Source organism: Apiospora aurea (assembly GCF_038362705.1).
Source record: "Apiospora aurea strain CBS 24483 chromosome Unknown utg000010l_segment0_segment0, whole genome shotgun sequence".
NCBI classification, from domain to species: Eukaryota; Fungi; Ascomycota; class Sordariomycetes; order Amphisphaeriales; family Apiosporaceae; genus Apiospora; species Apiospora aurea.
This window is the reverse complement of record NW_027117397.1, coordinates 3,215,152-3,352,531: the sequence shown is the minus strand read 5'-3', so window position 1 is coordinate 3,352,531 and position 137,380 is coordinate 3,215,152. Positions and strand designations below refer to the sequence as shown.

General features: G+C 50.1%; 33 protein-coding genes across 33 annotated transcripts in view; 14 read left to right on the top strand and 19 right to left on the bottom strand.

Moving 5' to 3' along the window:
- Positions 1-283, bottom strand: part of PG986_015000 (uncharacterized protein) — a gene marked incomplete at both ends in the record, with an annotated part of 1,543 nt that extends 1,260 nt beyond the window's left edge. Inside the window, 2 exons of the mRNA XM_066851222.1 lie at positions 1-25; positions 85-283. The exon at positions 1-25 is cut by the window's left edge and continues 136 nt beyond it. Of these exons, the coding sequence (XP_066693460.1) occupies positions 1-25; positions 85-283 (224 nt within the window). The remainder of the gene's footprint in view (positions 26-84) is intronic.
- Positions 284-853: 570 nt separating this feature from the next.
- Positions 854-2,095, bottom strand: PG986_014999 (O-methyltransferase; the record flags this gene model as incomplete). Its single annotated transcript, XM_066851221.1, has 6 exons — positions 854-1,016; positions 1,093-1,186; positions 1,277-1,380; positions 1,430-1,737; positions 1,786-1,836; positions 1,898-2,095. The coding sequence occupies 6 exons, from the start codon at positions 2,093-2,095 to the stop codon at positions 854-856; spliced, it is 918 nt and encodes a 305-aa protein (XP_066693459.1).
- Positions 2,096-5,668: 3,573 nt separating this feature from the next.
- Positions 5,669-6,513, top strand: PG986_014998 (uncharacterized protein; the record flags this gene model as incomplete). The annotated part of the gene is made up of 4 exons (XM_066851220.1): positions 5,669-5,753; positions 5,815-5,937; positions 5,990-6,108; positions 6,175-6,513. The coding sequence occupies 4 exons, from the start codon at positions 5,669-5,671 to the stop codon at positions 6,511-6,513; spliced, it is 666 nt and encodes a 221-aa protein (XP_066693458.1).
- Positions 6,514-8,439: 1,926 nt separating this feature from the next.
- PG986_014997 (uncharacterized protein) lies at positions 8,440-9,469 on the top strand (the record flags this gene model as incomplete). Its single annotated transcript, XM_066851219.1, has 4 exons — positions 8,440-8,638; positions 8,676-8,825; positions 8,888-9,151; positions 9,225-9,469. 4 exons carry the CDS (start codon positions 8,440-8,442, stop codon positions 9,467-9,469), a joined length of 858 nt encoding a protein of 285 aa, XP_066693457.1.
- A 975-nt stretch (positions 9,470-10,444) lies between these two features.
- PG986_014996 (uncharacterized protein) lies at positions 10,445-11,514 on the bottom strand (the record flags this gene model as incomplete). The annotated part of the gene is made up of 3 exons (XM_066851218.1): positions 10,445-10,801; positions 10,956-11,127; positions 11,423-11,514. The coding sequence occupies 3 exons, from the start codon at positions 11,512-11,514 to the stop codon at positions 10,445-10,447; spliced, it is 621 nt and encodes a 206-aa protein (XP_066693456.1).
- An 11,923-nt stretch (positions 11,515-23,437) lies between these two features.
- On the bottom strand, positions 23,438-26,475 carry PG986_014995 (carboxylesterase; the record flags this gene model as incomplete). Its single annotated transcript, XM_066851217.1, has 4 exons — positions 23,438-23,635; positions 23,970-24,191; positions 24,416-24,724; positions 25,396-26,475. 4 exons carry the CDS (start codon positions 26,473-26,475, stop codon positions 23,438-23,440), a joined length of 1,809 nt encoding a protein of 602 aa, XP_066693455.1.
- A 678-nt stretch (positions 26,476-27,153) lies between these two features.
- Positions 27,154-28,015, top strand: PG986_014994 (kinetochore sim4 complex subunit FTA2 domain-containing protein; the record flags this gene model as incomplete). The annotated part of the gene is made up of 2 exons (XM_066851216.1): positions 27,154-27,333; positions 27,386-28,015. The coding sequence occupies 2 exons, from the start codon at positions 27,154-27,156 to the stop codon at positions 28,013-28,015; spliced, it is 810 nt and encodes a 269-aa protein (XP_066693454.1).
- Positions 28,016-29,674: 1,659 nt separating this feature from the next.
- PG986_014993 (phenylalanine ammonia-lyase) lies at positions 29,675-31,150 on the top strand (the record flags this gene model as incomplete). Its single annotated transcript, XM_066851215.1, has 3 exons — positions 29,675-30,058; positions 30,474-31,080; positions 31,131-31,150. 3 exons carry the CDS (start codon positions 29,675-29,677, stop codon positions 31,148-31,150), a joined length of 1,011 nt encoding a protein of 336 aa, XP_066693453.1.
- Positions 31,151-32,563: 1,413 nt separating this feature from the next.
- PG986_014992 (uncharacterized protein) lies at positions 32,564-32,974 on the bottom strand (the record flags this gene model as incomplete). The annotated part of the gene is made up of 2 exons (XM_066851214.1): positions 32,564-32,629; positions 32,810-32,974. The coding sequence occupies 2 exons, from the start codon at positions 32,972-32,974 to the stop codon at positions 32,564-32,566; spliced, it is 231 nt and encodes a 76-aa protein (XP_066693452.1).
- A 308-nt stretch (positions 32,975-33,282) lies between these two features.
- Positions 33,283-33,639, top strand: PG986_014991 (uncharacterized protein; the record flags this gene model as incomplete). Its single annotated transcript, XM_066851213.1, has 1 exon — positions 33,283-33,639. One exon carries the CDS (start codon positions 33,283-33,285, stop codon positions 33,637-33,639), a length of 357 nt encoding a protein of 118 aa, XP_066693451.1.
- A 1,246-nt stretch (positions 33,640-34,885) lies between these two features.
- On the bottom strand, positions 34,886-36,030 carry PG986_014990 (uncharacterized protein; the record flags this gene model as incomplete). The annotated part of the gene is made up of 2 exons (XM_066851212.1): positions 34,886-35,308; positions 35,383-36,030. 2 exons carry the CDS (start codon positions 36,028-36,030, stop codon positions 34,886-34,888), a joined length of 1,071 nt encoding a protein of 356 aa, XP_066693450.1.
- A 498-nt stretch (positions 36,031-36,528) lies between these two features.
- On the bottom strand, positions 36,529-38,498 carry PG986_014989 (uncharacterized protein; the record flags this gene model as incomplete). Its single annotated transcript, XM_066851211.1, has 4 exons — positions 36,529-36,885; positions 36,974-37,290; positions 37,359-38,239; positions 38,320-38,498. The coding sequence occupies 4 exons, from the start codon at positions 38,496-38,498 to the stop codon at positions 36,529-36,531; spliced, it is 1,734 nt and encodes a 577-aa protein (XP_066693449.1).
- A 1,281-nt stretch (positions 38,499-39,779) lies between these two features.
- Positions 39,780-40,519, bottom strand: PG986_014988 (Ubiquitin-like protein; the record flags this gene model as incomplete). The annotated part of the gene is made up of 2 exons (XM_066851210.1): positions 39,780-40,203; positions 40,461-40,519. The coding sequence occupies 2 exons, from the start codon at positions 40,517-40,519 to the stop codon at positions 39,780-39,782; spliced, it is 483 nt and encodes a 160-aa protein (XP_066693448.1).
- Positions 40,520-53,603: 13,084 nt separating this feature from the next.
- PG986_014987 (uncharacterized protein) lies at positions 53,604-55,465 on the top strand (the record flags this gene model as incomplete). The annotated part of the gene is made up of 2 exons (XM_066851209.1): positions 53,604-54,348; positions 54,627-55,465. The coding sequence occupies 2 exons, from the start codon at positions 53,604-53,606 to the stop codon at positions 55,463-55,465; spliced, it is 1,584 nt and encodes a 527-aa protein (XP_066693447.1).
- Positions 55,466-56,231: 766 nt separating this feature from the next.
- On the bottom strand, positions 56,232-61,795 carry PG986_014986 (polyketide synthase; the record flags this gene model as incomplete). The annotated part of the gene is made up of 10 exons (XM_066851208.1): positions 56,232-56,978; positions 57,159-57,659; positions 57,722-58,750; positions 58,820-59,625; positions 59,698-59,818; positions 59,894-60,109; positions 60,146-61,036; positions 61,101-61,404; positions 61,477-61,581; positions 61,632-61,795. The coding sequence occupies 10 exons, from the start codon at positions 61,793-61,795 to the stop codon at positions 56,232-56,234; spliced, it is 4,884 nt and encodes a 1,627-aa protein (XP_066693446.1).
- Positions 61,796-63,587: 1,792 nt separating this feature from the next.
- On the bottom strand, positions 63,588-64,628 carry PG986_014985 (uncharacterized protein; the record flags this gene model as incomplete). Its single annotated transcript, XM_066851207.1, has 1 exon — positions 63,588-64,628. One exon carries the CDS (start codon positions 64,626-64,628, stop codon positions 63,588-63,590), a length of 1,041 nt encoding a protein of 346 aa, XP_066693445.1.
- Positions 64,629-67,249: 2,621 nt separating this feature from the next.
- PG986_014984 (uncharacterized protein) lies at positions 67,250-68,803 on the top strand (the record flags this gene model as incomplete). Its single annotated transcript, XM_066851206.1, has 5 exons — positions 67,250-67,265; positions 67,361-67,545; positions 67,628-68,115; positions 68,138-68,280; positions 68,385-68,803. The coding sequence occupies 5 exons, from the start codon at positions 67,250-67,252 to the stop codon at positions 68,801-68,803; spliced, it is 1,251 nt and encodes a 416-aa protein (XP_066693444.1).
- Positions 68,804-70,359: 1,556 nt separating this feature from the next.
- Positions 70,360-73,681, bottom strand: PG986_014983 (uncharacterized protein; the record flags this gene model as incomplete). Its single annotated transcript, XM_066851205.1, has 5 exons — positions 70,360-70,715; positions 70,789-72,515; positions 72,567-72,890; positions 72,961-73,445; positions 73,535-73,681. The coding sequence occupies 5 exons, from the start codon at positions 73,679-73,681 to the stop codon at positions 70,360-70,362; spliced, it is 3,039 nt and encodes a 1,012-aa protein (XP_066693443.1).
- A 2,734-nt stretch (positions 73,682-76,415) lies between these two features.
- Positions 76,416-77,496, bottom strand: PG986_014982 (uncharacterized protein; the record flags this gene model as incomplete). Its single annotated transcript, XM_066851204.1, has 4 exons — positions 76,416-76,945; positions 77,017-77,165; positions 77,252-77,286; positions 77,353-77,496. The coding sequence occupies 4 exons, from the start codon at positions 77,494-77,496 to the stop codon at positions 76,416-76,418; spliced, it is 858 nt and encodes a 285-aa protein (XP_066693442.1).
- Positions 77,497-79,062: 1,566 nt separating this feature from the next.
- Positions 79,063-80,592, bottom strand: PG986_014981 (uncharacterized protein; the record flags this gene model as incomplete). Its single annotated transcript, XM_066851203.1, has 3 exons — positions 79,063-80,142; positions 80,211-80,480; positions 80,536-80,592. 3 exons carry the CDS (start codon positions 80,590-80,592, stop codon positions 79,063-79,065), a joined length of 1,407 nt encoding a protein of 468 aa, XP_066693441.1.
- A 708-nt stretch (positions 80,593-81,300) lies between these two features.
- On the top strand, positions 81,301-82,797 carry PG986_014980 (kinase-like domain-containing protein; the record flags this gene model as incomplete). Its single annotated transcript, XM_066851202.1, has 1 exon — positions 81,301-82,797. The coding sequence occupies one exon, from the start codon at positions 81,301-81,303 to the stop codon at positions 82,795-82,797; it is 1,497 nt and encodes a 498-aa protein (XP_066693440.1).
- A 688-nt stretch (positions 82,798-83,485) lies between these two features.
- Positions 83,486-84,425, bottom strand: PG986_014979 (uncharacterized protein; the record flags this gene model as incomplete). The annotated part of the gene is made up of 2 exons (XM_066851201.1): positions 83,486-84,228; positions 84,296-84,425. The coding sequence occupies 2 exons, from the start codon at positions 84,423-84,425 to the stop codon at positions 83,486-83,488; spliced, it is 873 nt and encodes a 290-aa protein (XP_066693439.1).
- Positions 84,426-89,030: 4,605 nt separating this feature from the next.
- On the top strand, positions 89,031-90,833 carry PG986_014978 (uncharacterized protein; the record flags this gene model as incomplete). Its single annotated transcript, XM_066851200.1, has 6 exons — positions 89,031-89,095; positions 89,255-89,264; positions 89,372-89,536; positions 89,651-90,235; positions 90,288-90,541; positions 90,599-90,833. The coding sequence occupies 6 exons, from the start codon at positions 89,031-89,033 to the stop codon at positions 90,831-90,833; spliced, it is 1,314 nt and encodes a 437-aa protein (XP_066693438.1).
- Positions 90,834-93,186: 2,353 nt separating this feature from the next.
- PG986_014977 (uncharacterized protein) lies at positions 93,187-95,796 on the bottom strand (the record flags this gene model as incomplete). The annotated part of the gene is made up of 1 exon (XM_066851199.1): positions 93,187-95,796. The coding sequence occupies one exon, from the start codon at positions 95,794-95,796 to the stop codon at positions 93,187-93,189; it is 2,610 nt and encodes an 869-aa protein (XP_066693437.1).
- Positions 95,797-101,712: 5,916 nt separating this feature from the next.
- Positions 101,713-103,566, top strand: PG986_014976 (amino acid permease/ SLC12A domain-containing protein; the record flags this gene model as incomplete). Its single annotated transcript, XM_066851198.1, has 4 exons — positions 101,713-102,200; positions 102,267-102,417; positions 102,480-102,890; positions 102,946-103,566. The coding sequence occupies 4 exons, from the start codon at positions 101,713-101,715 to the stop codon at positions 103,564-103,566; spliced, it is 1,671 nt and encodes a 556-aa protein (XP_066693436.1).
- Positions 103,567-105,357: 1,791 nt separating this feature from the next.
- PG986_014975 (enoyl-CoA hydratase PHS1) lies at positions 105,358-106,498 on the top strand (the record flags this gene model as incomplete). The annotated part of the gene is made up of 3 exons (XM_066851197.1): positions 105,358-105,651; positions 105,909-106,233; positions 106,434-106,498. 3 exons carry the CDS (start codon positions 105,358-105,360, stop codon positions 106,496-106,498), a joined length of 684 nt encoding a protein of 227 aa, XP_066693435.1.
- Positions 106,499-108,061: 1,563 nt separating this feature from the next.
- On the bottom strand, positions 108,062-110,059 carry PG986_014974 (uncharacterized protein; the record flags this gene model as incomplete). Its single annotated transcript, XM_066851196.1, has 4 exons — positions 108,062-108,372; positions 108,438-109,057; positions 109,127-109,153; positions 109,224-110,059. The coding sequence occupies 4 exons, from the start codon at positions 110,057-110,059 to the stop codon at positions 108,062-108,064; spliced, it is 1,794 nt and encodes a 597-aa protein (XP_066693434.1).
- Positions 110,060-110,619: 560 nt separating this feature from the next.
- PG986_014973 (anaphase-promoting complex component Cut20/Apc4) lies at positions 110,620-113,327 on the bottom strand (the record flags this gene model as incomplete). The annotated part of the gene is made up of 8 exons (XM_066851195.1): positions 110,620-110,897; positions 110,951-111,100; positions 111,158-111,215; positions 111,284-111,991; positions 112,047-112,179; positions 112,383-112,637; positions 112,694-113,018; positions 113,111-113,327. The coding sequence occupies 8 exons, from the start codon at positions 113,325-113,327 to the stop codon at positions 110,620-110,622; spliced, it is 2,124 nt and encodes a 707-aa protein (XP_066693433.1).
- A 581-nt stretch (positions 113,328-113,908) lies between these two features.
- On the bottom strand, positions 113,909-115,625 carry PG986_014972 (adaptor complexes medium subunit family protein; the record flags this gene model as incomplete). The annotated part of the gene is made up of 4 exons (XM_066851194.1): positions 113,909-113,998; positions 114,061-115,065; positions 115,118-115,561; positions 115,623-115,625. The coding sequence occupies 4 exons, from the start codon at positions 115,623-115,625 to the stop codon at positions 113,909-113,911; spliced, it is 1,542 nt and encodes a 513-aa protein (XP_066693432.1).
- Positions 115,626-117,115: 1,490 nt separating this feature from the next.
- On the top strand, positions 117,116-119,988 carry PG986_014971 (uncharacterized protein; the record flags this gene model as incomplete). Its single annotated transcript, XM_066851193.1, has 3 exons — positions 117,116-118,594; positions 118,645-119,908; positions 119,966-119,988. 3 exons carry the CDS (start codon positions 117,116-117,118, stop codon positions 119,986-119,988), a joined length of 2,766 nt encoding a protein of 921 aa, XP_066693431.1.
- Positions 119,989-125,062: 5,074 nt separating this feature from the next.
- Positions 125,063-127,008, top strand: PG986_014970 (H+/oligopeptide symporter; the record flags this gene model as incomplete). Its single annotated transcript, XM_066851192.1, has 2 exons — positions 125,063-125,066; positions 125,156-127,008. The coding sequence occupies 2 exons, from the start codon at positions 125,063-125,065 to the stop codon at positions 127,006-127,008; spliced, it is 1,857 nt and encodes a 618-aa protein (XP_066693430.1).
- Positions 127,009-131,851: 4,843 nt separating this feature from the next.
- PG986_014969 (uncharacterized protein) lies at positions 131,852-132,425 on the bottom strand (the record flags this gene model as incomplete). Its single annotated transcript, XM_066851191.1, has 3 exons — positions 131,852-131,896; positions 132,031-132,239; positions 132,317-132,425. 3 exons carry the CDS (start codon positions 132,423-132,425, stop codon positions 131,852-131,854), a joined length of 363 nt encoding a protein of 120 aa, XP_066693429.1.
- Positions 132,426-135,487: 3,062 nt separating this feature from the next.
- PG986_014968 (uncharacterized protein) lies at positions 135,488-137,129 on the top strand (the record flags this gene model as incomplete). Its single annotated transcript, XM_066851190.1, has 7 exons — positions 135,488-135,504; positions 135,596-135,651; positions 135,726-135,751; positions 135,840-135,930; positions 135,996-136,247; positions 136,302-136,593; positions 136,652-137,129. The coding sequence occupies 7 exons, from the start codon at positions 135,488-135,490 to the stop codon at positions 137,127-137,129; spliced, it is 1,212 nt and encodes a 403-aa protein (XP_066693428.1).
- Between the last annotated feature and the right edge of the window lie 251 nt (positions 137,130-137,380).

Genomic DNA, 137,380 nt, shown 5'->3' with positions numbered 1-137,380 from the left:
AGTGCTGGAGGCTCGAGACCAATGGCTTTAGAGATTGTATTTGTGATTTGACTGCTAGCTCCAATAACTACAGATCCCGCACACCAGCCACGGCGATATCGCGTAGTGAGAAGAGGGCATCAGAATCCACTGCGCGGAGCTCTACAGGCGTTCTTTCCGTAAGCCGAGCTGCTTCTAGAATCAGCTGCAAGGGGATCTGTTGGTTATCGAGATAAGCAAGAACGTGCAAAATATCGTACGCCATCTTGTTCTCCCCCGAAGATCCTCGACCGAGATATCCCATGTTTCGGGAACACTGTTTGACACTTCTAACCGTCGGTACCGATAGTGTGGTAGATCGATGTCGACAGGGCCTTGCAAGCAAGTTGCTCACTTACATGCAAGATTATGGCAGAAGTAACGGGCGGCCGTTGTGGGTAGAGGCTACAACCGTGGAGACTCGAGATATCTATTTAAGCATGGGTTTGAAGTGGTAGAAGTGTTCAACTTTGGAAAAGGCGAGATAGACGCAGAAGGTTTGCCACAGGAGAGTGGCCCAGGGGTCACTGTGTGGCCGTTGGTTTGGCGGCCTTAGCTGGTTTCACATCCCAATATGGCATGGAATCAAAAGTAGATGGTTATAACAAAGACATGCGTAGAGGCGAGATGTCGTAGTTGGGCACCCGGAAGTGATGCAAAAGAATTGCTTGTCCCCTTTTCCCCCGTTTCACATCATCCATCGACCCCCCACCTCACCTCAGGTACCTATGCATGTTGTAACATCACAGTCTGTCTTGATTTAAGATCCCACATTGCATCTGTATCTCTTCACCTACAGACATAGCAGGTGATGACAAACATGTAAAGTAGGTACCTAACCTTGCCACTCGGCTTCGATGATCCAACGGCTGGCACCAGAGGGTTGGCGCGCCCCCAAGTAGCGAAACCCGGGATGAGCGCGATGGAATAACCCGGGCCATTCATGCATTTCCCGCTGCTGCGAGTTCAAGAGCGTCAACATCCCGACGTCAAGGTTGCTGTGGGTTAAATTAGCCTACTAGTAGCTTTCGATTCGACAGATCCTCCCCAGATCTTACTTCAGGGAGTCCTCACATTGCTCGCCAGGCTTCTGCCGTGGTCAGGCTTTCCAGGCCTGGCACCATACGCTCATGGATTATGACCCTTGCCCCCTTTTTCAGAGCGGGCACTATAACGTCCGGAGTTTAGGAAGCTTCTGGCCAAGGGTAATAATAGTGTAGGAAGAGATGGAGGCCTCTGGATCTGGAGGTTGACATACCAAGTTTTTGAAGGATCTTGATGCAGTACTTGTCCGCCCAATTATGGAAAATGGACTTGAAGTAGTATACATCCGCAGTAACCGGTTGGTCCGTGAAAAAGTCACTACGACATGGTTAGCTCACTGCCAGCCCAGTTCGGACAAGCGACTGACTGTTCCATAAAGGTTACTCTGTCTTGAAGGTTGGCGGACAGCTTCGAAGCTCCTTCGGCGGCTGTGTCACGGAGGTCCTGTACGTAACATTTTATACCTGGATGTCGCTCAGCAATGCTGATGGCGACGCTGCCATGGGACCCTCCAACATCGACCATGGTAGCCTTTTCGTCCCAGGGATAATTGTCAAGGATCCCATCAGTGGACTTATCTCGAGAGAAGAAGCACCCGAACCTCTCTCCGCGGGCAGGCTCTTCAGCAAAGATGTCGAACATGCTTTTACTACTGTTATTGGCGAGAGAGAATCCCTAATATACCAGTTGGCGTCCGTAGTAAAGCACGAGGGTTCAACGTACTGTTTCATTGTTTTCTTCGGAGTTTGGCCACTTGTCCATGGCGTCAGCGACCTGTTCGCCCGATCAGCACTGCAAGCTCGTATTCGAAGCGTTCTCGGGAAATGTATGTTACCCTAACTGCTGCGGGCCAGAATTCGTCAAGCTCGACGATGAGAGAGTTGCGCATCATCTCGTCACCAGCCAGACTGGCCGTCAGTGCGGAGTGTGTGATGACACCCGGTGTATCTTCCTTGAAGAAGCGATGGTTGATGACGGCGTGCCTCACTATACGTCGAACGTTCATGACGCTGAGGCCCGAGAACTCGGACATGGCCTCGAACGAAGTAGACTATCCTACAGGGAAGGACTTGTCCAACCTGAAGCGAAGAATCACCTTTACGCTGACATAATCTGTCCACTAATTAAACACGTCCAAATTAGCGGTTGAACATTATGAGTTCAGGTATATAGATACTGGGATATGCGACCTTAAACCTCAGTAGTTCTTTCGGGCCAGTCATGAGGTCTTTCAACTCTGAACAGGCCTCAATCACTGCAAGTCTCGCAGCCTTGATATCAGCGAATTCATCAGGTATAGGTATGGGCTGAAGGGCGTCTTCATCCAGGGATGGGGTTGGCAAGTTCTTGCTGACGAGGATATCATCGACTTTGGCCGTCTCCCTAGCAATGAGCAACGAGAGCTCGACAATTCTCGTCGTAGAAGCCATGAAAGGGTCTGGGGATTGATCGATCAGTGCAGGATTGCTTGCGCTGGAAACTTATAGAAGATCTTCGAGGTTGAAAATGAAAACAAAACGAAGAGATGCAAGACGTTAAGGACCGGCTTGACGATAAACAAAAAGAAGTTAAGTACCTGGTGCGACTCAACCGGTCAAATCGGAGAAAGCTTACGTGGTGCATAGGGGTGTCACCTCCCGAGGGGGCGGATTAGTTTGTCCATGGTATTACGTACATCAAAGCGTGGGGGCGGGGAGCGAGGGTGTGTGTGTATGGATGCAGTGGATGTCGAACCTACCTAGCGAATCAATTCAGCCAGGCTTTTTTGTACCACTATTCCAACGTAGCAATTCAACCAGTCTTACCCGTGTAGTCCGCCCCAAAGATGATGGAAACCTTGAAATTTCTTTCGCAGTATGAGTGACTCCTTTTCTAGCACAGGTTTTGATGATAGAAATGCATAGTAGATGGGGCATCCAGTAATCAAAGGGGTTCGGATAGTATGGACGTAATCCTCTACTATAAAAGATATGTACGCTTAGTCTATGTAAAAGAAGAACAAGAATTAAATATCCGTTTAAACCCAAGTAGCTTCTGGGATATCTGATCTAAAGGTATTTCTGGTTGAAATGCCACTCCAACCCTGAATGGTTACGAGAGCCATTTCATACACGGCTCCTATTTAACTTCTACCGCCAGAACAGAAGGACCGAACTTGTTGCTAGCGAAACGCACTACGAATAAGGAATTGATTATTGTGCCAAGCATCCCACACATCCTTTTCCTGCCTTTTCGCTGCATAAGAATCAATGTGTAACTTGGAATGATTTCTTATACCCAATACCCTCGGTAGGAGGAGTAGCGACTGGGTTGGAGTCAACCCCAGTCTCAGAGTTGATAGTGGTGCTCATAGTGGTGCGAAGTATCCTAACCCTCATCAGTACGCAAATGGTGGGATATAGACGCAAAGATACACATACGATAGCTCGTATGGCCTCAGCCACCTATCGTTGTGCGCAGGGTCTTGATTTCTGATGCGGAAATCGCTCTCTGATGAGTCGCGGCCGTTTGCATTCTCTTTGGCCGACTGCCGGCTGCTGCGAATGGACATCCCGATAGCAGAAAAAAGCGCTCTGGTTGAACAGAGCAAGGCCAGATTTTTCACATTGTATATTTGGCCAATTTGGCGAAGCAGGGGCAGACATGCTCCAACAATGCCCAGTGCCGCTTCGATTAAAGGCCAATATTGAATGGGGGAGAGATAATCTTGGTCATTATTAACTTGGTCTCCTCTGAGATGCTCCTGGCATGTACTTACATGTTTTGTCCACGTTCTTTGAATCGGCTATTGTAAATAAATCAGAAACGCTGCAAGCCGGATATGGAATGACACTTTACCTTTTCTAGCAACACCATATTGAACAACGGTTCTGGCTACACTCGCACCGGTCGTCCTAGACATGAGTCAGCCACGTCGCTATAGACCGGTTCGTGAAGTCATAAACTCACATCGCTCCCATGAGAAACACGGCACCAACTTGCAGTTTTCTTCGTGTATTCATGTGGAGTTTATAAACTGTGTAACACATATCAGCTTTGTAAAGCTAGTATGTATGGCGGTGGAACATACCAAGTGGAATGGGCAGTGATATAATGATAGCGTCCAGAGCCGCATCAGCATAAGACTGAGCTAGAAACATTGAGGTGCTGGATGAGAATGTTGGATGTGCCTGCGTAGTCACCCGTCCCCACATTGAATGGAAAGGTGTGTATTGAAAGGCATTCGTAAAGAAGAACACCACCATCCACACGGCGACCGTAACAATGAGGGCCATGGATATAATATTGAAACGGCGGCCATCAACACCAAAGATGCGACGGTAGAGTAGAATCACCGAGATCTTTGTAAGTCCGAGTGTGAAGAGTTGGCAGAGACATATTCCATACTGCGTCTGCATTTTGCGAGTACTTGTGAGAAGAAAGGCAAGGAGGTGGCTTGTAGACAAGTTACCTTTTGAAATATGTCATATTTCTGGTCATAGATGGGCTTTCCGGCAGCATCGAGCGGCGTATGTTGACCCATAACACCAGCTGTAACACCTAATTATAAAGATGTCATCAGTCTTTATGGTGATGAGGGAGGTTGATGTCATCTCCCGCACCTATAATGATCAATACAGCCGTCGTGATGCATGCTACCTAAAGCCTGCGTTAGAGACATGAATACATCGCGGAATGTAGATGCACGTACCAAGGAGATAAGGATGGTCCAGTCATCCCAATATAGTTGACTTTGGTTCAGATGTCTTGATTGGAAGCGTAATGCCACGGCAACCGAGGGAACGATGATGAATACAACGCTGAAGACATAGAGAAGAATGGTGTTGTCAGTGGAAGTCGAAGTCATTCTATCGAATTAGTCCACAGAGTTAATGTTGCACGATTGACCACCATATCAGACGAAAGTAAACGTAGCGAACAGTAGCCAAAAGAAAGGTGAGATAACCGTTGGTCCATCAATTTGGCCATCCCCCGTTCAAAGACCAAAGGACTGACTGTAATCAGGGTTGGTTACTATACTTAGAACTGCATCTCGGGCCAACCAACCTGGTCATCTATGATCATTGGGCTCAAGGCAGCAGTGTGGCACGTTAGGGTAGTAGTGCATATGCGGTTGGTTGGTAGGACCGCACTCAGCATTCTAGGAAGGGAAGACCGTGCAGACCAAGGCTATCGAATCACCTTGCATACTGCATAGGTATGTTGGTGGAACTGGGTCGTATTATAGCTCGATGCAAAATTCAGAATGGGGGGAGGGGTGGAGGCAGAGATATCACAATGTACCATTCGCTAACTGCTAAAACTCGTAATGCAATTTCCAACCCGTTGGGCCCCGTTTTGGCATAGGAAAACATATCAGGACAATCGCCTTATTAGTCTCGCAGCGAATGTAGACCTAAATCTTTAACTCTTGTCTCAGTTCACCTAAAACAACACTCGGTTTCGTATAAAATTTGTTCAGACCTCACTAGGTTATACGATCATGACTTTGGATACCTACGAAGGTGCTTCGTTTCTCAGAAACGACCGAAGATCACTTAGACTTGTCTGGAAAGACGCGTCATCAAGATCATCCTCTTGTGGGCTCCCCTTTCTGCTTGGCCTCATGCTCATACTATCCAACGGGATTTGGTTGATACACCATCAATCTCAGCGAGCGGATCTATGCATTCGGCCAAAGCTTATATACTGTAAGTTCCGCTACAGAAATGTTAGGCAGGGCCTAGGACAGAGAAGCTGAACATGTAGCAGCACCCGCAACTTCGTCTATCTCCTATGAGAAAACCACGCTCTGGAGATCCATCGAACAGGATAACGTTTATACAGGAGAACCAAGAGATGAGCTGGATGAGGCTTGGAGAAATCTTGTGAAACGTGAGTTTACCCTGGAAGTGATTGTTGAGCTTGTATTTACTTCTAATTCAAGCAATGACGATTAAGATCACCGCCCAGGAACTTGAAAATCTTGGAGAGTCATCCATAGCGATGAAAGATGGATCGGGATACATCGCAGAATTAGCTGTGTTCCATGAGCTTCACTGCATTGTACGCAGATTCACTCCACACCCTAATTCGACGATTCACCATGCACGTTTCTAACAAGAAAGATAGAAGCGTATTCGCCGTCATCTCGGACTGCATTACTATTACGGCAATATGACGCAGGATGAGGAAATCCGTGAGAGCCAGCATATTGGTAGGTACTATTACTATAACCTAGAGGCGCCATGCAATGCTGACCTGTCTTCTTACAAAGATCATTGTCTAGAATACTGGCGCGAGGCCGCAATGTGCCGAGGTGATCCAACGTTGGCGACTTTTGTTTGGCACGAGGGTAAACCATTCTCCAAGGTACACAGCGTTCATGAGTGCGTGAAATGGGACCGCTTACGCGGTTGGGCAGAATCGCGAATGGTTAATACATCTGACCTCAGCATATTTTCGCATTAGCTAGGTAAAATGCCTGGCTTTCCGCCCTGTTGCAGGAGAGCATTCTTGCCAACTTTATTGTATGTAATGCTATGCTTACACCTGTAATCACATGTAATTAGGTGGTTAGTGGAATTTTGTTTCCTCGTCAAGCCGGATTCAATACTTGTAGTGCAATAACTGCTTTAATTGAATTATGATTATACTTCCTAAAAGCATACACATGCAAAAGGTTTCTACGTCATCGTCCATATGAGCCCATACGAGTATGTCACATCTTTCCCTATCTAAGCGCCGCGCATATTACGTACAATGAAGATCCTCCGCTCGGTAAAATATCTACAACGTTGTACATATATGCGTTGTGGGCTGATCTTCTCATTATCACTTCGTGCAATTGGTTAGCGTTCAACTACCCATGAATTAAACAAATTAATTTAGCCTTACCCAATAACTTGTAAGCGCCTTTATAACAATCTTTAAGGCTAAGAAAGCCGATGAACCCTGCAGATTGCTACCCTAGTCAATAATACAGCGGGAGGGATAAGGACACCCAAAAGATTATACTACCCCGACGGTTATAATTTCCGGCACACTGTATGTAATCCGGGACATCCATTTCACAAAGGCATATAAATATAAACCAATCAGCTTTACTGGTTGGTGTTTCTTCTGTGGCACCGTAGATGTCGTAGGAAAATCGTAAGTTAGGCTGTAAACAGTAAACCTCAAGTAGGCTATATATCGAATGTGTTGAAGGGCCTTAGGGTTACCGTCGATGTATTCTATACTCCGTACAGGTACTTCGAATAACCTGGATATCCCTCCCCGTGTCTCAGGCGACGTTTAACTGCGAAGCACCCGCTCCGGCGCTGCAAACATACGACAACGACAAACACGGGCCAAGTGAAGCTGATCATCAGGTGCCTACTTAAAAGATAAAAGGTCTAAGATTGGCCTCCTTCGTGGGACTAATATCAAGGAACCTCAGAATCATCCTCATCAGATCCGCTTCTTCCTAGTTATAATTAGTACAATTCTACAACTTGATAATTACCATTTGCCTCATCATAAAGACCACATGCTGGTTAATTACTTTAGCTATCACGGGCTATGCACTTGCCTCAACAGCCCAACCTACAGGATACCAGGAGCTTAGCTCGAAGAGTAAGTTATCATTATCACCGTTAACGGTCTAACCAAAATACTAAGATTTAATACCAGGAGCAACCGCTGATGCAGATAAGGCGGTTGGGAACCTTTGGAATTTAGATAAAGTTGAGACTCATGTTGAAAAGCGTAAGAACACAAGCCCATCCAAATAATACACTAAACAATTGTGCTAATAAAATGTACTAGGAGCTGCGGCTGATGCAGATGAGGCAGTTGGCAACCTTTGGAAAAGTGAGGGTCGTAACTAGTTCGGCCTAGTGAAAGGAGTCTGGGGATTCTACATACATAGCTCCTTTGGTCTCCTTTGTGTAAAGTGCAGTCTTGAGCACTAGTTGATTTTTCAACAAGGTTAACTATGTCGACAAGAAGGGGGGTTGGTTTCCCACATACTAGACACTTCAATTGACAGGTAATCACTTTAGAGATCGGTACTGTATTTGTGTTTTCTCATCAGCCGGTGTTAATACTAGAATAATCTATTAGAAACGGAACACTGTATGAAAGGTGTAGTCTGTGAAAGGATTAGTAGCTGCTCATATCCTCCGCTGGGTATCTAAAGTATGATTCTCCTGGAATGTCGATGCCGACACAAATCTGCTGCTTTGCGTAATAACTTATGTTACATAAGCGCATAAGGTATAACTACTTACTCGGTAGCACTTAGGTAGGCACTGCCCCTTTCACAGCTTCCCCCAAACCTGTCTACTTTATCTTACTTTCAACTCTCAATAACCATCTTGAAGATCGATAGCTTCGACGTATACTCTGACGACAATGGCTTCAGACGAATTCTCCGAGCCTTTGGTTATGATAGACAGCTCCGACGACCTCCAAGAGACACCGAAACGTGTTTCCAGGGGGTGGAACTTCTATGCCTTGAATATTGGGCTCCTTTTCTTCAATATATGTCTATTTATCTATGTTGTGCATCTATTTGGGGCACATCAACATCAGCGCGCAACTCCACTGCCCTGTATGCTGGCCTGACGCCCACTCCTTTTGCTGACCAGTTATACTGAAGAATTTGTATCTATCAGCGCCAGCAGATATCGCTGTCAAGTACGAAACCACCTACTTTGATAAGAACGGACATCGGAGTAGTCCTTTCTCTAAGAAACCTGGCCCGGAGCTTGACGAAGCCTGGCATAGAGCATTGTCTGGTTAGTGATCGTTCCTCTTCTCTGATTATGAAAACAGGACACTACTTTGAAACTTCATCAAGGAATGAACATACGGGTTTCTGAGGACTGGCTAGATCATTCAGGGGCCGAGTCTATTCACTTAGCCGACGGCTCTGGAGTTCTGGTACAGCTGGGCCTGTATCATGAACTACATTGTCTGGTGAGGAGAACCTGTACTGCAGTATATAGTTCAGGACTGACATATTTCACCGTGACACAGAAGAAACTAAAGCATTGGATCTATCGTTCTTACTACACAGGAAACGGGTCGACCATTGATCAGGAAGAGGAGGAGGCCCACGTCGGTAAGCACCAGTCACTTCCAGGGTCCTACAAGCTGTTCTGGCAATTACTGAAATAACTTGTTGGCAAACTTAGAGCATTGTCTCGAATGGTTACGAGTCGTAGCCTTATGCCGAGGAGATACTACCTTGACTACCTTCCAATGGGGAGGCAAGAGAGGGGTTTCCCTAGAGACAGAGTACCCGATTCCGCGCCAGTGTGTAAACCATGCAACTTTGATGGAATGGGCCGAGGAGCAGGCCGTGGATATCACTCAGGAGGGTGTTTTAGAAGGGCCACATGCAAATAATCCAATGTTGGTCCCTGTGGAACTGAGCTGATGGAGTTACATACATACCAATATTGTTTGAACAGTCCTGGTATTTCAATCCCTCCTTTGGTTGACCGGTGTGATTTGTTGGCCGAATCACAGTGGTGCCTAGTACAAGAGGGTTGGTGTAATTAACATGGGGGCTGAGAATGTAACCAACTGAAGAGAAGTCGGCCAATAAGGCGGAGTAACCATTCGATGCCTCGATTTATTCTTGGTTGCAGTGCATGTCGTATCGTACTATACAGTTCCAATACATGTTTGTGATAACTGTAACTCTACTCATGTTCCTCTGCCGCCTGCGGACAGCCTGCTGCGCCTTGGCTTTTGGGGTCTGTATGCAGCCTGATGTCAAGACCGCGAAAGCAAAGCGTGGCAACCCTCCCACTTGCTGCATCATCAATATATTGCATTATCTAACAAGGCAATTTACAACGACGATCCTTAATAAAGCGCAGAAGCCGTGTTCTTCTCTAGCTAGGAAGTAGTTGATCACGGCAATTTTCTACTTAACTTTGTTATATACCTCGAGTTATATAGCTGCCGCCTAGAATATCAATCTTACCACGGTTGAGTACAGTGATGATACAGGGGAATCAAAGTAAGCCGGGAGGGCATATTCCGCCTCCCCCTTCATTTTGGCTTGGTGTCCCACTGTCATATTGCGTAGATGTAGCTGTTTGCAAGGAACCCGCCACATGCGAACTGAACTGCCCAAGGTAGCTGGTGCCAATTACTAAAATCGACGTGCTATCCGAGCATTGGATAAGTAATTACCTACTGAAGTCGAACGGATTCACGGGCTGCCCTTATTTGAAACCCCCGTCACTGTCGTCATCGGATGTTTGAGTGTTTGACTAATAAGGCTGCTGTTGGATATCTGATGCGAGGGATGAGGTCGAGCAGGACGGTAAGGGTAGCTCCGCCCAAAATTACATTTTCCAACATCCAATATATCATCTACAAGAATGTCTACATTCTCCGGCTATGGCGCGGGTAAACATAAAGTATTCTCACCAGCGTTCATCAATGCGAAGGATGTCGACCCCTGAAGCGCATGTGCGTCTGGCGCACCGGCCTTGTTTTTTGCATCCTGGCCTGCGCGCTGGTCTTCGCCCTTAATGTCGCCGCCACGGTGCTCTCCGTGCTTCCGATAGCCCAGGGTGGTGGCGGCGACAGTAACAGTGACGAGCAGCCGCCGGCGCCGGCGCCTGCTGACATCAACAACCAAGTCGTCACCTTTTACCAATGCGGCTGCGCCTCCACCCACACCTTGGCCGTGGTCCTGCACCTCGCTAGCAACCTCTTCGCGACGACTCTGCCGGGCTGCTCCAATTTCTGCCTGCAGACCCTCGTTTTACCTAAGGAAGGCGTATGAATGCGTTGTGTTCCCCCTCGCCATAGAGGAGCGGGATATAGACGTCGAAGATCCTGATTAAGGAATAGGCCCGGTCCTCTTTGCGTTTCGTCTTAAGCCAGGACATCCGCTCGTTCACCGTGAAGTTGGACAGGGGCGTTCGTTGTAGGGCGCCCGTCGAGATTCCCGTGATTTTATGCAGTAGCGTTTCCAGTGAGGCCGAGTCGCCGAGTCGCTGGCTATCCCTAGAGAAGAAGGCCACCGACGTTGGAGCAACTAACTCTTGGAGAGTCCAGCCTCGGCCGAACCATCTGCAATTCTTAAGCGCTGACCTCCAAGCTGCGCGGGGCGGTTCGTTAGGGTGCGCGCGATCCCCTGTGGACACATCGCGCAGGTAAATATAGCATGCGGCCGCGTTCTGGTACCAGCGAAATATATAATTGATTGCCTCTTGTAACTCCGCAACAAGTGTCAACCCAGAAGTACTGCAAATCATCCGCGGAAGCTTGCTTGCTGCACAACTCGAGCTTGCGGTAGCCCTCTTTGCGCTGACCTGTGCCTTCTTTCACATCCTGAAACGTGACCTCCTGGTCATCGTCACCTCACGTATGCGAGAGGATGGCGTACGGCGGGATGGCGTCGACAAAATCCTTCGTCAGGCAGAAGCTGCCATCGGATTGGCGCTGCAGAAGACGCATGGTGATGCTTGGAGTTCATATCAAGCATGGGAGCCGGAGAGTGGGTGCCTAATGGGTAAGGCGCAGCCCTCGAACAGGACGGCCTGAGGAGTGGATCTGGTAAGACCACTGCCAGTGGGAGGGCAATGTTCTGTCACCTGGCTCGTGCTCGCCCACGCGCCGTTGTCCAGATCCTCTGCTTCTGACTGCCAAAGCCAGACCGATTCCTAGCTAATGGGGCGAGGTCTCCGAGCTTGGGATACAGCCATATCGGCCTTGATGCAAGGAGTGAAAGTGATAAGCGTAATTCGCATATAAAACATGGCACATCTTGTGTGGCTGTAATCAACGTCATGTCCAATTTTCGCGTTGGTCTACTCGTGACCTCTAGGACCGCCGTTTGTGGAGAAAGAGGAACAGAGGGAGAGATTATTTCGAAGCAATAAATCCTCTACAAAACTGAATGTGAGTTTGAAGTCCTTTGGAAAGCAATTTCAACGGCGGCCACGTTCCAGCCGGGCAAACCCACAGCTCGTCCGGTAACGTGCAATTCTGGACGTCGGCTCGGGACGGAATCCACCCCGATTTTAGCAGCGGATTTAAAAGCGGGGAGAGTTGTTATTAATGTCGCGGCTGTTTTTATTTAGGCAGGCGTGTATTTACACGTTTACTCTATATTTTTGCTTATTTAATAGTATGGGTTAGATTTAGGCCTTAAACTTATTAATATAGTAACGGATTTAAGATCGGTAGTTTATAATATATCTATAACTAAAACTAATAAAGACGTATTACACTAGCATATCTTTAAATCTTAATAAGGACGTTTTTAATAATAATATGCGTAAGGGTAGCTTACTAATAAGGACCTATTTATAATTAATTATATGCGTATTATAACTTGTTTATAAATAAAATTAATAGGCTAATAATAGGCGTTAATAAAAGAGGGGCGTTTAAAGCGATTAATACTAATAAATATAAGATATTTAATCTTATCGCATTAAAGTAATTAAGTCGTAAAGTATTTATAAGACGGGATTACCTTTAATTTAATTTAAATCCGGCCCTAAGGTCTTAAATTAAATTTAAGGATTATTTAAGTCTTAATTTAATGTTTAACCTAAGCTATCGAATTTACGAATACCGTAACTTTATATCTCGTGCTTAAAATAAGCTAAATAAATCTAAGAAAAACTCGTTAATCTTAATAATATTTAATAAAACGGCCGCCTTTTAAAGAATAGCTTCTAATTTAAATAGTTATTTAAATTACGTGCCCCGAGATCCTTAGTTTATAGAATATTATCTCTTATCTTAACTATATAAGCTTAATAGCCTTATAGTTTCTAGTTATTTTTAACGGGTTAATATATTAAAAACTAAAAAAGATAGTGTTAATTTTACTACGCTCCCTACTAAAGTTTAAAGCTATAAATATAGTCGTATATATATATTTTACTAATATTAAAAGCTAAAATAGTGCTGCTTTAAAAAGTACGATTTATCGCCGAGGCGTAAAGGTAATAACGAAGGATTTACTCCGCTCTTTTTTATTATTTATTCGTATAGTTTTAAATAAATAGAATACTAAAACCGAGAGCTAGCCCGATAGTGTTCTAGTAAAGGCGACGGGTTATTTTAAATAAGCCGTAACGTGAACGGCCGCTTTTAACGAGGATCGGCGGATAAGACTTTTTAAAACGAAACATTCTCTAGTAAGGGAAATAATAAAAGGTTAAGTAAAAACTAAAAAGCTATAATTACTTAAGTTAAAGCGAATATATATATTTAAAACTAGTAGTTAACCCGGTTTTATACACCGAGGCCGTGCTTAGCGCCGTTTTTTATAAGCTATACGAAACCGAATAAAAGAGATTACGTTAAGATAAATACGATTAATACTATTAATTATAATACATCGCTTTCTTTATTTCTTTAACCTCGCTTTTTTACCTTTACTATAGCTTATAATGTTTTTAGACTCTCCGAGAAAAACGAAGTACCCCTTTACTTCGGTATTAATATACTTTAAAGGTGTATAAATTATAATATATACTTTTAACGTGGTTTATTATTAAGCGTATTATATTACTTCTCGTATTATTTTTTTAATTAATTATATTAATTAAACTTTAACGCGTTTTATTTTTATAATAATAATACTTAACGAGTTATTAAAATATCGAATCGTTTTAACGATTTAAGCGACACGAAACCCTTTAAAACCTATTATTTAAAGGGCTACTATAAAGGCCTTCCGAATCTTATAATCCTTTATAAGCTACCGACTCCGCGGCCGAACTTTATAACGCGAAATCGTATATAATTAACGTCGATTAAACCCGATTAAAAAAAGGTGCTTCGCGAATATATAATTAATTTAAATATTCGAAGAATACCCCTTAATCTCGCTAATATAAAAATATAGCTAATTTATTTATTATAACGCGTGGCGGCGACCGCGTCGATAAGTATTAAATTAAGCGCCTTATCGACCGTAATTTAAACTTAAAAACTAAAATAAATCGTCGATATAATTATTAAAGGGCTTTTTATAAAGATTCTAAAGTTATTTCTACTTAGTTTACGCTAATCGCGAATATAAAGGCGAAATATAGGATCGTTAACGAAAATATTTAAAATTTCGATAAAACCGGCTTTATAATAAGTATAATCGGGTTAACACTCCTCGTAACACGCGCTAAGCGGCGTAGAAAAACGAAATCGGTTTAGTTTAATAATTAAAAATAAGTAACGGCGATTAAATATATTAATTTATAAAATTAATATATTCCGCCGTTTTTAATCGTTTAAAGTTAATATTACCTCGTAAATTAATCCCGCGAAACCGATTTACCGGGCGATTAAGTAATTAAGCCGATTTCTAATAATTAAATTAATAACGAAATATATTTAAATTAAATTAAATACTTCGATAAATATATTAGATCGTAAACGAAGGGTTACTACCGCCTTTTAATTCTCGACGGTTACGAGAGTTATATTTCGGCCGAATTCGAGGTATATTATTAAAATAACGATATTATTACTATTAATATATTTCCCTATTTATCGCACTTATTTTAACCTCTCGATATAATACTTTATTCGCCTTTAAAACGTATTTATTCGAAAGAAATCGAGCTATTTATTAAGGCCTCTATAAACTATATTATTAAGCTCGAAATCTTTATCGCCTTTAAAGCCGCGTATTTTACTGTTTCTACGGAAATTAATATTAAATTTAAATTTAGCGTATTTAATTTAATACCTTATAATTTTAATAAAATAATTAATAAGTTAAATATACGTCTCCGAATATATACACTTAGCTCGTCGCGTTCGGGGACGGCTAGCACTTATAACCTTTAAACGTTATTTAATTTTTAATAAATAATTAACGTAATCTATAAGCGAAATAACTATATAAGCGAATTAATTACTTTCGCTAAATTTCGTACGAAAACTTTTATAACTTAATTCTTTTACTATTTATTATAGTTAATACTTAAAAAAAGTAAATAATTCTAACGTTTTAAGCGTTTAAAAATAACTTAAAATTAAGTCTTTAACGCGTAGCTTAAATATACGAAGTTTTTTATATAACACTTCGTAATCGATAGTTCGGTATTTTTACGAAACGCGAAATATCCGCTAATTTTTAAAAGTTAACGGATTTCGAAAAAGATATAATCGTACGATATATAATCGACCTAAATTCGTAGTTATTCCCTCTTCGGATAAATAATATAAAAAATATAGCGAATCGATTACTTCGTTAACGCGACGCGGGACGCGTCGGCGTTAACTAAGCCTTTAACTTCGTACGACGGTAACCGGGCCTCCGAACGCGTTTTAATCGAAAAATCGACTATTAAAAAGTCCTTTACAAAAATCCAGACGCGTATCGCGCGTAGTTTATTTTCGTATAGAATATAATTTATAAATATAGGATTTAAAAAAAGATATTTAAAATTTCGACGAAACTAAGTTTATTATAACGTGGTTTACTATTAAGTGGTCCGTATTATTAAGTGATTTATCTTTATTACTTCTCGATACTTTTATAAAAGTTATTTTAATTACGACGATTTAAATTAATTAAATTCACTCGCTATTTAATTCGCTACTCGGTTTTATATACTTTTTATATATTCGTGTATTATACCCTATCTCGCCGTAGATCCTATAGCGCTTGCCGCCCGTCGCGCGCCTCTTTAATAAACTACTATTTTCGCCTTTATTAATCGCTAGCCGCTTCCCTTTTACCTTCTCGTCTTATAGCTTTCGAAATTCTTTAATTATAAAAGCTTTTTTAAATTAAACTCGAGATTTTTTAACTCTCCGGCGTTTCGAAAGGGCTAAATTAGCTTTTTTAAAATACGTATTCGATTATATATAAAACTTATTTTATAAACTATTTTAATTATATTTTTCGCTATTTAGTTTATTATATTTAAAATCGGCGTCGAAGAGTTTTTTTAATAAATAAACACTTTTTTTTAATATAAATAAAATATTTAATTATTTATTAAAGATTAAACGGCGTTTAAAGGTCGTAAGTATTAGCCGTTTTTAAACGGGATAAGCTAAGTATAGGCGTCCGGAGACGTATATTTAATTTATTAATTACTTTATCCGGGTTATAAAGTACTAAGCCGGATACGTTAAATTTAAATTCAATATTATTTTTTATAAAAATAGCGAAATATATAGCTTTAAACGCGATAAAAAACTCGAGCTTCGTAATATAATTTATCGAGGCTTTAATAAATAGCTCGATTTTTTTTAAATAAGCACGTTTTAAAGGCGAATAAAGTATTATATTAAAAAATTAGAGTAAATATAATAACGTGGTTTATTACTACGCGACGTATACTATTTAACGACGTACTTTTTCTATTTCTTAACCCTTTTATATAAATTAATTTAATTATAACGCTTAAAATTAATTAAAACTATTCGCTATTCGATTCCTCGTTTAATTTTATATCTTTTTTATATATTCGCGTATTATAACCTATTTCGCCGTAAATACTATAGCGCCTTTTACCGGTCGCCCTCCGCTTTAACGAACCCCTATTTTATAACGAACGGCTATCGAGGTTTAAAAGAAACCTCGTAAACGTGCTGGGTTTATATTAGCTAAAACGAGAAGGTATTTAAACGTGTAAAAAACCCGGTTTTCTAATATAATAGTAATATTTTAACTTAATCGTAAGATTTAATGTAAAAGTATAATAGGTCCGTTAAAGTAATGTATTTTATTAATAGGTTAAATTAATACTTAAATTAATCGCTAAAGTAAAAAGTGTTTATATAAAATACATAAAAAAAGTTCGTGGTTTATATATTTAATCTCTCTTTTACTAATTTTTAAATTACTTTAAATATTCGCGATCCGATATATTTAATTTCTTTTAAATTATGTCGGATATTTATAATTTAATATATTTATACCTTAATTAAATTATGTTAAATATTTACGATTTAACATATCCATATTTTATTTCTACGTAACCTCTAATAGTTATCCCATCTAATCTATCCATCCCGTACTAGCCATTTGTTACCGGCCACTTGGTACTATCATCGTTATTTTATCCTGGGCGTACTGGTTAATAATAGTTATCGTTAATAGGTCCGTTATTATAAGCGGGGCGTTAACGTTAACCGGTGGGTCTAGCTATTATCGGGTTTAAGTATATTTCGGGGTATCGTAGGCCCGTGCCGTAGGTAGGGTCTTAGTCGCGTAATTAAGCTAGGTTATAACATATTTTTACTTTTATTAAGCGTTAAACGCTTCCTTTTTACCTTCTTATTTTATAGCTGCTAAGATTCCTTAATAATAAGGGCTTTTTTAAGCTAAACTCGCGATTTTCTAGCTCTTCGACGCTTAAAAAATATTAAATTACGTTAGCCTCTTTTAATATATATATTTCATCGCGCATAAAGGTTATTTTATAGGCTATTTTAATTATACTTTTCGCTATTTAATCTATCGTATTTAAAATCGGCGTCGGAGAGATTTTTTAATAAATAAATACCTTTTTTTTAATATAAATAAAGTATTTAATTACTTATTAAAGGTTAATTAACGTTTAAAGGTCGTAGGTATTAACCGTTTTTAAACGGAAAAAGTTAGATATAAATATTTAGAAACGTATATTTAACTTATTAATTACCTCGTTAAGATTATAAGGTATTAAATTAAATACGTTAATTTAAATTTAATATTAATTTTCGCAAAAGTAATAAAATACGCGGCTTTAAAAGCGATAAAAAACTCGAGCTTAATAATATAGTTTATAGAGGCCTTAATAAATAGCTCGATTTCCTTCGAATAAACACGTTTTAAAGGCGAATAAAGTACTATATCGAAAAGTTAAAACAAATGCGATAAATAAAGAGATATATTAATAATAATAATATCGTTATCCTAATAATATACTTTAAATTCGGCCGAAATATAGCTCTCGTAGCCGTCGAGAATTAAGAGGCGGTAGCGATCCTTCGTTTACGATTTAATATATTTATCGAAATGCTTAATTTAATTTAAGCTTATTTCGTTATTAGTTTAATTATTAAAAATCGGCTTAATTATTTAATCGCCCGGTAAATTAGTTTCGCGGGATTAATTTACGAGGTAATATTAACTTTAAACGATTAAAAACGGCGGAATATATTAGTTTTACGAATTAATATATTTAATCACTGTTATTTATTCCCGATTACTAGGTTAAATTAACTTCGCCTTTTTACGCCGCTCGGCGCGTATTACGACGAGTATTAACCCGATTATATTTATTATAAAGCCGGTCTCGTCGAAATTTTAAATATCTTCGTTAACGATCCTATATTTCGCCTTTATATTCGCGATTAGCGTAAATTAAATAAAAATAACTTTAAAATCCTTATAAAGAGTTTTTTAATAATTATACCGATAATTTATTTTAATTTTTAAGTCCGGATTACGGTTAATAAAGCGCTTAATTTAATACTTACCGACGCGGTCGCCGCCGCGCGACGCGGTAAAAAGATTAGCTATATCTTTTATACTAGCGAGATTAAGAGGTATCCCTCGAATATTTAGATTAATTATATATTTACGAAGTACCTTTTTTTAATTAAATTTATTTTATATCGTTTTAATTAAATTTCGTGTTTTAAAGTTCGGCCGTTAATTTAATAGCGTAAAATTAATTCGGGTATATTATAAGCTTTTATTACTACTCTTTAGTTTATTTAATTCGGTCCGTTTCGTGTGGCTTAAATTATTAAAACTATCCGATCTTTTTAAGATTAATTAAGCATTATAATTATAAAGGTATTACGCGTTAAAGTTTAATTATATTAGAATTAAATTAAGGTGCGTCGCTAAGTAATATACGTCGCGTAATAATAAATCACGTTAAATAAAGAAGTATATTAATTATAATAATATCGTTATCTTAATAATATATTTTAAGTTCGGTTAAAATATAGCTCTCGTAGCCGTCGAGAATTAAGAGGCGGTAGCGACCCTTCGTTTACGATTTAATATATTTATCGAAGTATTTAATTTAGTTTAAGTTTATTTTATTATCGGTTTAATTATTTAATCGCCCGATAAATCGTATTCGATGGCCTAGTTCGTTAAGTAATATTAGCCTTAAACGATTAAGAACGGTAGAATATATTAATTTTACGAATTAATATATTTAATCGCCGTCGACTATTCTTAATTATTAAACTAAACCGACTTCGCCTTCCCACGCCGATCGGCGCGTATTACGACGAAGGTTAATTTAATTATACCTATTATAAAGCCGGTCTCGTCGAAATTTTATATATCTTTATTAACGATACCGTATTTAGCCTTAATATTTATAACCAGTTTAAATTAATCGGAAATAACGTTTAAATTTTTATAAAAAGCCCTTTAATAATTATATTAACGGTTTATTCGGGTTTTAAAATCCGGGTTCCGATTAATAAAGCGCTTAACCTAGTATTTATTAACGCGCTCGCCGTCGCGCGACGCGATAAAAAAATTAGCTATATCTTTTATATTAGCGATTTTAAGAGATATCCCGCGGGTATTTAAATTAATTATATATTTACGAAATACCTCCTTTTTATTCGTATTTAATTTATACCGTAGGTGTCGGATATCGCGTCGTGGGGTTCGGCCGTGGATTCGGTAACGTAAAGTGGTTTTAAGAACGTCGTATACTTTTATAATATCTCTTTTATTTAATAAATTTAAAGGTTTTCGTGTCGCTTAAATAATTAAACCGATCCGGTCTTTTTAATTTAAATTAAGCATTATAATTATAAAGTTATTACGCGTTAAAATTTAATTAAGGTCGAGAAATAGTAAGGGTAGAACACTTAATAATACGGGCCACTTAATAGTAAACCACGTTAAACTAAATTTTATTCGAAATAATTATAATTACCTTTAATTAACGCGGAAAGCCTAAAGTAATATAATAAAAGAACTGGGAATAGGTTATAATAATTTAAGGCGTCGAATTACACGGTTACGTTATTCCTTCGTATATTATTTTTTCCGGGAAAACGCACTTTTTTTAATATAAAAACAGCTTATTACCGAAAATTAAATAATCGCAGTTACTAAAAATAGCTGGATTATAAATAAAAAAAGCGAAAACTAAATTCAACACTTTAATTAATATATTAGGTTTCGTACGAAAGGTCGTTATCGCCTTTTAATTTTAAACGGCCACGAAAATTACTACTCGATAAATTTCGAACTTTATTATAAAAATAACTCGATTATTACACTTTATATACTTTTTTATTTGTCGTATAAACTCTAGCCTTTTAATATCGGCTATTTCCGTGCGTTAAAAAAGGCGTACGGGAAAGAAATTAAAAGTTTTATACGGGCGTATATCACTCACATCTTAAAAGAAAACTTCCTATTAGCGTTTTTAAAAGCGTTCTAAGCGACTTTCACCGTTTCGAATATATAAAAAGGCTTCCGAGGGATAAGACTCGTCCCGTACGATCCGGAATATATTATTTTATAATTAAATATAAAGCTACGTATTTTAATATTCTTAGGGACGTTTTCCGGCCTACCTATTTTTAAAAAATTTAAAAACCCTAAATAATTTAATTAAAGCCTAATTTTAAACCGAGTACGTTAAAAATCGAATCGCGCGATATTAAAATAGCTCTCCGATATTAATTTTCGTTAAACTTAACTAAATCGCGAAAAATATAACGTAGATTATACACCGGCTCGTTTTTTTAAAAGGTAAAGTAACCGTATTATAAGAGGTAAATAAAATATTTAGCCGGCGCCGCCGTACGAAAAAAAAAACGGCTATAAAATAAACAATTATTTCGTATATAAATTAAAAAAGACCTGTAGTTTTAAAGGGAGGTTAATAGATAATTATAGAATAAATCGCGCCGAAGTAGTGGTCGTACGAAAAGGCTTAAGAAGCGCCCGCGACGCTGTAAAATCTACGGGGAGCCCGGGCATAATACGCGTATTTATTAAAATAATATAAAAGTATTTAAAGAGGAGGATTCCGATTAATTTTAATATATTAAATACATTATAATGGAATTAATTTATATTTCGTTATACGAGGCCTTAGAAAGTGTTTAATTAAACCGTGTGTTTAATTAAACCGTGGATTACGTTAAAATTAATGCTAAAGAAACTTAAAAGATACGTAGTACGGCCGTTTAAAAGGTTTACGGTTTAAATAATAAGCATTAGTTTTACGAGGGGGTTTAATGTCTTCGTCGTAAAGTTTTAAAATACCTTAGGTTAAAAATAGCCGTGTAACGCTGTAATAATTTAATAGCTCGTAGTATTTAAACTAAATAACCGCGTAATAATATATAAAGCTATTACATTAATTATCGACGAAAAAAAAGAGTATATAAATTAACTCGAAAACTATTATAATAGGGTTTTAAGTCCTTAGTATTTAAGTGATTATAACTATTTTATTACTTATTTTTTTTAAATATATTTCGAAGTGACTCTCTAAATTAATATAATAAGGGCGTGTCGCGCTACGGATACCCTTAAGAATAACGGACCTACGGACTTTACTGTTCTAATTTTATTAATCCTTACACTTTATAGTGCTTACGTATTAACTCTTTCGGTGTATTATTAAGTAATCTATACGAATGCTAATAGTATAAGATTCTCGCGCCCTAATAAAATAGATAAGCTCGCTCTTTTTAAGGTTAAATTCCATTCCTTTCGTGCGTGCCTAGCGGTTATAGGTTTTTTATGCTCTTTTTAAATTACGGCATCTTATAGCGTGGTCCGATTCTATAGCAATAAGATTCGTGTCGTCTACGAATCCGATAATAATAAGCTGCTCGTGAGCTATTAGCTTTTTATATAGAGTAGTGATATAAAGGATAAAGAGGATCGGTGATAGCGGAGAGCCCTACGGTACACCGGCGCGGAGTTGGATTCTCTCCGACAACTTGCCGTCAAAGTGGAAGCGGATCGACCTGTCCGTAATAAAGCTTTCGACATATCGTAACCCTAACCCGTCACCTGCTATCGGGCTACATAGTCTACTACCCCGGCCACGACTTCTGCGGCGCCGCCCGGTCGTCTGACGAGCACTCGTGCAGGGGCTAGATGTTGAGGAACGGGGGATGCGTTGGAAGGCCCCACCAAAACGACGATTGAACCCGCCTCCGTAAATGTTACACTCTAAGGGTATGGACTGCTACGTAGTCGGTGGTGTTGTTCTCTAAGAGCGAGGGGGGCTGCCCGGTAGGTGTAACGATGCCTATCAGGGGTCCAATAGAAACCTGGTAGAACTGTTAGATATCACGTGTGTCAAATGGAAGCAGATATTGTGTAGTTCAGAGTGATCTGTTCTCTTCTGTCTGTCCTTGCAGAAGAGATTTTCTCTTCTCCTTTTATCCCTCTTTGATTAGAGTCCTAGGGCTTTTGACCTGGACTCCGCATGAGAGAGTTAATATGATCGATAACCCGTTAAGGTTTTCTATATTCTCTCAGAACCTGCTCTTTGGAGAACCCTGTTATTCAACAAGAACGTACGTGGGTTTATGTTGGCAATGCGAGAAAGTATCTGGACGGATGATAGAATCACACTATCCGATAGAGCAATAGAGTAATAGGGTCTTGAACAAGTGCTGGTGCGCGGCTTGTAGTATCACAATAGGTCGTCAAGGCATGTGCCTCATCAATGGGTGAAGATTGATGCTTAGATTGATCACTGAAGTAGAGAGTGTCTATATGAAATACATAGGAAACATTCATGGCTATATATCCAATCTCTCCTTCATTGATCGGGGGGATCGTTCCGCGGGGATCACTGCGATCTTCGTGATCTCGTTGCTCCTGGATCACTGGGCGCGTCGTGATCCTTCTGATCCGTGATCACGTGATGTGGCTGCTTGTCATGGTGGCTTCGAGGCATGTCCAACGCTGCTCGAAGCATGCTGAGGGCCACTCGGTGACCGTCCTGGCTGCGTGCTGGTTCTTCTGGCTTTATGTTGGTTGCGCACGTCGTGCGTTGGTCGTAGAGGGACTGTTTGGGTTCATTTAGCTGGTACGCGCCGCGGGGCATTGTCAAGCCGTTCCGTAAAGGTGGGTCTGGGTCGTATAATTAGGCCAGGTCGTAACAGTAGGGCCCTTTAATATTTAATTTATATAACCGTGCTTTTCTCTTTAATTCATAAGTAACGATATAATGTAATAAAAAGGTAGTAGCTTAAAGAGTTATAATTTATCTTATATAAAAGCTTACATATAATTTATTATGACCAAAGGTAGGAGATGTCTTAATGTTGTTATTGCCCGCTCTATTCATTTATTCTAGTTTTAAACAAGTACCTTTGCAGATATAAGTCCGAAGATAAATCTGCCCCCCCCTCCTTAAGGCTGCCTCAGCATTGATCCGAAAAGACCATAGGGTCAACGAAACTCCACCCAAGCGAGTTCCCCATACGCAAATCGCGCCAGAGAGTCCGTGCCCGGCCCAACCGCGGCCACCCGGCGCGGCTCAACCCCTCGGAGGGATCCGCGGCAAACCGAGGTCTCAGATGCTGCATCGAATTCTCTGTCTCCGCTTGCGCCGCGGTCGGCGGCATACTGTTTACGGTCCCCGAGTTCCTGAACACCATGTGTAGGTCGACGCCATGGTGCGCGCCGCTTGTCGGATACAGGCGGGTGTTATCCTAGTCGCCAAAGTAGCGGTACTGCCACACGGGGACCCCAGCGATGCGGCGGCTCAGCGCCTAGGAGTCGTTGGGACATATAAAAGATAACAGGAACTCTTCACCTTGGGCTTTGGTTACGTTAACGCCGCGCACATAAACTAATACCACACAATATCCCTACTCGTTGCCGTTATTGCCGAGGACATAGGGCTGGGGAGAATTCGACTTAGCGGGCTTGCTCTCTTTCTCTTGTTCAGTATATTTGTTCAATTTATGTGCTGACTTACAAGTCGAGTGAATTTCCCGCCATGTAAGCGCTTAGCATAGTCGGAGAAGACGTGCTCTTCATCAACCTGTGGATAGAAAGCCGGGGTGGACCGCACTGGGTTATCGCTGGCTGCGACAGGTACTTGCGATACAGCTTTCAGTATGTCTACCCAATTCTTCGTTCGCAGGCAGTCTAAGGAATCTCTGATCAGATCCCATCTGACATTGTACCAATTATCGGCCTGGCAACTGGGTTCAGTTAACGAGAAGCTACAAGCGTTACCGGAATAAGACATTAGACTATTGATAATCGGATCATCTAGGTAAGCAAAGGCCTAGTTGTTAGCAACCAAGCCGCCTGTTAATTGCCCGAAGAGCACCATCCGAAATGGGTTTCCCCTGCAGCCCGCGGTGTTATCTCTGACCCACTCCACGGCGAGGCGCTGACCGAGGTTGTCTAGCACACCTGACGCTCCGGGGAAAAGCCGAAGGTGTTAATTTGGTAATTTAGTATAACGACGAGGACGTCCTCAGCGTCCGCCATGGATTGGCCATCGTAAAAGAGGCTACAGGTGTTCCCGTTCGTAAAGCGTCCGCCGTAGAAGAAGATGAGGACCGGCTTTCTTTGTACGACGGCGGCCTTGTTTGGCTTGGTCCATATGTTGAGGATGAGACTGTCCTCGCTTTGTGCGTTGCCCGCTCCGCCGGCAAAGTAGTCGATTCTGCGCTGCGCTTGGGGTGTGAATCCCGGGTAGTCCACCGGCCTGGGTGGCGCCTGCGGACAATCACTAGAAAGACCATATCAATAGAAGTGCAGGTTTCAGGTTTCTATGCAGGCCTGTCACGTATCTATGAGATGAAATGCCTGCCTTTCCTGTTTGAAACCTGGGCAGACCGCGCACCTGATTCACGGATGCATCCTACCGTGGGTCTGTCATAAAAGGAAGCACCAATAACATGTTCCGGTAAAGATATTGAGTGGGCTTCCCTGAAGTGTTCATACGTGGTTTGTCATTCTCAATTTGGCGAGAAAGTGCTTGGATATAGGTTGAAGGCGGTAAGCTAAGTATGAAACAAAAAGGCAGGAGAGATTCTAATTCAACCAAAAAAAAGAAAAAAAGAGAGAGACGAATATAACACTATCAATGACCCCATCCTGAACTCAGCTAGTACAAATGACATCTGACACTTGGCACCAATTCAATCAGCCGTTTTCATCCGGCCAGCGCCAACCCGGCAAGCAGCTGTCCGTCTCTAGCAGTGGCCTTGAAAATGGGAGTACAGAGGGAGCCACCATGGACAACAAACGGAATTACGCGCTGAGGAGTGCGGAGAGGTATCTCCTGATACGAGGTTACTTTGAAAACGACAAGGCGTAGTCGTCAGCAGCTTGCGAGCTTTGGGCGGAAGACGTGTCTGTGAAAAATGCGACAGAGGCTCGACGACGTTTTCGTTTGGATGATTGAGATGATGCGTCAGAGGTGAAAGATTGTCCGGGATTTTGGCTTCTCTTCCTCGTGGTTGGAATGCCCCCTGAGTGGCCGATAGTGAGCTGTTGCCGCTAAGGATCTCCTGCCTTTCGCTTTGGTAACGGCGTGAAGCGCGTTTCGTCGCTTTCGGGGTTTCTGATGAAAAATTATTCGACTTTTTACTGCCGGATTCTAGTCTGCCTGGTACGTCGCCGACAGATGATTGTTCATGGTTGGCCTCAGTTTCCGCCACGGGTAGAGCGTATGGTGGACTTTGTCCTCGGATCAATGAGCTCAGTGGTGTGTAATCACCAACTGATTTGATGCTGGCATCCTGCATGGCAAGTACCGTGAGCCACCATAAGGTTAGGTTGACTGTGAAGCTATCTTCTCCACTGGCATCCCACGGAATGCCACAATACTCGAGATATCTACCTTGCCGTCTCTGTGCATCCGCAAAGTCCTCGTCCGATTTATCGTCCAAGTCTTGGAATGAGCCGATCATGTGTGCCGCCGCTGCCGAATCGTCCTGGGCCAGTTCCTGAAGCGCTTCCGTGTCTCGGGTGAACATGGAAAGTCGCACTGCAACAAGTTCTTCTTCACTGAGGATGAAGCCGTACCTCCTGCCCCCAAGATACATGTATTTCGTGATCTGATTGAGCACCAAATCCGCTTTCCTCCTCATAGTCGAGTCAGAGGACGTGATCCACTCGGATTTCCATTTCTTGGCCGGTTTGATATCTCCGGGGAGAAGATTCGGACAAGGTTTCGTGCCCCAGCCATCCTTTTTCTGGTAGACACACCAGTCAGGTTTTTGAGGGCGAACGTTTTGACTGGTAATGTGTCCCTGCCCGTGATTCTTTCTGAAGTATATCTGGCCATCGCCAAATGGTCCCTCGGGTAACTTGCGGTGCAGTAGTTCCTGTGTTCCCCGCAAAACATGCTGTACCACCTTCTCATTCCATTGTTCTGCTAGTGTCTTGACAGACTCCTCCTCATACAAATCTAATCTCTCCGGTGAGATTTCCCTGGCATTGAGAATTTTGGGGTTATCCATCGTGTTCAATAAAACATCCTTGTATGTCTTTTCAAGATTCTCCAGCGTTAGGTCTTCCCAAGGCTTCACTTCATCCGGTTTGTATCGATGCGATCCTAACGAACTACCTCCACCCTTACACTCGCTGGAGTCGACTGTTGGATTCGGGAGCCTAAGGTAACTTAGAAAGGAGGTCGCCATATGGGCTGGAGAAACGGAACGTATTCGACTTGCGAATCAACGGTTAGCGCCGAGACCTACTGGTTGACGATGAGGACTCAAGGTTCGCATCAATGACTGGAACAGTTACGATGCTGTGATTCCACTCTTAAATGCTCAGCAGAGATTTCATCGGTACTCTCGTATGGGACAGCAGCCTACTTACTTTCACCGAGGACAAGCATCGAATGAAATCACGCTTCAGCAGCCACAGCATGATGAAACCCAATCGCGGCGGATTCCCGAATGCAGTTGGTGCAAAGTCGCATGACGCAACCTGAAAATGGAAGGTCCCAGAGTGTTGGGCGTGGTGGCCATGTTACCCTAGGTTGAGTGTTCCAAGATTCCCCGCTCCATCTGCCGGTAGATGATTCCCCTCTCCATTTGCCCGTCGATAGGAAATCGGCCAGGCCTCTTAAATATGCTGTATCGTACCAAACCACAAGGATACGGCAGGAGAACTGCAAGATGAGGGCCACAATGACACAACTGATCCCAGATATCAGAGGACCCAAATTACCTCCATTCCAGGGCGATGTAGAGAATATCGAGTTTATGGGACTGTTAAGTCCAAAGCGGCAAGACAACAGCTCTGATAATATACCCCACAGTCGAGTATTCCAGATCAACGTAGGCGGTAATAGGTACGCCTTGAAGATTGTGAGTTCTGCAGGGAAATAAAAGCCGTAAGCGGCTCGCTAACACTAATTAGTTCAACTTCTTCAACCTCGAGGACCTACGACCTTTTGTTCCCGGCGGCGAACATCTTCTGACGGACAGAATTGTGCGCTACCATCTGGATCCTTTCTACGCCGAATGTCGGGCCTTCGGGCTCCTGTTACAGGAGAAGAAGGACCACAGTCTTGCAGTGCGATGCCATGGCTATTCTTTCCTGCCACAAACTGTTGAAAACAGAATCTACGAGCAGTTCGGAATCGACGACTGGCATCGTGAGGCGGAAGACCAACAACATCCATTGCGGGCCATATTCAAGGATTACATTCCGTACAAGTCAAGTTGCGGAAGAAAGAAACTGTCCGCCATGAGGTCGAACCTGAAGCAGCTGAACGAGTTGGGGGTGTATAATATGGACATTCGGGAAGATAACTACCGCGGTGGCCGATTATTTGATTTTAGCCTTGCTATCACCGCACCTCATATCAACTTGTCGCTGAAGCTTTGGTCAAAGAGACAGATCGAAGAGGATATTAGGTATGATCTTGAATGCTTCGAACGATTCGAAAAGAGTGAGAACGAGAAACAAATGGAGAAAAGAGCTACCCAAAGCCTGGCGTCAGAAAGAGAGCTTCGATCTCGTGGAAAGAACAAGGCTCCTAGATAGTTTTCCGGGCTTACTCTAATACTCATTCAACAGAAGATGCTCACCGTGCCTTTTACGGCGTAAGTCGTGTAGGTCCTTAAGGCCTTGGTGCTTTATGTTGTCTTTCTGCCTGGCACTTCGATCCACTCGTTGCCAGGAACGATGTAGAAGAACTTCCCCATCAGGTGCAAATCCTGGACGAGTACTTTGTCGTATCGATGACGCATAGGCAGATGTTGTCCCAGCCCAAACCGTCCGTTTCCTTCCGGTAGATGATGTGGTGAATCGCGTGAGCTAAAGACGCCATCTAGAATATGAAATGATTTGGATGTTTTCCATTGTAGGTGCTCGTCAAGCGTTATCACTGTATTAAAGATAGAGTTTCGCATGAAGATGACTATCAGCTCGTCCTGCGCGGCATCCTGGGACCTTACCAATTGGCGTTATGGTGCACCGAGTGCTACGAAGCCGAAACTAGTGACTCAGGCACAAATGGATTGCAGCTGCTTGAGCCGCAAGCTCCCCCTTCAGAATTACTCAAGCTGGCCAGCCCGCAACCTGTCATAAAGAAAGAAGATAGCGAGAGTTTCAGTAAAGATTCTTCCATTACTTTGGCCAAGAAACCCATGGAGCCGACTTGGATGGTGGGCTGCGTTGGCTGCGGCGTCCACTGGACCGTTGTTGATGTGGTCATGTACGAATGCGCTGGCTGCGTGGGCACGAAGCAACTGTGTCAGGGATGTTACGAGCGCCTGATGCGCGGCGAGCTCCACGAAGGCGTCAGCCTTGAGTGTCGCTGCAACCACGAACATCTTGTCATCCCCGCGTGGGACCCAGCCCCGGCGCTTCGGGAGGCGGCAGCAGAAAACGGAGGGGCCGCAATTAATAAGAATAGCGTCCCGCTACCCCAACAGGCGGCGGATGGTAGGAAGTGGATCTCAGTTGATAAATGGAAGGCTAAGCTGAGGGAGTTGTATATGGATGGGGCGGGTAAGGTCAACAGGAGGACAGCATGAAAAAGGGGCTCAGAGAGCCGTACTCGAGGGGTTTTCTTGGTTGGGAACGAAGTAAGGAAGAATATTATGGGGTTTAATGGTATCTAAGTCGTTGAGATAAGAGGCACTGAATAGTTTTAGCATCATCCTGGTCGATCTAGTCAAATTACGAAGCCATAACCAAAAGTGTTACTGCCGGTAACCCAACGTAATCTTCTGGGCTTGTTAGGCATCTCGCAAACGAGCGGGAAGTCGATGCCACCACGAAACTCATCCATTTCAGTCTTCTGCCTACAGTATGAGGGGAACATTCAATTATATGGTCTACTAACTTGGCTCTTCGTTAGCTCGTCGCACCAGTAATAGAGTGTGTGTGGCTTCACCGAGCTCTTAATTCCCAGCTGCAGCCTTGACAACGTCCTCGGCAACAACGACCTAGTCCCTTCGCTAATCGAGAAGCAGCTTCATTATAGCTTCGCCACTATTATGTCTCCAGATTACAGCTTTAACGACGTCTATCCCCTACTTCTAGGTGTTCTCTATGTTACGAGCTGGGCTATAATGACTACGTACATATAACGTAGAGTCATGCGTGCCTCGTTCGTGGGCTCGTGCAGCAATCCTCATACGAATCAACTCCCTGATCTCTGGGCACTCGGCTGTGAGGCCGGTCATCGTCGAACTAATGCAGGACCTCTTAACACATAACATTATACCAATGATGCCTCTTCGCGGTAGCTCAGGTGACCTTAGCCCTCTCTCCTATATCACGGGCGCTATTCAAGGTAAATGTACGATCCGTATATTGTCCAAGAAGCACCAAGGCGTGTATGTAGACACTGCTTTCATGGAGTCCAAGTCAGATCCAGTGGCAATACAGGCAAAGGAAGGGCTGGGCATGACGAATGGGACAGCTATATCGGCTGCTGTGGGTGCTTTGGTCCTCTATGATACCCATGGTCTCGCTTTTCTCGCCCAGATTCTTACTGCCATGACCGTCGAGGGCTTGCACGGAACCACAGAGAGCTTCCACACATTCTTTTCCCAGACCCGACCTCATCCTGGACAGGTGAATCGTCCGAGTCTTTCACGACATAGCAGCTTATTTCCTGAGAGGAGCTAACACCTGCTTAAGGCAGAAGTGGCACGAAACATCCTCGCATTCTTGGCAGATTCTAAGCTCACCAAAGTCAACGATGGAGCCAATTCCGCGTTATGACAAGATCGATATGCTATTCGGACTAGCCCACAGTGGCTCGGTCCTATCCTGGAAGATCTCGTTCTTGCTCACCAGCAGATATCCATTGAGTGCAACTCTGCGACCGACAACCCCCTAGTGACGAAAGAGGGGAGTTTCTGCATGGTGGCAATTTCCAAGCCAAGGCAGTAACATCAGCAATGGAAAAGTCTAGGCAGGGTATCCAAGGCGTCGGCCGCATGCTCTTCTCTCAGTGTACCGAACTTATTAATCTGTCAACAAATAGAGGTCTCCCCCGAATCTCGTTGCTGAGGACCCGAACCTCTCTTTCATCTTCAAAGGTACGGATCTTAATATCGCAGCGCTAACTGCTGAGCTTGGATTCCTGGCTCATCCCATGAATCATATGCTGACAGCAGAAATGGGAAATCAGTCACTGAATTCTCTGGCTCTTGTGTCAGCTCGCTATACCAATACTGCGAATGAGGTTCTTGCACAGTTGATGGCAGCACATATGATCGCTGTCTGCCAGGCTTTGGATCTTCGTGCCATGCACCTTCAATTTCTGGAGCCCTACAAACCCCATTTCTTCGAATTGGTGGCAGCACATTTCCCGGTTGACAGGGAAGCGACTCCCTCGTTGGATGGCGAGGCCCCGAGTTCGCGTGCGGTACAGACGCCGCCGGATCTATCAATCAACCATCGCGACGGAGACCAATCTGGCACGCCCAATATGACAGGTGCCCATCAACTACCCACGTTGCTCTGGTCTCGCCTCTTGCTATCTTTCGATGCGACAGCTGGCATGGACTCTCAGGGTCGGTTCATCGAGGTCGCCATGTCTATGCATTCAACCCTCCTGGGTCACTCCGGCATCAAATCTGCTGACATAAGTATTGCCCGGTTGAACAGCTTCACCGATTCCTTTAGTGTCTCTATACAGCGCGCGTGGCTCGCACATAGAGATGCTTACCTGGTCCATGGCGATGCGTCTTCTGTCCTTGGAAAAGCGTCGAGGGTGATCTATACGTATGTACGCCATACGCTGAGGGTTCCTTTACTGGCGACAAGAAATTTGTCCACGCCTCCGTCGCATGCGTTTGAAAGTGAGTGTAGAATGAACGGTATAAAGGCACCGACCGTGGGCTCGTTTACCGGGGCAGTATATCGTGTGATGAGGGACGGAACGCTCGCAACGATAGCTATAGACCTCTTGGGGTCTTCTGCATGACGCTTATACAAGTAGAAATCTGTGCCGACATGTTCGAATACTTTGGAGTGATCATCTGTAACAAGACATCCTCATGCCGCGACATACCCGCTCGTCATTCTGAGTGTGTACCGCATCTTGTTCCGAAATCGTCAGATGGCGACCATGCTTTAAGCTAATCCGGGGCGTCGACGAGTTCCAGTGGTTTTCGAACAAGATCCTTGTTGCAACGCAGGGTGGCCTAGCTGACTCGGTCAGGGCGTGGTCGGATCAGACGAGACGACTCGGCCGAAGCAACGGTTTGGAAAACATTCCAGTTATGACTTTGGTTGGCTGCTGGGCCCATTCTCGGCATGCCTTTATTGCCCGCCCTCCAGGTCTTATTAGATTCACTAGGTAGGCCTACGAAGCGAAGGTACAAACAGAAAGGGTGGAGAAATCAGGGGACTGTAAATAGCACGATACGGTGCTAAGCACCGTTCTGGTCCGTTTTGCTTCAATTCCAAGCCTTTTTACATGATCCGTGCGGCGGTGCTGCGTCTTCCGTTTCTGGAACACTTTCTTGCACAAGGTCGGCGTCCGCTCTCCCCCCAGACAAGAGCTTAGAGAGCCGAATTAGTACTAGGGTCGGTGACGACCTGGGAATCCTCGGTGTTGTATGTTTTTTGCATTTTTACCCGGGAAGATTACTGCCTTTTGTACATCTCCTGGGATGGCCACGCTTTTCCGAACCCAGCCAGCTGTGCACACTTCTGAGACGGTCAAACTGTGGTTGGTCTAGATTCTTCCATGCGGCTCTGCAAGGCGGGATAGCTGCGACGGGCAGACAATCTTTTACGTTTCGTTGATTGGAGATACTGGGGTCAAAGATGGGCGATGAAACGGCTTGGAACAGTTTTCTATTCTTGGCAAATCCTTGGCGTTGCGACGCTGGGGCGCTTGAGTTTGAAAAAACAAGCACCAGCTCAAGCTGCCATCTGGTTTCCTCACCACTAACTCCGATGGATTTTGGTATCTTGTGGCCTCCGTGGTAATCATTCAATCAACCCTATGCATCTCTCTATTACGTGTATTTGGTATAATGTCGTAGCTCTCTGAGAAGAATCAACAGTCCGGTCTTCAATTGCACTGGCCCAGTGACTGATGCCCCACTGTGGCCGTTGGTATCAGCGTCCAACAACAACGCGCATGGTGGCAATTGTAGCGGCAGAGGGCTTCAAGCCAATCGGCAGCTAAGAAGTTCCTCAAGCAGTGTCGTTTCTGACCTGATGAAGTGGTGATGCGTTAGCTATATGAATAGTTCCAATAGGCATCGCGTTCTGTTGCTAGGGGTTTGCTTACCTTGCTTGCACATGTGCATAAGTCAAACAAGAGACGTCGTCCACCTATTCGCTGGCAATGCCTTCGCCCACAGCCGCTGCTCCTTCCGCTTTCCCTTCTGCGCCTTCGAATGTGAGCGCACCATCACCGACTACCAGGGCAGGCGAGTAGGCACCCAGGTTGATGTTCAAAGGGGCGGCGGCGGCGAACGTGGCAAAGGTCGCGAAGACCATGGCGATGGCGGTTCTGGCGTACATGTTGGTAGAGTTGAGGGGGTAGTAGTTGGGAGAGAGGGAGGGAGGGTATTGATTAGGTTTAGGTAGACGGGAAAACGCAGATGACCAGATCTGAAGAGGAGTAAAAGAATAGAAATGGTGCACCTGGCACGTTTGCTCAAGCCGAGGAATTATATGGTAAAAGAGTAAAGAGTTGAAGAGACAGCAAGATAACTCCAAAAAGGAAAGGAAGAGAGAAGGAGGAGAAGAGACGAAGAAGATATACCAAGCTTCTTTTAACATGGCAATTGGAGTCGAGGCCCCGATTCGACTGCAAGCGCGATACCAGAATGCTTGGGCTCGAAGCCAAGTTTGAACAAACATGGCCCTTGATGCTCCCTGGTGGTGTTTCGGGAGAGGGTCTTGGCGAGCTTCAGCTTTCGGCCAAGGTGTGGGATCGCCCGGCCGCTCTTGGGGCCTTTCGGGGCCTGGAGCTGCAAGCTGCCCAAGACAATGGAGCTATATTTAGTACCGCGAGGAAAGATGAACACGGTCGCGTGCAGTCGGCCGGAGATTCATCCTTCCCATTTGAGCAATGGGGATATGTATCGAGGGGCAAAGATGGCCGAAGGTGTTACAAATCGCCCACCAGAATCGGCTTGGCATGCAACCCCACGCTGGGGTCGGCGCGCGCAGAGGCGTGCTGAGGCGACGACAAGAAACAGGCTAGCAGAGGGAGGAAACATTAAGAGGACCAGCTATGACACCCGGGTTGCATTTGGTAGATGGAAACAGATCAAAACTCCGAGCACGCAATTGAATATGGCAGTTGAATACCCAATTGGAGGTTAGGTGCTGGCAGATAGATTTCATTAATGACCAATTGCATGTAACATCCTCTGATGGTCGCGAATGGCCCAATCGAGGCATTGGTGCAACTCGCCTGGAGGTACAGCCCTAGTTAGTGCCCGGGAAAGAGGACACTGTAAACCGCCCGAGTCATTGAGACGATGGAAACGATTAGGTTGGCCTCGTATTTCTGCCCGTGCTACATATTAGTCGAATCGAAATGATCCCCAAAATGCCATCTGAACCTTTGAAAGATGTTGAGGCGATATCTGATCACAGGTTTCGTTCATTTAAACATCGCATGCCAAGTTGGCCAAGGCGAGGCGAATTGGAGCCTCGCTGTCCATTCCGCCCACAGCGACAGCGTCAAGTTCCGTTCCGAGATGCCACAAAAGGCTTGATCTCGTAACCTAGTAACAGTCTAACAGTCTAATAAACTTAATCTTTTACAGAGTGGTGGTGCCAAGACACTTGCGCGACCCGTGTGTTTTTTTCTTTTGGTTGTTTTGTCGCATGTCGAGTTTTCTTCTACTAGGCGGCTCGAATTACCTACCTACTCGACTGACGTCCGTCAAATCCAGGAGCCAACATTTGCGAAACACCCGATATGTTTGCTCAGTTCAGCGAGCGAGCGAAGGTCTAGAATTTCTGCCGGTCAGGATTTTCTGATGATAATGAAAAGCTGCGATTGGCAATGACGGTCGTTGGATCAAGTGCCAAATGACTCGGTGTCGCTTGCAGTCAACATACCCGTTAGACTTCCAATTTGTCGCCCAACCACCTGTCTAGAGACGCCCACCTACAAGCACGAGTTGCCATTCTTTCTTGCAGCTTTTCATTGATTGGGATTTGGCGAGAGCAGAACGAGCGATCTTGTGGGAGTTACTGGCTGTCGTATTCCAAAGCCCGTCTTGCCCAACGAACATCAACGCCAGAGGGTAGGCACGCGAAGGCATGAAGCGTCCCGGAACCTTACCCCGAAGCTTAATGTCATGATCTGCCAACAGACTCTTTAAGGAGGTTCTTATCTGTCCTTCATCTTCTCCTTGGACAGATCGACCTTCCTTAGGTTGCTTCCTCGCGTCGTAGCCCTCGTCCCGTCTCTCACTCGCTCATCCTAACCACCACCTTCCCTTTCGCCCTCTTCGAAGCCACCCTCTCGTACGCCGTCGTGACCTCGTCCATCGTGAACTCCGAATCAACAATGACCTCTTTAAGGTCGCCCTTCTCGATCCAACCCGCCACCTCCCGGGCGCCTGCCCCCGAAGGGCCCATGCCGAGGATCTTGTAACTGCGCGGCGTGCCCCCCAGAATGACCGGTCGGATCTGATGCATGAGGAAAGGGTAGATGCCTTGCGATTTTCCGCCCACGATGCTCAGGAACCTTCCATCGGGGCGGAGGTAGCTGGGGCTTCGGGTGTACAACTCGCTGTCGCCCACGCAGTCGACCACTAGATCCAGCCTGTGATCTTGCGTGGACTCGGCGATGAAACTGTACAAGTCTTGATGTGCCGTGTAGTCAATCACCTGCATCTCACGCGTTAGAAAGGAGTCTTCCAGATTGCACCAACAGGTAGGTAATCGCATCCCAAGAAACTCACCTCGTCGGCCCCCAACCTCCGCACCATCTCAGCATTCATCCCCGAGCAGACCCCAACCACGTACGCCCCCCTCGCCTTGAGGACCTGCACCAGCACCGACCCCACGCCACCGCTAGCCCCGTTTACCAGCACCCGCACTCCATCCCACCTCTTCACCCTCCCCACCCTCCCCACCCCCTCCGCCTCCGCCTCCGCCTCCCGCAGCACCAACGCCGCCGTCTGCCCCGTAACCCCCAGTCCCACCGCAGCCCTCGGCGACCCAAGCAGCTGCTTCGGTACCGCCGCGACCAGATCCGCCGGCACCACCAACACCTCCGCCAGCGTCCCCGCCCCGAAGAACACCTGCCGCACCCCCAGCGCGCCGCACACCAGCGTGCCCGGCTTCGCCACCTCCGACGATGATGCCCCGGGACCAGCGGCCAGGACCTCGCCGACGAAGTCGAGGCCCGCGAGCGGGTTGCGGCGCCACGGGAGCCAGGACGGGATCGTCGCCATGAGGGCCAGGTCGGCCGGGTTGAGGCCCGCGTAGAGCACGCGCAGGAGCAGGTTGTTGCCCGTTACCGCTGCGGCTGCGGCTGCTGTGGTGGACGGCGCCGGGCGGTGCGGGTCTAGGGTCAGGCCGGTTTGGGTTACGGTCCAGGCGCGCATGGTTGGGGGTGGTGACGCCATCGTTGTTGATGGGATTGCGTGGGGGGTTGGGGAACTCGTGAAAAAATGGAGGATGGAATTTAATTGAGTATATTAGTCATGAATTTGATTCGTTGTTATGCCGTCCTTTCAATTGGGTCATAATCTGATGTGTTCGCTTTGGAAAGGGTCGGTCAATGGTTGTGAGTGAGTGCATTCGTGACATCCCACTTCTTGGTGGTTTTGACTTTTTGGTGCCAAGTTCGTCTCAAACATGGTCCGTGCAGGGTCAAAAGGGGGCCGAATAGGGGTTTCTAGGAAGACAAGAGTTATCGAGAAACGTGAAGAGTTTAGCCCGGTCTTTCACGGCTATTCGGGGCCAGAAATTGTTCTATGTGATCTAATATCTAGACATATCATTGATCGGTACCATTTAGAAAGAGCTACCTGGGCCAAATAGTGTCCACGACAATGCAGCCAGCCCCTGACCACCACAGAACTGTCTACCTCCTTCCCCTACTAATCCTCCTCCACCATCCTACCCCTCCTCCTCTCCCGCTCCACCACGAAATCCAACAGTCCCACATCCCGCTGCGCCAGCGCCAAGTTGGCCGCGTCCTCGGCGCCCGTGTGGCTGCCGAACACGCGGTCCATCTCCTCGAGCGTCGCGTTCTTGGTCTCGGGCAGCACGAGCCAGACCCAGACGAAGCCGCCCACCAGGAAGACGGCGAAGAAGATGTAAGTGCCCCACGCCCAGGCCTCGAGCATCGGCGACACGAAGAAGGCGATGGCGAAGTTGTTGACCCAGTTCGAGTTGGCGCCGATGGAGACGCCGCGGGCGCGGATCGAGAGGGGGAAGATCTCGGAGACGACGACCTAGAGATGGATGTCAGTACATATTTGACTTTGGTGGTGGGGGAGGGGGAGAGAGTAAGGAAAGAAAAGAAAAGAAGAAGTGACATACCCAACTAGCCGGCCCCCAGCCGAACCCGAAGCCCGCAATGTAGACCCAGATCAGCACCACGGCGGCCCAGCCCGCGTCCATGTGGCTCGGCCAGTCGTGGCGGAACTTGGCGACGATGATGCCGACCGAGAGGATGCTGACGAACATGATGACGGAGCCGCTCAGGAGCATGGTCTTGCGGCCCAGCCGGTCGATGAGGAACATGGCCGGCAGCGTGCTGATCATGAAGACGGAGCCCGTGACGCCCGTGGCCAGGAGGGCGATGGTGCCCGTCGAGAAGCCGAAGCTCTGGAAGACGTTGGAGGCGTAGTAGATGACTGGAAGAGTAGGTCATCGATCAGCAAGTGTCATGCTTTGAAAGGGGGAGGGCTTTAAATCAACTTACTCGCATCAATGCCGCTCCACTGCTGCCAGAACATGACCAGCCAAGCCGTCGCCACGCGCTTAAAGTTATCCCACGTCCGGAAAATCTGCACGTATCCATAAATCTCCCTCTTAAAGACCGCCATCCACTGCCCCGTCCGGTCATCCCGGACCTCCTCGAGGTCGGGGAAGTGCCGGACGAAGTCGCGCTGCTCGAACAGGGCTTCGGCCTTGATCTCGAGGAACTCGGCGCGGACCTCGTCGTCGTCGATGTCGCGCTTGCGCAACCAGGCCAGCGTCTTCTGGGCCTCCTCGTCGCGCCCGACTTTCACGAGCCAGCGGGGCGAGAAGGGCATCCACCAGATCCCCACGGCGAGCAGGGCGGCGGGGATGCCCTGGATGATGGACGGGAGGCGCCAGGCGAGGTCGGATTGGCCGTGGGGGCCGCCGATGAAGTTGCAGCCGTACCCGATCCAGAAGCTGAGCATGATGCCCAGGATGGTGGCGAACTGGTAAAAGCTCACAATGAACCCGCGGGTCTCGGGCGAGGCGATCTCGGCATTATATAAGGGGCCCACGCCGCTGAAGGTGCCGACGCCGAGACCCGTGAGGAAGCGGCCCGCGTACAGCAGGGCCGGGTTGCCCGCGGTGGCGCCGATGTACAGGTAGCTGCCCAGCAGGGTGTAGCAGCAGCCCGAGAACATGGCGTACTTGCGCGAGAAGATCTCGCCCACCAGCCCGGCGGATAGCGAACCGACGATGCCGCCCAGCTGCAGGATCGACGTGAGCCAGCCCGTCGCCGTCGACGAGGCCACCACGGTCGGGAAGTTCTCCGTGAACCGGGCCATGACGAGTGACTGCGACAGGATGCCCTGTTGGTATCCATACTCGAAACCTCCGAAGCTGTATGCCGGTCAGTCCATATGCTCGCGATGCTTTTCCCGCCAAGAAGGGAATACCCCTCTTTCTGACTCCAAACTTACGATGCGAAGAGGGCGATGAATATCAGCTTCGGGTTCGATGTGATGGACGACCATCTCGTCTTCACAGCGGCATCGACTCGCTGTTGCGCCGCAAGGGTGGCCCCGTGGGATTTCTCGATGTTGACCGAGTCGTCGGCATCGCCAATGTGTTGGGGCGCTGATACCACCTTTTCGGCCATGATGGGCGAGTTTCTCCTCAGACTTCGAAGTATGAAGGAGGTAAGGGGATAAGGGCGGAGAGAGGAACGACAGAGAGGTTCACGATTCGCGAGGGAAGGGGGAAGGGGAAGAAAGCTTTCCCTCCCGGCCACTTTATATCAAGGGGCACTGCATACGTGCCTGCATACAGTCTCCATCTTCCTCCTCTCATTACGTACATTTCTCATGCCACCATGTGGTGTATGATGTTACATTCAAAAGGAAAAACGCCAAGACCTTTCTCCACGAGTCAGGTCACTCACCGTCACGAGATGCCAAGATGCTAGGTCACTAGCCCCATTACCCCGGCCAAGCCAACCCCGGGATCACCCCGCACGATGCGGATCCACATCCCGTTCGCGGAGTCTCCTATTTCGTGGTGGTTTGCGGGTAAACTCACTTCCTCCCCCGCAAAAAAAAAAAAAAAAAAAAAAATCCTGATCGTGTGCCTCGGTGGAAAATTCTGCGGACCCTTGGAATTGCGGAGGACGCCGGGGTACGGAGGCTGGCCGTGTCCAAGTTTTGAACGAATATTGCACGCAGTAGAACTTTCCGAGTCTCGGCTGCTCTCCCCTCAGCTCATTTTCTGCTGCATTCACTGGGGTTCTACTCGCAAGTCTTTGACTTCCCTGTCCCGGTATATTGGTTTAAAATAATAGAGTCGGCCTGAGTTACTCCGGTTACAGTAGTAGCATTAAACCAAACCTTGAGAAGAAAAGAATGTTCCACTGCATGCGTGGGACGAGGTGTCTTGCGTTTTGGGTTCTGCCATGTGCGAGATCATGCGGCTAGCCGGCATCGGAACCAAGCCGTCGGTTCTCACTTTCTTCCTCTTTCAGGCCCATGATCAGCCGTGATACCAAGTAGAAGTATCACCAAGATATCTAGTGCTGATAGGCCAGATGATGACTCTTGGCGTCCCTAAAACCAATACTGTCGCTATTCCAACATGGGCTAGCTTACAGAAAAGGGTCCAATCGGATTATATAGATTCTCTCGGGAGTTGATTCTACCTCGCCAATACGGCCCGGAATAGTGCTGCCGATCCGCAGTATCTTACCAGATGGATTAGGTCAGCTTTGGCTTCCCATTGTAACGAAGTGTTGATGGAACCAGGAACGAAAGGACTTGTGTTGTTTCCATCTTCATTTGGGGTTCTTAATACATAATGAGGAATGCGATGCCGTGGGCCATTCTCATCCATTTCGTACAACACACTTCGACTACCTCAAATCAATCGAAACTACTGCTACACATTCGTCCTATCGGTAACTGCTATCAGAGCCCATGCGAACCTGGAGGGAAATGACAACACTGGCACCGGTCGCGCCATGCGATGGGCGGGCCTTGTTGCCAAAAGGAGCCGGAGCACACAGATACTCCATCTGGCCTCCCGTTGGCGACTCTGCGACGGCCGAGAATGGCGGCTGGTGTTGGGGAAGGTCGATGTCGTCGACGGCTGCCAGAATGGGTGTTAGTCTCTGAATGTCCCCCAATGCTACGACTGTTGGGCTCTCACGTGTTCGCTTCTTCTCGTGTCCCCGACGACAAAGCAGTTTCCACGCGAGTAAGAAAGTGGGTGGTAGGGTGACGATGACACCGACAATCGCAATGATGGCCTCAGTGGTAATCTCCATTTGATCCTCGTTTGTGGACTGGAACAGGGCGGCCGAGATACCAGGAGGGCTATTTCAGCATGTATGCAGTACGTCTCGAGATTCGCGATGGCAAGCTGAATAATGTATGTGTAACCCAGCAAGACACGTACCGTAAGAGGCTGCATGTGTGTCTGGTACTAATAATGGCGGTATATGATTGGTTGCATGAGCGAGTTGAGCAACACAAAACAACGCACCCAGAACGATGTTGGACGGTTGTCTTTGCCAAAGGGGAAGACACCTAGATAGATATATCCCGGAAATGATTGCGTCCCAAGAACCTACATACGTGCCCTCGATGTTGTCTGCCTCAAGGCAGGCTCGAAAGAGGGCATTGCGCCCATGACGAAGATGGTCGGGCGCACATCGTGAGGCGTCACTTTCGGATACCGGCGCGAACGAATAAGCTCCAGTAGACCCCTCCCATGGAGGCGCACAGCAGCATTGCCTCTGCAGTCAGCTTTGCAACTGCGGCTCTGGCCAATAAAACGCACAGGTCCCCGACCCAGGGTGGTGCATCATGTACATTTTCTGACTCCAAACAGGAAGCATCAACTAAGCCGTCGTCTAACGAACACTTGGCGTGTTCGTAAGAAGGCTCCGAAGGGAGAAGCAGGACCCCTATGGAGATATGTCGATTACCAGATCGCCGAAAGGCACAGAATTGGCAAGACCAGCAGCAATGTCAGACTAGATGGGACACTTTTGGACCCGTCGAAGGTCACGAAAGAAACTGGAAGATACTCGCAAAGTGCATGGTCTACTGGTATTAGTACGTTCAAATGCCTCCATCGCCTTTTTGGTTGCTGACCGATTGTGGAAGCCATTCGGCCAAAGACACCCCCCGGGTATTTGGTGACCGTCTATACCCCAAGGGATACTACTATGTCCCCCACGAGTTGGCCCAGAAACATGCCGTGGCTCATCTCCCCAGTGCAGTCTCTAAAACGTATGTCGTAAAGGTACTGCCCCCAGGTATTCTCAGCTAACATCTCCAGTGCCTTCCTCGATTCTGGTCTCTTCAGCCAACAAGGAGCTCTTATCCAAGTGGAGAGACTTGACCGTTTCTTCAAGCAGTATGCGCCTGCTCTCACGCGTCCCGTCTCGTTTCTCATCAGTCGATTCGAATCTACGCGTCCCTGAATCGACGGAAAACGAAGCTGTTCGAAGAATGGACATCATACGCTCCGGCACCATTGAGGAGGCTCTGGAAGAGCAACTTAAGCTCCTCTTTCTCCAAGCATCCAACAAATCCCTATTTGAGATGGAGATGCTCGACAAGCCATGGGCTCCAATGGTAAATTTCATCAATTTGATAGATTTTGTGGGCTTTACGCGCAAGCCCCTAGATCCTGGCGAGGATACAACATTACTGGCCGCCCGTGAGGAACTTTTCCAACGAGCTTTATTTTCGTTGGCTCGTGCCTGTCATGCCAACCGCTAAGATGCAACCCCCTCTGGCTAACCCCCCCTCACTGACCCCCCTAAAATAAATATAAAAATTAACAACAATATTAATAGATAGGTTAATTAAGTAATATATACTATATTTTAAGGTTTATTTCGGCTTGTACGTATTATAATAGAGTTACCCTCATTACTAGCTCGATTTATATTAATTTCCATTACTTTACCGGCGCCCCTTTTCGGCTTTTTTCTTAGCCTTCTTTTTTTAATGTCCTCTTAAACCTTTTTAATGTTTACTATATAAATAAAGCCTTTATTAAGGTCTTTATCGACCTTCCTTTTTTTTTAGCTTTTATTTTCTTTAGATTTACCTTTAAACCGGCTTTTTCCTATTTTAACCGGCCGATTCGAACCGTTAAATTATTAATACTCTTACCGAGCTTTTTTTATAGTAACTTTTTAATTAAATTACCGGTGGTAACTTTTATACTAAGTATCGTAACCCTTAAATTTTTAACCTGCCGGCTATTTTTTAGCGTCTCGATCTTTTTAGTTTTTAATTCGACCGGTTAACGCGCATTTTCGGCGGTAATAGCTTCGTTAATAACCCGCACTATATTAAAACGCTGGAGCCTATTATTTATCGGCTTTTCGATATTAAAAGAATAAATATTAATTATTACTTATTTATTAACGATAATTTTAAAAGTAAAAGCTACTTTATATAACGTGGTTTACTATTAAGTGGCCCGTATTATTAAGTGGTCCACCTTCACTACTTTTTAACACTTTTATAAAAGTTATTTTCACTATAACGCTTTAAATTAATTAAATTTACTCGCTATTTAATTCGCTACTCGATTTTATATACTTTTTATATATTCGCGTATTATAGCCTGTCTCGCCGTAAATTTTATAACGCCTACCGCCCGTCGCGCGCCTCTTCGACAAACCACTATTTTCGCTTTTATTAATCGCTAGCCGTTTTTTTTTACTTTCTCGTTCTACAGCCTTCGAAATTCTTTAATCGTAAAAGCTCCTTTAAACTAAACTCGCGATTTTTTAACTTTTCGGCGCTTCGAAAAGGCTAAATTAGCCTCTTTTAAAATACGCTTCCGATTATACATAAAAGTTATTTTATAGGCCATTTTAATTATACCCTTCACTATCTAGTCTACCGCATTTAAAATCGGCGTCGGAAAGCTTCCTTAATAGGCAAACATCCTTCTTTTAATATAAATAAAATGCTTAATTATTTATTAAGGGTTAAACGGTGTTTAAAAGTCGTAAATACTAGCTGTCCCCGGACGGGATAAATTAAATATAGGCGTCTAAAAACGTATATCCAGCTTATTAATTACCTTATCCGGGTTATAAAGTATTAAGCCGAATACGTTAAATCTAAATTTAATATTAGTTTCCGTAAAAATAGCGAAATATATAACTTTAAACGCGATAAAAAACTCGAGCTTTATAATATAATTTATCAAGGCCTTAATAAATAGCTCGATTTTTTCGAATAAATACGTTTTAAAGGCGAATAAAGTACTATATTAAAAAATTAAAACAAATACAATAAATAAAGAAGCATATTAATTATAATAATATCGTTATTTTAATAGTATACTTCGAATTCGGCCGAAATATAGCTTTCGTAGCCGTCGAGAATTAAAAGGCGGTAGCGACCTTTCGTTTATAATCTAGTATATTTATTAAAATATTTAATTTAATTTAAGCTTATCTTATTATCGGTTTATTTATTAAAAATCGGTTTAATTACTTAATCGCCCGGTAAATCGTATTCGGTAACCTAGTTCGCTAAATAATATTAGCCTTAAACGATTAGGAACGGCGGAATATATTAACTTTACGAATTAATATATTTAATCGCCGTCGATTATTCCCGATTATTAAGCTAAACCGACTTCGCTTTCCTACTGTTACAAGCTGACCAGCTTCGCGACCCGACTCCACTTACGGCACGGCCTTACGATGCCCCGAAGCACACCTAAGCCTTAGCGTTAGCCCAGGACCCACCAGTTAGCGCTTACGACCCACTACGATGACAAGCCACTAGGGGTCAGATATTAACCAGTACGATTGGGATAGGGCCTCGATAACAGTACTAACTGGCTGGAACGGAATGACCAGGACAGAATGGCTAGGACAGAATGGATATCCAGAACTAGATAACTACTGTGGGCTACGTGAAGATAAGATAAGGAGCTACAGGATTACGACGCTCCCAGTGATCAAGGAGTTACAGGATTACGACGCTCCCAGTAATCACGGAGCTACAGGATCGCAACGCTCCCCGCGATCCCAGGATCGCAGGAGCTAAAACGATCCAAGGAATCGGTGAAGGAGGGATTAGATATATAACCACGGATATTTCCTATATATTTTATATAAACACTCTCTACTTCAACGATTAATTTAAGCATCAATTTAATATATTGGTGAGGCATATTGCCTTAACGAACCTATTGTACCTTTAAGTCAAGTTTTACGATTAATTAAGATATTGCCCATTATATCAAAAGACCAAGTCTTCTGCACGTTTAAGTATTTTCTCGTCTTAGCTAACATAAACCCTAGTACGTTTAACGAGGTTTCTTTTAGACCCCGATAGCCGTTCGTTATATTTTAATCGCTCTTGTTTTTGCGAGTTACTACCTAAACCCTTAAGCAATATCTCTCAGGAAATATGTCTACTCCTGCTAATAATAATACTCGTTACGGGAAGGGACTAGTCGCTGGACCCAGCGCTGTACAGTCGCCCTCTCCTATAAACGTCGACAGCGACGATAGTAACGACGAATAGGAAGAACTTCGCCAGAAAATCAAGGCCTTGCAGCAAGAGAACGCTAATTACTAAGAATACTACGCTAAACTTAAGTAAAAACGTAACCACCTCCTGGCTAAAAACATTCCGGAGCAGACCAACGATAAAGATGTACGCGAGCTTCGCGAGCAGATCCGAGTGCTCCAAGCTGCCGCCAACATCATCCAAACCCCCTATCGCACCCAAAAAAGGACTGAAAATTAGCGCGCCCAGCGCCTTTAACGGAACCAGCGGGAACCTTCGAGGATTCCTAGTCCAAATCAAAGCCTATCAACGCTTTTACGAGGGAACGTTTATCGATCCAGCCCAGCGCGTGGTATATGCCGCTTCGTTCTTAAAGGGCAAGGCGCTCGCTTGGTTTGAACCCTACCTCGATGAACTTATAGAATACGATTAGCAGGTCGAGCTATACCGAAACGAAACCTAAAAGATTTTCAGCAGCTACGAAAGATTCGAGGAAGCCCTTAAATCACTCTTCTAGGATCCTGACGAAAAACGATAGGCGGAACGAAAACTCGAAACTCTACGCTAAAAGGGGTTTATAGCTAATTACTCGGCTAAGTTCCGACGTATTATGGTACGCCTCGACAGCACCGAGGATACTAAGATTATGATATACTATCGAAGCCTTAAGGAAGAGGTTAAGGATAAACTAAGCCGACTTGATGCCCCTACTAACTTTCTTAACTACATAGAGTTAGCCATTAAGATCGATACCCGGCTCTACGAACGACGCAGGGAGAAACAAAGAGGACAACCACGGTGGAATAACCGAGGCTAGACTAACCGAGCCAACGTTAGGCAACCACGATAGTCGGCTAACAATAAACGATCTACCGCTTATGGTTAACATAGTGGACTTATGGATCTTAACGCTACCTAACGAAACAATAAGGGCGAACGCAAAAAGGATATCACTTATTACAACTGCGGAAAAAACGGACACTTCGTACGGGACTGCAGGGGTCCCAAGAAAACATTTAACCGTGTCCTTAACGGACGCCAAGTTAACGCTACTAGAGTAGAGGAATCACTAGCAGCTATTAAAGGTAGTAGCGCCAATAATACGCTAAACGTGCTACACGGTAACCTATCTTGGATAGCCTGTTACGAGGACGAATATTCCACCCACTTGGCAGACAAGGAAGGAACCGGATGGTTCTCTAAAGTACCCAGAAAGGGAAAATCAACACGAACTCTCGCAATAATGCGACGACAGCTATCATTAAGCGAAAAGAGTCTTAATAATAGAAGGGACTTAAGCCTTATAGCGGTACTAAACGGAATCTAAAGCCCACGACAGCTATTTAATCTACTAATAAATAAGCTAATCCCTAAAATTATTAAGACTCGAAACCTCGATTAAAACGAATAGATAACTATCCCCGGAGTTATATTACTATCTTTATTAAAGCTGCGAGAAATCCTTATTTAATAAGGATTCGAGAACCTTAGCGGGAACTACGCCGTAGGCGATAACCCACGAATATCCCCAGTTTACGAGGAATACTTTACCTTATTTTAGATAAGATGCGTACATAACGGTTATACCGAGTATTTATCCGAGAAGTTAGCTAATGAATAGTTTCCGAAACGAGTAGGACGAGGGCTTATTAAAGAACCTTACTTAGACTATTAGCTAAGAAAGATTAAGGTGTTAATCCCCGATATTAAAAGGGTATATCTATTCGCGAAAAGAGACCCGTAATGGCCGAACCAGTACTACTTCGACTAGCGAAATTAGAGGGACTGTAAAGAAGACCGATGTCTTTAGTATGCATAAGAAAAGTCCCGAGCTTACCGATTACTTAAGGAAAGCGCGCTGTACGCTCGTTTGCAACACACCTCCGATATAAACGAAGAGCCCGAATCCTAGATACGAGGACTAGTAATAATTACTAGACCTGAACCTACGCTATTACCAGCGTATAAGCCTACGCCTACGCTTACCTTAACACAACGAGCGATTTTGCGTCGATAATAAGGGATACGAGGAGACCCCGGTCACAAAAGGCAACAGTCGGGAAACGATTTCCGCCGGCTATAACGGGACAATAACCGACGGGACAAGATAAGTCCCTATGCCTTACAACGAATAAACGAGATATCTATAAGCATATCGTTTTAATGATAGACATTAAGGGAATTACTATTAAAGCGCTACTTAATAACGGAGCGCAAGGAAACTATATCTCACTACGAATCGTTAATAGCCTAGAATTAAATTAGTAAAAAAAAGACGCCCTATACCGACTTAGGACCGTAGATGGAGGACTTATAACCTACGAAGATAGAGAAGTACGAAGGGAAGTCGCGAACCTTTCGGTTAACATCGGAGGACGTTATAAACGAATTACGTATAACATCACGGAAGTATTAGGATACGATATAATACTGGGGATACCCTAGTTACGGGTAAGTAATCCCAGAGTTAACTGGAAAATAGGCCAACTTTAGTAGGATACACCAGGAAGAGGTTTAGCCGCTGGGCAGCGTTCCAGGAAGGGACCCCCAAATAAGCCTAAAGTACTTCGAGTATATATCATTACGAAAGAACTTAAGCCGAACGTCACGACGATTATACCAAAAAAATACCGGCAGTTTAAAAACCTCTTTAATGGGAAACTAAAGACGGGTTTACCGCCTTATACACGGTGGGATCACGAGATACCCCTTAAAGAAGGGAAAAAACCACAGTTTATACCGATATACAAGCTTAATTAGGAGCACGAATAAGTACTCAAAGAATACATCACCGAGAACCTCGAAAAAGGTGTAATACGACTATCCACTTCGCTAACAGGATACCTCATCCTATTCGTTCCTAAAAAAAGCAAAGACGGGATAAAAAATGGAGGTTATGCGTCGACTATAGGAAGCTTAACGAGATTACCATTAAAAACCGATACCTACTTCCCCTGATTAACGACCTACGCGACAAACTCCACAAGGCAGCTATTTTTATAGCACTCGATCTGCCTAACGCGTACAACCTGATCCGTATTAAAGGAGGAGAAGAGTGAAAAACGGTATTTCGGACCAAGTATAGGCATTTTAAGTACCAAGCTATGCCTTTTAGACTTACTAATGCGCCTACGAGTTTTTAGAGCATGATTAACTATGTTCTGCGAGAATACCTCGACAAATTCGTAGTAGTCTACCTGGACGATATCCTTATCTACTCGGAGGACGAGGAATAGTACAAAGAGCACGTTAAGATGGTGCTCTAAAAGCTGCAAGACGCTAAACTTTTAGTTAACCTAGAGAAAAGCGAGTTCCACAAGAAGTTAATCACCTTTATGGGATACGTGGTATCCCTAGGAGAAATCCGAATGGAACCCTCTAAGATATTAGCAGTACGAGAGTGGCCTAGGCCCATAAGCGCTACCGAAGTTAGATCTTTCTTAGGATTAGCTAACTATTACCGGATTTTTATCCCCGGATTTAGTAGGATAGCGATACCTTTTACGTACCTAACACGAAAAGATAAACTATTCCGATAGACCGATAAGGAAGAATCGGCCTTTCAAGCCATTAAGGATAGAATCCTAAGCGAACCAGTGCTTCGCGTAGCAAATCTCAGCAAACTTTTTAAGGTCGAGACCGACGTATCGGACTATACGATCGGAGGACAATTAAGCTAACGGGACGACAACGGAAAGTCGCACCCCGTCGCATTTTTTTCAAAGAAGCTAAATAGACCGGAACTCAACTACCAGATCTACGATAAGGAGTTAATGGCTATTATTAAAGCATTCGAAGAATAGAGACACTACTTAAGTAGTACAGCAAAACTAGTGAAGGTTTACACGGATCACAAGAACCTCACTACGTTCACCACTAGTAAGGAGCTAAATAAACAATAAGTACGATGGTTAAAATTTTTGTCAAAATTTAACTTCGTTATCATCTACCGGAAGGGTAGTAACAACGGCAGGGCCGACGCCTTAAACCGAAGACCGGACCATCAACAGGACGTACCACCAGAAACACGCACGATCCTCACACACGACAAGGATGGAAACTTGATACCATCACGATATATCCAAACCACTCATCGAATACAGTTCCACGAAGAATGGATTAAGAAGTTTAAGCAAGCTAATTATGGGCTAAACTTCATCCATTGGGCACAAAATTATCTGTACGAAGAAGACGACCTCATCCGATACCACGGGAAAATCTACATTCCAGAACAATACCGTAAGGAATTCATTTAGGAATTCTATAAACACCCCGCCCATAAACACCAAAGTATCTTCAAAACCTGGAAACGAATTAACCGACAGTTCGATTACAAGAATCTCAAGGAACAAGTGGCCAAGGTGATCAACGAATATAACCTTTACAATAAGGCTAAGACCGCACGACACCAGCCGTACGGGGAGCTATAACCTATACTACCTCCAGACAGAGCCTGGAAAACGATCGCACTGGACTTCATCGTTAAGCTACCATTATCCGAGGAACCGTTAACCAAGGTTAAGTACGACAATGTGCTAATCATCACCGACAAACTCACCAAGTATACTTACTTCCTACCTTACAAGGAAGCAAGCAACACAAACGACCTAGCATACACCTTCCTTAGAACCATTGTCAGTCAACATGGATTACCGGAAACAATCATCTCCGATCGAGATAAGTTGTTCACCGCCAAATTTTGGAAATCCCTCATGGCACAACTTGGAGTTAAGCACAAGTTATCCACAGCCTATCACCCGCAAACCGACGGACAAACCGAACGCATAAACCAGACATTAGAACAATATCTGCGATGCTACGTTAACCATGAACAAGACAACTGGGTACGGTTATTACCCATGGCACAGTTTGTATACAATAGTACGGATAACGAAACTACGCACACGTTACCTTTCAAAGCGAACTACGGGTTCGACCTCGACATTACTCGAACACCGTTAAAAAGAGAGTTAATACCGATAGCGACTATTTAAGTCGAAAAACTAAAAAAACTCTAAATATCGTTATAGGAAGACCTTATTTTTCTTCAGGATCGAATAAAGAAATACGTCGATAAAAAAAGGATAGCGGGACTTATCCTAAAAAAGGGAGAAAAAGTCTACCTCCTCCGACGAAACATCAAAACCAAGCGACTAAGCGATAAATTAAACTTTAAAAAGATTAGACCATTTAAAATCGCAGAAGTTATTTCTAAAACTAACTACCGATTATCGTTACCTAAAATAATACGGATATATCCCATTTTTCATATCTTATTACTCGAACCAGCCCCAGCAAACGTAAAAATCGAAACATAGTTAAAGGTCGAAACGGATTAGTACGAATACGAAATCGAAACTATCCTCGATAAGAAACGACTCGAACGAAGATAGAAATATCTCGTCAAATAGAAAAGTTACCCACTAAAAGATAACACATGGGAACCTAAAAAACACCTAGAGAACGCCGCTAAAGAGCTTCAAAAGTTTAAACAGCAGGACCCCCGGAAAGCAGTAACGGACCCAGATCCCCGAAGTCCGCCAAACCCAAAGAGGACCAATCGACGTCGCTAGGAACTCCCATATGCTGAAGGTCGTCTACTAAGCATTCCTCGTAACCTTCCAAGGCAAGAAGGATATCGTCTTCCTTATCCAGCTCCTCTATGCTACGACTAAACAAATCCGCACCCCGCTCTTTCACTTTCCGACGAATCTTTCGAATCCGGGATAATCGGCCAGCTGCCTCAGCAAATTAAGACTGTAATTTGGCCAGCTCGGAATAAAGCGACAACAATTTTTCGCTCGCCTCCTCCTTATCCGCATCTAACTTACGCTACTAAGCCAGGACCTTTTCTAAGGAAGAAGCCACCAAGAAACCATTACATGGACGCCCGCGGCTTACATATTCTTCGCAGCGCGAAGAACGATCAGTAATACGGTAATTCGGCTTCTTGTTTTTAAAACAGTACGAATAAGGCATGTCGACAGAGCGACCGTTGAGGGTAATATAATTGTAAAGAGAAAAACGTTCCTTAGCTTTAGAAGAAGACTTTTTAATACAACCTAACACTATAATGAGTAAACATTATAATAAAGTAAGATGAAGGGGAACTTATAGAAATCCCGACACGACGGTAACCCGTAGATACTTATATAACTAACCACTTTAGGGATAAAATAAACAAGAAAAAGGAGATAGTATTATAAGTTAACCAGTTTCGCGACCCGACTCCACTTACGGCACGGCCTTACAATACCCCGAAGCACACCCAAGCCTTAACGTTAGCCTAGAACCCACTAGTCAACGCTTACGACCCACTACGATAACAAGCCACTAAGGGTCAAACATCAACCAGTACGATTAGGACAAGGCCTCGATAATAATACTAATTAGCTGGAACGGAATAACCAAAATAGAATGGCTAGGACAGAATAGACATCTAAAACTAAATAACCACCGTGGGCCACGTAAAAATAAAATAAGGAACTATAGGATCACGACGCTCCCAGTAATTAAAGAGTTACAGGATTACGACGCTCTCAATGATTACGGAGCTATAAAATCGCAACGCTCCCCGCGATCCCAGGATCGCAGGAGCTAAAACGATCCAAAGAATCGGTAAAGGAAGGATTAGATATATAACCACGGATATTTCCTATATACTTTATATAGACACTCTCTACTTTAACGATTAATCTAAGCATTAATTTAACACATTAGTAAGGCACATTGCCTTAACGAACCTATTACACCTTTAAATCAAGTTTTACGATCAGTTGAGATATTGCCCATTGTATCAGAGGACTAAGTCTTCTGCACGTTCAAGTACTTTCTCGTTTTAGCCAATATAAACCCCAGTACGTCTAACGAGGTTTCTTTTGGACCCCGATAGCCGTTCGTTACACCTACGCCGATCGGCGCGTATTACGACGAAAATTAACCCGATTATGCTTATTATAAAGCCGGTCTCGTTAAAATTCTATATATCCTTATTAATAATACCGTATTTAGCCTTAATATTCGCGACCAGCTTAAACTAACCGGAAATAACGTTTAAATCCTTATAAAAAGCCCTTTAATAATCGTACCGACGGTTTATTCGGGTTTTAAAATCCGGGTTCCGGTTAATAAAACGCTTAACTTAATACTTATTAACGCGCTCGCCGTCGCGTAACGCGGTAAAAAATTAACTATATTTTTCACACTAGCAATCTTAAGAAATATCCCGCGGGTATCTAGATTAATTATATGTTTACAAAATACCTCTTTTTTATTCGTATTTAATTTATACCGTAAATATTAAATATCGCGTCGTAGGGTTCGGTTATAGATTTAGTAACGTAAAGTAGTTTTAAGAACGTCGTATACCTTTACAGTATCTTTTTTACTTAATAAATTTAAATACTTTCATATCGCTTAAATAGCTAAACCGATCCGGTCTTCTTAACTTAAATTAGGCATTATAGTTATAAAGTTATTACGCGTTAAAGTTTAATTAGGGTCGAGAAGTAATAAAGGTAAACCACTTAATAATACGAGCCACTTAATAATAAACCACGTTACTTTAATTTAAACTTAAAAAAAATCCCCCTTTTTAACGTAATTATTATTAATAATAACGTATATTAAATCGAGCTCCCTTTAAAACCTTTTTTTTAAAACCTTAAAACAGTTAATATTTAAAAGTTAAAACATATAAAAACTATATAATAATAAATAAAAGAGCTACACCTTAGCCTTTAACGCCGTTAATATAAAATTATCGTCGATATAACTTTTATATTTATTAAGAATTAAAAGCCTTTATTAATCAAAATTATTAAGCTTCGTTAAAAAAATAAAGATTTTTTTAATCACTTTAAAGTTATAAGATTAAAAATTTATCCTTTTAATAACGCTTTAAAGGCTTAATCTTTATATTTATAATTAACCTCGTCCTCTTTTAAAAAAACTATTATTATTAAACCGATTAACTTTTAAATATAATTAAAAGCGGTAAAATATTATTAATAGTATTAATATATTTTAAAATAATTATTCACTCGCGATTAGCCGAATTATTCCGTATTAAACTTTAATAAGCGGCAAGTTTAATTATTATAATACCTTTTTTTATTATTATTATAATTTTTACTTTATTAGCGTTAAATTTAAATCGAGGGGGTATATTATTAATAATAATAGTGTTAAACCGATTAAAAAACCCTCGCACAGCCCCGTTTAATATATATACGAAACGCCGGAAATTTATCGCTTTAATACGTATAGTTTTAAAGGCCGGATAACGTTTTAAAAAACGGTATACTTATTATTTATTAATGAGGTAATCGACTTTTTTTATAAAAAGAATACGTTAAGCGTATATACGAAATAGCCGGTACGTTAATACGTAGTTTAAGCTAGCTTAAAAAAGGCCTATTTAATTAAAAAAGTCTTTTCGATAAAAGTAAATAATTATAAAGCTTTATATTTCTCTTTTTTACTAAGGTTCTCTTTAATTCGGTTACGAAAAGTACCCTTATTAACATTATAGTTTTTAGCCGCACGATTAATACTTTCGCCGATTAACACGGCTTAAATCGTTTACGTAATACGTGTTTTTTTAATTATATTAATAATAATAAAAAGAGGAAAAAAAGAAGAAAAAATTAATCTACTTTGATTAAAAAACGAGTAAAATTTAACCCCTTTATATACTATTATTATTATTTAGGGGCTTTAAAATCATCTGAAATCAGGAGGGGTCAGTGAGGGGGGGTCAGCCAGAGGGGGTTGCATCTTATGGTATGGATTATCGCAACTTACTGGACGACTCAATCAAAACCATATCACACTTCATCAAGTGGCTTCTCCTATCCGGTCAAGACCCGAACATTCTAGTGCAATGCAAACACTTCAGATTTACTTCCGCATTGCAGTCTGCTTTGGATCTTGGGCTCTTGGACCTGGCAAGCGTCCTACTACAACACAAAGCTGATGTTCGTGGGCATCATGCGGGTGTCAAATTGGGAGTTGGCTGCGGCTGTTGGGCGCATCTACCGCCCCTTGTGCTTGCTATAGCCTGCGGAGGAAATGCTATTAGCGAACTCATTTTGAGTAATCTCGGAAATCCTGAAACGATACTCAACGATTTCCTACCTTTCAAGTCGGTACAGTTCGACGATGACCGCAAAAGCACTTATGGACCTGACATCGACCATCCATTATACGACATGGTGGAAACGCAGGTTCGAGGAGAAGCCGATGCACTGGCCGTTCTCGAATACATCAAAGGGATATTGGGCCCCTCGTGGTTTAAAACACTAAACCACGGCACAGGGATCTTGTTCCATGCTTCGCGGGCGGGTAACCTTGGTATATTGGAATTCCTCGTTTATCACGACGTCGACCTCAACATTACGAATCGATTTGGCGCAACAGCGTTGCACAACGCAGTTCTAGTTCCAAAGACAGGGCGCAGATCCCCTTACGCGACTTGCAAGTACCTCCTCGAACATGGCGCAGTTTTAGACAGCAGTGCCGATATGTCAGCTTTTCATCTAGCGTGTTCTCGGGTGGATGGTGTCGAGACGCTCAGACTACTTTGCTTCCATGGTGCAAGCGTACACGAAACCATACCCATCACACCTACCCGAACAAAATGGCTATGGGGTTATGTTGACGGGGACAAACTTCTTGCACTGGCCAAAATATCCACACCACTCAAGGCGGTACTCAACAACGAAAGGCTGGATCCGCAAGAGTCGGCTCAGTTCTGCCTGCAGATGACACAAAGCACGGATGATTTAACATGGATGATCGACGCAGTACTGCAGTCTGCCAATATTGAACTACTCCTATCTGCCATACGCTCAGGCAGTTGGAAGGCCCTAGGATTTGATCGACGGGATGGGCTGCTTCGCATCACCATGCAGTGTTGCGACTATTTCCTGGATCCTCGCAGGTCTCAACCGTGCTGTAAGAGATTTAGCGTGGAGAAACGCGTACAAATAGCAAACGAACTATTGGACGCCGGGGTCAAGATTGGTCCAAGCGATGCAGTACGCGCCGTGAGGCTGAGAGATTGGAAGCTTGCTGAGCGGATCTGCATCCTCGATCCATGGACATAGCTGAGTCCCCACTCCCTTATGAAAAGGGAACAATTTCGTTTCTCGAAGCAACTATACTGTGGTGTCCGTGTCACGCCTTTGAAGCCATGCAGACAGTTCCTTATCACTCTGGGGCACTGTGTGCAGCTGCGTTTGGATTCGGCAAGGAGGTGAACCTGGATTTGGTGAAAGGGCTTCTGAGAAGTCGGTCATTATCCAATCCCACGAATTTGGATGTCCCCACGGAAATGGCGGCTATGGGCATCGCTTTATACAACGAGAAAAGGCAACTGTTGGAGGTTCTTCAAGAGAATCTACCAACACAGGGCTTGGCTCACACTCGCGGTCGTCGAAGTGGCTACCTCGAAGACATGGAAGACGTTATCAACGAACCTCTATGGTGGCACAGACTCTGGTTTGGGTCCGTTTCGTGCTTTGCTCTGGACGCTGATCAAGAAACCTTTGCCAGCGTAGAGCAACAATACGGCTGGGATACGATATGTCTGAGCTTGGTGATTGAAAAACAAGACTTTGCGAAAGTTGAAGTGTTTTTGAATCACCAATCCCAACGTCAAGACTCTTTTGCTACCTCGGTAGCTAACAAATACGACCCCTTCCCCCCGTTGCTTAGAGCCATCGAGGCTGGAGCCCCAAAATTTGTCCAAGCATGTGTGAAGCTTGGTGAATCCATTCATGGTGATTGGACACCTTGGGAAGGCTATACACTTTTGGTTGCGGCCTTGAGCCGAGGCTACTTGGCCATCGTTGATTTATTGCTGGGTTTGGGTGCAGATATAAACCAAAGTGGCCGTGCTTTTTTCAACGGACCACTATACACGCCACTTCAAAGGGCCTGCAGCCAGAGTTATTTGACAATAGCAAAACGCTTGATTGACCTCGGGGCTGACCTGGATGCCGTGGACGACAAAGATGGACGGACAGCTCTGGAGTTCTCAGCAGCGTTTGGAAGAGTGGATATGGTCTAACTCCTCTTGAGCAGAGGGGCAATCGTCAAAAACGAGGACCGAAAGGTACTGGATTCGGCCATACGTGAAGCAAAAAAACGGGGTCACATGGTTGTAGCAAGGCTTCTGGAGGCTTATGTCGAAACGTTGAGCGAGGTCGACGAGGACGGAGATCAGGAGCAGTTTGAGCAGCTTCAAGCTTAAAGGGGTTCTTGTGGGGGCATGGAGTGGCGTTATCTGATTTTTCTTTTCTTTTCTCTTTCGTTTTTGAAAATGATGCTAGTAAAAGAGACATACATGGAGGCCTCTTCCCTCTTCAACGAGCAGGCTATCTCATACTGAACCCGGGGCACTACATGATATAAGACGATCTCGCACAGACAGAATATCCTGCCTGTAGGCTGCCACAAGACAACATGGCTGATGGCACGGCGAGGTTGTCGAAAGGTTGAAAGAATAGAAATAGTATAAATTTCCTTATCTAAAATGAGTGTCATGACTATGGATGTACCTTCGCAGGCGTTGACAGGATATCGCACATAGACTGTTCACAGCGCTATCCTAAACCTTCGTAGACATCAACCTTTTTTGTTCCTTTACTTTTCGACTCATACCAGCGCAGGCCAGCAAAAGCCCTCCGTAGACATCGGAGTGAGTTTCCTCCCCTCCAGAAAAAAAAGTCTATACAAGAGTAAAGATAACACAAGAACCAGAGGGAAAGTAAAGAGAGAGGCCAGGGTGAAAATTCCGGCAATCAATCTCCAAATAACAACGTAGGTTGTGGCTTCTAGGAAACCAGCTTCTTCAAATCCCCAATCGTCGCCACCTCGAGGTAAAACGCATCCCGAATCTCGATCCCCAGCTCCTCGCGGAACTTCTGCGAAATGACGAGCGACATGAGCGAGTCGAGCCCGACGTCGCCGATCTCGCACTCGTCCGTCAGCAGGCCCCTGTCGATGGCGAGCTCCTCGGCCAGGATCTCGATGGCGCGCGACGCGGCACCAGCATCTTCAGTACCTTCTTCGTCTTCTTCGCCGCCGCTGGTCGACTCGGTGGCCGGGGTCTTGATTCCGCCGCCGGTCTGCCCGTTCAGGGGCGTCGTGTCGCCGGGCGTGAGGAGGCTGTAGTCGAGCTGCGGCACCGTCTTGGGACTGCCGGTCTTGCTCATCGGGCCGGACCGGGGCGGGGTGATGGCCGAGGTGGGTGTAGGACGGGCGGTAGTCTTAGCCGCCAACAACGCGGTCGCCATGGCCTTCTCCTGCAGAGAGCTTGCGGGCGGTAGCGGGTTCGGCTTCGACTTGGACTTCTTGTTCTTCTTGGCAGGCGCCGTGGCCGCAGGAGCAGGAGCAGGGGCCGCGGCCGCCGCCCCCGCGCCGAGCGGGCGGAAGAAGCGGTTCAGCATCACCCGAAGCCACTGCCGGAACAGGACGGCCTCATCCACGCCCACGATCTCGCCATCCTGGAGGATATAAACGTCGCCGACGTAAGAAGTGAGATTATTGCTGCCATAAGTAGGCTCGCCATCAGACGGGGCCTCGGGCACCATACGGACGTAAGCGAGGTATCGCCCCCCCCGGTTGTCAACGGCTTCGCGAACCGCATCGACTTCCAGGACGGCGTGATGAAGAAGTTGTTAGTGTTGTCAAAGTACGTCCCGCCGTTCAGAATAAAGCCCGACAGCGAGACGCAGCCATCGATAAAATGGGGGCGGCACCGTCCAGTCGCCCTGCGCGTCGTGCGGAAACACCACCTCGGCCACGGCCTCGTCCTCATGCAGGACGACGGACTGCATGGTGCGGTACATGGCGCCGTAGTCGACGAGCTTGCCGAAGAGGGCGTACGCGAGCTCCGTGGTCAGCTTGTTGGCGGTGCCCTTTGCGGACATGGCGTTGAGGGCGTCGATGCGGCTCGTCACGAGGCGGGTGGTGCGGGACCAGTCGGACAGCCAGGTCGCGGGGTCTTCGTAGTGGGCCGTGGCGTGGCAGTACCATTTCTCGTTGGCCGGGTTGAACCACTTGATCTGGACGGCGTTCTGGTCGAGATCCGCCTCGGCGTTAACGAGGATGGGATGAGGATGGGTCGGTTGAGCATGTTTGACGACGGGGTCGTGGTACTCGAAGTTGGCGACGTTGATGCCCAGGCCGCTGAGTTCCGCCGAGAACCCCCTTTCTTGGATCCGTCGGGCCATCGTGAATGCCATATCGGCATGAAGGAACTAATCAAAGGTTAGCCGGATGAGGTTTTTGCCGCGAGGGGGTGGATTAGTCGGCAACTAACCGAAGAAGCAACACCATAGCCGTTCATAGCATGCCCTTCAATCACATCCTTGAGCGCAGGGGCAGTCATGTCCGACTCCGCCAAGACCTGTGCCGTCGGGCCATCGTAGTTCTCCGAGTACAACCGATGGATGCTAGACGTATGGAACCCGCTGACCGTAGCGGGAATAGTCGCCGCCGCCACCGGCTCGGGCGGGACCTCGCGTCCCTTGGTCAAGTTCCAGCCGCCGCGGTACTGGATCCAGTAGTTCTTGTTGTTCCAGGCGTAGGTCGGCAGCCTCTTGGCGAGCCGGAGCGCCCGCTCGAAGGGCCGGTGGTACTCGTCCCAGTCGAGCTGCAGGCCGGCCTCCCAGAGGCTGCTCAGCGTCTTGCTCAGCGAGGTCCAGTTGTCGGTGTCGCGGTGCAGGCTCGGGCACGCGAGGCGCGTCTCGGGGAGCGTGCGGCCGACGAAGCCGGCGCAGACGGGGTGGTGGCCCATCTCGAGCCAGACGGTGGACTTGGAGACCACGTCGGCTTCCCAGGCCACGTTCAGGGCGCCCGCGAAGTCGACCGTCTTGCGCAGGGAGACGGGCAGATACGACGGGTCGATATCGGCGCCGGCCTCGATCACGGCCGAGTCGCGAGGGGAGATGATGGGGATACTGGGCTTATTGGAAACAACCCCCTGGGTTTGGCGGATAAGATCGTCAACGACGAGGTCCATCTGCGCGGTGTGGTACGCATGCGGCACGTCCAGGCGCGTCGCCCTGTGCCCGGCCTTGGTCAGGCGCTCCGACAGGGGCCCCAGGTGCTCGACGGGGCCGCCGATGACCGTCTCCTTGGGGCTGTTGATGCACGCGACCTCAAAGGGCGCGCCGCCGGCCTCGCGGGAGCCGGACTCGTCGATGGCCGGCAGGAAGGACGGGAAGTGTTGGCGGCGGGCCAGACTGTCGAACTGGGCGATCTGCGAGCGGAAGGAGGGCGAGTCGCGGTAAAGCGACGCTCCGATGCCCATGGAGACCGTGCCTTGGCCGGCAAAGGCGAAGGCGACCTAGGGCCGTTTCACGGAGCACGGGGTCTGGGAAATGGCCGTCTCAATGTGCGGCCGGAGCTGCTTGACCGCGTCGGCCACGGATGTCACGACGACGGATTTCCGGCACTCGAAGTGGCGGCGCCTGGCCGAGAGGGTGTAGGCCACGTCAGCGAGCGATACGTCTGGCATTGATTCGAGGTACTCGACAAGGTTCCTGATGTTCCAGCTGAGAGATTGGGCCGTCTTGGCCGAGACCGTAAGGGCGTGGGATCCGCGTGTGTCCTCGCCCACTCGCGGCTTGGGGCTGGCCTCTTCGATGATCATGGCCGTGTTGCCTCCCGCGGCGCCAAAGTTGTTGACCATGGCCAGTCGCTTCCGTTTGTCTGATGGGTTCCAATTGGCCGCTTCGTAGGGAATAACGATACCCATCTTGCTCAGGTCGGGCAGTGCCGGATTCAGGCCCGTCTTGACGCCGATGTGCGGCGGAATGGTGCCGTTCTGGAAGACTAGAATGGCCTTGATGAAAGCCATGATGCCCGCAGCGATCTCTCCGTGGCCCATGTTGGCTTTGACGGAGCCGACATGCAGAGGGACCGGTCGGTGGCCAGTATGACGGGCAGGGGCGAAGACGTTGGTCACCGATCTCATCTCCGTAGGGTCGCCGGCTTGTGTCCCGGTGCCGTGCATTTCGACGTAACCTACCGACAGGGGGTCGATCCCGGCGCGGCGGACGATCTGGTCGTACAGCATGGCTTGGGCCCCGTCGTGGGGGTGCGTGATCGAGACGGCTTCCGCCGAGTGAGAGGTGCCCGCCGCTAGGACCACGGCGAGGATGTTATCGTTGTCGGCTTCGGCGTCCTCGAGCCTCTTCAGGACCACGCTTCCAACTCCATCTATTTAATTAAAAGCTGGTCAGTAGCAAGTCTCAAACATCCGCGGCTATGTGTGAAAAAAGGGGGACATACCTGATCTACAATATCCGTCCGCTCCCTCGTCCCAAGTCTTGCAGCCCCCAGTGGGGGAGAGGAAGTGGCCTTGGCTGAGCCCTGCATACACATCCGAGTTCGTGATAATGTTCATCCCTCCCTATAAGCGAAAGTCGCGATTGGTCAGCACCCATATGCTCATAGGCCTCAAATTATAGGTTGGCAAACTTCTTACAGTAACGGCCATATCCACATCCCCACTCCACAACGCCGAGCACGCCGCCTGAATCGCCACCAAACTCGACGAGCACGCCGTGTCGACACTGAAGCTGGGCCCCCAGAAGTTGAAGAAATAACTAATCCGCCCGGGCCCGAACGCGCGGCACCCGCCGGGGATGAAGTACGTCCCGACCTCCTGCCCCGAGTTGACCTCGCGGTAGTCGTCGCTGGCCTAGCCGTAGTACGTCCCGACGCGCCGGCGATGCACAGCGACGCCGCCGCGCCCGTCGACGAAGCCCGCACTCTCGAGCGCCTCCCAGGCCGTGACGAGAGCGAGCCGCTGCATCGGGTCCGTCTGCTCGGCCTCGCGCGGCGACATGCCGAAGAACATGGCGTCGCACAGGCCCGGGTTGTCGACGAAGCAACCGAAGGGCGTCTTGGACGCGTTCGGCGTCTTGCCGGTGGGGTCCACGTGCGTCGCGACGTCGAACCGGTCCGCCGGCACGGGCCGGTGCATGTCATCGCCGCGCATCAGGCGCGCCCAGAACGCGTCGGTGCTGTCGGCGCCCGGGAAGCGGCACGCCAGGCCCACGACGGCGATCTTGGACGACTTGGTGTCCCTGGGCGGGCTCGTGCCGAGGGGGAGGTCCAGGGCGGCGGGCATCAGGGCGAAGTCGGACACGGCCGCGTCGGGCAGCTCGGCCCGCCAGCGCTCTACCAGGTTGTGGTTGTAGTGAGACGGCTGTATGCTGACCAGCTGCGCCGATTCGGGCGCCATCTGCTTCAGTTGCTTGAAGACGGTGTCGATGATCAAGTCCCACCGCACCCGCTCGGTCAGGATCTCCTCCATGATCTGCTCGAGCAAGGGCCCAACTTCGGTCTTCTGGAACGGCTCTCCGCTGACCGGCGAGATCAGCGGAATGTGCAACGCCCGCGCGGAGTCGAACTCGGGGATGATGGGCCCGACGTGCTCCGTGCCGTACACGCGGTCGGTGTGCCACATGCCCTGGATTTTCTTCATGGCCACGTTCTTGGTCTTCTTGAAGCCGTCGGACTCGGAGAAGAGCGCCTCCAGCGTCTTGGGCGGTCCGCCTATGCTGACGGAGCCTCCGGCATTGTCTACGTTGAATACCGAGGCGCAGTTGGTTGGAGGATATCCCTGTTTGGACGTATTGTTAGCGAATTGATCTCCAATGACTTGTATCCCGGTGCTCTCTACTGACTTTGGCTTCATTGAACTGTTCAGCGTATTCACGCGCGTCGTTCTCATCCACCCCGTGCACACAGTATACCCAAGCGCCATCGGCATTGATCTCCTCCTTGGACACCTCCAGAGATCGACAGACCTGATCGACCACCAGCCCAAACCGGAACGAGACCCGGGCAAGGTCTTGGGCAATGCCTGGTATTATCGAGATGCTCGGCGACAGGCCGATGGCCGCTGCCGAGAGCAGGCCCGAGCCTCTTTCGATGAGGGAGGCGTTCAGGGGCGTAAAGTTGTATTCCAACGGATGAGCCTCGTGGTAGCTTGGCAAAAGCATTAGTCATCTTTTTAAATGTATAGTATTCTCCTGTTAGTGTCTCAGGGGTAGAACTTACGCAATGAAGCTTCCCAACTGGAAAACAAGCACCAAGACTCGCTCGATGGCTCCTCCGAGCGGCGTCTTTCGCAGCTGGACCACATGATCTGTCAAGTCAAGGACGCTTTCGAAAGGGGGGTGAGTTCTCGTTGTGGCCGGCTCAGTTGACTGCACTCGTCCTTGACTGCCAGTGTCACGGAGTGTAGGAAGGATGCTAACACCACATTGTCTCGCTCTTTGCTGAGAAGGTGCAGCTTGCGGAAGAGGGCTCGCTGATCGCCCTCGGGGTCGCCCTGGGGGATTTCTCCCGAAAAATACAAGACTTTGGCTGCAACCATCTTGGCAATGCTCTTTGGCTTGTTCTTGCTTTGCTTGCTGAGGAAGCTTAACACTTGCACGATCCTGGGCCCTCTCCATCACAGCTACATGACTTACAAGGCTACGAGTATTTAAAAGGCTGTCTCCGGTTTGATATACCGATAGGTGCATATTCACCTGTCCAATATAACGCATCAGCGTAAGCCATTTACCGCGTCCTCCGGGGGGACCTGCTTACACCATCGGCAATGGTGACAGACAGCCGCGCTGCAGCAAGAAAAGAGAAAGCGACCGACCACTAAACGACTGACGACCAAACAAGCCTCAAGATCCGGGGTCTTATCGCGATTGTCAACTCAGGGCCCATTTTTGGCCAACTTTAATTCGATGTCAAAATCCTTTCAGCCCTGCGAGGCAGACGAAAAGCCTCGAGTCATCACGATGCGCGTTACTTGAACTCAGGCCCGTCTATTTCGAGTCCTTCGCTGCGACGGCCCTCCCTTTCTCTGCAGCGCCTCCCGCCCGCCCGGAGCAACTATTCGCGATCCTCTATACGAGGCGGCTATCCGATCCGAGCCGAGGTCCCTCGGAAATACGAAAGGGTGCCCGCCATCAGAAAGCACCAATGAAAACAGTTTTCATGTGATGATTTTTCACGATGGTTTCATCGCAGGTCTTCCCTCCGTCGTCATTGTCAGCCACCCAAACGGTCCGAAGGGAAGCCGACTCGACCGGCTATCGCTTCCGAAGCCCTTAAATCGCAACCTATCAGCAATACGATAGCACAACAGCCAGCCCTAAACAGGGCATCCGATAGTACGACGCGGTTCAATGAAGTGTGGTTACACAGTCCGTCCCTCCGGGGTCAGATAGTTCCTTCCTGCGTCTCCCCATAAACAGTTGGGGTAGCACGCAACTTCAGCCTCCTACATTCTAGAACTGGCCATTGTACGTTTCATATCCCGAGCTTATAGTTCCTGTCCCCCCTTCCGATTTGGCAGTCAGTGACGCCAGGAATCACAGTAGCATTGTTATCCATCCCTACTTCGCAGTGATGACGCCTCTTTCCACACACCGCTAACGCCGGTACTTTCGACGCCTTCCAGCCGCCAGCTGAAAGGACTTGAGGACTCGAGGACGTACACACATATCTAAGCGAAGATGATCGTAGACTGGACCCATAAGCGACGGTGACGTCGCCAGAGTCAGCAAATGTTGTCGACGACGACATCGGTGGCGCTGGCAGTCTCGATGTGATTAGAAATATTGGTAATACGGGCATCTCTTATGTGCCGCTGTCCGACGACGACCATACGAGGCATTGCCATTGGTATACAGATATTGTCTGGGTGCTATATTGTTAAAGATAGGCACATTTAAAATCGCCGCGGCTAGACCGGAGGCAAGGGGCTGGCAGAAGGAGTGGTACGATGCGACGCCACCCTTGTAGATGGATGATATCAACATTTTTCCTTAGTAGAGATGCCAGGCAGGGTAGGAGTCATATCGCGCTAGCCGCGGTATTTCTTGGACTTGACAAGTGATTCTACACTGGCGTTGACGGTACGTCATACGTATCTCTGAAGGATTCCTGAAAGAAGAGAATTACATCCTGATCTCAGAACTGCTTATACAGGCCGTCGATTCGTATTCAAGGCGAGGTGTGAGAAAGTTCGTCTCTTATTGATTCGATTACTGAGCGAAGGTGTGCACAGTAACGATCGGGAATCTGGCTATCGCCTTGCTCTTCTTCACAACTCCTCCGATGCATACCCATGTTTGTATCGTGTCAATCAATAGAATGGTACTCGCTCACCCTTGCTTCTTGCCCATCTTGGTGACCAATGGAAGGCCGACATAGTCCTCCTCGGGTGCTTGGAGAACCGTCAAGACCTCGTACGCGCGCCGCTCTCTCGCGCGGTCATAGGCGTTCTGCTCGGGCCAGCAGGGACCTCGAATGTTCGGATTGGCACCTTTCTTAAGTAACCATGCCACCACCTTTGCCCCATGCAGCCACCCGGCCGCATATGCAATCGGCGTGCCGAAGTATCCCTTCTCTGGCGCGTGGGCGACGTTCGAGTCGATCTTGTTCACATCCAGGCCGCGCTCTTCGACTAGGAACCGCAACATCTCCGCTCTGGCAGCCGATTTGCCGCCGTCGTCGAAGTTATAGCTGTTGTATTCGCTGATCGGTGGTTTGCCGTCAGGAGTCGACGGGTCGACTCGCATACTCGCTGCCATGTCCACGGCAAGGTGCAGCACGCGGGGGCCAGGTCTCGCGCCGCGCTCCTCGAGGAACTTGTACAAGGAGACGGTGCCGAACTGAGCAACCTGGTCCAGCACGGGCTCTGGTTCTTTGCGGTCCCAGGCGCCAGTGAAACCGTCCGGCCTGGCCCCCTTCTCTGCCACGAGCCACCGGGCCAATTCTCCGTTGCCGCCGACGTGTTCCCGGGCGAGGTAGTTTAGCAGGCGGTCGCCGCCTTCCGTTCCCGTAGGGTCCCGAAAAGACTTGTAGTCCTGCTTGTTGATGTCCCAGCCTCGAGCGAGGAGCAATTCGACGACCTCCTTGGATACGTGCTGTGCGATGACCCAAGGCTCGACCTCGGACACGGGCATGTACCCATTATTTAGCATGTGCTCAATGAGGGGCAGCTGCTGGACCTGGAGCATGTCGTTGAACACCGAGTTGCGGACTTCTTCGTATGATTCGGGTGCATATATCCGAGTCGAGACCAGGCATTTTAGGAGGGCAGGGATTGTTTGCTGGTCCAAGACGGCGTCTCTCAGTGTCCACTGATTATAGTCGTGCCTGAAGGGGTTGTGGCCCCCGTTGGAGGGGTCGAAAGGGTCCATGTTGATGTTTCTGGGGGATGTTTCTGGATGAGTGGATGTTTCTAACTGAACACTGAATTCTTGAAGATGGTATGATGATGGGGGAGGGATGATGACCTTCCTGCGCTGCTGGGCGTCACATATTGCTGCTGCTGCTGCTGTTGTTGTTGGAAACCTGACTGCCTGCTGTCGTTGTGTGTATGTGCAATTGCACCTTCCAATTACTGGATGCGGCTGCCAGATTGGGGCATGTTTTGTGTGTACCTAAGGTAAGCATAATAGCAGGGAGTGGTTGCTCCGGGGAGTGCCTTCCGTACAAGAATATTAGCAAGACTGGCAGTAGACTCGTTGGCTCTTTTGCTTTTCGACCCATACCAGCGCCGGCCAGCAGAAGCAAGTGCCTCAAAACCGAGCAAACGCCACACATGTCGACTCAAAAAGAAGGTACCATTCGGGCATTTATTCGAGTGACCACGTTCTCAACAGTCCATACCGGAATTAATGTTCTCCGAAGATTGGCAGCGTGTCCCCTCAGGAATCTTGTCCATGGCATTACTGGCGCCTCCGTCTCTTCTGGATAATGAATAAAGATAAAACGTGGGGCCAAATAAAAGAGGAAGGCCCAACAGCGCTTGCAGGACTGATGTATACGTACGGCTTTATGAAGCTCTTGTTCAACACTTCACTCGCCCCGAGGCTAAATGTAGGGTGGTGGCATACAGCGAAGTAGATGCGCACCCAAAGTTGGAACAAGACTTTTCTATTCATGCTAAGGCTCCGGGTCTGCTCACTCGTCTCCATGACTAACTCGAAAAACATGGGCCATCTCAGGCTGTTCGTTATCCTTAGGATGTCACTACTGGGGCTAGAGGGCTTTTATTGAACAGGCGATTAGCCACGTCATCAAACCCGCTCAAGAACCTCATACAAACTACCCTATTTGACTTGCGAAGTAGAAGAATCATGACTGTCTCATATACCAATTCACCCCGGCACAGGGACCGCCAAAACATACAATAAACCACTGCCTCAGCATAATTCCACACCAATGAATGCTTGAAAGGTTTCTGTCTTCTAATTTTTAACCACGGCTGCACCTTGGAGAGGATGGGGTTCTGTTCTGTACCACTCCCCGGTATTGTTTGGCAGCGTGGCAACAAGACCGGCATCAAAGACCGACCAGCAGCAGGCCTTTGTGCATACAACCATAGGCCCGACGTTGTACGGCCCACTCAACCTCCTGATCGGGGTGGCCGCGGCCGTGCAAAACTGCGTTGTCATCGTCCTCACCGACCACCCGGCCTGGATCCCTAGCCGAGTCTCTCCTTTGCGGCCCCGAGCGCATCGGCAAGCGCCTCTACTTCAGGCACGCGTCAACCTCCGGGCCTACGCGACAGACGTTCTTGCGGATCCCGGCTCCCCCGGGTCTCTCGCGAGTATTCGTCTGGATATGAGCACCAAGACGCTGGTATCCTGCAACAACAAGCAGCCAAACAAAACGAAACAAAAGGAGGGACAGCAGCGGGAGCACCTCGAAAGAAGTAGAATCCGATGAAACGTAACATCTCGAAGTGATGTTTGCTGCTCCCATACCCCTGGATATGCCCACGAGAGCGTAGTTTTAGAGTAAATCCCCTCCACCGCCGGACTGACCCACAGGACGCACCTCGCGATACCAGAGAGCTCGTACGTATTGCCAGACAACCGAAAAACAACTCAAAAGCTGTAGCTAGAATTGGCGATGCGTCGTCTATTCCTTTCCTTGGCGGACCTTGAGCACTGTACGACCAGAAAAGCCGAACAAGGATATCGGCCCCCACGGGATTCCACCCCCGTTGAAGCACGAGTAGGACCCGCCACGAGAAGATTCCCTCCGGATATTTCGAAGTGACGTCGATATCAGTCAGTGTTTGAGGAACTGCAGTAGAAATAAACTTATGCGCAGTCTGAAACGGGCTCCGGTCCGTGTGGAAGTGGAGGCTGGCTCGGGCGGAATGGCAGCAAGCACTCGCTCAAGCAAACCTACCACGGGAGCCCCTCCTATGGCCTGCTTTCCTGTCATGTTTGACTCGAAGATATTTGGGATGGACAGCTTCAGATGATTCAGTCGAGCAATAAACACCATAGCTGAATATCTTAGCCTAGCCTAGCTAGTAGCTCAAGAAGGTCTGTTCGTACATGTAATCCGATGTGAATCTGAAATAGAGCAACTCAGGTTCGACAATTCTTAGACGGGCACGTCCCGGTCTTTCGATATTTCTTTTATTTCCAATGTTGTACCAATAAGACCCTGTATTGCATGCCCGGTTCACGATATGTCGAGCTGGCGGTTCATACTGCCCCTGAGCATCGCGATCATGCTGTTGATACCCATGGCCGGTGCTCAAACAAACTTTGGTACAGAAATCTTAACTCTGGTGGCATCGCTACCCTCATGTGCTGTACGTCGTCCACGGAGTGATTAATACACCCGATTGGTTGCTGGAAGTTGACGTCATGAAAACAACAAGCGTCCATGTATCGTCACCTCGCTCGGCACGGGCAAATGCCCCCTGACGAACACCAAGGCATTGTCCGACTGTTTCTGCACCGACCACGCCTTGCTCTTGGACGTAGCAGTTTGTGTGGAGAGCTCTTGCAACATGGAAGACTCAATCCGTGAGTGATATCCGTCGAAACCAGCCTCTCTCGCGAGAACAAGTGACCGACACTTACACCGACACATCTAATCTGATACACCCGGGTCTCAACAGGGGCATCCGAGGTCAGAGAACAGCTATGTGCACCGTACCCCAAGGAGTCGAGGGTGCTGCAAGTCAAGATCACCAGCTCCGTCGCCATCGCGCTTACGTTTCCGATCGTGATTGCCCGTCTCGTGGCGCGATATACAATATCGGGGAAGCTGTTCGGCGACGACATCATCATAGTGTTAGCTTCAGTAAGCAGACAAGTCCCCAGGCACCTCGTACATCGTTCCTCGGCAGTACCCAAGAAAGCTTACCACGCCAAGCGAACAACAGATCCTGGCCCTCTCCGCCGACGCCCTGATTCTAGCCACCGGCTTCCTGGGCTTCGGCCTGCACCTCTGGGACGTGGATCCAGCCCACGCGCCCGCGCTACTACAGCTCGTATACGCGGGGCAGGTCGTCTACAGCCTGGTCAAGACGCTGGCGAAAGTCGCCATCTTGTGCCTCATCCGGCAGATCTTCGCCCACGTGACGTGGATTCGGCGCGTCGTCAAAGTCGGGTTCGTATTTTACTTTTGCTCGGGCGTCGCCTTCACCGCCGTCGTCGTGTTGCAGTGCCTGCCCGTCCAGGCCACCTGGATCCCGTCGCTCCGGTCAAGCAGCAAGTGCCTCGACATCCAGGCGGTCGGCTACGCGACGGGCGCCCTCACCATCGCCGAGGACATATTCATGATCATCCTGCCCTTGCCCCACCTGTTCCGCATGCAGATGAGCATCAAGAAGAAGCTCAGCGTCTCACTGCTGTTCGGCTTCGCATTCATGTAAGTCTTGCCTAGCCATCAGCCTGTTTGAATTTAGTGGTCTCGGAGATGACGTGGGCATCCTGGCATTGACAGCATGCTCGCACACTCGAAACAGCGCCACCATCACGAGTATCGTAAGGCTCAAATATCTTGTGGAATACGGCACCTCAGTGGACCTCACATGTAAGCCACCCCATCTATCAACACTTTCATTTTGGGTGAACCAGGAAATCAACGGCCCCTCGCAAGCTGACCACAGCTGACCGGGCCCAATCCCTTTGTTGCAGGGACCAATGTCGAAACCGGCATGGTGTCCATGATAGAAGTGCATTCAAACATCATCTGCGCGAGCTTACCGGCCCTCTGGCGCTGGTTCTGGAATCTCGCCGGGGCCGTCTGGGAGATGCTCATAGACCGCGGTGCCAAGGAGAAGAGCAGAAAGCTGGTGAAGAGAGTGACGCAGCAAGCATCGAGAAAGGACCGAAATTTGATGTACTATCAGCTGCATAGCCCGGAGGAAAATAGGATGATGCACGAGATGCTGTTCACGCCTATCCCGCCGCTGGCGCACACCAAGTCGGACGCGGCGGCGTTTAGTTCCAGCGGTAACAGGAACTTTGGGTTCGTTGAGGAGGATGATGATTTCCACCGATATAACGTCTTCGCCTGGAAACCACCTTACCAGAAGGCTCGGGCGGGATGGTAGTTGGCAGGTACGATGATGCGGCGACGATGTCGGGCAAGAGATCGTTACCTAGACAGATCTATCGCTGGACTTACAGAGGACCTTCTCGAGGAACCTGAATCAATGATCATGCCATTATCATCTTCCAAACCCTTGCCATCGTCATCTTCGCCACCATTAGCATAGCTCAATTGACGACTGGCGGTTTTCAGATGAGAATTGAATATGGGACATCTGCCGATGGTAAACCAGCTAGGTTCGGACGACTCGCTCACGAAGCTAGATCGAACAGACACCCACGGACTGAGAAACAGATCCAGGCTTCCCTCGGGTACTGTACCTACTTCTCATGACTCCAGGTGGCGTGGCGCTGACTGCCCGCCTCACGGCAATAACTGCCGGGAATGAGGTTTGCCTCCGATGTTGAGTAGCTGGGATGGACATTGCCCGAGTCAGAGGCTCCAGCGGTCATTTGAGGCACGTGTCGAACTCCGGAAAGAAGTGCACCGATCCCATTGTAGCATAGACAAAGATACCCAAGCCAGATAGATAGCTGGATGTGAAAGATGAAATGAACATAGTGGAGGACTGGAAGTGGTCAAAATAAAGGATTTAGAAGGTACTCGATCAGGGACCGCAGTGCAAGCAAGCCAAATCAAACGGCTTTTCACACTGTACTAAAACCAAAACAACACCGACCAGGTTTGGGTGTAAAAAATGCAAAGAAAAAAAAAGAGGAAAAAGGAAGCAGTTCTTCTGTGTACAGAAGAGCGTGGTAATCTCAGTGATGAGAGTGGGATTCGAACCCACGCGGATTGCTCCACCAGGATGAAGATATTAAGGTGACCTTAACCTGACGCCATAACCAACTCGGCCATCTCACCGGTTGCTTTGTTGAGGGTAGGATGGCTTATCGGCGTACTAGACAGATTCGCTTACTGTGGCTGGCCACGCACACTCTGGACGGACGCCCACCATTCAACCATCACGACCAGCAAAAGTATAGTCTGTGCCCGTCACTTATGTCAATCGATTTGCTTTCTTCTTTGGCTAAATATCGTCATGCACGCTCCAGAATGTGTTTCGAGGTTGAATGCCGAAATGAGAAACAGGTCAACCAATCGCCCTCACATTGCAGTACTAATAACGAATCCTAACATCAACTGCCTTGATTAATGAACACTCCAATCGCTACCTATATATTTGAATTACGCCATTTTCGTTTTCCTCAACCGCTCCTGCTAGCTAAGCCATGAATCTCGAGAAGCCAGTCCTAAAGTCATTCTGGGTATCTTTCCATCGTGAAACTCGTCGTCATCACAACTGATCCTCCACCTCAACATTGCGCGTACCTGCCTCAATCACCCAAAATGTCCACGTCGTGAGACACACAGCAATAATAAAAGTCCTTGAAGCCGAAGAAGAAAAAAAGAAGCAAAAACACCTATCGTTTGCTCGCATTCCCCGAAACGCCCCGTAGTAATTCCCCAGACTATTAGATAAGGAAGTAATGTCACTTCAGTCATTATTTGGAATGTCCCCGACTTGCCGAAAGTAATAGGAAAACATCACAGCAATCAGAAGCCCGAACCTTCCATTGCGTTGAAGTTGGAAGGGTCCATGGCCATGTAGTCCAGCAAGTCAAGTCCGCCAATGTTGACGCCCTGGTCCGTCATTGTCACATTGGAGTTTTCGCCCATATTCTGGAACAACCCAGGCCCTGGAGGCAGATACCACGTGGGGTCCTCTGGGTTGGTCCACTCCGTGCCTGGCTCAAAAATGTTGTCGCTGATGCTGTGGTCGAGCGCCGAGCCACTCACGGCCGGCGTATGCGATCCTAGGAGAGACGATGCGCCGTGCATGAATGTGTAATTAGACGTATTCAAATCGAAAGGCGTAGCAGTGATCGGCATGGACGGGGTAGTGGACCGATCTATTGAGAATTTTGTCAGTTGGGCCTCTTATACGTTTGACGCGGAATTTCAAGGTGGTAAGGATATACTCACCCAAAGACTCCTTAAGTTTAGAAGACAAATACCCACTTTCTATGCCGATGGGATGTGAAAGCTGGCCGTTGGCACTCTCGGCCCGGCTTACGTCGCCACTCCTTGAATCGTTTTGCATGTTCTGCGTAGGCGCATGCTTAAACCTGCTGCGCAGTCGATAGGTAAGGGATTCGAGCAGGTCACCGAAACGGATACCGAGATGAACATCGTCGACAACGCATCCCCGAAGACCCGCAACAGTCTGGTCCATAAGCATGATGCTGAGGTTGATATCGGACTTCGGGGCACCAAGCGCAAATGTTTTCAAAAGAAACATAGCCCCGCTGATGATTCTGAAGTATGTGCGGACTGGCGCATGCTTCAGATAACCATCCGGCAGCAAACCATGCACCACGGTCCGGAGTAGGTTCCGGCTTCCCTCCACTACTTCCTTCACAAACTGCTGGTCTTCAGAACGGAAGTCGCCGAGGTGGCCGAGAGGAAGTGCGCCTAGGAAAGATTGCGTTTGAGGAGACAGCATGGACTGTCCATTCGCACCTGGGCCTTGGGTGCCGTTGCTCGGGCGGCCAGCTTTATTGGTACATCTTTCGACGACGGCTTGCAAAGCTAATGAATTCACATATATCCGGACATATTCGTACTCGATTGTGAGGATGTGGCGGATGTATGGGGGCATATCCTGGAAACGCTCGAAATCCTTCCACCAGTCTTTCAGGATAGGCTGGAAGTCCTTGAGCATAGCCGTGTACTTGCCGGTCTGAATGATTTCGGTAGTGTGCTTGCGGGATCGGAAGAGCCTCTCGTTCCCAAGGTGCATGGCATTACTGACACCAACCCAACAATGGATGATGCGGTCATCAAGATCCACATCGGGGACGTAGTTGAAAGTAGCGGAAGATGTGTTCGTACCAGGCGTGTTGCCGTCGTTCGTCGAGGGCCGTTGCTTGAAGCCCCTGAGCGCGGGGTCGCTTGATCGGATGCTTTCCGGCACCATGTTTGTCCATCCCAGCCTACCCGCCAACTGCGTGGCATATATCAGCAACAGACGCTTGATCCGCAGTGCTCGGAGACGGTAACCTTCGTCTTCATATTCAGGTCGAGTGATTGCATTTGTCGCCAGTAGTTCCTCGATGTTATCGAAAACACCCAGCTCATATGCAAGACCCATCGCGGTACTCAGCAACATCCAGCACATTCGATCACTTCTCCAGGCTGGCTCGAGCCATCCCTCGATTCTTTTTCCGCCAACGTCACCGCGGAAATTTCCATCCTCATCAGTGTGCATGTTAGCGTCATAAGAAGGCAACATCAATTCGTCAATAGCTTCGTCTGGAGGGAAGTGCAGAGCACGCGGATGCCACTCGGTCAAAATCATCAACGATTCGATGGTGCCCAGTGTGCGTAAGCTCCCCTTTCTTAAGCCGCGCCAGGGAGCTGTGCTCGAAGTAAGAGACTCGTCGGCTCCTGAGCCGCAGAACCCGCCACCGAAGGCCTCTTGGCCCCAAACGCATCTTTCGATCATACGGCGCAGGTACCGCCAGAGCTCCTCGTGGATAGCGTGCGATCTGCAATGGCCACCTGGGCCAGATATTATGTAGTATCTCGACGCGATTGTAAGTAAGGTGACCGCGAGAATAGGCTCCTCGATTAAGAGGGTGTAGTGAGTCCCTGGGTTTCCAAACGTAGGTGGCGATATGGGAGTCATGGGGGACAAAAACTTGAAGTAGCTTCTAGACGTTAGCCAATAGTCTCGCGGTAGCATACTATCTACTACTTACTATGCAATGTACTTGATGGCCTCTTGGCTAGTAAACCAACCAGCGCGAACGAAGCGGAAACGGGACCAAGCCTTCAGCGCGTCCTCGTACCCGGGTTCCAGATGAAGGTCGAGCATCTTGTCAAGCGTCTCTTTATCGTAGCCTTGAGCTCCCGTCATCAGACGCGGGTCAATGGGCTCGGCAGACTTGGACTGAACACGGCTTGGTTGAACATGAGCGTTCAACAGCGAATCATTAGGAGTCTTGGTTTGAATGGTAGCCGGCGATGGCTGCGCCACTGTACTGATGCTCTCCTGTCGGCGATGCATGGCGTCTCCGTGAACACTGTAGTAGCAGTTAGTAGGCAGTCCGAATTTGCCACATTTGCGCGCCGGGGGGTATGTATTGGACTGACTTGTTCGTAGCAGCCTTGTAAAGAAGGTCCAAAGCATCGTGTGGCCCGTAGACCTCTTGGCGCATAACCGACTGTGCCTCCAGATTCTCCATCTGCGCATTCGGCTCGCCGTCGCCAATATCAGCGAGGCTACCGCCCCGGCTCTTTCCACCACTGTCCTGGTCCGAGTCCGGGCGCTTGAGAGGCTGGTTCCTGCCCGTGGAGCCTCCGGGCGTCAGCGGAACGTTGCGATACGCATGCTTGTTGATTGACGGCGGCGGTGAGGCTTCCGACAAGCTCAGGTGGTGTTGCTTTCGGCCGTTGCGCACGATGTAGGCCTCGTCACCCTCCTCCTCGCCATCTTCGTCGTGCTTGCGCTTCCTACGTGTAGCACTGAAGTAGCACTCCTTGCTTTCGCGCCGGCAGCGGACGCACGGGGGGTCGTGTGGGCTATCGACGCTGCCCAGGTCGCAGCGCACTTTGCGGCGTCGGCATGGTATGCAAGCCTACACGGTAACGAGAACAGCACATTGGTCAGCATTGGAGCTCGGCTTAGACTTGTCGCAACCGCGTCGCATTGGCAATGGGAACTCACCTGGTATACCCGCTTGTGCTGGGGAGGCTGCGGCGAAGGGTCCGCGCCGGATTCTGAAGTTTGGCGTTGCTGCTGCTGCTGCTGCTGCTGTGGTAGCGGTGGCTGCTGTTGTTGACTTGGCGGTTGTTGACTCGGGAATTGGGACATGGCAACAGGTGGTGATGACGGGCCGGTGGCCTGATGGCCTGACGGGAACCTTGCGACTCAAGCACACGGTCGAATGTTTCTTGCGCGATGGGAAAGTGGTGTGCTGTAGGAAAGCCCCCCCCACGTCGCTTGGGAAAAAGTGAAGATAGTTCGGTTTGCGGCGGTTTTTGAGGGCTTTCGAAGGCTCAAAAGGCGGGACGGCGATGAAGTGGGACGAGGGGTGTTTTTGTAGGACGGGGAAGCTTTTTATTAGTCAAAGGCGGGTTTCCTGATAGTCGATAGGGAGGGTAGCACAAGCTGCCCACTGCCCGCCTCTCACCTCAACTCCTCTCTCCAGTCTGTTTTTTTTCCCCCCAGCCCGCTGCCAGCCAACGGGCCCTACGACAAGCCCAGCCCGTTCCCGATTCCTAGCTGGGCAGGTGGGCTACTAGCGACATGGCTTCACTGCAAGAGTGCGGGGGGAATGAGCCCTTCCCCATCCCTCATCCGTACTAAATCTCCGGCCATTACATAAATCACCTGCCCGTCCCTCGCGGACTCCAGACGACCCTTTGGCAGTCTCCATCCATTGGCCGAGTAATGATAGGCATTGGTTGTCTGGAGTTAATATATGAGTCCACACGGAGACGAACATCTTTCTTTTATTTGCTCTATCTACCTGGGCCCTGGCTACCTACCTACCTAGCTAGGTCAACTGTTCATGTCGTACATGAGCATGTATGTGCTGGGTTGTTGGTAGCTTGCCTGCCCAGAAGAACTTGAGTGCTCAACGATCAATTAATTGGAGCGGAACACGGGCACTGAGTGAAAAGTACGCATGCCGGAAGCCTATTTGCGTACCTCCCAAGGTCATGTGCCCCCAATTCGGAGCTCGGCCGGATGCCAGCGTATTGCAAACCATCTGCCCTCTCAAGTCATACGGAGGACTCTCAGAACAAATCAATTGGAGCAGGTGGACCAGAGTGGTTGTCATGGATTGAGCGTTCGAATAAAGTCTCTTCTCCCAACGTTCGGTCCTGCGGCTGGGTCCCAAAAGGGTCACGAGCATACATACGGGTTTGGGGGGACGTGGCTTGGTGGACGAGTGAGAATGAGAAGAAATACTGCACAAAACCTACGATTGGATTGATAAGCTGTGCCGATTGCGCCTACTGATCAGTCAGATCTGGGTATGCATCCCGTATGTGCAACCCACCTTCGTGTGCACTTGGTGATCCAACCAGCCAACGAATAACAAACCAGCTGGGCGCGCATGCGCTGGCGACGGATGATAGACCTTGAACATGTCAGCGTACAAAAATGTGTACTTGTCGCGCACCTCGGGCATCTCGGTGTAATGATAGCAACAACAACCAACGAGAGAGAGAGAGAAACGTGAATTCGCATTGGGATAGAAGATTGGCCAATCAAAGCCACCATTATAAAAATGCAGAGACCGACATGGGAATTGGTGGCACAAGATGCATATGTCCTGCAATGGCGTATTAGGGATTTCTACCTGCTTTTCCGTCTCGCCAAGAGCAAAAGTGTCTTGGATAAGCAAGTCCGTGTCACTTGACGAGAGAGATAAATGGATACTCGACGGGCGGGCTCAAACGTCTTTTACACGGAGAACGAACATAGCTCATGGCTCTATTGACTGCTACGCGCAAATCCAGGAGAAGTGCCGCTCTGGAATCTCAGCCTGAACTCAGACTCAGGATACCCTCGTCGGATCCTCAGCTGCAGACCGCGGAAGTCTGACCTTCCCGCCCACCGAAAGGCAGGATGGGCGGATGCGGTAAGGCCGGAAAGTCACGTTGGACAGCTGCCCGCAGCCCCCCTAAGCTACTAGCTTGCTGACCGTGGGTTTAATATCTATCGTGCAGTATCGTTCGTAAGCCTCTACGACGCGCCCCCGCGCCCCTGCATTTTGATTCGCAAGCCACTTCTCTCTATTCTCAATAATTCAGCTGAGGAATTTCGGGGACGAATTGGCGGTGTAGGAGGGTCTACCGGGCCCGTGTGATGTCATAGCCCATGCCGCGCTGAAGCCCAGCTCGTCGCCCTGCAAATTGATAACTGTGATAGGCCCAGCTGGAGTTCCCCGCGGATCTGGTTTACCCCAGGGGGAAGACACGCGACCTAGGGACAGGGAAGGAGGCGGCTCGTTTCCACCCCCTGATGCGAGGTCACATGAACCATGTCTGTACACTCTGACCTCGTCCAGTACTCGTCCAACAAATGGAAACAAATCCCGAACATGTTCGTGTCAATGTGGTCGATGGATAGGGAATATGGAGGTTGATTTAGATTTATTCCAGCTTTATTCTTAACCTCTTCTCTTCACCGGGCATGCCGGGTATCTAATGGCGACTCAACTATAAGCGTTGACGGCATCCTCGATTGGAGTCATGATCATTGCCACCGTCCAATTCATGTCGATCCACTGTCTTGACCTCCCCCTGGAGGAACCGCCTTCCATTCTGCGACAGTGATGATGCGGGAAGAATCATCGTGGTATAACTGCGTCTTGCTTATGACATGGTGCAGTGAAAAGAAAACGGGATTAATTAACAAACGCAAAGTCCACCGGACCAACTCCTGCTTATTCGGCCTCTTTTGATGGACCGCCTAGGAAACTCCAATGCAATGCATTAATGGATACTGCCCATGTTTCCCCTAAGCCAATACAGTGTACAAGTGGTGAGTTCAGGAACCAGGGGATGCGTCGTCCTAGGATACCTTCTTCTGGTCAACCTAGTAGAGTACGGTCAGTATAGATAGACGTTGCGCGCGAGGTGAGGCGGCGACTTACCAAAAATTCCCAGATCATGCGAGCCAGGTTGTCTGGCAGCGTGAAGAGATCCACCGAGAACTCGCCCATCTCCATGTCGTTCTTGGTGTAGGTATCGTCGTTCTTGTGGTCATGGATCATCTGGATCACATGCAGCAAGTCATCCTCGTCGAGCTTGGTCATGGCGTCTGCCATCTTCTCGAAATCCCACTGGTTTTTCCGCTTCTTGCCATCGTTGGCCTTACGGACCTTGTTGACCTTGGGATCCTCCTCGGTGCTGACAGGACCGGTCTCGCGCAGGATGTTAAGCAAAGCCTGAGAGGGGTTCTTGAAGGTGACATTCTGGAGGACCTCGTATCTGGGCGACTGGAAGTTGAGGTCGTGGTAGACGGTAGTCTTGCCGCCCTTCTCGGTAGTGAACATGTCGATGGACATCTCGAACTCGCCCCATCCTTCATTCTTACAGGTGAATGGAGGCTCGGTGAATGCTGCGCGCAGGCTGTTAGCGATACAGTGACATGGGAAACCCGAGTTTGTATGGGGCGCCTGGGCGACGTACTCTGGTTGGGGTTGGCGAAGGACGGGTGAAGGTTGTAGGTAACCTTGGTGAAGCAATTGGCAGGGTGCTCGCCACCTTCGGCATCAGTGAGGAATATCTTGACACTCCATTCTTTCATGGGAAACTCCGGCATAGGAGATTCCTTGTCGCTGTACGAGAATATTGTTAATTGGCCGAACGTGCGTATGCGATCGCGGATTGCGGCGCGTCGTGCACGGAACGCGGTCTGACTTACATGTTGCGCTGCTCGGTAACGAGCTTGACCTTGCGCTACAATGCCAGAATGTGTTAGCTACATTCCATGGCGACTATCAATCGATGCGCCGTAGAGCTTACCTCGAGCTGCATCTTGGACGGACTGGAGGCTCGCTTTCGCTTTTGGCCTGCACTGTGATTCTCGGATTCACTCCTGTCGTCCTCCGATCGCTTCTGGGAGCGCGTACGAGTAGGCCGGGGCTGAGCAGCCTTGCTTGAGGTCATGGTATCGGATCAAGGTTCTTCCGCTGGACCGAGTGTGGGTCTGGAGCTGTGCTTGACGTATCCTGATCGCCCGTGAGTCCGTGCGCCAGACTGGTCTGTGACTGGAGCTGCTTGAAGTGGTTGGAGCAGGGGAAGGAAGTTGCAAGGATGATGAAGGTGGGTAACGAGAGTGGATGAATTGAATGTGGGCCAGATATCTTTGGCGGCAGGTGCTGGTTAGGAAGGTGCAATTGTTGCTGGATTGGCACCTACCTTCTAGATATTTTTCGGTTTTGCGATTGTCGAAATCCATTGATCTTCAGAATCTCGCTCTGTAGCATTGTTGTCTTCTGGTTGCCAAGCTTCAGATACTTCCAGGTTGTCCTTCCCTTCAGGAACTGATCTAGCATTCAATGATTCCAGCCTTCACCTTGAACAAGACTATGTGCATGCAGTACAGTATCACGACTGAAAGACTTCTTTGCTGGACTTCGCTAAGACTACGTGACTCGTTTGTTCATCAGAGCATATATCCATTCATCAAACGAAATGGGCGTGCATGCATCTGAATAACCATAACTGAAAATGGGAGAGAATGAACTTCCACATTCTCCATAGTATCATGTTAGAGGCTACGAATAGGCTTCTACCCATCCATAGGATCTGCATGTGGTTGTTGGATCTTTCTATGGAGTTTCCGAGGTGTTGGGCATGATGACACCTTGATTTCAAGCTTGGCATCAAAACGTGACCTGCTCGTTGTAAGTCTTTCAGTACTGCTGGGCTTGTCACCAACGTCGGAGGCAATCCCGTCGGCTGAAGTGATTATGTTGTCTCAATATATGCAAACGCAATGGTAACCCTGATTCCCAGATAGATCCCGTGGTGTGTGTTCCTAATATCCAAAGGTATAAATAATTTCCTCAACCGAAAAGGGGGTGGGCAGTATGGTAACCGGAACTCCCAAGCAACTACGGCCGCAGGACCAGCGGATCCTAGAGCCAGCCATCGGAAGGCGCTCGGAGCTCATGCGGCACAGCCTATGTAGAACACCTTCATTTCCAGCTATTCGTTGTTAAGGTAGCTGGCCTCAAGCTGGAAACCGCCGCCGCCGAATATATGTAGGGTACCGGAACGTGGAAGCCTTATGGAAGTATATATACTGAGCTTCGCCTTCGCCGAGATGCCTCTGGTCCCCTCGAACCAACCTACGTGATATATTCACTTTCCTGTGAATATGGGTGAGGACTCCGAACTCCTTGGATGGTGTGGTGGAACTTTTGGGTTAAAATGTTTCGATTCAAGTGCAAGTGGGAATGATCTGGCCATAAGTCACTGCCCAGGGCTATTTATTGTGTCGCCACTTTCAAAGTAAGAGTAGTAGAACTGAAAGCATTAATCATGCCTTTTTCTCATGTTCCATTGCTGTTTATTCGCAATCAGGCTTGCCGAGGTCATGCTCGATCAAGCCCATCCTTACCATGGTTTTGCTTGAGCCCAACCGGAAAGGATAGCACCTTGATTTACATATATTGGTACAAAGGGTCCGCAACAGTGTAGGCAAACAATGTTCATAGAAAGTGCCGTTTAACCCAGGATATCGCCTCCAAACCCAACAGGTCGTCTCTGTCCATCATTCTCAGGCAAGATCGCCAGCGCCTTATACAGCTTCCCCATCCCATCCGGGCCCCGGTCCACCAACCTCTGACAAGCCTTCTCAATCTCGACCTTCTTCTTGCCATCTCGCTGCCCCGCCCGCTTCGCCAGCATATCCGCGCGCTGCTGGATGCCCATGCTCTCGAGGAAATCGGCCTGCTGGACGGGTCCGTGGACCTCGACGCCCTCGCTCGCCTTCATGGCCGACTCGGCGATGGCGAGGAAGTCAACGTCGGCGCTGAGGTCGACGAGGCCGGGCTCGCTGAAGGAGCTCACGCGCTGGTGCTGCTTGATGCCGCGCAGTGAGTTGACGGGGATCGTGTCGCTGGGGCCGTAGTCGAGGATCAGGGCGGCGCCCGAGGGCTTCTGTTTCGGGTGCTCCGGCGAGCCGCCGATGCGGGCGGCGAAGTCGGAGGCGTAGAGCGAGGCATCTGGGCAGACCTCGATCAGAGCGTTGGGGGTGGCCTTCAAGGCCCGGTAGCGGGAGGATGTCTCCGGGAGGTACAGGGAATGGCGGGTTGAGGAGGTTGCAAGTGTGAGCTGGAAGTCGGGAACGGGTCCTCCGTGCTGCTCCGCCTTGGGCGTACCCAGGGACTGATGAGTAGAGTCAGGTGGTGTAGGTGCGACAACCATCTCACGCCACTGAAGCGTCGGTGATGCCGCGTTGGGTGTTTTGGGGTTGGGACCTGGGGTCGAAACAGGGGATGGGGTTTTTTGTGTTGGTGGGACCTCGACGATTTGGAATGCGTGGATGGGCAGCGCATCGAAGAACTCGTGGGCTACAATAAAAGGGGTACTGTCTGGCTTTTGGGGTATCGACTTGACAGTTTCAGTCCAGACGATTGGCAAGTCGGAATACTTGGAGGTGCTGTGGTGCCCTGCCTTGGACTCCTGTGATTGCGCGCCTTCGCCGCATAGCAGGTTCTTCTGTGCTGTCCTCAGTTCAGCACTGGCTTCAACCATGTATACTGCGTCAATAGCGGACGCCATATCCTTGAAGTTTCGAATCGTCTGGAAGGGTATTAGCAGGGCTGGTATGGTACTCGTATGGAGTCGCGATAGGCTCAAGGTTGACTTACACGCAGGATGTCATCCATCAAAGTACCTCTTCCAGGCCCGACTTCAATGAGCTCAACTCCCTGCTTGGGACGGCCCTGGGACATCCATTCTGCAACAAACCAAATGCCAATAAGCTCTCCGAAGACCTGGGAGATCTCAGGAGACGTGATGAAGTCTCCCTTGCGACCGAACTGGTCGCGGCCTTTCTCAAGGGCTCCGGTATAGTAACCTCCAATGTCTCCAGTCAAGCACATGCGCATGTAGCTGGCCAGAGGGATCGGGCCAGTGATCTGTAAGGGGAGAGTTAGACTTCAGATAATAATTTATTGGGAATGATAGACTTACATTGATGGCATCGGCTAATCGTTTGGCCAAGGGGGGTCGACCATTTGCGACCGCCATCTTCAGTTTGTCTAAAGGCCGTTGTGGCACTGAAGCTTCTTGAGCTGCGGTGGAAAAAGCTGGGGGCGGCGGTTGCTGGTATGGAGAGCCGGGTTTTCGGTAACGCTCTCAGCCCTTGACGGGCTACCAAAGTAGCAATTGACCTCATCTTGGTCAGGTTGGACATTACGACTTTTCCATGCCAGAACAAACGACTAAAGGAAGTGAAATTGCCTTCAGAGGTCGGTAACTAGCTCATACAAGAATCACGAAGAGAGACAGAGACCAAGCTATGATGCGAGGAGGGTTGCATCAAAATTATTATGGAGACTGGACGGGAGCTGTACTGGTAAGGCTTGGCTGCTTGTGCTTGGAGCTCTCAAGCTCTTCTGCCGGCCTCAGAGCTGCAACAACCCGACTCAGTAGGCAAGTTCAATTGGCTACAACCTGCAGCTTCGAGTCGCTGAACCACCAAAAGTTTTGGACCGAGCATTTCCCGGCATCGCGAACTTGACGTAACATATCTCTGCGGCAACCAAACACGTCCTCTCAACTGTTATTCTTTGTGTCAATACCGATAGACCAGGCCATAAACCTTGTTGCAAAATTACATCTTATACCGCCGGCAAATACCTACTCCCGTATAAGCACACCTGGGCGGGCAGCGGCGGCCCACTACTCCTGAGGCGAGGGTGCCCCCTTGACGCTTATACACACCGGCTTTCCACCATGGCGAGCAAATCACGATGGGCCGACACCGAAGAAGACGCTGAGCTGGTAGCGAAGCAGAAGCGCGAAAAGGAGGAGAAGAAGCGCCTCAAGGCCGAAAAGGCACGCAAAGCCGCCGAGGAGGAGCAAAAACGCATAGCCGCCGCCCAGGCCCAACAAGCACAAGCAGAACAGCAATCACCACAATCCCTAAACGAACCCCCCACGAAGCGGAGGCGGCTCACGCCCGACCAAGATGGCGGCGACAAGACAGAACAAAAAGGAGGCAAAGACAGCGAAGGCGGCGGCAGCACGGGCGAGAGCAGCGCCAAGCTCCTGCGCTTCGAGGCGCCGACGTGGAAGCCCACTGCGAGCGTGGAGAACTACGACAAGCTCAACGACATCGAAGAGGGCACCTACGGCTGGGTCGCGCGCGCCAAGGACCTGCGCAGCGGCAAAGTCGTCGCCCTGAAGCGGCTCAAGCTCGACGAGTCGACGGGCGGCGGCGGCGCGCGCGCCGGCCTGCCCGAGACGGGGCTGCGCGAGATCCAGATCCTGAAGGACTGCTCGCACCGCAACATCGTGGGCCTGCACGAGGTCGTCATCAACGAAGCGGCCGCGACCTCCCAGAACGCGAACCGGAAAGAGCCCATCGAGGCCGTGTTCCTCGTCCTCGAGTTCGTCGAGCACGACCTCAAGTCCATCCTCGAGGACATGGCGGAACCCTTCCTCGCGTCCGAGGTCAAGACCATCCTGCGCCAGCTCGCCGAGGGCGTCGCGTACCTGCACGCCCACTGGATCCTGCACCGCGACCTCAAGACGTCGAACCTGCTGCTCAACAACCGGGGCCAGCTCAAGATCGCCGACTTCGGCATGGCGCGCTACGTCGGGGACCCGGCCCCGCCCAAGCTGACGCAGCTCGTCGTGACGCTGTGGTACCGCTCGCCCGAGCTGCTGCTGGGCGCCTCGACCTACGACGCCTCCGTCGACATGTGGAGCGTCGGCTGCATCTTCGGCGAGCTGCTGGCGCGCGAGCCCCTGCTGCAGGGCCGCAACGAAGTCGACGCCCTCTCCAAGATCTTCGAGCTCTGCGGCGTCCCCACCGAAGAGACCTGGCCCGGCTTCCGCCGCCTCCCCAACGCGCGCAGCCTGCGCCTGCCCTCGGCCAGCACCGCCCCCGCCGCCCTAACTAGCAGCATGATCCGCGCCAAGTTCCCCCTGCTCACCGCGGCCGGCTGCCAGCTCCTCAACTCGCTGCTGTCGCTCGACCCGCGCAACCGTCCCGCCGCCGCCGACATGCTGCGCCACGAGTATTTCCGCCAGGACCCCAAGCCTAAGCACGAGGCCATGTTCCCCACCTTCCCCAGCAAGGCCGGCCAGGAGCGCCGGCGGCGCAAGGAGACGCCCAACGCGCCCGGACGGGGCCAGAAGGCGCCCGCCAGCGTCGACTTCAGCGGCATCTTCGCGGGCAGGGAGCGCGAGGAACGGGGCGGCGGGTTTAGCCTGCGGATGATCTGATCCGATGATGAATTCCGATGAAACCACAACGAAGTGGGCTGAGGGAACATTACATGTAGCCTCGCAAAGTAGTACATACCTGCCTTCCCAGTCATCTGTGACGTACTCGGTGAACAAGGATACTGCTCATAATATCGAAGTTAGAGAGCATCGATCGCTACTACTACCACTACAAGCATCGGCGGTCCAGTCAACAAATATCCAAGAGCAGTATCCATAGAGTATACAGACGTCGCTTGTCTAGGTTTTCGGCTACTAAAGGTAATAATAGATCTTGGTAGGTGCGTCATATTAAGCTATGTGTGTCAGTAAAACATGCGTCCCACCAATAGGCTCATATTTGTTTTCTAGCAACAGTTGGTCGTTTCCATATCTTGCGTTACTCTCCAAGACACTTTCAAATCAAGGAGACCATGTTCTTTTTTTGTCGTCCACCAAAGTAACCAACCCCTCATCCTATCCTCACAAGATGAATATGTATAGCCCCAAAATGCGGGACCAACTTCAGATGTTATAAACGCCCAATGCAACATATATCAACCCCAGTTCTCCGTGCTCCGTATTACCAAATTTGTATGAGTTTACCCAAGATGCAGAGTAAAGGATACCGCTGCCCTGATCCTAATATGCACAGTTCGAAAAAGTTGTGGAAAGACAAGACGCCCCACGCTCAACCGAGTTGCCAGGTCTATAGCAGCTGGCCGAAGCCGGCCACGAACCACGTAAAACTCAGGATCGTGATCACACTCATCGAGAAAGCGAAGCCCAGGGCCTTGGTGTCCAGGTTGGCGGCGCCGCTGCAGGTCGCGCAATGCCACTCGTTCAGCGGCTGGTAGTCCTGGGGCTTGTACAGGCCAAACTTGAAGCCGTCGAATGTGGAAAGGTAGCCGGCCTCGGCCGTGGCCTTGACAGATGACTCGGCGTCGTAGATGAGCAGGGTGTATTCCGCCGTCAGCAGTTGGTCCACCACAGCCGTCTCCGCGTAGGCGTGTGTGTCCCAGGTGTAGCTTCCCTTGGTCTCGTAAGTCATGTTCTGGGTCAGAGTCCACGTCTTGGAGGCGGTGCTGCAGGAAACCAAGACGTCGATGGCGGTGGGTGTGGCCTGTAGCGACGTGTAGTTCCATCCCCAGGTGATGGTCTGACCAATCCTGTACAGCTGAGTTCCCAAGACCGGAGCGGGTGTCAACATGGAAACACCGCCGGCGGGATCTTGCGGGTCGAATGTTGCGTGTGTCGGTTCGGCGGTGCTGTTGCCAGTGTGCGTCGGTTTGGAGCCGCCGGACTTGGTTATGCCACCCGTGTTTAGGTTTGTTGTCTGAGGCTCATCATCTCCGCCCGCAGTGGTCTTCGGTGCGGGCTTGTCAGTAGCGGAGGGTTTGGCATCATCGCTCTTCGGGTCCGCGGTCTTGGTGGGTGCTGGTGACGCAGTGTCTGTGGATTTCGTGTTAGTTGTTTGCTTGAGGCTCTGTTGGATGGATATTCCTGTTACGCAACAAACCTTTCGAGGGTTCGTCTTGTCGTACGACAAGGGCATCGACGTCAGGAAGCCAGCTTGGCCATGCTGAGGCGGTAGAAGAGAAGGCAATGGCAGTGGTCAAGATTTGACCGAAGCTCATGGAGGCCCTCATGGTGTCTTTTTTAAAAATGTCTTATGTCTCAAGTGCTGGAATGGCGGTTCAACTTTCTCCCACGCGGAACTGCGAGGAGGGCGGGAGTGATATGGGATTAGTTGAGTTCGACGGCCCCGCTAGGTTGGTTGATGCAGCAGTGCCCCGGATCTTCGAGAGAGAATTAAAAAAAAAAAAAAACTGCTGTGACACGTCCGAAGAACACGAAGAATTGTCGTGGACGAGAACTGTTGTGATTCGGTTCGATTCGGTTGCGGCTGGTTGCTGCTGCTAGGGCCTCCTTATTCTCGCCGGGCGTTGCAAAAACGAGCCACAGTACAAACTGCGTGAGCGATGGGCAATATTACACGGACAAGATTTCTTCTCCCTTGAGAATTATTAGTCGGCCGAAAACAAACGGGTGTGATTGTCTCGGGTATAGTCGAAGCGATTGTCAGAAGGAAAATATAAACAGGCAGAATAGCGAACGTCGGGCAAAACAGATATGGATTAGCCCAGGGTTGAACGACAGACCATCAGGAGTTGACGAGTTGGGATGATGATGAGATGGGGAGACAGGATCTCGTGGTCAGGGAAATTCAGGACGGGAGCGTCTTTGAATCAGGAAGGCTTAGACGTAGAACCTTCGGCTGGGTGCGGTGCGTGCTGGGGGGGCTTAGAAGGGACGGGCTTAGGTAGCGGAGGATCAGGGAAGGGGACTGAGAGCCAGCGGCGACTGGGGTCGAAGGGGTTCCATGCATTAATGACGGGCCACTCACCACTGAGGAGGGAGCAAAAGACGCCGTCCAGAGTGTCATCCAGCCAGCGTCTGGGATTTTCGGGGCTTCCTGGGCCAAGTCCGTCCCTGGATTCCGTGAACACGAGAAGCTGTGGCCCACCTGCGGTACGTCCTCTTGCCCAGACAGGCTTGGTGCCAGAATTCTGGTGGGTGCTCCGTGATGGGATTCCTGGCTTCTAGAGTTCTCCTTCATGCAAAGTGAATGGACCTTGGCCTGACCTGGCGGAAAGGCGGGTGCCTGGTTTTCTTGCTTTGCTTGCTGATATTTCTTCAGGTGGGCTAAAAAGACAAAACAACGGGACACCTCAGGCCTTTTTCTCGTGCGCTGTGTCTCGCGCGCCTTGTTTACAATTGATGAGGGACTGTCTGCGTACGCAAGCCCGCCCAGCCCGCCCAGCCAGTCCGAGCCATCTGCGCTATTGATCGACGAGGCCGATTGGGCGAGTGCGAGGTACATGAGCGTGAACCGCTAGTCGACCAAGCGACGGCGATCTGGGCTTGGCCAAGATCGTATTTGCTCTCCGTCTCTGCCACTTCCTGTTCGTTCGTCCAGTCCCGGGGTGGGGCGAGCAAGACGCATCCAGCATCCTGCATGCATGTGGTTCGGGTTCAAGGGTTCTGGCTGGTTTTTTTGGTGTTCACTTGTCCGCTTTAGCTGCCATGCCCGCTTGCTTTGGTGGTGGCAGTGGTACTCGCCCTCTAGTCTGTCCGGTCGGTCGGTTTTTTCTTCTCCCAGACAAACCACCGCCCGCCGCCTAAAAATAGCGAGTGATCTCCTAATCCAAAGCCGATCATTTCCTCGTGTTCCCCGTATTATGTATTTATGGCCTCCCATCCACATCCCTCGATTGAAACCCTTTGAGCCTCACGAGCGAGATGTGTCGTCGAGGCTGGTGTAGTACATTGATTCACAACCGACACACTTACTTCTCGAAGGCGGGGAAATTTTCCTTTATGTCGCCTGCATCGATGGCGTTCCATTGACATAAAACCTGCAAAATCCACACCATCAGCACTGCAGCAACAGCAATGCAACCCGCCATCTGACCCAAAACCCCTACCGGAGCTTTGCTGCAGGCAGGTACGCATACGAATAATGTGTATTGTGCTGCAGGACGCAGCCAAAAAGTTAACCTCCCTCAATCGTTGCCTTTCGCTCAAAGCATGGCGCCCGCCTGGTGGCGGATTGTTGTTTCATCATTCCTGTGCTGGCTGAACTGACTTCTTTTCTCTTGCCTGTCAGTTTGCAATGGAATTCGGATCTGGCGGAGAAAGAGCAAAGCCATTGATCCAGGCCATGAACATTCAGGGGTGCATCAATTCAATCATCGGAGCAGATCTATCATCCAGTGTCCAGCCAATTTTGGCCTTGGGCCAGAGGGACCTCTGGCATCGGACGCAGCCATGCGTCGTGCAGCAGTCAGTTGTGGAATCGGATGATCCCGACCTAACCCGCCCAGCCACAACAACGCGCAAACCTCTCTCCATCTTAACTGCCCAGTCTGAGATCAAGAGACATGTTGCTAATGATTGATTCAAGACGACATTCAATCAATCGATACCCATGCCGTGATACATAGGGTGGACAGCTCTGCTATTGAGAACTTCGGTTCGATGCAGGAAGGGAGTTTGAGGCACAGACCCAGTTCATCAATAGGTATACTTCAAATTTCGGCCGATGTCCAAGCGATACTTCGGTCGAATTCATGGCTCTGGATGTCTCGAGGGAATGAGCATTGCTCAAGCACCTCTCCATCAGTCTGCATCAGTAAGCACACCAGTATATCATGATTGCACGTCTTGCCCGTTATTGGATTTCCTAGTACCTCGAATTTGATGCTCATTGCTGCCTTCGTTGCCGAATCAGAGCCGGAGGAGCAAGCCACGAACTTCAATTACTATGGTTTGGCCGATTGTGCTGATAAAGGCATACGAGGCTGGCGACTTCCATGATGGTATATAGGACCTGACTCAACAGGCGTATATCATCTTTGAAGGCTTCCCTACACTCCCGCTCGAGATATGGTATCTACCAGCTTACCAAGACAGGGACAAACGGGGACACTTGCCTCCATCTTTACTACAGCAACACTCGATAGATGCAGTGCACAGTGCCCGTCTCTTCTTACCTCTTTCATGGCTGTAACTACAGAAGATGGGAGTCAAGCAAAAGCCATTAAACACTACGCAGGCACGCTTTATCAACTGGCGAAACGCTCTAAAGGGGGAGAGACCACTTCTTCAGCACTTATCCTCCGTCGCCTGATCGGGGGTCCATACTTCCCCTCGACATTTGGGGCTTGTCTTGTACAGTAGGGTGACAGAAATGTTAAGCCCCCTCCCCCTGCTAGATCCCGAAAAGTCAAATTATAGAGGCCAGTCCGTCGTAGACGACATCAAAACTTGACCTTGGTAGGTATGAATTCTCTGTTTAGTTTTGAACTTCTCCAAATGTTAACCTTGGTAGATATAAATTTTCTGTCTAGTATTTGACTTTTCGGGATCTAGCAGGGGAGGGGCTAACATTTCTGTCACCCTACTGTATCATGACAATTTTGTGTATCAAATACCTACGCCAAGCAACGTGGTCAAGTGGGCACAAAAAGTCGTCTTCACCTCGAGGGTTGCACTAGTAAAGTAAGTTGGTTCGCGCCCACGACAGATCTGAATCGTTTCGCCTTGAAACCTGCTTAGTACTCCGACGGGCTGCTGCTAGCCAGAGGTTGAATAGGAAGGCAATGAAGCATTTTGCCGCTATGTCGAAGAAAAACCACGATGGGCGTATCGGGACACAGTACTTTTCGTTGCTCATGTCTCATAGGTGAACGGTAATACGGGAACCATTCGGCGATCCAGCTAACATGAAAGTTGGATCTTCCCGGTACCGCGGAGGGCGCTAGATGTAGATCAAAACAGGACTGAAGAACCCAGCAACAACTGGCGGGTGCATCGCACCAGGCTGTTTGCCATGTCGTTTCTCACTTGTCCCAACCACAAATAGAAACGATGGAAACCGATGTTGGCCATCCGAAATCCGAATATAGCAAATGGAATACTAATAATAAAAATCGGAAACCTGCTGCGATCACTATCAAGAAGGAATGACAGAGATATAAATAATGCACACAACCAAGAAGTGACCACAATTGCCGCCGTTTCGCTTGTCAAAACCAACCGTCCCAGGCCCAAAGAGGAAAAGGTGCTCTGTAAACGGCCCCTACGACTCGACGAGGCCCCGGTTTAGTAGGGGTTCACCAGGGGGGCGGCTGCAGTCAGCGCCAACCTTATCTGCCAGACAGCGAGCTTGCGAGCCAAAGGCCCCACCTCGCAACTGCACTGCGACCACCACCACCACTAACACGCAACCACGAGCACCACTGGCAGTGAGTGACACCACCAACCGCCGCAATTGCGCTGCTAGGTTGCCAGTGAAGTGGCTGCCGCTTGAAGTTCGAAGCTTGAAGCCTGAAGCCCATTGAAAGCTGCCGCTGTTTGAAGGCACGGAAGCAGGTGCCGTTGCCGCCCAGGGTCCAAACGAACGAGGCGATTGGCAGGTCCAAACGATCTGTCACACTGCCATTGGTTGTTCCTTTTTTTAACCTCAATTCTTTCCTGCATGGGCAAGAAGGGAGGCGTCGCACGAGACGAAACGAGGGAGTCGATCAATCTTTTAGGGTTGATCTCTTTTTTTCTTCTCGATCGTCTATCCTGTTCTCCCTTTCCATCACCCGCATTCCTTCTCCATCTTTGTCCAGTCGTCTTTGCACTCGAGAGCGATCAAGTCAATTGCGGCTTGAACCCTCGACGGCGTTTTCCCGTAGCTCAAGATGACGGCGGCTACGTCAGGTACCGTTACCATTGAGCGCACTTATTTTGAGACTCTGCTCCGCAGGTAAGTTCAGCCCTCCGCAAGCAAACCGAGAGCTTGAAGCAGCCCCAAAACTAGACCCTAGCAACCCTCCCCTCCATGTCTCATCGCGAAGCTTTCCCCCTTCGCCTGCGGGCACAGTGAACTGAAACTTTTATCCGCAGAGGCTGACTCGTAGTATAGGGCCAACGTTGTATGTTTCTCCCCCAGCGCCAGACGAGAACGATACGATACGATTCGGGTCGATCGATCTGCTAGTCCTCTGATGAAACACCTCCTCTAATCCAACCATTTACGTAGAACACCAATGACTTAGCCGTGACCGCAAATGGCAGTGCGTCTCAAGCTGAAGACTACACCATTGTCCCGAATATCGAGTATGAAACACTGCTCTCCATTGCTCACAAGTTTTCTCGCCTTCGACAAAACCTGATCAATGGAGGCGTCACGGAATCGACTATTGCTGTAAGTCCGCATTATCCACACCTGCTGCAGCCCTAGAGTTGGCTACATGATGTACACTTTCGAGTCATTCTACAAACTTCCAAAACCCAACGCCGAACTAATGATTGCGTGAAGGTGTTAAGCCAGGACGTGGAAACCCCGCTCCCTGACACCGGCACTCATGGTTTGACGAAATTGGAGCAAGAGAACAATGATGACGGCGGGGTCGTGCTCAACCAATCCAAGAGGTCGTATTGTACCTCCAACAACAAACCGGATGGACGGCCTCACACATCGCACAACGGCAACGGTAACGGCTTTGGCAACGGTGGCTATCATGGCGGATACGGCGGCAGGCCCTTTGGCAACCAGCAGGCATGGGCGGACGCGGACCCTGCCGACGACTTCTCGGCCTCTTACTCTGGCGAAGGGCTGACCCCCGAGACAACTCATCATCAGACATTTGGGCAATTCAACCAGAACGTCGAGGTTCAACGTCCCCAATACGCCTGGATGTGCAAGAGGACCGTGGTTCTGGCTGGACTGCCCGATGACACGAAGCACGAGGACATTACCAAAGCCGTGCGCGGTGGTCAGGTTCTAGAGATTTATATCAGATCACACGAGCACATGGCCATGGTTTCATTCTTGCGCGAGGAAGATGCTGTACGCTTCTACGATCACTCGAGGCGTTATGATCTGTACATCAAGCACAAGCGGGTAGGTCAAGTTGGTCTTTTCTGGCAACGCGACTGGCTAAACGCAGCTCTAGGTATTCATCAAGTGGGCTGAACGACACTTTCATCTTGCTGGCCATGTCGCGCACAAGATCGTCCAGGGCGCGACCCGTAACATGGTCATCCGACGCGTCGACCCTAATCACACCGAGGACAGCATTCGAGATGATCTTGAACACATCCACAACCTGATAGTGATCAAGATCGAGTTTCTTGGGGGCAGTTGCCACATCAAGACCAATTCCGTTCATAACGCTATGTTCGCTAGAACCTGCATGATGAGTCGCGCGTAAGTGCCCTGAGTTCCTGTCCATACTGCGCATCTGTACTAACAAAATGGATATAGCAAGTACAAGGGGTCCAAGATTGACTGGGATTTAGATGAGTGCGCGCAGCCCCTGAGGGTAGAGCAGAAGCCGCCGCCTCCCAAGCCCCAACGCATCCCCTCGCCCAAAAAGCCTGCTGTGAGCATCAACCGCTTTGCTACGTTACGGCTGGATGACGAAGATGATGAGAGCGATGATAAGTTCGACACCTCATCTGAGTTTCCTGCATCCACGACTGTAGGGGTGACGGCTTAAGGCCGTGGCTGGCACGTGACCGGGAATTAGGACATCCTCGTCCCATCATTTGTACGACTACTGCGCGGCCATAGAGCATTGGACCCGTCCCGACAAGGTAGAGCCATTGCGGGGGACGGTCCGTGTGTCTCGTATGGCCTGTGGCTACTTTTTTTTATTCAGTGAAGGGGGGCGGCGTCGAGGAGTCGAGGATGGTTTAATATGGATACCCAACATTGTCAAGATTGTTACAGCACCAACATCCTTGACTTGATGTCAGGAAGTTGTCAGGGCGGTCACTCAGGGGGACGAGGTGGGGGGAAATGGCACATGTGAAGAAGAGGTGGCAAAAAGTATGTTTCTTGTAGCTTTGTGTATTACGAAACCACACGACTCGTTCTAAGACGGCAATATATTGTTATTCTCATTGTGGCTCACCTGATGTCGTGATCGCTGCAGAAAGTCATCATCCGGCTGTTGCATGTAGGTTTCTCCCATGAAGTGACAAATGAACAGTAGAGGGTTCTTTCTGGATGTTTCAAAAACGAGCTGGTTTCTCCTTTTGCCTCCCTGTTTCCTTGACCCGGCCATACGGCACACTAGAGGTGATACTGGGGTAGTTCGTCGGCAAAAAAAAGCGCTTAACCGTCTGGTAAGGAGATGCCGACAAAGTTGAAGCAAGGGAAGCAAACATACAAACAGCGATACCGAGCTGCCCTTTTGGGAAACTCGTCGGTGCATGCGACTAGGTGCACGATACGTTTACAGCCAATCGGAAACGACGAGGAAGACCAGGTTAGGAAGAGGAAGGATTCGGCTCCGGAATCCTTCTCATGCAGGCATGCATGCATGCTTGTGAGCAAACGAAGCGAAAAAAACACCAGCCTACCTATCTTTATCTACCAGCTAGCTAGCTAGTTATCAGCTATATGACATAGTAACTGTGCTCGGCCCGGGTGAGGTGTGGACGGTGTAACCAACTCTCGCCGGTCATCATTTCTCACTCTTCGTCAAGAGGGTGTGCGTGCTCCGATGTGATGTGGTTCGAGGGAGGTGCAGAAGGGGCGGTCGCGTGCGTGACTGGGCGCATCGAGGCTGGGATGGGCTCGGTTGGGTCGGTGTCATTCGAGAGACAGAGGAAATAGAGAGACACGCATGGATCCTTGAATATGTATAGGGTGATGTACATTGTGAAGGGGAGCAAGTACTTTATCTGGAGTATACTTCCCATTGGAAAAGCAGTCGAAGGCCTGGGTAAGAAAAAGAGGGTGGCTTCGCTCTACCCGGCTTGGGCAACCCTACCGGCGGCAACAGCTTCCCCTCTGGCCACGATGTCTGTCCATCTAGCCAGGAATGGCCATGCGATGTCCTACGCTGACTCTCAGAGCACACATCCAATCCCGCTCACCTGGGCGTCGGTCAGTCACGATAGCTGGGTACGATACGGCATCCTGCATCCCGCATCCCGCATCTCCCTCCCTACTCACAATCCAGGCCTTCCCCGCGCTGATGCCGACGCTGACGCGCTCAGGTCGTACACACCCACACAACCCACACACGCCGTATCAGTCCTACGCACGAGGATAGAGCCTTACTTACCATGGCTGGTGTTACTCGACCTACCGAAGAAACCATCATTGCTACCACTATCATTATTCACCACTACCAATAACCGCACCCACTGCGTGTTGGTGTAAGTGATGCATGTACGTAGATACGGAACGACACCTACCGTGCTTCTTTCTTTCTTTGCGCACGCCGAGCGATTGCCGAGTCCTATATACTGGGTACATAGCCAAGCACATATGAGCAGGTAGATACCTGGTAATGCCCTCCTCGCAGACCGGTCTGCTCGGAATCCGTTGCCGTGCGGTGGCTTGAACTAGCTCTTGTGCAACGAGACATACATACAGCCTGGTCTGTACTACCCATCTGAGGAAAGCGTCATTCCTCAAGATAAAACGCATACCACGGTCCTGGATACCCCAAAGAGCGCCCGCTCCTAAAGGCTAGACTCGTCGAATTAGCTCCTATGAACTTGCGATACTTCAGAGGAACTTCTTCTGTCACAGCAAATTACTTCCGAATACAGATCATCTAGACAAGAACAGCATGTCTCAGCCCTTAATATCGCCATAAACCAGCGTATAGTATTTGACCTGATGCTAAAAAAACTAAGGGTATTCCATGCGCTATGACTCCACACGACCGCCCAGATGCATGCTCATTGTACGACTATGAAAAACCATTGGGTCTGTCCCCCACACGCCCCCCTTCTCACCTCCCGCCGAACACGGGACCCGGGACAGCCAGCCCTGTCTGTCACCTCAGACTAGATAGCCAATATCAGATGGTCCCCTTAGGTACCGTTCGCCTAGCGTTTTGCGTGATTCCTAGACGCATCCTTCAGGAATCCCATCAAGAAGTCCCTGTCTGCAGGTGTCAAAGGCGTTTGGCTGCCACGCCTACTGCCGAGCGATGCGCTGTCACCAGCGCCGGAAGCAATGGAAGCAACGCGAGATCTGGGTCGCATGTTCTCACTCATAGAAGCCGGCTCCTTTCCTTTTCCAAAGAGCGAGAGCAGACTGCTCTTCTGCTCCGGAGTTGCCTCGGGGCGGGTCTTGAGCATCCCGCTAGGTACGGGCAGCGCTGCCGCCGAAGGCGCCCCCAGAGACATGGCGAGGTTGGAGGCGCTCGAGTCCAGACTGGTCCCATATGGATACGCCACAGACCGGTTTGGCGTTGACTGCTGGGGTTGGGGCGAGTGCTGGAATGAAGACACCGGCTTGTTTCTTGATGCAATAGCAAGAGCTCCGAACGGAAGATTCAGATCTGGGTTAGACACCTGAGACTGCGCATTGTGTTCCAGACTTTGCCTTACTGCGGTAGCTGGGGACACAGACTGTTCAATGGCGGGCACCGCCGCCGCCACAGCAACAGCAGCAAGGCCAAGAGGCGATCGGCCCTGCGGCATAGTCTCGCCACCCGCCAGCTTCTTTGTCGTATCTGTCTGCTTGAACATATCCAGAAGGCTTGACTGGTGCTTGTTGAAGGATCCAACGGGATGCGAACTGGTTGATGGTGTGAACCGAGGGCTGGCTGATCCAATATTGATGTTCTGAGGGTAGGGCTGAGACTGCAGAGGGTTTGTGTGCGGTGCGGCTTGCTGCTTGATATCTGGCTGTGGTGTAGTACCCTTGAACACACCCAGCAGACTCATCGAGTGTGCAGTTGGCTCAAGGCTTTGTCTTGGCAGAGGGGGCGTTCCTTGCGCACCGAGATGGCTTTGATGCTGGTACTGCTGGTATTGCTGATTCTGTTGTTGATGCAAGTGATGCTCTTGCTGCTGCTGGCGCTGCTGCAGGTGTTGCTGTTGTTGCTGCTGCTGTTGTTGATGTTGTCGCTGTTGCAGATGTTGTTGCTGCTGCTGCTGATATTGTCTTTGCTGCTGTTGTTGTTGGAGATATTGCTGCTGTTGCTGCTGCTCTTGTTGCTGATGTTGACCAACATTGGAGCGGTAGCCTTGCAGTGGCCCGGGAGCGGGCATCTGCTCCTGCATTGCCGGCGTTGGCGCCATCCCTCGAATGAGTACGGATTGCTGAACCTGGGGAGGCTGGGGCTGTGGATGCATGAGTTGCGGAGGCTGCCGATTCGAGATTTGGCGGGGTGAGACGATGAGTTCTGGTTGCCCATTGTAGCCCGTCGCTATATGAACCTGAGGCCGAGTCATCTGGTGCTGCTGATAGGCTCGGTTGGGTTGCTGCTGTTGCTGCAACTGCTGCGGGCTGACACCAAAATAAGGTGGCTGGCCCTGTGGGTAGGACAGTCGTTGCGTTGGGTGATTATGCGGTGGTGTGCGGGGTCGAGTTGCTTCGGTGAAGACCTGATCATGCGGAGTATGAGGATACGGGTGAGCCGAAGCTGAGGCGTTGGTATGGCCGTTCTGGCCCGCGGACGGCGCTTTGGATTGCAAGATGGACATCAAAGCAGCCCCAGCATTCACGTTCGTCGCAGAGCTGACACCCGACGGCATGTATGCATTGCTAGCATCGGCACCGTTCGATTCTGAACCTTGTTGGTATCCGGGCGTGGGTATAGGGGGCGAGATCTCATCGATCTCGAGGTGCTGATCGTCCTCGGTGAGAAGATCCTCCTCTTGTATAGGAACGGGAAGTTGATGTCCCGTTTGTCTTGCAGCTTTGTGAGCATCGCGCTTCTTCTGCTGTACTACCCATTTCTTCAAGGGGACCAAGAAAGGCGCAACCATGTAGAACTTATTAGCGTTCATGGCAGCTTCCGCAGCATTGCCCTCACCGCGGCCAGCACCCTTCTTTTTCCTAAAAGCCGGTAGATCCTGCAGCTTGTACCATTGGATTTTCCCAATCTCTTTTCTAGTTTTGGGCTCGAATACTGTGTCCATGGGCACGTCCCGGAAGACGTAAAGACGCATGTGTTGATCACGCATAGTGATCTCGATGTACTTGACATTGTTGTCTTCGGGAACGAGCCCGGCGGCACGAACATCGAAGCCCGTCTCTTCGAACACCTCACGGATGGCGCAGTCGAGGTCGTCCTCGTCCTTGTTGATCTTGCCCCGCGGAAAACTCCAGTTAGCGTTGCTCTTCCAACCCCGGACCAGCACGGTGCTGTCCATGGCGGAATTCATCATGATGGCGCCGCGCACCGGCACTCGCGTCTTGTATAGCACAAATTCATCAAATGCCTGCATATAGCTGTCCTCGCTGAAGGAGGCGAACAGAGGGCAGTGCTGGAACATGCGGAGGCAGAAGGTGCGCAGCGACATGTTCGGCAAGGTTGGGTCAAGCGGTCGAATGAAATCTTCGTAGAACCAGTGTGCCTCCTCAACCTGAAAGCAGATGCGGGCGACAGACTGCAGGTCTTCCTGCGGGAGGTTTATTATGAAACGGACGCATAGATCGTCCAGCCAGTCTTCGAGAGACATCTTTTCCTGAACCTGAGACATGATGGGCTGAATATCCTAGCATATCCACGGCGAGGCGCGACGAGGGTTCGGGGTTGCAGAGTGCGTTGGACGCGATGGTGCAGACGAAGAGGGAGGACTCATGCGTCGGGTCGGGCGCTGTTGTTTTTGGCGTCAGTCAGCAAGCAAGCGGGTTAGGTCAAGCCAGCAACGCCGCTTGGAGACGAAGGTGGAGTACGGGTGACAAGCTGGAACTCGAATCCAAGATGTCGGGTAGAGAGGTAAGAAACTAACTTCTCCCAACTTGAGAAGCCTTGTTTTAATGATGCAAAAAAGAAGAAACCAGTTGGGCACTGATGGGGCAAAGAAGGTTCGCGGAGATGGTTGGGAGCGGCAGCGCAGGGCAGCTTGAGGTTGGAGTTTGACTGACGAACCTCAACAAGACGACAGTCGGCCTCTGTTGACGTGGAGAGCTCTGAAGCCAATTGTTCCTACGCAACTGGCCCGGCCAAAGCTGGCAAGCTGGAGGTTCAAGATGTGGGGGTGAACGGATGATGGGCTACGATAAGATAAGGTCGGGTATGGTGTGGCTCGAGGCTCTTGGAAGGCTCGAGGCGCAAGGCTCAAGGCTGCTGCAAGCCACCCAGCGATTGTTGTGCGTGGTGCGTGCATGCTACCACTGGTTCGGTTCCCCTCCTACCTGCCTTACCTTGAATGGCCTTGCCGCCTTGCCGCCATGCCTTAGGTTACCTCTTACCTACAGTAGGTTAGGTATTAGTTAGTGTATGTGCGGGAGAGGATCGACTTTCGATAGTCAATATCGACTTTTTGCATCGATTTTCAAAACCCGTCCGCGAACCGGTTTCTGTGTCGCTTGTCGCCTCGCTTCCTTCTAGCGGCGGAGGCTGGATCACTGGACAAGAATGGCAAGTACAGTACGTCAACTGTAGGCAGTAGGCAAAAGAATGGACACAATCCTTTGCATTAGGTATGGCAAGCACCAGAATTAGCCGGTGCTATTTGTGCTATTCCGCAGTGGGTGCCGCACGCCTCGCCCGCACCAATACGCCGTATCCTCCTCCCTTCGGTCTGGCATCCGAATGAATATCTGCGATCAATTGCTTTAACCCGATCCAATCGCTTTCTCGAGGTCTGTACACATGTATTGTCGTAGTATCGCATTGTACAGCCGAGGGGTGCCTCCCGCCTGGGTGCGATCAGATGCCATGGCCTTCTAACCTTCCAAGCACCAGTAAGGTAGTATTCAATCAGAGGGCACCTCGACCACTTCTTTCCCAAATGTCGTCATATGGACAGACGCTGGAGTTTTCCAGCCAGCACCACAGAATTGCCCAGTCTTATTGTTTCGTGGTAACTTGTCGCGAAATTATACCGGTCACTCGAGTCACTGATCTGCCTGATTCTAACTCGAAAGCATTGCCCACGCATGCCCGAACTCTAAGTTTCCTGCTTAGCTGGGCGACGATCAGCGGTCAAACCACCGACGGGGGCCTCCAACGAGTCCAATCCCATCCCACTTTCCCTTTTTCCAACGCAGCCGGTTAGATTGAGTGTCGTCCAAAGCGCGTCGGCCTTTGGCGCAGATACGCTTTTTCAGCCTGGCATTTTCGCTGGAAACCTTGCTCGGGGGTTTTCCAAGCCCCTGGGAAATCTAATTGAAGACTTCGTTCCACGTACTGTAGAGCCGTAGCAGAGCGCGCAGCCATGAGCGCGTACATTGAAGCTTCTCGGGGAAACGCCTGGCCAGACAGGAGAACTAAACCGTACTGTCCTGGCCCCTTGCTTTGCCACGCAGCCGCGTTTTCTCTGTCGCCGCGGCGGCGTATCCCGTCTCCTCGGCGGGACTGGAAAACGGTTGCCATGTGATTTCGATTAGCCAGCGCTTGGTGGTATTCTGATTACTCACGACTCAGGACGACCACAAATAGGTTCAAGCCACTGCGGCTCAACTTCACGACCTGCGCGTACCTACATTGGCCTCTGGATACGGGTACGCCTTTGCCCGGCCAAAAGCAGTGCGGCTTCCGAGCGCATCGCAAGTATGCCTACGTCTGTCGATGGGCGTGACCTCATTGATTCTGTTTTTTTTCTGGCCACCGCCAGTCGAGAGAGAGAGAGAGAGAGAGCCGAATCCAGTGTTCAATAGACCTAGAACGAAGTAGCGCCGTCGTATGCGTGGCAACGAGAATAACGATGGGTTCTGTTGGGAAATGAGCTCGCCAGCCGACGTTTTCCCAATGTGTGATGCGCATTTGTCAGCTCGGTTGGCAGTCCATGTTGTAGTAGTGTATTTGGCGAGCCGCGCATCATTTCAGAGCTCGTGAGCCGATCTGTGATCGAGTACAGAAACAATCATGAATGCTACCGTCGTCCCACTCAAGTAAACAGAAAAAAAAGGGGGACGGGCTCTTATTTTGTAAATTAATGTGACCATGCTACAGCCAGGTTTCATGTATCCGGATCCAAACAGTATGGGCAGCCTGCAGGTTTCTCGCTCGTTTGCAGGTTTGGCGGGCGCGTTCCCATTTGCCAACTCACGTGCACGACCAGGTTTTTGGCAGCAGCTGCACTGCTGCTGCAGGATGACGAGGGAGTCGGGCGGGAAAAGGGCCAGGTGATCGAGGGCAGAAACCGCGGTGGGCAGCGGTTAAACTCGGTTGCTCGGCATCGAGTCGCCCGTGGACTCAGATGTCACACAATGGAGGGGGCTAGCAAAGCTGGGCAGAAACCTCTAGCGCTTAGTGCCATGCACCTACTCGTTTTTGACCCAGCCGGACCGTGGCGGTGATCAGAGGAACGGGGCAAAGCGGGCCCTCCGACTCGGTGGTGGGGCCGTAAAATCCTTCATCCTGGTCCACTTGTGGCCTCATCTCCCGACTGATTAGTATTGATCAGCCAACTGAGCCGCTTGTCTCATTGGACCGCTGCGGCTTTTCCCCCTAGTCACTGGCCCCCTTGGGCCTTCCGGCTAGTCATACAAACCAAGGTCTCGATTATATCATTACGTTATTTCTTGGTACTGCTTGTCCGCCATTGATCATGGATCGTGCAATTGTCGGAGCCATGGGAGTGCTGGGAAGTGTCGCGGTCATGTACATACATTAGTTGACATTGGATAGTCCTGGCAAGGTGCGGGCCGGTCGGTCAGTTGGCACTGCAACCTGTATTACCCGACAGGATAGCCCTCGATCAGCCCACCGGCAGTAGGTAGCATTTAAAGAACAAAAACAGGTAACTAACCAATTTAGTTTGTCAACTGCCTGACTCGAACGACTAGCACGTATGTACATGCCACATGCGGACAGCCGTGGCTTGTGGCGATTAGAATGGCAGCTAGACGTTTTACCTGCTGGACTCCTGAGGAGGACGGTTTAGGCACCGGGCGTGCGGGCTGTTCCATGTTGTGGTTAAGCTACATCGACCTACTCGGTAGCGTAGTAGTAATTTGTGTGGTCAGCCACCTGAGTTCTCGGCGGTACTCAGCGTAGCCTGCGTCTCTGGGCTTCTGGCGCTTGGTGCCTTGGGGCCTTGGGCTGTGCACGCAAAAAACCCCCTCATCTTCACACAATGCTTTGGGCCTGGATGGGCTGGCATTATTGGCAGATTGGGATTCACCGAGACGCTGCTACGGCTAACATACATACATGTTCCTTGTCGGCAATGCGGTCAGAAGGGATCAGTGTGGGCTCATGGATGACGGAGGTCGCTAAGTTGATGTTTCGGCCTCAAAATTTTATTAGATGGGCTCAATGTATCGTTGCCTGAAGTCCAAAAAATAAACCCTTGTTTGCTGCCATTTCCATTACATACATGCATACGATTTTACCCCCCCATTTTCAGATGTTGTTCATTTTGCTATTGGCCAATTGGTGCTTTGATTTACTCGAACCACACGTGATTGAGAATGGTTTTGGATTAGGTGTCTAGTAGTACTACTGCAAATAACTGAAGGGGGTAAAAAGATTAACGAGTCTGATCAACAGCCTTATCCACACGGCACACACAGAGAATCTGCCAGCCATTCAGTCGACGGGCGTTCGGGCATTTGCTCTGGCTCGGCGAGTCCGCATTTCGGTTCCGCATGGTGCAACACCAGCAGCGTCGGAAGCATGCTCTGACATTGCACGATTTTTCACCCTCTGCCCTCTCTGTGGTAGTTATCTGCCACGCCGGCAGCGTTTGGCCTCTAAGAGCTGAGCAATTGCCTTCGCCAAGATGGTTCGGTAAGAACGGGCTCGGACGCTGGCCCAATCAGAGTCCGGTTGGGTTGCAAGGGAGGCATGCCAATTGCGACATTTAAAATAGACCCTTCCAGGGTTGAGCGTCCAAGACTGCAAGACTCGCTAGCGTCGGCGCCGGGGCCAAGGGCCAAATCTTTGTGCGTCGGAAAATCTGGGTGGGGAGCGAAGCAAGGATCAGTACGTGAACGTGAACATGCTCGTACCAGAATAAAAGGTGGGCTGCGCCGACTGGCACCTACGTCATCCCTCTGGGGGTGGAAACCGCCTGGTGTCTTGGTTTGGACTTAGCCCAGGAATCTTCCCCAGACCGACAGGGACGAAGGAAGGAAAGAAAGAATACAGGAATCGGCGACGGTGCAGCTTCTAGGGACTAGGGAGTCTAGCAGAATCCGTCAATTAGGCCTTAGTCTGATGGCTGTAAATGCCAGCAGCAACTGTCAGCTAGAAGGTTAGGCATGTTGGCGTCACTAGGGAGTCTGAGGCTGGCTGGCCTGCCGCCTGCCTGGGCTGCCTGGGCTGCCTCTGTCGCATAAGGTTGATACCGACTGCCATTCTTCCTTCGTTCGTTGCCCGCGGCCGAACGCACATTAGTTAGCCCTGTACCTGTAGCCTCTTCCACTTTATTTTGGCCTGCCCGCTCAAGCTGCTATGTACCACCACTACGCCCTATCTATGTACGCTTTGATACGTACGTACGATGAGGATCTATCGGCTGCACCACACAGTGACCACTGCAGGAACTGGCCCCTGGTACAAAAGCAACCCAGACTAAAACAATTGGAACACTGGGAACGGGGAGACATGGGCCACGGCCAGCCACGCTTACTACAACAGGGCATCTTCCAGTAGCTGCACGTTCCAGCGTGGGGTAGGCCAGGATCCGACCAGGGTCGCGTTCTGCTGGGCAAAGTAAAATGGGATATATTTTTTTTATCAGTTAACATGACATGGGTGTCGAAAAATGACTGCCCATGTTCGCTCGCTAGGCTCCTTCGAGGGTCGAGGGGTGTGGTTTTTCTTCCCACCCACACCAGATAACGCGACAAGCGCAGTCAGCTTCTGATCAGCCTCTCGTAGCAATCTGATCATAGGCACGGCTGCTGGCCTGCTCTGATAGGTTGTGCGCTCCCATTATGGTCAGTGGTCCCAGTCGGACCCCCCTCGGCAGTACCCTCTTCTCTGGCTACGGCCTACTGCACGTATGTACCGTACATTCTATCTACATGCAGCGGTACCCCCCCTGGACCCCCCATGGCAACGGATACTAGCTGCCAGAGGAAAATACAACGCCCACCATCCCTGCGACTTCCTGCCGTGTCCCCTGTCTATCCACTCTTGCCTTCATTGACCAATCCCCTCGCCCGCGCGACGCCTGAGGGCGAGAAGAGGGACGTAACGCAGATAATCGACAAGACCCAGAGGCCTGCGGTTGCGGTGCGCATTGCAGAGAGTCGCTATCCCAGACACCAGAGTCCCAGAGTGGTGCCGTCCGGTCCTCTTTCTTCCTCTTCTTGCTCGGGCAAAAGCAGGCTAGGGAGCATACGTAGGTGAATCTTGGAATTTCCGATTCTGCATAAGTACGCCGTCCATCCCCGTGTCGGTTTCCCCGTCTTGAAACCTTTCCTCTTTCACTCTTCTCACCCATCCCATCTCGACTACCAACTGTCTCTCCCTCGACTCGGTACATGTTCTAAGGATGGCTCCCTCTCCTCACAAGTCCGAATCCAAGGAGGTCGGCAGCATACGGAACTCCGACGACGTTGCTACCGGCCATGTCGTCGAGAACTCCGATGGCCTGGCTCGCCGGCTCAACAACCGTCAAATCCAATTGATCGCCGTTGGTGGCTCTATCGGCACTGCCCTCTTTGTCAGCATTGGTAAAGGTCTCTACCAGGGCGGTCCGGCCAGTCTCTTCCTCGCCTACCTGCTCTACAGCTGCATGCTCGGCCTCGTCAACAACTGCACGGCCGAGATGTCCACCTACATGCCCGTCAGCGGAGGCTTCATTCGAATGGCCGGCAAGTGGGTCGACGAGGCCTTCGGCTTCATGGCCGGCTGGAACTTCTTCCTCTACGAGGCCCTCCTGATTCCCTTTGAGATCACTGCCCTGAACATTGTGCTGTCCTTCTGGCGAGACGATATCCCTACCGTCGCCGTTTGCTGTGCTTGTATCGTGCTTTATGCGTAAGTCTCCACCGGTCACTAGTTCCGCCCCTCCGGCGCACCGAGTTACTAACACGGCATCTCCAGTATTCTCAACATGGTCGCCGTTCGAGTCTATGGCGAGGCTGAGTTCTGGCTCTCCGGAGGCAAACTCATTCTCATCATCATGCTCTTCTGCTTCACCCTCGTCACCATGTGCGGTGGCAACCCGAAACACGACGCCTATGGATTCCGTCACGTAAGTAATTATCATTTCCCCGGGTGGTAATTTGCTGAACACTGCTGACCCCTCTATCACAGTGGAGCGACCCCGGCCCATTCAAAGAGTACCGTTCTACCGGCAACACAGGTCGCTGGGAAGGCTTCCTGGCTGCTCTTTGGAGCGCCTCATTCACCATCGTCGGACCCGAATACATCTCTATGGTTTCTGCCGAGGCCAAGCGACCGAGTGTCTACATCAAGACCGCTTTCAAGACCGTCTACTACCGCTTTGGTCTTTTCTTCATCATGGGAGCTCTCTGCGTCGGCATTGTTGTTCCCTACAACGCCAAGGCCCTCGCAGATCTCTACGACGGCAGCGGAAGCGGCTCCGGCACTGCTGCTGCCTCGCCCTATGTCATCGCCATGAACAACCTCGGAATCGGTATTCTCCCCGACGTTGTCAACGCCCTGATGCTTACCAGCATTTTCTCTGCCGGCAACACTTACACAGTAAGTTAATTTTACCCCCATGTGCTCGGTTGTTAGTTTGCTGACTTCCCAATAGTATGCCGCCACACGCAGTCTCTACGGTCTTGCGCTTGAGGGTCGCGCACCCAAGGTGCTCCAAAAGACTCTCAAGAACGGCGTCCCGATCTGGTGCTTCGCTGTTACCATGTGCTTCCCCATTCTGTCGTTCCTGTCTCTTGGCAGCGGTAGCAGCAAGGTCCTGACATGGCTGGTAACCCTGATCACTGCTGGTGGTCTCATCAACTTCATCGTGATGTGTGTCACCTACATCTTCTTCTACCGTGCTTGCATGGCTCAAGGTGTGGACCGCCAGTCTCTCCCGTACACTGGCTGGTTCCAGCCTTACGGCGCATACATTGCTCTCGCCTTTGAGACATGTGTGCTCCTTTGCTACGGTTACACCAGCCTTTCGCCCTGGAACACGCGGGACTTCTTCTTAAACTACACCATGGTGATCCTGGCGCCTGTCATGTTCTGCTTCTGGAAGCTCATCAAGCGCACCAAGTTCATCAAGCCCATGGAGGCCGACCTGGTCTGGGACCGGCCCCTCATTGACATTTACGAGGCGTCCTTCACCGACGCTCCCGTGGGATTCTGGACCGAGGTGCTGCAAATGTTCGGACTCCGACGCAACCCCAGGGAGCCCAGCAAGGTTTAAAATCGAATTTACAAGTGAACGTGAGAAATGCGTGACGATGGCGTTTTTGGATCGAAGATACCCTGTTTGCGCTCTCTTCAAAAAGAGGCTTGATGCAGCAATGGAATTATTTATTGTTAGCCTGAATTTTATATCAAAAAAACAACAACACTTATTGTGCCAACTCTACGGGGCCTTCTCGGTGACCTCTTTACTCGCATTTTGCTTCGAACTTTCCGTGGAACTCTATCTCTCTGTGAGGGTTTATGCGCCGGTTTCCCGGTGAGGAATCCGTACCAGCTGGCCAAGGATAGGATGAACGGCGCATTGATCCCGTGGAAGAAGAAGCCGACGAGATGTGAGTGTCTTCAGTTTTCGTGCACCAATCACCAATTCAAGGGGAATGGATCGAAGACTTTTTTGTCCATTGCTAAACTGCAGCTACCAGATCGTTGTACGTGCCGATAATCCCGCATTTCCCGTGAACCGGTCGTTGTTGGCATCACCGGCGACCCTTATCCCTCCGCGAAGGTCAGCATGGGGCCCATGGCGGCATGTGGTTCATGGACATGAAGATTGCCATCTTGTGGGGATGCTCAGGGATCCAATCCATCCGTGTTTCCCCCTTTGACATTTTGGCCTGTCTGCGACGAAAGCAAGTAGTCGGGCAATTTGCCTGACTTGACCGCTTTTTCTCCATTTCTCGTGTGTTTGAGATTTGAAGGCTTGGCTTTGGCTGCCTGGAAAGTTGGCCCAAAAACCCCCATGTGGGCATTTCTACAAATCCAAATATATCGAAATCCTGGAGAAAGTCGATCCGTGACGCAACCACGGCCTTGGTTTTAAGTGCATACGCAAGTCAGTGCCCGTGTCAGTCCAGGGTCTCTCTTGCCGATACTACTTACCGTACCTGCAAGGACGGGCCCTTCTTTGGCTACATACTGCTTACATTAACGTTTCCCTATTCCTGGAGGAGTCGAAGCAAGTCCTTTTCTTGGATCACCTGACGGACAGGGTCTGCACCGCCGAAACTCAGAAAACAGAACAGGCGGACAGGCGGACAGGCAGAGCAGAGCCAGACACAGCCGTTCACTCCACCGCCTTGTGCTTGGGGGTTGGCTGGCTGGCTTGATACGCATATTCCTCCTATCTGCTCCATCCATCTACCACTATCTATACTACTACCTATCGGGATCGATCACTATCGGATATACCGTCCATCCACTACCGACCAAACTCCGCACCTAATCTACGGGAACCAAAACCCCAAACACCCCCCTTCCCCCTCTATCTTGCCTTCCCCCGCAAAATACTAGTTACGTACCGACCAGGTACTGCCGCTGCGCGCATTGTTTCTTATCTATTGCCTTGGCTTGCTTTCCTTGGGGGCGGCACGCTACTACTTATTGCCTGCCACCACTACTACACTGTGTGCTACCACGGTTCGCACTTACAATACATACCTAGTTACATCTCTGGCGTGTTGCAGCTGTGCCGTGCGCGCCGCCCTGGGGCTGAGGACGGACGGGAAGATAAGGAGACTGCTGCCGCGTGCCGCGCCCGCATTTCGCCCTGCTGGCTGAAAGCTGCAGCTGGCTGGATTTGGAGCTTTCAAGAGCTATCTAACCTATCAACGGCCAGAAACGGGAAGCAATCAAGCGGCAAGATAAGCCCAAGAGAGTAACAGCGCACGCAACCCCCGACTCGGTCATCCATTCGATTTTCGCTTTCGTTGCCGCAGTCCGCCCGACCAATCGGCCGGGACTAGCCAGAAGGAAAAGAAAAAGAAAAAGAAAAAGAAAGAAAGAAAGCATGGCACTCATCAACGCGACGACGAAAAAATGGATCTACCTCATCACCTACAACGCCGTCTCGTTCCTGCTGTGGACCCTCGTCACGCTCCGCACCGTCTCGTTCCTGGCGCTCGGCCCCGACACGGACGAGTACGACGAGCCGGCGGCCGGGACCCTGTACCGGCAGCTGCCGTTCCCCCTTTTGGCATTCACACAGACGCTCGCGTTCCTCGAGGTCGCACACGCGGCGCTGGGGCTTGTGGGCGCGTCGGCGGCGACGACGGCGCTGCAGATTGGGGGGAAGAATCTGGTGGTGAGTTATTGATCTCTTCTGTTCTTTTTTCCTTCTTGTTTCTATCTGGTGCATATCCCTATGTCTTTGCCGGCGTGCGTGCATACATGTCTTAGGCCTAGGCCTGTCCTACCTCGGGACAGACTTGATAATCTGTATATTTTATTATGTATTCATGTTTCGCTGGCTCTACACCTAACCACTAGGGCACGACCCAAGAACACCCAAGAAACTCTAAAAGTCTCACTTAATTCTAACGGCTCTGCGATCTTCTCTAGGTATGGACCGTCATGGCGCGGTTCCCCGACCTGTTCCTGGGCGCCGACGACGATAAGGCAGGGGGCCAGGCGGGTTTCCTGGGGTGCGTCCTGGCCTGGGGCGGCTCGGAGATGATTCGGTATGCCTTCTTCGTCGGGCAGCTGCTCCGGGGCGAGCCCTTTGGCTGGATCAAGTGGCTGCGCTACAACGCGTTCCTGGTGCTGTACCCTGCCGGCCTCGTCAGCGAGGCCTGGCTGGTCTACCTCGCCCTCGCGCAGGGGGCCGCGGACGTCGGGCCCGTCTATCGGGGGTATCTGTTCCTGGGGTTGCTGACCTATCTGCCTGGTAAGTTTGATTTCCATGGCATAAATGGCATACACACATAAGTGCCGCGGCTCCCCCTTTTCTTGTCCTTGTCTATCTGTGCTTAGCATTTCCGGATCCGGAAATCGTTTGCACGCGAAACCATCCATTCCCCCACACCGCATATCCCTACTCCTGACTGGTATGATAAGCTGACTGACTGACGTATTTTGCCCCGGCAGCTGGACCGTATCTCTTTACGCATATGCTAAAGCAGCGCCGACGTGCTGTTCAACGACGAAGATAGAGAGACAGACAGACGACCGATCGCGACCGCTTGTGTCTTGCGAGACAAGCGGGTTGCCGATCATATATTATGGTATAATAGACAAAAAGCGGGATTATAATCAATTCGACTCTACTACTACTTGCTACTAGACTCCAAGAAGAAATAGAAATACAGACAGAGGGAATGTCATCTTACCTCATCCGTCCACCTTGGCAGCCAAGCCTGGCCATCTTTTCCCTAGTCATCGGTCATCATTCGTGCCATATAACAATAACCCTGGGAAAGGACCCTCACTCCATCCTCTCTGCGTTAGGCCACCGAAGATGCGCCAGATGCGCTCAATGTAGAGATAGGACCCATTGGAGCAGTCTGGACCCGTCGGCGAGCTCTCCCGTAGACTCTGGAACATGAATCCACCTCGTGGTGTCGTACTCTGCGAGAACCCCGCGGCATGCTCCCCAGGGGCCATGCCGGAACACGTAGCCATTTCAGCTTCTTGTCGCAGCAGATCCGGCGGGGTCACGGGAGGGGCCACGCCTGTGTCAAGCCATGCGCCGGGCCGCGTACCGGGCATCGAGCTGCATGCAGTGCACGATTTAGGTGGGACAGGGAGCGTCTGGGCACGCACAGGAAGGGACCGACGTCATGGGAATGTCGCATATGCTGACTGTAAGCCCCAAATCCCAAAAGGGGATCGACAAAGGACGCTGGCTGTGACGATCGGTGTAGGGTCCCAAGTTCAGGCTCCCCTCCCCCCCTTTTCCAGTCCCCAGTTCCAATGCCAGTAATTAGTCTCGTTGATGGTGGCCTCTGTAACTGCTATGTACCGATATGTATGTATACGACTTCTCGTTTCAAGATCGGCGGCCGGCGTGGGGAGGTTCGGTGATATCCACGGAGCCACTGGCTGGTACCCGTCAGTCAACCTTGGGGCTGCTGGTGAATGCGGGCCCGGCGTGATGGGCCGGCCGGGTAGCTCTCAATGGGATAGGAGTCCATGTACGGGATATCCTTGTCATAAAAGCGCAACAACGGCTGCAATCCCTTGTGCTGAAGGTGCTCATGCCGAACCAATCTCCGAACATGGCAAGTGTTCAGGTGAGCCAATGCCAGGAGAGTCTGGCTTTCAGTCCAGTCTTGTCCGGGGATAGACATTAAGTCAAGACAATGGAGGAAACAGTCCAGACGTATACTTCAATATATATATATAGACCTGGCCCCATTGTGGCACACTTGATGGATTTCATCGCAGTAGCTTGAGAAGCAAGTAAGCCATGGGTGCTGCGAGAGGATCCGCGGAGACTCATTAACCCGACACCTTTCTGCTTCGTTTGGCGACCAGAAGGGAGATAGGGTCTCAACTCGATGGTACCTAGTTCCGTGTCAAGAGTAGAGCTTTTCCCCTTTCCATACATGGTAGTGTTGTCCTTTGGGACGGCTTTATTTTGTTTATGTGGTGGAAATGGGTCATCAATTCGACATGGCGGCATCATTCTACAACTCGCTATAACTCAGCATACATCAAAAGCCCAACACAGAAACCAGTGGCGCCGTCTCTATGCCGACTCTCTCTCTCTCTCTTTACGTCCGATGCTGTCCCTTCTTCGACCACTCCCTCAACACATTCTTCTGAATCTTCCCCGTACTCGTCTTAGGCAGCTCCTTGACGACCTCGACCTCGCGGGGCACCATGAACTTGCTGATAGCGCTCTGGCTCTTGGCCCAGTCGATGAGGTCCTGCCCCTCCAACTGCCGGTTCTCCTTCACCGTAATGTAGGCCTTGGGCCGCTCGCCCCAGTGCGAGTCCGGCACCGCCACGACGCCGGCCTCGAGCACGTCCGGGTGCTGGACCAGCATGCTCTCCAGGGCTACGGAGGAGATGTTCTCGCCGCCTAGTTACGATGTTAGTATGCCTACGACTACGAATGTTGGTTTAGGGGCTGTGGTGGGGACGTACCACTAATGATGATATCCTTAGCCCGATCCTGGATCTGCGCGCTCCCATCCGGATGCCAGACCGCGAGGTCGCCCGAGTGCAGCCCCCCTCCCAGGAACAGCTTCCGCGTAGCCTCGGGGTCCTTGTAATACCCCTTTGCGCAGATATTGCCGAAAAACACAATCTCGCCAATCTCCTTCCCGTCCTTGGCCACATCGACCAGCACATTCTCGTCGGGCTGGTCCGTCTTGACGACGCGGATGGGCAGGCTCGTGACGAACCCGTGGCCCTGCCGCGCCATCTTGGCGTACTTCTCGGGCAGCGGCAGCGCGTCCCACGCGGGCATCGGGTAGCCCTTGGTGATGGGCCCGTAGGTCTCGGTCATGCCGTACACGTGCACGGGCTGCAGGTTGAGGTCGGTCATCTGCTCGAACAGGTGCGCCGTCGGCGGGCTGGCGGCCACCGTCACTTTCACCGGCTCGGGCAGCTTCTCGGCTTCCGGGGATGCGCACAGGAGCGTGTTGACGGTCGGGGCGGCGTTGAAGTGCGTGATCTTCTCCTCTTTCAGGAGTCTCCAAATCAGGGGGTAGTCGATCTTGCGCAGGCAGTAGTGAGTTCCTCTCACGGCAGTCACCGACCAACTAGTAAGAGCCGTGTTAGTATGCTGTCGTCTCTCAAGTTTCGCTCGGAAAAAGGATGAGCAAACTTACGGGAACGTCCAACCCATGGCATGGAACCTATGTCTGCGTCAGCATATCCATCTTCTTTTCTTCCGTGCCCTGGTGAATCGGCCAAAAGCCAACTTACATGGGAAGAGTCCAAAGATACCGGCACCGCCCCGTCCCGTTATAATTGAGTCCGGACTCGATAATATTCGCCAAACTGGCGAGATACGCACCCCGATGCGTCATCACGACCCCCTTCGGCCTCGACGTCGTCCCCGACGTGAACGGGATCGCAATCGTCGCATCCTCATCCCCGCCCGCGCACCGCTGCGAATACAGCCCCGCCCACCCCTTGCCCCCCGTCGCGACATCATGCTTCAGCCCCTCGAGGACGGCCTCATCGAACTCCCCGCCAAGCTCCCCCTCCATCGCGTCCGTGTCCGCATCCACAATCAGCGGGACGTCCGCGTGCCCCGCCCGGAACTCGTCGAGCAGCGCGACGTACTCCTGATCCACGATGATAGCGTCGACCTCAGCAAAGTCGAAGATGTACGTGATGTCCGCGGGCTTCAGCCGGTAGTTAACGGGAACGATGACGCCGCCCGCCGCCGCGATGCCGTAGATGCTCTCCAGGAAGGCCGGGGTGTTGGTCGCGAGGACGCCGACGCGCTGGTGGCCGCGCTTCTGCAGGTAGTAGGCCAGGCCCCGGGCGCGGTCGGCGAACTCCATGTAGGAGCGGCGCAGGACCCGGTTGTTGGCGGTGACGTGGTAGATGGCCGTCGCGTCGGGCTCGATGGAGGCCGCGCGCTCCAGGAAGAAGGTGGGCGTGAGCTGGTGGAGGTGGTGGTTGTGAGTGTGCCCATTGTCAATAGTAGTATCAACAGCAGCTGGGGCTGGAGATGCCGGTGGTGTTGGCGGTTTCTGGGAACCTCCCAACTGCCCGAGGAGATTCTTGAGGCGCGAAGTTGCTCCGGACATGGTGATGACCTCGGCCTTTTTCTCACTTCGGCTTTGGAGGCGGGGATTCTCCGAGGGTGGTTACTGTGCGACCACTGTGCTGTTGTATATCAGTCCAGGTAGCAACCGTATCAGACACGTCTCGACGGGATATTCGTTTACAATCATAGAACGACACGGGCAGATACTATGGTAAATACATTGACAGCACTTGATGAATAGTTCAGGTAAAAAGGGGAAGTTAAGCCGTTGCTAAAAAGGCATCACTCGGCAATTGGGGAGAAACGGTCGGAGAGTGTCACCCCAAGAATTCGCTATGTCATTGGGGGGCGGGACCTGAGTCCGGACAGGCTTCGGCTTAGGGGAACTAAGCTGCTAAGGTAGTATGCGGGGGAAAGCCTACTGTACCAAAAAATGGTCCGGGGTAAACTGGGACTCCCTCCAGTGACTTAATCCCACAACACACTAGGTTAGCTGGAACCGGCAAGGGATGTACAGCAGACAGGCAGATCCCATCTCCCGCACTCCAGTCCACCAGCCCCCTTCATTGCTCCAACGGGCGGTTTATTGTTGCCATCTACCTACACAAACTTCTCAGGCAGACCAAAGACACGATAATGCTGCATCTCTTCACCTAGGAGGCACACCCGTGCCGGCAGATGGCCTCTCTGCTTGCTTGCGCCTCTGATTTCCATCTGGACAGGCTCCCACCCTTCATCGGCCGGGACGATCATATTCGGGAATACGCTGGTCACTTGCTCGGTGCTGAGTACATGAGGGACGGTCGGTTGCCCCGCAACGTAGTCGCCATACCCAAGGTCGGCAGACTGATGAGGAATCCGAATGATTCTCATTTCATCTTTCGAGATTTGCGTCAGTAATGGTTTTCGGGATAGTAAAGGTGTTACTCACCATTGACGGATATCAGCGCAAGCAGGGAGTCCCCGTGGAGGAACTTGATGTCAATAATCGTCGCTTCTCCAAGCGACAAGCACGAGAATGATGTTCTGGTGGCTCCGCTGATTCCATTCACAACACTGACCTCGGTCCGGTATATATGGACTATTGGTCAAAGTTAGTGAGTGGGGTAATCCAGATAATACCGCGGAGGGGTCTTACCGTTGCCGGGCTGTCCATCCTGCAAAACAGCGGTGAAAGTCGAGCTGTTGATGGTGTTCTTGAATAGAGTTAGTGAATGGAGAAGAGAAGGCGGCATTGTGCAGGCAAGAAGAGGAACACACTTACCTCGTGCTCAGTGATGGACATGCTGACATCGAGCTTCGACACGCCGTTGTCCAGCTCAATCCTCGTGGGCTGGCCGAAACGTACGCTGCGTCTCTCAGCCTCGGCAATACCATTAAACACCGCGCTCGCTTTGTCCACCAAGTAATCTACGAGGAACTCGACCTGGGGGAGAACCCCGCCTTCAGGTTGGCCAAGCTCTTGGGATCTGATCTGCTTGTCGAGCATCTCCAGCACGGACGAACCATCCTCAGCTTGTTGGCGGTCCGTCCCCGAATCTTTCGGTGAGACGCTACTCAGATACGCTCTCAGAGGGCTGGCCTTCATATACTGTTGGATGTACGTCAATATCTTGCCGTGCTCCATGGTCGCTTCCTTTTCGGACAGCTCCTCGGATATAGTCGATGAAGCCAGCCGGTCGATCTCGAACCGGAGCCACGTAGAGAAGGAATGGAAGAGTTCCAGCTCTTCCATCGCCAATAAGAGGATCTTGTTTCCTACAAGCATCAGGCACGACACAATATCCATAACCTTGGTGACCTGTGCCGCAGTGAAACCGATGTCGTCCTTGGAGTCGTGGAATCGCGCGATGCCCAGCAAACGGCTTAATATGAGGGCAACCCGTTCTAGCGACGGCAGAAAGTTCTCATGGACAAGGCTCCGGAGTCCTTCTAGTCCGGAAACAACCGCCTTATCCCACCTTTTGTGACCCTGTTGCATGTAAGCACAGCGACAAGTCAATGCGAAGCAGGGGGTGAAGTCTTACGCGTTCCGCTAGCTGGTCAACTAGCCATTCCTTCACTTCCGGGAAGGTGTGTCCTGTCACGACCGAGTGGTACATGGCCTGTCCGATATCCATATCCCCATAATTTCCGGCCTCTTTGAGTGTTTCGTTGATACTGTTCAGAAATTTGCTTGGCAATTCTCGGTGGCTTGCCACTCATATAGCATGCGCATCTGGACCTGCTTGACATATCTGAGTAGCTTTTGTAGAGTTGTTGTTTTGAAGGCCAGCAAGGAGAGGTTTTCAGGGGAGGAATATATAAATGTCAAGTCCCAGGGGACTACATATAGAACATTGGGCCCGCCGCCTGTTGCTGACTGGAACACGAGTGAGTGCGTCGAGAGGTCCGGGTGGGAGGCGTGTGCGGACAGCTTCAGGGCGCCATCATCACCAGACGGGCCTGGTATCTTGAAGTGGAACGTTCCGATGACGAAAGAGTCGTATATGCTCAGGTGAACGTGTCCGTCAGTGGTTCCGACAATCATAACGTCGACCTCGTCACTGCTCCCTGACGAGAGGGGGCGGAACAGGAACTCCAGAGAAGCTCTGGTGGTGAAAACATACATGTCATCGCTATACACCTTTAATTAGTTCTCATCGCATGTGCCTGGTGAATAGACCTGGCTTACCCAGAGCCACCCGATGCGGGCAGAGGACTGATCTTTGGAAGCGCCGTCTCGATTTCGAGGAACGTTAGCTCCCGCGGCAAGTCCATGACATCCTTGCGGTCGCTATCGTCAGTACCGCCGAGTGACAAGACCTGCAAGGCGGCAGTCACCGATTCCGTAGGCTGGGGCGATGCCCGCCTACCGGTGCGATTCTGCGCCCAGCCGATATAGGTGATGGCCCGGCTGCTGCCAGTCTCGCACACAGGGATCTGGTGGATGGCCTTATTGTTCTCCAGACCCAAGAGCCTGACACAGCCATCGCTCCATCCGACAGCAAGAAACTGGCCTAGCAATGTACTTAGTAGTTGATTAACATGGAGGGACGGGACGACATGCGACGAAACACACGGAGGGTTGTTGAGTCAAAGCTTTACTTACCATTGGGTTTCCAGCGCAAGGCCTGCACCGACTCTTTCTCGCCGCGCTGGCTGCTCTTCACGACGAGCTGGCCATTCGACCGCCAGATCTGCAGCGTTTTGGAACCCGCCGCGCCGGCGAAGAGCTCGATGGTGGGATTGTAGGTGAGCATGCCATCGCGTATCTTGGGGTCCAGCACAGTGTGGCTCGTGAGCCCCAGCTGGATGGGCTCGGCCATGATTGGAGCTTGATTCAAACCGCCGTATCGCGGGGTCTTTTCATGCTCAAGCGGGTGATGGGTGGCTCGGCCTTGATAATTGCTCTAGAACATGGTGCTGAAAAGTATTGAGAGGGAGCGAAAGAAATCACTTAACGCGCCTCGACGCGATTCTTTTGGGAGGTGGGAGGTGTTCTTGCCCTTTTGGAACCACAGTGTTGCTTGTTAGTTCCGACACTCGCTTCAAATTCCACACAGCAGCTAGAGTTCCTTGCCTTGCTTGCCCGCAGATCAACAGAATATTTCATTGACTTCCTGTAATTATGCGAACAGATATACATACTACAATTGTTTTGGTCTATCATTTTGGGCAATGCATCCAGTAGTCACCTGAGGCACAGTTCGGACATCTTCTGTACTCATTTCGTAGCGTTTGCTTTGGGCATAATACGAGTAAATCGCGTAAGATCAACTATTGCGTTTTTGCATCAAAGGCGCGATGCTCTATAGACTTGTTTGCTAGCCTCCATAGCCCCCTAACCACTTTACTTTTCGCTGTGAAACCTAAGTACTAAACTCCGTCGTCCCCTTTCCAGGTCTCCTTACTCGACCAGGTAAGAGTCTGCCGTGGACTTGATGTCCTTGGAGAAGGTAACCTCTTCGTTCATTTCAACCAGCGATACCGACGAGACCTAGTTAAAATACCTGTTAGTAGTCCTTCAATAAAAGAGAGTGGAAGAAGCCGGGTACTTACGTCAACGTCGACATATGGTGTTGTCTTAGAGAACCGCACTTGCATCGGGAAGAACTCGTTCTCGTCGTCCGCCTGGGCCTCAAACTCAAACGAGCCGCTCGGCTCATCCGCCGTCACTGTGCCAACCGACCATTCTAAGCTGTCTCCCGACACCTCGTAGGTTGCATCGAAACTAGAAACTGAAGGCTCGCTGGTGGCATAGGGGATCACTACGCTGACATCCTTCAGCTCCTCTCCTCCCGTCAGCTCGTACTCCACGGTCAGGCCGTAGTTGCCATCGGAACCCTTGTTGACCCAGACAGTGAACTGAATCGGCACAGCACTGTCATCGTCTGCCTTCGGGGTAGCTCTCCACCTCAGCACACCGACAGCGTTGTTGACGGGGAAGCCGCGCGCAATGTTGCTCATCTGGATGACCTTGGAGCTGTTGAAAGCACCCTTGTCGACATTAGGGTGGGTACGGAACTGCGCGCCGTGGGAGGCGTTCGCTGAAAGGTCAAGTTTGACCTTGGTCAGGCTCGGGTCAGAGATTCGCAACGTCAGATCTCCGCTGACAGCGAGCGAGTTCACAGCGCCCTCCCTTGACAGCTTCGCCGATATGGACTCGTTGATGGTAATGTGGATGGCGTCCCGGTCGAGGGTAGAAGACATTCGTTGGGCGGCGGGCTCGGCGGCAGGTGTCGGCGCAGCAACAGGGACCAGGGGTGAATCGTCCACTTCCGAGCCCATATCGCCCCGCACACGCTCGAACATGTCGGTGGTCTTGGACTTCTTGCCCAATTGCATTCCCTTGCCCTTCATCAAAGTGGGCTTGTGGGCGGTCTTTTTCTTCTCGGCTTCGTAGCTATCGTATGTGTCTTGCGAGGGGCGGGCAGGCGGCGTGTACGTAGGGTAAACAGGAGTTCGCGGGACACCGGCGCGGCCACTTCGTGCGGCATCCTTGCGCTGCATCTCGAGCTGCTTCGCCTTGCGCTTGCGCTCCTCCGTAGCTTCCAATTCCTTGTTCTGTATTTGCCGTTAGCATCCCTTCCAATAGCCCTGCTATTCTTAGACATACCCTGGCAATGATCTCCTGGATGCGCTCTTCGTGGGACTCCATCTCGAGGAAAGTCTTGATCTGGCTGATGGTCAAGTTCTCCCGGTAGCCCAGGGTGACCAACTCGTCGAAAGCACTGAGCAGTTCGTAGGCATTTCGGAGGATTTCGCGCTCATCCAGGCTCTTGCATGTGCTGGTAACCACCTGGGCGAAGAGATGAAGCGAGTCGATGTCCTGCAGGATGTTGGATTGGCGGTTGGTGATGAGAACCATGTACAGCTCATCCAGGGGCTGGTAGACGAAGCGGACATTGTCCTGCTCCACGGTGGTATGCTGGGTGCTCGAATCGGCCAGCTTGGGGAAGGACGCAAGAAGAGCCTCGATTCGCGATCGGGGCATTTCGCGGAACTGTCTGGAGAGGACAGCCTTACCCCCTCGGGTGCAGATGGATGCGGCGAGGACAACCTAAAGGGCGGCGTGTAAGCAGTTTGGCAATAGCCAGGTACACTCTCGACATGTCGCCTACCATCTTGTATGTACGTGTGCTCAGTGGAACAAGGCGATAGATACGACTATGCGAAAGGGAGTTGCGCCAACAGCGGCTGTACAATGGTTGGATTTGTTGTCGCTAGGCTTAGGTCGTAATCAATCGTGAATCCCAGGTGCACGATTGATACAAGCTGTCCCCAAGAGCCATGGAGCCAATTCAGGGATTAGATGTGGGATGTGGCCCGTGAGTGACTGAGCCACAGCCGAATCTCCTTGGATCTAGGTACCGGCTCAGGTAGCAGCTGAGGAGTGGCGTGGCTGATGTACAGTGCGAATACATACATGTATCTAGGTGGCCGCGCTTGGATTGACTCTAAATTCGCAGTACGAGCACATTCAATGGCCTACCAGAAGTAAACCAACAGGCGCATAGGTGGCCTGCAGGGTATTGTAAACATGTTCATACATGCAGTTTGACACGTAAATATCATTTCGGTACAAGACATTAAATGCATGTGTAACTAAATAGCAAAATTGAAGCTGTGTTGACAAGAGAGCGAATTCGAGCAAGTGAATGCACGTAGTGTAGGTGCTGGATGCAGCACCTAAATTCACTGGGTCATCAGCCACAGCACTACTGCTGCACGCTGGAATACAGTATGACCTCACGTAAAGGTCACCCACCTGCCGCCCACGCGTTAATTGGAATGCTGGCTTTGCAAAGCGCGGATGTTGGTGTCAACTGGGAAACCTAAAACAGTTAGTAATCCAACAATCCATCCGTCGCTCACAATTGAAGGCCCCCGACCATCGCCACACTCTCTTCATTCCTCCTACCTATCTGTTGATTGTTGTTCATCCCAGATTAAAAACAAGCTCTTCACAATCAACTGGAGCCTGTACAGATCGCAATCGCAACCCTCTTGTCCGAACCGAAAGACCGGCCATTGTCTGAACTGAGGTTGACGCTTTCAACCACGTACCAGCGCAGCGTTTCCCAGCCCAACTTCCATCACTTTACGGGTGAAGTTGCTGCAGGGCCATTCGGGGATTCCTTCTTGTGACGACCGTCGTCAAATTGTTAGAAGTTGCGGCCCCGATCACCTGGCTTTCTACAGAGTTGCAAAGCTCTGTTCCCCGAGTACAGCAAGCTTTAAATCGATTTGTTTCGACCGACACCCCAACAATAAGCCAGGACCGCTTGCAACCAATAAATTGCTGGTGTTTCTGTCCACAATCAACCGCAAACCAGCAATTGTTTCAGTGACAAATGATTTGGCAAGAGTTTACAGTAACATACACATTTGGTTCAGAGAGTCTCGGAGTCTTTCATTGCAAGCAACCGTGCTAGACCTCAGCTGGATCAAAGACTTCTTTGTTCGTTTTCCGGCTTCGTGGGAGGCTTCCCACGGTTATTTTTCCCAGGCAACCGCCCCGCAATCTACCGACGTGGACTTCTTCTTCGCGACATCATTACTACCACCTGTAACTACAGTCGACACCTGAGTAGTGTTGATAAATCTCACCACAATGACCGGCGAGGAGATGGAAATCGTTGCTGGCAGTAGCCACCTCGATCAAGTTGAAGATATCGATATAGATCTCAACTACACCTCTGGACAAATGGATGATGACATGATGCTTGGCGACTACGATCAAATTGCCGATGTCCAACACAGCCCTGAAGTGGGAGACGAACAGATGGCAGAGGGAGATGATGCTTCGTACGGAATGGTCGATGCTGACGAGATCGATTACAACGACGCGGCCGACCCAGCCAATGATCCTGACATTGAAATCGGCGGCACCGACGACAACTCGTGGCAGCCAGAATCGGTAGCCATGGTGCAGGAGGTTGGGGATGCGCAGGCTTCCGTTGATGAGGTCGATTTTGCTATAGTCCCAGACGCTAATGACGTCGAAGTCCAAGATGCCACAGAGATCAGTAGCGAGGTCTGGCTTGAAGGCCAATCCTCGAACGTCGCAGATTTGCCCTCAGCTGCTGCACAAACATCTTCCACATCGGAGGCACAGCAGGATCCCTCGATTGCTATTGAGACTATCACTAGCAACGCTGGCCATACAGAGGCATCAAAGGGCAATCTAAGCCCTGCAACGTCGAATAACCATGCCACCATAGAGGTTAGCAGTACCGCTCCGCAGGAGCAGGAAACTCACCAGACCGGTGCGCAAGAGGAGCATCGATACGAGTCCCATGTGGACCATCAAAATGAGCCCCACGAGGAGCCCCACGAGGAGTATCAAGAGGCACGTCACGATGAGTACCAAGGTGTCCATCAAGAGGACCACAATGGAGAGCATCTCGAAGAATATCCCGAAGAGTACAATGAGGGATTCGAGGAACTTACCAAAGAATTTGGTGAAGATAATCCAGAGCAAGAAGCGGAAGAAACGACTGCATCCGAGGTTGTTGGTGCCGACGCCACCGGCGAAGGCCCAGAACCGCCGGCGGATCTGCATCATCTCGAATCAGGTGAACCCGATACAGGGGATTATGTAGAGAATGCGCAGGCCACGGATGAGTGGGCTGCAGAAAATCTTGGCGTTTCTGATGAGGTTCAGGCAGGCGTTGACTCTCACGAGACCGCCAGCCAAGCCGAGCAGCCGCTATCTTCCCAAAACCATGAGGCTGAATCTGTCGCGCAGAGTTCATCTCCCATCGCGAATTCCGCCAGTGCGGAAGACGATAATGCGGGAGAGAGCAAGACTGTTGGGCCATTGCCGCATCCGCAAATCACTGCTACTGAGGATCCGTCAGCCATTGCCGCTCGTTATGACATTGTTGTCCAATATGGAGACTCGGATTATCAGCTCTTTGCTAAGTCCACGGAGGACGATCCGAATCGCTACTTCCTGAGCGACCGATCCACGTTAGACTTGCCACTGGTTGACTTTCTCTCGAGTATTCGCGAGGTTATAGCCCAGGAACTCTCGCCCTTAGATGAGCTTGTAATGAGCATCGATGGCTTGGGTGTTGAGTTTGCAGAGGTATGTTTCGCTTGCTCGATTGCTGGAGTCTTGATACTAACTCGTGACAGACTACAACCCGTGATTTTATCGAAAGATATACCTTCGGTGAGATGCTAGTTTTGCACGACAACCTTGCACGCAATGACGATGCAGACTTCAAGCCTGATATCCATATCGTTCTGCAGGTGCGGCCCAATTGCAGTCAGCGACTCGCCGCACTTGTGGACCAAGCCAACTCCGGTCGAGGTCTGAGTGATGTGGCTCTTTACCGTGATTCGCCCCAGCTCAATGATGACTTCGATGAAGATTTTGAGGAGTACGAAGAGGACGAAGCCCTCGCGATGACCCCCGAGCCTGAGAACGATGAGTATCACGATGAAGTCGACGCGGAAGCGGATAACGATAATCCACCAGAAGAGCAGCAAGTTCTTGAGTATACAGAGGACGACGAGCAAGGCCAACATTCAGATACCCAGGAGGTAAATGGCCAGGCCGGTGACACAGCAAAGTCGCCTGGAAAGGACGAGACAGAAGTGGCCAACGTGGACGAAACCGAAGTGGCCAACGTGGATGAAACAGAAGCGGCCAACGTAGATGAAGCGGAAGTGGGCAACGCAGACGACGATCTCCTGAACGGCAACGGCGAACTGGATCTCGGCCCAACAAAGCAGGGTAATACCCCCTTTTCCTCAAGTTCTCCCACCGTGTCTTGCACGGGAAATTTCAGCGAGTGCTTATGCGATGACTGTTTCCTTTTTGATCTTTCGGATGGTGGCGATGACCATCAACCCGGTCTTTCGAGCCCGGCAGTTGACCAATCTTGTTTTCACGGCACACCAAGTGCGCCTGGTCATGCATCTCAAAGCAAAGTTTACCAGCACACAGTCTCATTTACCAAAACGTCGGACGCTAATTCAAAACGCTCTCAAGATCAACCAAGCTCCAACGAAACCCAGGATCACCCGATTAGCACTGGCGATGAACCGCTTGCCCAAAATGGACACGGGTCAGATGCGTCTTCGCATAACACCAGTGTAACAGCTACCTTGAACGGAGATGATCAAGATGAGATCGACTACTCTGACGATGAAGGTGGTGATGATCAGGATGCTGCAAACAGTATCGCACAGGATGAAGTTACCTCCCAGGAAAACACAGCACCGACGAAGTCGCAAACCGCTGTCGACGATGAAATCACTTGGGAATCAGAGGATGAGGACGCGGGCGAAGCGGCCAACACCACACCTTCCAATCTGTCGGCACAAGTGTCGCCGACTACGGGGAAGCGCACACGATCTGCTTCCAACGCCGCAGATGACGAGGCGCCTCCTAGTAAGCTTCCCCTACTCCTTATGTTAACCACAAGAATGCATGGCTAACCTTGTGCAGGTGCTAAACCTCGTCTGTCTTGATCATCTGCGAATCCCCCCTATTTCCCGCTTCTTTTCGCGTAGTACTGATCCTCACACTCACCCTTCTAATTACGACCATCCCCACAGCTATTGGGGAATTCTCGAGACTGATATCATTTCCCAGCGGTCTCGACTGTTGCTATACTTTGTCGAAAAGTATGCACGGTCTTGCCTTTGACACTAACGAAAACAGGTTGATATCGGCTCGATTGTCCTAGGTTGGTAAGTGAACGGACATGCGACGGCCGGCCAAATGCCTCACACCATAGTGTTATTTCTGGACATTGCGACGTCCAAAGGTTCCAGGTTTCGCCAAATTTGATACCCACGCTTTCGATTTTACAGACCAACCTAATCGTTGCGTAATTGCAACAAGAGGCAGTGTCTTTCTTTTCTTAGTCCTTGGGGCGTTCAAGAGTCTTGGGGTTCGTTTATGAAAAGAATGTGATTCCCAGATTTGGGGGTTCCTGGAGGGTATACCATTCTAGCGTTTTGGTTGTTGTATTTTTGCGTGGCATTCGCGGAGAAGCGATACCTGTACGAGTACGCGCGCCGTTTTTTGCGCCGACACAAGGACGAACTATCATAGTAGCAGCAAACAAGAAGAGAGGGGAAAGAAGACGAAAAGGAGAGGTTGCTCGGCGTCTATTGGTGGTGAGGTTCGCACACACCAACACAAACATCTGGCGGTACAGCTGGACCACGGACTCCCACGATCCGGATCTAATGAAGGCTTTGGTACTAGATCAAGCTGCTGGCATCCTGGAATTTGAGGTGGACATATCCCAATTTCTCTCTGCGGTAAACTTGTGTTGTGTTGTTGAAAGGCGGGGGGGGCACTGAAGTCGCGGTGGCGGCCTTCGTAGTAGTTTCGGATCGAGGTTGATGAGAGCTAGCTAGTTTCCCCCCAGAGAAAATTGATGATATTGTCCTTGCGAATGCGTATTGGCTCTTGCTCCATGTCCCCGTACTCTTCATGGATTTTTTTCTCCCTTATGTCATGGGATGATAAGAAGCAAGCCATGGTTTCAGGGCTGCTCCACGTACGTGAAACCATCAAGTGCCGAAAGACTACTCTTCTTGTTGATGCGTTGATATTGGCATGTTGACAGGTAACGGCGTTATGCGTTGCGGGGGTGCCCCGACACACAGGGTCCTACTACGGGTGAATATCATCGAATTTCACTTCATTAGATGCGCATTCATGCCGAACGGCTATGCAAAATGGATGATGTGAGGCCATCCACATCTTTAGCCACTTAGTCAATGTAGACAAATCACGAGCTATGGCCGGCTATTTGTTTCCCCAACCAGCCACGTTACCAACGTGGATCTCAGCTATCTACAGTATCTTCGTCGCCGACCCGTCACAGGAGAACTCGGCCGAAGAAGACCGACTTACAGCAAGCAAGCTGTGCCAAAAAAGGTCAGCATCACGTGAAATGACGACATGCAGGGGTCCTTGCTCAGGTATACTAGCGTGGCTCCAGAATGGGAGAGCCGCACTCACCTGAAAAGAGAAAGTACCGTACCTTGGGATGCGAGACGGAAAAAAAAACGTATCACCATAGAGTGATCGGCCATCACTCGGGATGCGCCGTTGACCGCCTGCCGCTGAGGGTGCATTCGCTGCACTATGCGCTGCTAGCCTCGTTGGAGGGGTCCCGCTACACTTGGGCAGTTGGCCTAGTGTTCTGGATTCTGGAAATCTATGCGTTGTGTGGTGGTGGCAGGGTGCTGTTTCTGCCGGACGGAGCAAGTTGGGCAGTGGCAGTAGCAAAGCAGATGGAGGAAAACGGAACGCGGCCGCACTCCATAGGTAGCCGCATTGCACCGTCTGTCTGGCCCGTCGGCTCAACATGCAGCCATTGAAGGTTCCAGCACTTACACGCCATCATTCAGCACTACCTCTTTTTAGGCACGTATTAGCCGCGACTGGTGAGTGTCTAGGTTTCCGGCAATCTGCCCGGAGCCCCTCCTCCCTCCATCCCCCGTATCGTGTGTCTGTGAGGTTTGGATGACACTCAGCTCACCATTCGGAACAATAGAGGATGGGACTGTGCAGGTCAACCATTCATCAGCATCATCATAACGAGGGCCCCATAGAATAACCTTGGCATAACACGCGACCTTTGGGTGTAATCAGGGTATTTCCATTACTCAATCGTTTGCTGATAGCGCAATTGACCCGGATTGCGACAAGGCCAACCCCGGATGTCGTGATGGCCTTGAAAGTTGATGCAGCAGGCGCAGAGTAATCCCGAAAGACGTCGAAAAAGTCGTGGGCAGCAAAGGTTCGTTTGGTCCAACCTTGTGTTAGTAATCGCCCATGAGGATGAGGCTCTTTGTCTAGAATGCTCCGAGTTTAGCGCGACAAGACGGGACAAGACTTCAGGGCGATTAGGTTGCGTCTGGTGCTGGTTGACAGTTGCTTGGTGCACATCCATGGAGCTGGGCAGAAAAGCTTGGTCCGGGTTGGCAATATCTTCAGTTGCTGGGCAGAAGCTTGAGAGAACTCGGCATTGACAAGCACGCCTGAACTTGCAATTTGCCTCCCGCAACAAAGGGATTGCCGACTTCTCGAGTCATAGACCAGTCACTATCGAGCAACTGCAATCGCGACTCATTTGACGGCTGAATTGTGAATGCAACGTGCCATGGGGCTACGCCCACAAACGTCAGCGGCGCGCGGCAAAACCGCTTCGCTTCTGCAGGTACCCCGTGTTTGCAGGCCCGGAAGGCATCCCAGCCAGCATCCCAGCATCCCTACGTAGCAAGTTTGACAGCTGATAAAAGATAGGTTTGCCGCCGATATAAGGGCATCGCGTTCTCCGATGAGTCGATCAAGTCGCCTCATTTCCGGTTCTCTGGTAAAGCTACCCACCCGCAAAGATAAGCTGGGTTCATCTCATTGGTAAGCCGCGGGATCGAGGCCATGCGGCTGGTGCGCACCATGTCTGGCACCACGTCCAGGGTTCTAGATGCCACATTCGCGCTTCCAGCTTGCCAGGGCGGCCCGGAATTTCTTCGCAAAACTCACGGGTGCTGGGCAGGAAATAGGAATCGAGTCAGGCTAATCACCAATGGCAGCTAGCCCCCGGTTCCAAACGCCGATCACCAAGCCTGCCATATGCGGCAATAAGCCTCGGCTGCTGACATTGACAGGACCTAGAAAGCGTTGAAATGGCCGTTGACGACTGGGCAACCAGGGTTGTCCCGGCAAGAAAACGGCGTGCCAAGATTTGAATGGGGCCCTCCGGACCGACTAGTTGAGACATGAGAACAATGACCCAGTCCGATAATGGAAGGTCGCAAGAGTCATGCTGTAATGAGCGACACGCGAGTGTTCGTTCGCTTCGGGATCCCATGCAGTAGCACGAGGCCCAGAGAAAGGAGCCGGTCTAGTGTTGCAGTCTACGACCGACTACCTCTTGTCCAACATGTGTTTCTGATATGGCTGTATGTAGGAGCATCTGAAAGCGGGTAAGGAGGGAGGAGGAAGGAGGCTTCTGGGCGCATCTGCTGCATGCACAAGTGGTATTGATCCGACCTAACCGGGCGGACTCTCGGGGGCTGGTGAGAATCATGGTATCGCCTCGTGGTGACTGGCTAGGGCCGATCACCGGTGCTCTGCCTCCCGAGTCCGTCCTGTCGGTGTGCCTCTGGCCAGGGAACCTGGCAAGTCCCGTGTGCCGTATGAGGGTTCGCATCAAGAGCCAATATCCCGTCTCCGGGCTGCCTGACTCCATCCGGTCCTTGTGGCAGCCGTAATCTCAAGATGGGAAGCTGGGGAAGATGCATCCAAGCCACGAGAGAAGAATGCATTGGGGGTCGCGCAATGCTCAATGCGCCTGCTGAACTGCCATAAGCTTTCCTAGTCGCCGCTAGCCGGGCTAGTCCTGTCCGTCCGGTTGTGCAGTTTCATTGGAATGGGCTTCAAGCTTGACTGGTCGGCCGTACTGGCTGGCTCCCGGGGGTATTTCCCTTCGCAGTAAAGAGCGGCTCAAATCTCAGTGGCGTTCGTGTGTGTGGGTCAGTGCCAGTGCTAGCAGTGCCAGTTTAGAAGAGGCAGAAGAAGAAAGAGCGACTGCACCCCGCAAAGGACTACAAGTCTCCACTGTATTTTTCCGACCTGCTAAGACGGGAAAAGGCAGATGAAGAGGTGATGGACACGACTGACCTGCGCGAGATGGAGGCAGCTAATACCGTAATCCCGCTTTGCCAGCTTCTGATACGCCCGCTGCTAGGGGGCGAGGAGTCGAAGTCGAGGGCGACATGCCCGCCTCGCCGCTAGGGCACGGGAGCTTCCTGGTTGGTCCTAATCCAGACATCGCAACCGACCAATCTGATGTCGCTCCAGGGTTGGCTGATTTGATTTCGCCCGCCTCCTGGGCTAATATCGTCTGCCCTGGTAGATACTACTATATTCCGTCAAGCAGAGGCACAGGAGGCACAGGCACAGGCACGCGCAAGGGCAAGGTGGGTTGAGAGACAGACAAGCTGGCAAGGGAGGAGAGATAAGGAAACTGGGGACGGGTTGGTCCCTGGTACCAAGTACGGAGCAGGTGTCGGACAGTAACCAATCTGGTGGGCCGGAGCAAGAGGCCAGGCGGGCAGACGTGGTGGTGACATTATTCTATTTCCAATTTTTGGCCCCGTTTCGCTGGCGGCGAACCCCAGCGTCCAGCGTCCAGCGCCCAGCGCCCAGACCGGCTCCGATACTTGTTCGCCTGCCCCCGTTACTGCGTATCTTGCACTGTAGATTCGAGCAGTTGCAAGTCCACTCAGTTCTCCAGCCCTTGGGCAAGCGCACCTGCATCCCGAATCGTCCCATCCCATCCCATTCCACTCCCACTCCGACTAGGATCGCCCACATTGCATTCACATCCACTCTTGCTAGGCGCGCACTCGGTTCGGTCTCAGAGATCCCTCAATGGCGTTCGACACCCTCTCGTTGTTCATATAAGTCACGATTCCGCCCACCTGCTGTCTCTTCTCTTTTCCCTCTTTCCTCCTTCAGTGCCAATCGCTCGTACTAATAAGTCTCCCAAGATTGCTGGAGCCCACCATCGTCATGGGTATGTTCATGTTTCCACCAAGGCGAACAAGACGCTACTTTGGCAAGAAGAAAAAAAATTCGTTACTGACCATTGGGCCCCCCCAATAGCTGACAAGGACATTGAAAAAATGCCCTCGGGCACCGCCGACGAGATCAAGGGCGGCCTCACGCCCCCCGGCGACTCGCATGCGCCTTTCTTCGACAACGCCAAGTTGTCGGACGACTACGAGGGAAAGCCGACTGAAGAGGAGCTTGCGACACTTCGCCGCGTCCCCGGCAGCATCCCCATAGTGGCCTACATGATCTGCGCCGTCGAATTCGCCGAACGAGCCTCCTACTATGGTGTCCAGCCCTTGATCAACAACTACGTCAACCGCCCCATGCCCGAGGGTGGTAACGGATATGGCGCGCCCCCGCCCAACACCCAGGAAACTGGTGGTGCTTTGGGCCTCGGTACCCAGGTCGCCAACGCCGCCGGCCAGTCTTTCAGTCTGCTGGCCTACGTCCTGCCCCTCCTGTTCGGTTACTTGGCCGATACCAAGACCGGTCGGTTTAAGATGATCTGCTATGGTGTGGCCGTCTGCGGTCTCGCCCATATTCTCATGGTCGCTGCCGGCGCCCCGACTCTTCTAGCCAACGGCACCGCCAAGATCCCCTACTTCATCTCTCTCTACATCCTGTCGCTTGGCGCTGCCATGTTCAAGCCCAACGTGTCTCCGATTCTCCTGGATCAGATGACCACCACTGTACCCAGGGTCATTACTAACAAGAAGGGCGAGAAGGTCATCCAGGATCCCGAGTCCACCACAGAGCGAGTCATGCTCTGGTTCTACCTGCTGATCAACGTCGGTGGCTTCATGAACGTTGCTACTGCTTACATCGAGAAGTACGTCGGTTGGTGGTTGGCCTTCCTCGTTCCCCTTATCCTGTACCTGCCTCTTCCCTTCCTCTTGTGGTTCCTCTTCAAGCGCCTTATTCTGCACCCTCCTGGTGGCAGCAACCTTCCCGACTGCTTCCGCGTCGTCGGCGTGTGCATGAAAAAGGGTGGAATTATGAAGATTGGTCGCAAGGGCTGGTGGGATTCTGCCAAGCCCTCGGTCATGGCCGCCCGCGGTCAGCCCATTACCTGCAACTGGAACGATCAGTTTGTCGAGGACGTGAAGAAGACTTTCCAGGCCACCGGTATTTTCTGCTTCTTCCCCATCCAGTACCTGAACGACAACGGTATCGGTTCCGCCGCCAACTTCTTGTCGACTATGCTGAAGACCGACGGTGTCCCCAACGATGTCCTCAGCAACTTCAATAGCTTGAGTATCATTATCGCCGCCCCGCTTCTCAACTACGGCCTGTACCCCTTCCTGCGTAAGATGCATATCCACTACGGCCCCGTCGCCCGTATCACGACCGGTTTGTTCCTCTCGTCGGTGGGCGGTGTCGGCTACACCGTGCTCAACTACTACGCCTACAAGCTGTCGCCCTGCGGTAACATGGGCTCCACCAACTGCAAGATTGATGGAGGCGTTGCCGATATCAGCATTTGGTGGTTGGCCATCCCCTTCTCCATCGGTGGTATCTCCGAGCTCTTCATCAACGTGCCCGCCTACGGTATCGCCTACTCCCGCGCCCCCGTCAACATGCGAGGTCTCGTGTCCGCCATCAACTTGTTCAACACGGGCGTCGCCTACATCATCGGCCTCGCCTGCTCGTCGGTCGTGACGGACCCGTACCTGACGTGGGACTTCGGCGGCCCCGCCATTGCTGGCTTTGTCCTCACCGTCATCTTCTACTTCACCTTCCGCCACATCGACTCGGAGGAGTACGAAATCAACACGACGACAGACTACACGCTCGAGCTCGAGGGCACCGGCCCCGTCGTCGGCGAGAGCGAGAAGAACAGGAGCGAGAACCGCCCCGCTCCCATTGCCGATAATGAGGAGATGATGATCTCACAAAAGCAGTAGTAACATCGCTGTAGCTGTGGGGGGGGCGTGTGTTTGATTAGGGTTTTCCCCCGGGTTTATGGGGGACGATGGTTTTAACGGAGCGATGGAGTTGTATGATTTGCGAAGAGCACCTTCAATGATACCAAGACGACATGCGTAATTAGGGCATATACTAAAGAGTATATGATATATAGTACCGCTTAATGAACAGAACGGTACCCACCAACGTCAACATTCAATCTTTTGGCTTTCTCATTTGTTTCCTGACTGTGATTGTGAATGATGTGATACTGAGAGGGATATGCAGGAAGTGAAGTCGGAATAGACTTGGTATTCTGCCCCTTGTATTCCTATGATGCGGCTGAACTTGCAGACTGACTACTTACCTACCTGGTATAGCGTGGGAAGTAGCTTGCTACTAATTTTGGTCAGCTTGTTACACCCTCACATTCACACCCCCTCACCCCCGGGAACGTATTGGTGTTAGGGGCATTCGGCTAAGCATCCGGCTGCCTTGTATCATGTCAGCATACGATAGCTACAGGAGGGGATGGGGGCCAGATATTTAATTGGTTATGGCAAGATGCAGCATCAAAGATATTTAGTTCCAATCTAGCCAAATAGGTAGTTTTCCGTGCTGTCGTCAACTACTCAACGCCTATGGGTTAATTCTCGGCTATTTACTGCTTACTATATAAGTAATCGGATGTCAACCAAAGACCGATAGCTGGGAGGCGTCATGATATATGAGGATATGCAATTCCAAAACTGTTCCTTGATTTTTCTCTGTGAAGGTTTAACCTACAGCAGCCACTTCGGTGACGTTCTACAATGTATGGGAAGGGGTATATTTCCCGCAGCAATCCGAGATGCGTATATAGGCATATCTTCTGCTCCTGTGCAGATCCCTTCCCGTGCCTGAATATCATGTTTAGATGGTGTCGCTTTGGCCATCACCGGCAGCGTGGGTCCGCTGCACCAGCGCATTGGATCCTGAACAGCTGCTGTCCTGGCCTGCACGTCGGTCGGAACCTTGCCGGATCGGCGACGTGGTCGTGCTCCAGATAACCAGAGATGGCTCGGTTCGACCTTCCCGTCACCGCCTGCGCCAGCTGTTTCTTGGGCCCGCGCAGTGGGCCTTTAAGGCTGGATCTTGGCTTCTGCGGTGTGAGTCGCAGCTCTGTGGGACGTGTCATATCTCACACCGACCCGACCGCACCGGTGGCCCGGTCCACGCTTTTGCGTCAGAACGGAAGCAAGCGGTGTATGTATGGTAGATACATAGATCGGACACTGTGCATGCATAGCTAAGAATAGCTATCTCCCGTTCCCTTGGGTTGTCAGTGTTGGGGATCGCCTTCGCCGATGAGGCTGGTTAAAAAGGGGAGATAACGCTTGGCAGTTGCGCTTGGCAGAGGAGCTTGGCATATCTAGCCACCCTGAATAAAACAGGGGTATTGTCCAGTTTTTCAAGAGGTGGAAGAATTGTGGACTTGAGAGGACTGGAGTATGTGGTATCGGCCGAGATTGACACTCCCCAGCGTATCTAACGTTCGATAGAGAAAAGGTATCGGCACCGTCCAGACTCCTCCCGTCAGTGCGTGTGCCGCCAAGATAGCTTCTTGGCGTCTTCCTCGTAGCTTTCTGTCTTGCTGTATCCGGACTCTCGGGCCCCCCATAACAGTCATATTGTCTGTTGCAGAGACAGGTTGGATGGGGATATACGCAGTCGTCTCGCTATCCAGGGCGCTGCTGATTGCATAGGTCAGATCCGTTAGCAACACGAGTGGCTAGACAGCTGACCATTACTTGGATCGTCTAGGCCCTGTGGTAAGCGGCGAAATGGCTCTAGACGAAGTGTTTGCCAAGAGGGTGGCTGGTGCCGAGGGGCTACTGGCTGCGCGAAGAGATCTTTCTCATGGAGTTGACCCGTTGTCGGCTCGTCGTCGACTGGGAAGGGAGCGGCCAGATTCGCCTCATCGTCTCCTGGGAGGGCACAAAGCCTGGACGTCCAATGCTAACAGAGTTGTGTTTCATTGAAGATGTAGACGGTGATCATACCGATTTTCGGGAGTAAGGGGGTTGCTCCTAAGTAAGATGAATCTGTAGATCTCTTGGTCTTGTGTGGCAGGGAAAAGGTCAAGTCAACGCCATGTTATCAGGGACGTGACGATTAGTAACAAAAGACATGCCAACTGATACCAGAATAACAGGCAGCGGGATCCTCCGTTGGCATGCGTTGGGATAGGTGGCTATTGATGTAGCCACCTTCCCATCAAAGTCGGAAGCATTGTCCATTTGATGAGTAAGGGAAACGATGTCTGTCCCTTGATAGATCAGACGAGTAGAGGAAGAGGTAATCAGACAATGAGATAATCGGTGTAAGATGTAGAAGAGGGGACCGAAACTGAATGTGGAAGGCGATAATTGTTATGGCGTGGCGGGGAGCGGGTTGTAGGAGGGAAGGAGCGTCCGAGAGGGAAACTGTGACCACCCACACAAATACCAAGACGGAAGCAGGGGAAGATGTACACCGGTGCTACCTGCATCATACCTAGCTATTTTCCTACCGTACCCGCCGAACTCGTATTGATCCAGGTTTTATTGCAATTGGTCGGCGGCAGCGAGCGTTCGTCGAGGAGTGCAGTCCCATATCCTCTGCCCGATCTCACCTGCCACGGCTTTTGTAGAAAGGATGTAAGTATATCATACAGGGCCAACTGTGGCTGATATCGGGCTCAGGGCTCGGTATAGCCATAAAGGCACCCCAAACACGTACCTTGGAAGTACATAGGGCATATCGGTCGACGAAAAGGATTGCTGCCAGTGATAATCGGTTGTATTCAAGGCTGTATGAGGCGCCTCCCCACTGATGTCTTTGTCAATCTATCCTGTTAGAAGGCCATATTGAATGTAACGATATATGAACTCAAGCAACGCATCTTCGTTAGCTTCGTTATGTCTGAACACCCCTTAGCTGGATCGACTTCTCTGCAATTTTCGGCAACACTGCAGTCTGACGTGTACCACCGGTTCGCGATGAGTTCGATCGCCCAGGCCTAGTTGAGCTACACTTATCTGTAATTACTCTAACTCTATGCTCCTATGGTGAAGTACATTTCCGTAATTTATCTCGCGCAGTATATAGCACGCTGGCCCACATATGGTCGATTTCATCGTGATCGTAGCAGGCAAGTTCACGGGGGTGCGAGAGATACTGACTTCGACTGGTCAAGGCGCTCTACATATTTTCCAGCCTCTTCAACAACTGCAACAGACAAAGCTCGCTTGCCAATCGTGAGATAGACAGTGTGTGGGATTTACCCTCGTAGGAAGCAGTGAGGCTGCTACAACCTCCAGGGGGTAGGGGACGTGTCTACTACAGCTACACCGCAGACTGTCGGTTTTGTATACGTAGTATATTGAATCGGTTCGACCTCCCGGGCTAATTCTCGCACGAAAGAGGCTGCACCTCTTATTCTCCCTTCCTGATGCTTCTCTCGGGGCCTCCATTTCACTCCGTCCTTCCGTTACGACCCCCTCTTCTCCACGGTCCCTCCATTCCACGGCTCGCCAACCGGAGCCTCAGAGCTCTCACCGTACACGGAAAGGAGCGATGGCGTCAATGCACTTGGCCAACGATTCGGCGTTGCCACACTGCCATTCCGGGCCAGGTATGTGACCTGGAACATTGACAACTAGCTTACTCCTCAAGGAACGCAGCCCAGTTCTATTTTCCTCTGACAACCGAAATTCAAGGTACATGTATCACATGCTAAACAATAAACGTGTCTGTTGGGTTCTTGGAGTCAACACCGTACGGTGAGCACATATGAGAATGTTCGAGTTCACCCGCACCCCTGGCGCCACCACCACGGCAGCAAGAAACACTTCCACCTTCCTGGCTTTATATTCTCTGTTGACACTCTTTTCCCTTGCCTGCGTCGGTATAGCCTAGCGGTTAGTATCTACTATTCTATTATACTTAAAGGCAAGAGGGTTCAACTCCCTCTGCGGGCACTTTTTTAATAGTATCTTTAGTAACCCCCCCTTCTTGCCCTTTGGTTTAGACACCACCCTCGATGATACAAACAGCACAGGAAGTCCTCCTCAAAGACCATCTAACCTTGATCGCATTATATTGTAGAATAAATGCAGAAGTGGAAATGTGTTACTCTGACTATCGTCAGCTGCGCACTGTTGAATGAGTCGCCAACTCCATGCCTAGGCACCATCCAACTTTCAACAATCGCTGTTACTCCGTTCTTGCACCAGCTCCTACTTTATCAGCATCACCTACCGGCGTCAATGTCCTCTGATTGATACATATACTAGGCTAGACCCAGATTCGTCGCCCACAAGATATCAACAACTTCCATGATGGCCAAAGCCAATGGGTAAATCTGAAAGTTCCCCTATCCGCAGTGAAAGCGACAACCACTTCAAATACTCAATCATAGCGCAGCTTCGCACCAACCTCCATGCATCGCTGTATGACGTCGATGAACCTTTCATGGCCAAGTGACTGCCCGCCCTCTGCTCGACTTGGTTACACAGGTTGGTACGATGTGAGTTGGTAAGGTCTTATCGTGGTGTCGAGCTGCTATGTACGAAGGGAAGAGAACGCAGTTGTTCTTGCAAGACAAGTGTGAGTTGGTCTGATGTAGGTGCAGAGACGGGTAATTAGCTTCGCTGTCGTTGCGATTAAGTCCCGGGGTTCGCAGCTCGGCCTCCTTCTTCGCCGTGAAAGACTCCCAAGATGAGATATTGATACGGTGGACAGACTTGCAATTGACAGGCTTGGTCTTCCTGTGCCAAACGTGCCTGGCCAAGTCTGGAAACTCCATGTCACAAAAGACGATCAACGCGAGGCAAAGGCGAAGGGGTAGACAAGCCTCTCGGATAGCTGAGCGGATCAAGCAAGCAGCTATCATGAAGTGGAATGACTTGATTGTCAAGTGTTGAATACCGTTTTACAAAAGGGGTTCTATATGGTATATACTCACGAAAAATCTGAAAACTTATAAGGGAACCCCTTACTTGAGTTTCAACAACCACGTTATCCGGCTCGCTGGTGAATAGAAGATACTTATACCCAACCCCTGAGACCGAGTATGTGGCCTCGAGCATCACCACCTCCGGAGTCTCGCCGTTATTGTGAGTGGGCTGTTTGAATGGGCCGGACTCAAGGCTCCCTGTCGAGTGCGATTTCTGTTCCTCGTAGAACTCGAGTGAAGGGAATCTTGCGCCTAGCAATGGTCAGGTTACCATGTTTCATCGACCTCTATCTGGGTGCAAGGCTCGCATACATGTATGCACGTCTGACCTAAGATACTCTCCATGGAGGGTTGGCACACGAGAGCCGCTGCAATAAGCAGCTTATGCTCGAGGCCCTCATCGAACACCTTGGCACCCCCGATCTGGTGCTCTTGCATGCGGTCGCGGATCGACCTACTGCCTGAATTGGAAATAGACCTTTCTGGAGTCCCCCTTGAACATGACCGAGAGAAGTAAGCAAGTAAGCAGTATGGTTGCACCAGAATGTCGGACACGAAGTCGAGCCATAATCACCTCCGAGAATTGAAATCTCCGAGTAATTCTTGACCTTTCGCAATCGGGACATGCACCAAAATAAAGCATCTCATCAAAACCGGTATCGGCTCCCGAGTGGAGTGCGGATGCCCTTGGGTTGAGAATGCGACGATGTCATACGGACTCTTGTGTGGTTGTTTGAGGCACAAAGTGATTTATGAAGTCTTATCATGATGCAAAAAGTTGTCGCCGGCCTCCTAAATCCATGAACCAATCAAATCGCACTTGGCAACATGGTAGCGCTTTGAGGTGTTCACGAACACACACCTGCCTATCGCATAGATTCCGATGGCGACGAGTATGAGGAAGCCCGCCAGGCACGGCTGATAACCCTACACGAGCGCATAGCCTTTGCCGCGGCTGACACTTACACCTTTCTGACCACCTAGTGAATTACCTAAGAAAAATACGAGGGGTCGTCTTCGTTTTATGTACGCGATGCATTCTAGTGTCGACCAGAGCTTAGCCTTAGGTGGCGGTTTAGTTCGTATGACGCGGCAGACGATGTGGGAATTGTATAAGCCACAGAAGGGCTCTCATCGTTGCAAGACGATTCGCAATGGCGTTACGAGAACACCGCTAGGAAGAATAGTGACCGAGATAGTCGCACCCGAGGGGTCATCCTTTTTATATGAACTACGGGCGACACGGCCGGGAGGAAGGACGAGACGAGTCGAGGAACCATCGATGGTCGGAAGCGGAGCGCCCAAATTGCGAAATGCCGGGGGTTGGTTTATTTCTGGAATGGCATCCTGGTGCCATGTGCCATCGTAAGGCAAGCAGGGCAATGGAGAGGTCCCTCCCCGTGCCGCATTTTGCATTTTGCCCTCCCGTCGGCTTCAGCGGGCGACACGTTATATCGCTGGAAATACGGGGTGGGCACTTGCTATTTCATTTGCCCAGTCCGAGCAGAAGTGTTGAAATTCGCCCGAGCCACCGTCATTAGAAAAGTATTGAATTCTCTCTCAACTTTGCCCGGCACGGATTGTCTCATTGCAAGTCAAGATAAGATGGGTTGATGGGGTACGGGGGTATAAGTACTAATACTTACATAACTAAAATATGCGCTCAATCGCGTGTGGTATGCAGAGGCCTCTCGATCCCCAAGCGTCTCGAGTGGTGATTTTTAAAACACGTTTCCTTGGCGGTTAGTCTCAAAGAGCTTTCGCGTCCCCGTCCACGTTGTCATCATCTGTCACGCTGTGCACCACTGCGCTTCCCGGGAAATTGCCGCATCTAGTTTTCTGCAGATGCACTATCACTAGGCGAGCTCGGTGGCTGTGCAGGGGAGAAAAGAGGGAGGTCGAGTGAGAAGCGGTACAATCACCGTCGGTTTCGGCATGTGGTACATTCGATTCGATATGTTTGATGAGAGTCGGGTGAGAGCCACCAGGCCTGCTTCCGAGGCCCCAATTGTAGAGAGAACCGCGGTGGCCTAAGGTTTCCAGTTGAGGACCGTATCTCCGCAACCCTGGTGGGCTAAATACATTGGTTGATCAGATATTGTTTCTCAAGGCATGAGAAGCCCTCGGATGCTCTGTATATGTGTAACTATCTACACACTAGAATTGGCAGCGTGCAATAAGCAATTGGTCCGGCAGTCTTTCAGGTAGAGTGAGCTGGTGAGTGCGCCCCTTCCCCTGCAGGGCGTTACCTGCCACATCCCTGTGCTATCCCTTCCAGGCACATCAATTGACGCCACGCCATACCTTCGAGATCCAATGTTGCATACTGCCTCACTGGTATCACGATGGTCAAAAAGTCCGACGGAGGGCAGTAGAGTGGTTCTCCTAACGCCGAGGCAGGCCAACAACTCGTCTACCTGTCTTGTCTTACCACAAGACAGACAGACAGGCAGACAGCTCCATGTGCCCTTGGGTCCCATTCCGGAGGGGGTACATGTTCATAGCGCGCCGGCCACCAAACACCAGCTTGGAACCTTGGAAGGGGGTGTGTGACTGGGAATCCCCACTCGCCGGGTGTCTCCTGCCTCCTTCTTAGGCCTCATTAGCAGCCCCAGAGTGAGCCGGTAGGCGTGTGTGTGTGTGTGTGTGTGTGATGTAGCCGTCCTGAAACCTCGAAACACACGTAACGCCCACCCCAAAGTGGTTCTCGTTGCCTTTATTCTCCTAGCCCCGAGTCCTCGCCGGACTTGGTACAGGCAATTGATTGAATCTAGAATCCATTACTGCCCACCCAGTCCAGACACAGACAGACCTCCCCCCAAGCCCGACTCGACACGCTAGATTAGGTCTTCTGACTAGGAAGGTTAACAGCCAGCCAGGAGGGACACTTTGCCCAAAAGTCGCATTTTGGATTGCCAACGCAATTAACCGTCCTGATCTGATCGCAGCGCATCGCATCGCATCTTCGGTCCAATTCTACTGATCTCCATCTAACCTTCTTTCTCCCACCCCCGACGAGACGACCGACGACCACGTCCCTGACAAGACACTGTTTGCGCCTTTGTCTTTTTCCCCCGACGCAGCAAAGAAGACTTCACGCCCTTCTTTTCGAATCTCGAAGCTCCGTTCCGACCAACAACGATCGTTACTGCCCCCATATGTATCTGGTTCAATCCCTCTAGTGTGCGCTGCCACCACCAGTCCTTTGATTCAGCTATCCGAAGCATCCAGCCGCCTTTTCTAGCCACCTTCCATTGGAGTGCGCAAACGAACGCCATCGGCTACACGAACTATCCTGGAGCTGCATTCGGATCACCGTCATTGAGCATTTGCGAATACGCTTGCCTTTGCACTACTGCGCTTGCCTTTACACTACTGGAACCACCTTCTGTTTCTCGCCAGGCGCGAGCTACTATACAACCAGCATACGCCCGTTCGAGGACCCTGAACAATTACTTGGAATATATCGATCCAACACGGTTTGGCGCATCCCTTTCAGAATGATGCTTGACGAGAAGTATGACAACCTCACTTCCCACCTTCCCGGGCAATGGGCCCCTGTACCAGGGGGCCAACCTCGCGAACTCGAGTGCCGGATGCTAACGTAGTTTTGCTTGTAGATATATTGGACTGGCCTTGGCCATGTCATCAAGTTTGGCGATAGGTATGTCGATCCCTTGAACATGTCCAACCGACACCTGTCTGCATGACTAGCGACTAACTTGCTCCTTTGTACAGGCACGAGTTTCGTCATAACGAAAAAGGTACGCGCACCTTACTTCTCGAGCCACCCGCCGCCTTTTCAGCAAGGCTCCCACTTTGTTCTAACTCAGGGCTGATCTCGTTTTCCAGGGGTTGATGCAAACAAGCGAACGACATGGCTTCGAAGGCGATGGCTTCGTCTACCTACGGAACCCGGTCTGGTGGGCTGGTATATTATCTTGTGAGCACCACGCGACCCTATGCGAACGACTCGGGGCCCAGAATCTAACAATGAATGCCTTCCAGTGGTTCTCGGAGAAATCTGCAACTTCGCCGCCTATGCATTTGCCCCCGCCATTCTCGTAACGCCATTAGGTGCCCTCAGTGTGTTGATAGGAGCAGTTCTGGGAGCCTATTTCCTCAAGGAAGAGCTGGGTACACTGGGCAAGCTCGGTTGCGCAATCTGCTTGATCGGCGCCATCATCATTGTTCTCCATGCTCCGCCAGATGAGAATATTGAGACTATTGATCAGATCCTCCAGTTTGCGCTCCAGCCCGGTGAGTAAACCCGAGACAATGCGCCGTGTTTTCATACCCCTAACAAAGTCCCAGGATACCTTCTTTACTGCTTCGTGGTCGTCGTGTACGCCAGCGTCATGATCTACAAGATTGCGCCCATCCACGGCAAGAAGAACCCGCTGATCTACCTCTCGATCTGCTCGACTGTCGGATCCGTCTCCGTCATGTCCGTCAAGGCTTTCGGCATCGCGGTGAAGCTCACGTTCGCCGGCCATAACCAATTCAGCCACGCCTCCACTTACGTTTTCATGATCTTGACGACCGTCTGCATTCTTATTCAGATGAACTACTTCAACAAGGCATTGGCCACCTTCTCGACGCAAATGTACGTCGCCCTGATCGAACCAGCGTCATGGACGAGTCACTGGCTAACAGCGTTACAGAGTAAACCCCTTATACTACGTCACATTCACGACCGCCACCCTTTGCGCTTCCTTCATCCTCTTCGGTGGTTTCAACACTTCAGATGCGGTCAACACCCTCTCGCTGCTTTGCGGATTCCTCACGACCTTTACAGGTGTCTACCTACTCAACCTTTCGCGCCGAGATCCCAACGGCGACAAGATGCTTGGCGGTCGCCGTGACGGCAACGACGCTACCGGTACCGATATGATCTCCAGCATCCAGACGAGACTCAGCATGCAGGCGCGACGTAGTACCGACCCGAGAATCAGCGGAGATCGCGAGGGGCTTATGCGAGCGTACGATGAGGAGTCGGGCGCTTTTGGTCTTTCTGATCTCGCAGACGATTCCGAGGACGAGTCATCCTCGAGGAGAAATGGCAATGGAAATGGCCATGTCGCAAAAGCGTATGGGAATTCGATCGAAATGCAGCCGAAAACAAAAGGCGGCGAACGGTAAAGCCTCGACGTGCTTACCTTGTAGATCTATACAACCTTTTTCTCGATTCAAAACTGTATATATCCTCCCCGTCGTCCCTGTCCACTTTTCGGCCAAGAACAACTGTACGGAGGTCTCGAGCTCGGACTTTTACGGACACAACTCGCTTATTATTACTGGCGTTATAACCCGTAAGGGAACGGCCTCTCCTACGAACATTTTGAGCAGAGGAATATCGCATATGACTTGTAGGAGGGCATGAGAAAGAATGA